This window comes from Scyliorhinus torazame, chromosome 4, assembly GCF_047496885.1.
Source record: "Scyliorhinus torazame isolate Kashiwa2021f chromosome 4, sScyTor2.1, whole genome shotgun sequence".
Classification (NCBI taxonomy): domain Eukaryota; kingdom Metazoa; phylum Chordata; class Chondrichthyes; order Carcharhiniformes; family Scyliorhinidae; genus Scyliorhinus; species Scyliorhinus torazame.
The window spans coordinates 51,548,932-51,690,005 of record NC_092710.1 but is presented as its reverse complement, the minus strand read 5'-3'; the positions used below and the strand labels follow the sequence as shown (position 1 = coordinate 51,690,005).

The window sequence follows — 141,074 nt, the reverse complement described above, 5'->3', positions numbered from 1 at the left end:
TGCCCTGGAAATGTTGATGGGACAATCTAAAGGGGCATTTACTCTTCAATTACATCTTGATACACCTGCCCAGGACGTCGTTTTTGGACAGTTTCGGGGACTGCAATCTCTAGAGAACCATTTGATGGAAGTGCTTGACAGGGACAATATCGAGGGAGCTTTGGATGTATCTAGCTCCATGTTCCCTGGGAGGGACATTGTAGAGCTAGCTTTACTTTGTATCGAACCCTGTGTTTGGGGGCATTTGATAAGTGCGGTGCAGAAGGAGATTTATTCTGTGGATAATCGAGTGTGAATACATCCCGTGAGTATTCAATGACAACACTGTGGACATATTTGTACTCAGCGTTCCATCCAAATTCTTCCCCTTCCAATAAATAACAATAAAACCTAAGGAGCATTCTCTGACCTGTGATACATTTAGTTATGGCTTACTTTTCTGCATGTTATTTTTATCACAATCTCAGCTGGGACAGCACGTGACACGTGAACAGGAGAACACATGAACATGATATTTGAGGCATGCACTTTCAGCTACACTTGAACCTGGTTCAGGGGAACCACCTGTGCAAAGTAAAGCTCGCTGTGGACCCCTAGATGTGGGACGAGGAACAACAAATATCTGTACAGAGCGGAGGGGTGACAGGGTAGGTCATGATGAGGAGGAGAATACACCAAATCCTACAGAATCTTACATACAGGGTCACAGAGTTGCTCACTTGGACAGGGATTGCAGAAGAGCAGAACTAGATTGACATGGGTGAGCAGTATGTTTGCGATGTACATGCTCACAACATGCAAATCGGATGCTCAACTTTATTACAAGTATAAAAGATGAGATTTCTTGATGTACATGGCATTGGAGAGAACACAGAGTTGGTCAGCTCCAATTAGATGACACTCAGAATCGTTTCACTTGGCTTTTTCCTGTTATGAAGGTGTTGGTTAGGAGGAGACTTTGCCCATGTTGGACAATACTCATTAAATCTTTGAAGAATGAGAGGTGATCCTAGTGAAACATGTCCCATTCCGAGGAGGCGTGGCAGGCAAGATTAGGAGAAGATGTTCCTTTCATTTCAGTAATCTGGAGCTTCGTGAACATTAAAAGCGGGGCGAGGTTAAATTTAAGATGGAGCGGAGTGGGAATTGGTTCAACCTGAGGGTCGCTGGTATTTCCATTCCCTTTCCCAGCCAGCAGTGGAAGCTCTGACCAGAGGGACTGTCAGGAAAGTGGAACTAAGATCACAATCAGGCCATCCACGGTTTCGCTGCTCGATGGGCCGAATCGCCTATTGCTGATCCTGTGTATTACTATATTCATGATTCCAATTATTCTTAATTTATTTTAATTTATTCAAGATAATATTCGAGGTTGGAGTACATACTCCCAGTTCAGCCATTTTAACCATTGTGTTATTCCAATCAATCTGCACATCACAGCCCGTTTCTAGCATCAGAACCGTGTGAGTTCAAGTCAGCATTGAAGAGCGGCCGCATTGTCAGATCGTAATACTTGGGATAGTTCCACATAACAAGAGGTTTAGTGCTGTGAATAACAACTCACAGTCTGAGGCTCAGTGCTGGGGATAGTGCCACACAGACAGAGGCTCAGTTCTGGGGATAGTGTCACACAGTCAGAGGCTCAGTACTGGGGATAGTGCCACACAGTCAGAGGCTCAGTACTGGGGATAATGCCACACAGACAGAGGTTCAGTACTGGGGATAGTTTCACACAGACAGAGGCTCAGTACTGACAATAGTGCCAGACAGTCAGAGGTTCAGTACTAGGGATAGAGCCACACAGTCAGAGGCTCAGTACTGGGGATAGTGCCACAGTCAGAGGCTCAGTACTGGGGATAGAGCCACACAGTCAGAGGCTCAGTACTGGGGATAGTGCCACACAGTCAGAGGCTCAGTACTGGGGTTAGTGCCACACAGTCAGAGGCTCAGTACTGGGGATAGTGCCACACAGTCTGAGGTTCAGTACTGGGGGTAGTGCCACACAGTCAGAGTCTCAGTACTGGGGATAGTGCCACACAGTCAGAGGCTCAGTACTGGGGATGGTGCCACACAGTCAGAGGCTCAGTACTGGGGATAGTGCCACACAGTCAGAGGTTCAGTACTGGGGATAGTGCCACACAGTCAGAGGCTCAGTACTGGGGTTAGTGCCACACAGTCAGAGGCTCAGTACTGGGGACAGTGCCACACAGTCAGAGGCTCAGTACTGGGGATAGGGCCACACAGTCAGAGGCTCAGTACTGGGGATAGTGCCACACAGTCAGAGGCTCAGTACTGGGGATAGTGCCACACAGTCAGAGGCTCAGTACTGGGGTTAATGCCACACAGTCAGAGGCTCAGTACTGGGGATAGTTACACACAGTCAGAGGCTCAGTACTGGTTTTATTGAAATTTCTTTTCCCTGAGCAACATTTTTCCCGCTTACAAAACAAACGAAACGATAACAATAACAAAACAGAATTTAAAAAAAACTTTTTAACCATAATAATAATAATAATAATATACAAGTAACAAAACCTCGTACTCTATTGACCTATACTCAACTAAGCCTCCTCCTCCCCCCCCCCCCCCCCCCCCCACACTCCCCCCTGGGTTGCTGCTGCTGGCCATCTGTCTTCCCTCTAACGTTCCCCTAGGTAGTCGAGAAATGGCTGCCACCGCCTGGTGAACCCTTGAGCCGATCCTCTCAGGGCAAACTTTATCTGCTCCAGTTTAATATACCCCGCCATATCGTTTACCCAGGCCTCCAGTCCGGGGGGTTTCGCCTCCTTCCACATGAGTTGGATCCTGCGCCGGGCTACGAGGGACGCAAAGGCCACGACATCGGCCTCTTTCGCCTCCTGCACTCCCGGCTCTTCCGCAACTCCAAATAGAGCTAGCCCCCAGCCTGGTTTGACCCGGGCCTTCACCACCTGCGAAACACTCCCGTCACTCCCTTCCAGTACCCTTCCAGTGCCGGGCATGACCAAAACATATGTGCGTGGTTTGCCGGGCTCCCGCCACACCTCCCACATTTGTCCTCCACTCCAAAGAACCTGCTCAATCTTGCCCCCGTTATGTGTGCTCTATGTAGCACCTTAAATTGAATCAGGCTAAGCCTGGCGCATGAGGAAGAGGAATTTACCCTGCTTAGGGCATCAGCCCACATACCCTCCTTTATCTCCTCCCCTAATTCTTCTTCCCACTTTCTTTTTAGTTCGCCCACCGACTCCTCCCCCTCTTCCCTCATCTCTCTATAAATCTCTGACATCTTGCCCTCTCCGACCCACACCACTGAAAGCACCCTGTCCTGTATCCCCTGTGTCGGGAGCCGCGGAAATTCCCTCACCTGTTGTCTGGTAAACGCCCTCACCTGCATATATCTCAAGAAATTCCCCCGGGGTAACTTATACTTTTCCTCCAGTGCTCCCAAGCTCGCAAAAGTCCCATCTATGAATAAATCTCCCACCTTCCTAATTCCCAACTGGTACCAGCTCTGAAATCCTCCATCCATTCTTCCTGGGGCGAACCTATGGTTGTTCCTGATAGGGGACCCCACCAGGGCTCCCCGCACCCCTCTCTGTCGCCTCCACTGTCCCCATATGTTCAGTGTTGCCGCCACCACCGGGTTCGTGGTGTACTTTTTCGGTGAGAACGGTAGCGGCGCCGTCACCAGCGCCTCGAGACTCGTCCCTTTACAGGACCTTGTCTCCAGCCTTTTCCATGCCGCTCCCTCACCCTCCATCATCCATCTACGTATCATTGCCACATTGGCGGCCCAATAATAATCTCCTAAGTTCGGTAGTGCCAGTCCTCCTCTGTCCCTACTGCGCTGCAGGAACCCCCTCCTTACTCTCGGAACTTTCCCTGCCTACACAAAGCTCGTAATGCCCCTATCTATTTTATTAAAAAAGGTCCTGGTGATTAAAATAGGGAGACATTGAAAGACAAATAAGAACCTCGGGAGGACCATCATCTTAATTGCCTGCACCCTGCCCGCCAGCGATAAAGGCTGCATGTCCCACCTCTTAAAGTCCTCCTCCATTTGTTCTACCAGCCGTGTCAGATTAAGTCTGTGCAAGGTTCCCCAGCTCCTAGCGATCTGAATCCCCAAGTATCGGAAGTTTCTTTCCACTTTCCTTAGCGGCAAGCCTTCTATCTCTCTACTCTGGTCCCCTGGATTTATCACATATAATTCACTCTTCCCCATGTTTAACCTATACCCCGAAAATTCCCCGAACCTCCTCAAGATTCGCATAACCTCTATCATCCCCCCCGCTGGGTCCGACACGTATAGCAATAGGTCATCCGCGTATAACGAGACTCGGTGTTCTTCTCCCCCTCTAGTCACCCCTCTCCATTTCCTGGAGTCTCTCAGCGCCATGGCCAGAGGTTCAATTGCCAGCGCAAACAACAATGGAGACAGCGGGCATCCCTGTCTTGTTCCCCTATATAATCGGAAATACTCCGATCTATGTCGACCTGTAACTACGCTTGCCGTTGGTGCCCCATAAAGTAGTCTAACCCAGCGAATAAATCCGTTCCCAAACCCAAACCTCCTCAACACTTCCCATAAATACTCCCACTCCACCCTATCAAATGCCTTCTCTGCGTCCATTGCCGCCACTATCTCTGCCTCCCCCTCCACTGAGGGCATCATTATCACCCCTAATAGCCGTCGCACGTTAACATTCAATTGTCTCCCTTTTACGAACCCTGTCTGGTCTTCGTGCACCACCCCTGGGACACAGTCCTCTATCCTCAATGCCAGCACCTTTGCTAGCAGTTTGGCGTCCACGTTCAATAGTGAAATAGGCCTATAGGACCCACACTGCATCGGATCTTTGTCCCTCTTCAAAATTAGCGATATCGTCGCCTCCGACATTGTCGGGGGTAGTGTCCCCCCTTCCCTGGCCTCATTGAACGTCCTCGCCAACAACAGGGCCAACAAGTCAACATATTTTCTGTAGAATTCCACCGGGAACCCGTCCGGCCCCGGGGCCTTCCCTGCTTGCATGCTTCCCAGTCCCTTAATAACCTTGTCCACCTCAATCGGCGCCCCCAGGCCTGCCACCGCCTGCTCCTCCACTTTCGGGAACCTCAACTGGTCCAGGAACTGCCGCATCCCCTCCTCTCCCTCTGTGGGCTGAGACCTATACAGTTCTTCATAAAAGGTCTTAAACACCTCATTTATCTTTCCTGCCCTTCGCACAGTGTCTCCCCTTTCATCCCTAATTCCTCCTATCTCCCTCGCTGCTGCCCTCTTTCGCAGTTGGTGCACCAACAGGCGACTAGCCTTTTCCCCATATTCATACCTCCTCCCCTGTGCCTTCCTCCACAGTACCACGCCTTTCTGGTGGTCAGAAGGTCAAACTCGGTCTGGAGTCGTCTCCTCTCCCTGTATAGCTCCTCCTCCGGGGTCTCTGCAAATTCCCTGTCCACCCTTAAAATCTCCCCCAGTAATCTATCCCTTTCCTTGGCCTCTGTTTTCCTTTTGTGGGCCACAATAGAAATCAGCTCTCCTCTGACCACCGCTTTTAGTGCTTCCCAGACCACTCCCACAGGGACCTCGCCGTTGTCATTGACCTCCAGGTATCTCTCGATACACCCCCTCACACTTGCACACACTCCCTCATCCGCCATCAGCCCCACATCTAATCGCCAGAGTGTTCTCTGCTCCCTGTCCCCTCCTACTTCCAGGTCCACCGAATGTGGGGCATGATCCGAAACCGCTATGGCTGAGTATTCATCTTCTTCCACCCTAGAGATCAACGACCTTCCTAAAACAAAAAAATCTATCCGAGAGTACACTTTATGGACGTGGGAGAAGAAGGAATACTCCCTAGCCCTGGGTCTAAGAAATCGCCATGGATTCACTCCCCCCATTTGGTCCATAAACCCCTTAAGTACCTTGGCCGCTGCCGGCCTTCTTCCAGTCCTTGAGCTGGATCTATCTAGCCCCGGGTCCAGCACCATATTAAAGTCCCCTCCTAAAATCAAATTTCCTACCACCAGGTCCGGTATACGCCCCAGCATCCATCTCATGAACCCCGCATCGTCCCAATTTGGGGCATACACATTAACCAACACGACCTCCATTCCCTCCAGCCTAGCACTCACCATTACATATCTACCTCCACTATCTGCTACGATGTTCTTTGCTTCATATGCTACCCGTTTCCCCACCAAAATGGCCACCCCTCTGTTCTTTGCGTCCAGTCCTGAGTGGAACACCTGTCCCACCCATCCTTTCCTTAGCCTAACTTGGTCTGCCACCTTGAGGTCCGTCTCTTGGAGCATAGCCACGTCTGCCCTCAGTCCTTTCAAATGCGCGAGCACTCGGGCCCTTTTTATCGGTCCATTCAGGCCTCTCACGTTCCACGTGATCAGCCTCACTGGGGGGCTACCTGCCCCCCTCCCGTGTCGACTAGCCATTACCTTCTCTAGGCCAGTCCCATATCCCGCCTCCGCGCTCCCGCTCGCTCCCCCAGCGTCGCATTCCGCCCCCGACCACCCTCTCTTTAGCCATTTCCTTTTGGATTTCACAGCAGCAACCCGGTTGTCCCCTCCCACTCCCCCCCCCCCCGCCCCGCTAGATCCCTATCTAGCTTGATTGCTCCGCTCATATCACTTCCGTAAGTCAGCTGACTTCAACTGACCCCGGCTACTCCTGCTCGCTCCTCGACCCCCCCCCGGTGTGAGGGAACTCCCATCCGCCTTGCGCCTATTTTCCCGCCTTATTCTTTCTGGCGCGGGAACATCCCTTTACCTGACCCGCCTCTTATGGCGCAGCTCCCTTTCCCCTCCCCCTCTCCTTCCCCATTCTCCGACTATGTCCCGCCTCTCCCCCCTCACCGGCGCCCACATTTCCCCAGTGTCCCCCCCCCTTCCCTGTTTACTTCTCGATTAACTTTCACCATCCCATTAACAAAAACAATAATAACAACAATAACAGTTCCCTGCAGCATCAGTCCCTCAGTTCCGGTCCAGTTTCTCTTCATTGATGAAGGACCATGCTTCCTCCGCCGTCTCGAAATAATAGTGTCTCTCCTGATGCGTGACCCATAGTCTTGCCGGCTGCAGCATCCCAAACTTCACCTTCCTTTCGTGCAAAACCTCTTTGGCTCTGTTGAAGCTCGCCCTCCTTCTCGCCACCTCCGCACTCCAATCCTGGTAGACCCTTACCACCGCATTCTCCCATCTGCTACTCCGCACCTTTTTAGCCCATCTCAGGACCTCTTCTCTGTCCTTAAGGCGGTAGAATCGCACGATTATCGCCCTCAGTGGCTCTCCCGCTTTTGGTCTTCTCGCCGGGATCCGATTTGCCCACTCCACCTCCATTGGGCCCGCAGGGGCCTCAGCACCCATCAGTGAGCTCAGCATCTTACTTGCGTACGCTCCACAGTCCACTCCTTCCACACCCCCCGGGAGACCTAGTATCCTGAGGTTCTTCCTTCGCGCTCCATTTTCAAGGGCCTCAATCCTGTCAGCACACTTTTTATGAAGTGCCTCGTGCGTCTGAGTCTTGACCGCCAGGCCCAGGACCTCGTCCTCAATACCTGACACCTTCTGCTCCACCACGCGAAGTTCAGTCTCCTGGGTCTTTAAAGTCTCCTTAAGCCCCTCAATTGCCTGTAACAACGGGGTCATTACCTCCTTCTTCAGCAGGTCCACGCACCGTCTCACCACCTCGTCCTGCTCAGGCCCCCATGTCACCTGTGGTTTCTCCGCCGCCATTTTGTTCCACTCCCTCTGACCTTCTGGCTGCAGATTCTTCGGGCTGTAGCCGCCGCCGCCGGTTTTTCCCTCCATCGTTCGGGGGGGACTCCCTTCCCTCGCGCCTCGCACCGGGTTTTTCGGCCGTCAAAGTCCCCGTTGCGGCTCTTAAAAGAGCCCGAAGTTCCGTCGGAGCTTGAGCCGCCGAAACGTGCGGCTAGCTCATCCCTGCCGCAACTGGAAGTCGGCTCAGTACTGGTTTAAGTTGGTGCTGTGGCTTAGATTGTTAAAGCGCCTGTCTAAGTAAACAGGAGATTCTAAGTTCAAATCTCAGCAGTGCCTTTATACCTTTACGTCAAAACAAGTAACCTGTTATGAAAAGCTCCCAATTTAATGGTGAATGCAGAGTTTATTGGCAAAATCTCCATGGCACTAACCTTGAAGGTGCCCTCCCTACTCTTAGACTAGGGAAAGAGTAGGACCAGTCAAGGACAGGGATGGGAAGTTGTGTGTGGAGTCTGAAGAGATAGGCGAGATACTAAATGAATATTTTTCGTCAGTATTCACTCAGGAAAAAGATAATGTTGTGGAGGAGAATGCTGAGACCCAGGCTAATAGAATAGATGGCATTGAGGTACGTAGGGAAGAGGTGTTGGCAATTCTGGACAGGCTGAAAATAGATAAGTCCCCGGGTCCTGATGGGATTTATCCTAGGATTCTCTGGGAGGCCAGGGAAGAGATTGCTGGACCTTTCGCTTTGATTTTTATGTCATCATTGGCTACAGGAATAGTGCCAGAGGACTGGAGGATAGCAAATGTGGTCCCTTTGTTCAAAAAGGGGAGCAGAGACAACCCCGGCAACTATAGACCAGTGAGCCTCACGTCTGTAGTGGGTAAAGACTTGGAGGGGATTATAAGAGACAAGATTTATAATCATCTAGATAGGAATAATATGATCAGGGATAGTCAGCATGGCTTTGTGAAGTCATGCCTCACAAACCTTATCGAGTTCTTTGAGAAGGTGACTGAACAGGTAGACGAGGGTAGAGCAGTTGATGTGGTGTATATGGATTTCAGCAAAGCATTTGATAATGTTCCCCACGGTAGGCTATTGCAGAAAATACAGAGGCTGGGGATTGAGGGTGATTTAGAGATGTGGATCAGAAATTGGCTAGCTGAAAGAAGACAGAGGGTGGTGGTTGATGGGAAATGTTCAGAATGGAGTTCAGTTACAAGTGGAGTACCACAAGGATCTGTTCTGGGGCCGTTGCTGTTTGTCATTTTTATCAATGACCTAGAGGAAGGCGCAGAAGGGTGGGTGAGTAAATTTGCAGACGATACTAAAGTTGGTGGTGTTGTCGATAGTGTGGAAAGATGTAGCAGGTTACAGAGGGATTTAAATAAGCTGCAGAGCTGGGCTGAGAGGTGGCAAATGGAGTTTAATGTAGAGAAGTATGAGGTGATTCACTTTGGAAGGAATAACAGGAATGCGGAATATTTGGCGAATGGTAAAGTTCTTGGAAGTGTGGATGAGCAGAGGGATCTAGGTGTCCATGTACATAGATCCCTGAAAGTAGCCACCCAGGTTGATAGGGTTGTGAAGAAGGCCTATGGAGTGTTGGCCTTTATTGGTAGAGGGATTGAGTTCCGGAGTCAGGAGGTCATGTTGCAGCTGTACAGAACTCTGATACGGCCGCATTTGGAGTATTGCGTACAGTTCTGGTCACCGCATTATAGGAAGGACGTGGAGGCTTTGGACAGGGTGCAGAGGAGATTTACCAGGATGTTGCCTGGTATGGAGGGAAAATCTTATGAGGAAAGGCTGATGGACTTGAGGTTGTTTTCGTTGGAGAGAAGAAGGTTAAGAGGAGACTTAATAGAGGCATACAAAATGATCAGGGGGTTAGATAGGGTGGACAGTGAGAGCCTTCTCCCGCGGATGGAAATGGCTGGCACGAGGGGACATAGCTTTACACTGAGGGGTAATTGATATAGGACAGAGGTCAGAGGTAGGTTCTTTACGCAAAGAGTAGTGAGGCCGTGGAATGCCCTACCTGCTACAGTAGTGAACTCGCCAACATTGAGGGCATTTAAAATTTTATTGGATAAACATATGGATGATAATGGCATAGTGTAGGTTAGAAGGCTTTTGTTTCGGTGCAACATCGTGGGCCGAAGGGCCTGTACTGCGCTGTATCGTTCTATGTTCTATGTTCTATGTAATCATTCAATCTTTGCTCACAGACATCGCTGACAGACATTCAACATGTTCCTACTGGATTTCCTGAGGTCAATCCTGTCGTGCATTCAAAGGAAAATACTGCACATGTTGTGAATGTGCATGAGAAACTAAAAATGATTGGATTAAACCACATAAAATTTGAGGATGTCTGTGGAGCCTAACACAAAGTTAATGTTTCAAATCTGTGTGATCCTTTTTCAGAGCTGAAGCGAGGTTACATGCAATGGAGTAGATGAGGATAATGGAAGTTGCGTGAAAAATGGGAGATATGGAAGTTTGACGTAAAACAGGAGAAAGCAACCTTGAAGGTCAGTACCACAGAAATGTTGTCAACATTTTCTGTGTTCACCATTAAATGAGAAGCATTCTTCACAGGCTTTGACCTGTATGTACAAAGGTACTGCTGAGATTTGAACTCAGGATCTCCCGTTTACAAGACAGGCGCTTTAACCATCTAAGCCACAGCACCAATCTGCCAGACAGTTTTTCAAGTGCAGAACAGATTTCAATTGTTTTGATTAAACATCAGTATTGTTGATTTCTCCTGCTGACTTTGAGAGTGCAAATTAAAATATTCCTCGGCACTGGGCTTTTGAAACTGTAAAGATTGCAGTTATTTCTGAAAGTTATTAATTTAAAAGCAGTTCTGCAGGAAAGGAGCATACAAACAGGAAATATTTTGCGAATTGGTAAGTGATTAAACATGACCAGAAAACTATAGTGGTATAATGCAGGACAAGACCAGGAGAGAGTTTAAACATCAACTGAAAATCTAGCAAAAATTCTTGAAAATTCTGGACGGCTGTTGCAATTTGGCAAACACGACGTTGTCACGGTTCTTCCACTTTCCATAAAGCATCCTGCATTCTTTATTTTTATTTCCGACTGTTCATTGGGAAGCAAACGCCTTGAGCCAAAATCAAAACTCTGACAGGGACCTGAACCCTGGACCATCAGATTAAAAGCCTGATGCGCTACCAACTGAGCTACCAGAGCCCAATGTAAAAATGTTCTCATAGCTCACTTCAAAGTCTCATATTGTATCTTTTGAATTTCCTTCACTGGTAATTCGGCCTCTCCAGCTCATTTCCCTCGCAAGCAGACCGGCAGCCTCCCTTTGGTTTCCTTTCTCAAATTCTTCAACTTGGACTCGCATTTTACCAATGACTTGAGATGTGGCAACTGTTGTTGCCCACGGACATGCACTGGGACTTCAAGACATTGAAGATTACGGTTAGTTCGCTGAGATATCAGTGGGAAGCGACAGAGCTACAGATTGTATTTTAAGAGGGGTAATAAAGCGTGTCATCTGTTGTTTGCTGTGGCAGAGTGTGAACGCAAGTAAGCTCATCTAGAAAACTAACAAATTATGCAAATCGCAAATTTCAGGGTGTCAATAGATCTGTCAACACCACATCTTCATGGAAAATGCCCAACAATTTATCCCGCCCGAATCGTTCTTGCTACCATGCAGCAACATATATCGTCCAATAAAAAAGCAAATTACTGCGGATGTGAAATCTGAATTAAAACAGGAAATTATGGAAAATCTCAGTGGGTCTGGCAGCATCTGTGATGAGAGAACCGAGCTAACATTTCGAAGTTGGGTCACACTTAATCAGAGTAAATCATTTAATCATTCAATCTTTGCTCACAGACATCGCTGACAAACATTCAAAATGTTCCTACTGGATTTCCTGAGGTCAATCCTGTCGTGCATTCAAAGGAAAATACTGCACATATTGTGAATCTGCATGAGAAACTAAAAATGCTTGGGTGAAAGCTCATAAAATTTGAGGATGTCTGTGGAGCCAAACACAAAGTTAATGTTTCAAATCCGTGTGATCCTTAGTCAGAGCTGAAGCGAGGTTACATGCAATGGAGTAGATGAGGATAATGGAAGTTGCGTGAAAAATGGGAGATATGGAAGTTTGACGTAAAACAGGGGAAAGCGATCTTGAAGGTCAGGACCACAGAAATGTTGTCAACATTTTCTGTGTTCACCATTAAATGAGAAGCATTCTTCACAGGCTACATGCTTTGACCTGAATGTACAAAGATACTGCTGAGATTTGAACTCAGGATCTCCTATTTACAAGACAGGCACTTTCACCATCTAAGCCACAGCACCAATCTGCGCAACAGCTTTGCAAGTGTAGAACAGTTTTGAATTGTTTTGATTGAACATCAGTATTGTTGATTTCTCCTGCTGACTTTGAGAGTGCAAATTAAAATATTCATCGGCACTGGGCTTTTGACACTGTAAAAATTGCAGTTATTCTGAAAGTTATTAATTTAAAAGCAGTTCTGCAGGAAAGAAGTATACAAACAGGAAATATTTTGCGAATTGGTAAGTGATTAAACATGGCGAGAAAACTATAGTGGTAGAATGCAGGACAAGTCCAGGAGAGAGTTTAAACATCAACTGAAAATCTAGCAAAAATTCTTGAAAATTCTGGACGGCTGTTGCAATTTGGCAAACACGACGTTGTCACGGTTCTTCCACTTTCCTTGAAGCATCCTGCATTCTTTATTTTTATTTCCGGTCATTGGGAAGCAAACGCCTTGAGCCAAAATCAAGACACTAACAGGGATTTGAACCCTGGACCCTCAGATTAAAAGGCTGATGCTCTACCGACTGAGCTACCAGGGCCCATTTCAACAACTCTCTCATAGCTCACGTCAAAGTCTCATATTGTATCTTTTGAATTTCCTTCACTGGCAATTCAGCCTCTCCAGCTCATTTCCCTCGCAAGCAGACCGGCAGCCTCCCTTCGGCTTTCTTTCTCAAATTCTTCAACTTGGACTCGCATTTTACCAGTGACCTGTGATGTGACAACTGTTGTTACGCAGGGACATGCAATGGGACTTCAAGACATTGAAGATTACGATTAGTTCGCTGAGATATCAGTGGGAAGCTGCAGAGATACAGATTGTATTTTGAGAGAGGGAATAAAGCGTGTCATCTGTTGTTTGTTGTGGCAGAGTGTGAACGCAAGTAAGCTCATCGGGTAAAGTAGAAAATTATGCAAATCGCAAAGTTTCAGGGTGCAAATAGATCTGTCAACGCCACATCTTCAGAGAAAACGCCCCATCCTTTATGCCGCCCAAATCGTTCTTGCTGACATGCAGCAACATATATCGTCCAATAAAAAGGCAAATTACTGCAGTTATGAAATTTGAAACAAACCAGGAAATGATGGAAAATCTCAGTGGGTCTGGCAGCATCTGTGAAGAGAGAACCGAGCTAACGTTTCGAGGCTGCGTCACTCTTCATCAGAGTAAATCATTTAATCATTCAATCTTTGCTCACAGACATCGCTGACAGACATTCAAAATGTTCCTTCTGGATTTCCTGAGGTCAATCCTGTCGTGCATTCAAAGGAAAATACTGCACATGTTGTGAATCTGCATGAGAAACTAAAAATGATTAAATAAAAGCTCATAAAATTTGAGGATGTCTGTGGAGCCAGACACAAAGTTAATGTTTCAAATCCGTGTGATCCTTATTCAGAGCTGAAGCGAGGTTACATGCAATGGAGTAGATGAGGAAAATGGAAGTTGCGTGAAAAGTGGGAGATATGGGAGTTTGAATCAAGTTTGACATAAATCAAGGAAAAGCAATCTTGAAGGTCAGCACCACAGAAATGTTGTCAACATTTTCTGTGTTCACCATTAAATGACAAGCATTTTTCACAGGCTACATGCTTTGACCTGAAAGTGTAAATGCATTGAATGTTGAATGTTGAATCCCAAATTTCTTTATCCGTCAGTCTGGCCTCAATAAAAGTCGAGATGGATTTGCAGGTATAACATTAGTTATTTTATTCAGCTTGCAAGCTACCTAGTCCACAGTGATACAGATAACATGTTGCTCTCTGCAGCCCCGGGAACTAAGTGAATGTCCCAGACAAAGAGATCAGTACTGATGCATTCAAATGGCATCAAGTTTCACATACTCGACACCCATAGGTCATCCTATGTCCCTCCTGACTTGTTTGATCTATTCTGATTGGCTCACTTCCAATCCCTTTCTCCGGCCCCTATCAATTCAACATCACTCTCATAGACACACCTCTTCCTGCTTTTTTCCATGCGGTCTAAAATCCTTTGTCTCTACTTGCCAGAATCAAAGTGGCTTATTTCTACATTACATTAGCTAATATCTCTAAAGTAACGATTTTATATCACATTCGTCATTCCCTCCTTTTATCATTCCATGATAACCGAACTATCCAATCCATAGCTACGGTTCCTCATCTAAAAAGACCTGTCGCTGCATTTCCAATTCCTGTCTTAGCCCCCCTTCATCTGCTTCACCCTCATGGATTTTAACAGTTAAATTTTTTGGGGCGGTGATCTGAACCAGTGCACCCCGCATTCTACCCATCACACATTTAAGGATGGCCAGGCCCACAAAGATGCAGCCGATAGCTACCACTCGATACATGGCCATATTTATCAACCAGTCCTTCCAACCTCCAAATCCGCAGTTACCCCAAGAGCCAGGATCCTGCATCCCGTCCAAGTGATCCCGTATGCGATCCATAAATTTAGTGATGTTAGCGGTCAAGTCTTGAACTCCCACGATACACTTGCCCTGCACTATGGCGCATACCCCACCCTCACGGGCCAGAAGATAGTCAAGAGCATACCGGTTCTGCATTGCAAACAACCGTAGCTGAGACAACTCCTTGGTTATTGCCCCGAGGGCTCCCAAGGTTTCATTTCCCAAGATGGTAAGGCCGCAAATAAAATAATTCCGATCACTGACAGCCAAGGAACCCCCCACACCTCCCAGTGTCAATACGCCCAGAATGCCCCACCCGGCTGAGTGGCCCCGGTTGGGTGCAAGATCCTGAGGTTTTTTCCAGTTCTCGCAAAATTCAGCAGAGACTGCCCAGCGTGCTAACTGATTATGCAGGTTCCACGCCGAAGGGCAGGGGACTGTGGTAGGGACTAGAGTCCCTATAGCAATTCGGCGGGGAAATGGGGGTGACAAAACATTGGTCGCTGTACCATTAAATAAAAAGTAGTATCCTTGCTCCGTGTGCAGGCTAGCATCACAATCAGCATATCGGTTGCGTAAGGACCCTCCAGTAGCCCAGTTTATCCAACTTTGAAACGCCCATTCGGGCCGCCTAGCAATGCGGAAAGCCCTAGTCCCAACAGTGATATGAGAGACATTCGCCCAGCCACAAAGGAGCTGGAGGCCGGCGTTCAATGGAACGCAAGTGGTGTTGCAACAAACGCATTGGCCAGACGCCTGGGTGATATGGCACCTCCTGTCCGTACAGGTGGGAAACAGACATGTTATATTTGTGTCCACCTCTACCAGCAAACAGCCGTATCCTTCACTGCTGAAGCAATTCTCGTACGACCGGGAATCCCTATTGGGAGTGAAGTGGCTAGGTATGTACGCCCTCCACCGTCGCAGCCTATCGTACTGTGAATGGGAATTATCCCGAGGAAGGGGAAGGCAAATAGCCGGTGGTGCTGAATCCGGATCGTAAGGAAGAGTGACTTGCTCGGGCAGTGGTTCGGAATGCTGACAATGGACCACCGTTTGGGTAGTGCCCCAAAGCGGTGAAACAGAAAATAACCTAGACACCGCTGCGGGGTTTGGGGAGCAGACAACCCGTCCCTGGCCATACAAGCGGTGGTAAATCTGGTAGAAGAGATTCATACTACCCGGGTTTTCCTCAGTTTGGCCTTTAATTAACTTAAGTGTATCTCCCGGTAACCTACGTTCTAGCTGTACTTCCCTTCTCATACGCCCCGTCCTCTCTCTAGTCCCTTTCACTTTCTCATAGCCTCTTCCTACGCTCTCCTGACGGCCTGATTTTACCTTTATTGCACCACTCTTAACACATCCAAAATCGAATTTACATGTATTCCAAAAACAAGGCAATGTCCATATAATGTTCCCTTCCCATCGCCGGGACCGGTGCAACTGCTTCATGACTCCTGCATTCTCCTTAACTTTGATGACCTTCCATGAGTCGATACCATGTCCTCGTATATGGGGGCAGCGAAGAACATCACCTTTGCAGAGGTGATGTAACCTTGTAGATTGGTTTGGGCTACACAGATACATAATATTCCCCTTTTCCATGTCCATCGCCAATAACACGCCAAGCGAAGTGAGGCCAAATATCATACAGACGATGCGTAGCCACTCCATCATGCTCCACACCTGTAAAATAGCACTGGAGAAGGGAGGCAGTTTAGTATCCGACCTTTTACAATAGTGGAGATGGACTCAATTTACAGTGATGTAGGTGGACCCAAGCACTTCGCCCCTCCACTTTAACTGCTGTGGGGGTGGTAAGGAGAACTTGGAAGGGCCTGTCCCATCGCGGCTCCGACCCCTTCCTAGTCCAATTTTTGACCATGACATAACTACCGGGCTGGACTGAAAGTGAGCTAGGTACTGGGGGCGATGGCTGGTGAGCCACGTGGACCTGGCCATGGAGTTCCTTGAGCACTTGCGTGAGGGCTAGAACATAGGTGGTCATCTCTTCAGTCATCTGATGAAACTGAACCAGTCTGGGAACCTGCAGGCTCCAGGGAGTTCTTCGAGGCCTGCCATAAAGAATCTCGGCGGGAGAGAGCCGGGCCGGTCCCGCAGGTGTAACCCGCAGCTGGAAGAGGGCAACGGGGAGCAACTTAAGCCATGTCAGTCCCGTGTCTGCTCTTAATTTAGCCAATTTAGTTTTGAGGGTCTGATTGTGTCTCTCAACCAACCCGGCCGCCTGCGGTCTATAAGCACAGTGTAACTGCTGGCGTATGCCCAACTGGGAGCAAAACTCCTTGTTAATTTGTCCAATTAAATGAGGCCCATTATCAGAACTTAACTGAGCTGGTATACCGTACCGGGGAATCAATTCCCTCATCAAGACTTTAACCACAGTAGCAACTTTATTATCGATAGTCCGATATGCCTCGACCCATCTGCTGAACACATCCACAATGACCAAAACATATTTATAACATTGACACCTTTCCAACTCAATGTAATCCATTTGGAGTGTCTCAAAGGGACCACTGGGCAACGGGGTTTGCCCCATCCCACAAGAGATACCTTTTCCGGTGTTATATTGCTGACAAATCAAACACCGATTACTGATACTTTGGGCCAACCCCTGCATTTTAGGGTGCCACCAAGTGTCCAGCAACAAATCACTAGTCCCTCGAGCCCCACAATGAGTTGCAAAGTGTACACATTCAATTACCCATAAAGCCAGCACATCAGACATATAAGTCTGATGTGCAGGCGTGGTCCATAAAGAGGAAACAGAATCATATGTACAACCTAACCATTTCCACATTTGTTTATCACTCTCAGGAGCGTCCTCCTGTAATCTTATGACGTCTTGGATGGTTGGCATTGACTTGTCAGAAGCAGACATATTTATAGTAGATCGTTTAGTCTGACTTAACATCTTAGGCATCTTAACATCTGAAGGAATCTTTAATTTATAGGATCTTAACCTGTCGAACCACGCCAAGTTTGGGGGAAGCTTAGTTGATGAATCAAGTCCTGGCGCAATACGACAAGTTATAAGATTTGTACTATTTGTAGACTGTGTTAAGTTGTTCGATTCCTTGTATTATTCGACTGTGTATAGTTGAAGGAATTTATATCATCTCTGCTATTCGGTTATCAGTAGCACTTTGCGAATACTGGAACTCAGCAGAAATTTGCAGTCTCAACTCCTCAGGTGCCAAAAAGAATTGTTTTATTTGTAGTCGCTTGATTACAATTTGAAAGTCATTTAAAAGGCAATTCGTAGACAATTCGAAGCTTTCAGAGAATTACAGACATTATCTTTCTTTGCTTAGGCAGACAGCTCGAAAGTAACTTTTTAAAGGTCAAAGTCTGGCAATGAAACATGAAGAGAGAGAGAGAGCTAATCTTCAGCTAAACTCAAACTCAAAGTCAAAAGTGGACTAACATCACTGACACAGACTGTTAGACTGACAGAACGCTCAAAAGACATCTCTAAAATGGAGACTATAAAGGACAAAACTGACTAAACTAAACACTAAAACCAAACCTAACCTAAAATGGCCGGGAGAAACTTTTCAGTTATACACTTTCATATCTGTCTTAAGTCGTCTAATTACACCCCAATATAATCCTAATTGGTTTGGGTTAGACTCAAACACATTTGATTTGATGGCAAGCCGTCCACCTTCAATGTGCAACATCAGCTTTTCTGACCTAACTGTTATCGGCATTGTGAACAATGGTGCTGTGTATTCAGTCCCTGTCCTTGACAATTAGCACAAGCAGTGTCAAATTATCTTGCTGTTTTAATGTCACACTGTCTTTGAAAATATGCATTTGCCAGAACAACGGACTTCAGTAAAAGTGAATTATGCTGTATAAATGGGTATTAAAACTGGGGCTCAACATTTATGCTTAAACAGTTATCTTTTACCGAGACTAGTTGTATTCGAAATACCTGGCTTCTACAGTCGGCCCTTTGATAAATCGAAAAATTGAGATATATCAGAAAAGGTTAAAATACATCATTAATGCGATAGGATAGGTAAAAGCGCAAAGAATCATTGCAGTTTTAAACAATAAAATTGACACTTAAAATACAACAGGCATTTCAAAATAATTATTATAATTAATAGATTAATCAAATTTGACCCTACTGATTCAGTATTAATAAATTATACAATGTTAATAATACAGTCAAAATAATTATTATAATTAATGAATTAATCAAATTTGATCCTACTGATTCAGTATTAATAAATTATACAATATGTTAATAATAGTCAAATAGTTGATTGATCAGTAATATTTCAATAATAGTATTTCAGCTCAAGTTCATCAATTACGGGTACCGTTGGGTTAGTTTGAATCATTCTGATAGTTGGTCCCCTGCGTTTAGCGAATAGGTTTTTTATGCACTTAGCACATTGGTATGTTATGTAAATGGTGAATACAGCTACACAGGAGAATGAGATTATTCTTATTGTGGACATTCCAGTGGGTCCAAGCCACCCACAAATTTTATCCCAGAGAGAGATAAATTGGGGTGGATCAAGTTTTTTGATTTCGTTTTGGATATGTAATGCCAAATCTTTCACTTCTTTCGAGTTATCGGGAATGAAAGTGCAACATTCTGCACCAATCAGGGCGCAGGTGCCACCTTTTTCAGCTAGCACATAGTCAAGTGCCATTCGATTTTGTAATACCACGGTTCAAATTGCTCGCATTTCGTCAGAAATTTTATCTAGGGCAGTGGCGGTGTAATCTGCTACGTTTTGTATGATGGTTGTTATTTTATTCAATTTATTCTCCATCCTCATTTCCTGATAGAAAGGAATCATTCTATCAAAAATTGCATCTTTTAAGAAAATGGAACGTTTGTTCCTTCGAGCAACTGCTTCTGAAGCATGAGGAAGATTAATCACATGACGAATGGCCGGTACAATGTATCCTAAATAGCAAGATCCTGACCAGGATGTTGGGAGCCAGGGATATGCTTTATTACCACAAATAAAATAAGTTCCATTATAAGCAGAATATAAGTAAATATTTTCTAAGAACCATCGGTCTTCGAATGTTTTATTATTTTTGAGATTAGGTATGCCTGGTATCTTTGAGGACAGCAGAACTCTTTGTAAGAGATCGTTTGTACATTTATAAGCTGTGTTAACATCTACATAATTAGTACAAATACTATTACCCATTTGTATCCCTTTAGGGTTCTTACTCATGAAGCAAATTGATCCGTTTTGTTTACCATTAGTTGGGAGGTTGAGATGTTGAGGTTTTTGGTTAGGGTTATATTTAAGTTGGTGCCATCCTAAAAAGGTATTTAGTGGATAACCTGCAGATTTCCATAGTTTAATATATTTTTGGATGCGAACCTGGAACCTTCCTTTTTCACATAAATATGCTCCAGAACGGATCACCACAGAGTGAGGGACACTTTGATAGATGTACCATTCTGCCGTTTCTGAAGAATTAAAGGGAATAGTTAGAAAGGGAATACCCTCCCCTGAGTTAGTAGGGGTTGCAATGCATACCCAACAATTGGAAATATTAAAGTTTTTAGCATATATCGTAGATGTGTAAAGGAATGTGTTCTTATTCAGTTCTGATACAACGTTCACAAAGACAATCACAGAACTGAAAATTAAAATTGCGGCAAACATTTTACTTGTATGCGCGCTTCACGTGTGATGCGTGAATCCAACTTTTCTTTCCTTTTAACTTCACAGTGGATTGGGTGGTGAGAAGGATTACGAAAGAACTTTCCCACTTTGATCCTAAGGGTTCCTTTTGCAGCTTTTTAACGTACACTTCTTCACCAGGCACCAGGTCGTGCCCACCTTCTGGAGGATCTCCCCAAGCAGCTAACACCTGTTGAGAAGCAGAGCTAACTGCATTTGTTAGATCTTGACAGTAAGACAACAAAGTATCACTCATTAAATGACAGTCTGCTTTCCACAAGTCAATAGTTCCTGGCAGAGACATTGGTCTGCCTGTGATGATTTCAAATGGACTCAGGCCTGTTGTTCTGTTTGGTGTAGCTCTAATACTGCATAACACTATTGGCAAAGCTTGTACCCAATTCATGCCTTCCTGGCTGTATTTAGACAGTCTTTCTTTCAAAGTTCGATTCATACGTTCCACTTGTCCCGATGATTGTGGATGTAAGGACAGTGTAAATTCCAGTCAATGTTTAGTAGTTTACAGACTTCCTTCCAAACAGCACCTGTGAAGTGGGATCCATAGTCTGAGTCAATGCTAGCTGGAACTCCCCATCTCGGGATAAAGTCTTTGCATAGCACTTTGGCTGTATGGGCAGCTGTCCCTCTTCTAGCTGGAGCAGCTTCCACCCATCTGGAGAATTTATCCACTATTACAAGGACGTCATTGTACTTTTGACATTTAGGAAGGCTGATGTAATCTACCTGTATATCCTGGAATGGACCTGCAGGAGCAGGAGCTCTTAATTGAGGCATTGATGTTATGGGTCCCAAGTTATCTTTTGACAGGTTACACAGCGGTTTGCTAACAATTGTGCATGTTTTTTTAATCCTTTACCACACCAACTTCTATGGAATCGATCCATCATTTGTTGAGGTGATATGTGTCCCCATGAATGAATTTGTTGAGCTAAAAAAGGCATTAGCGATTGTGGTGCAACTGGTTTACAAGTTTGAACTTCTCTCCAAATGTCATCATCATCACCTGGTTGAATACCTGATTCTAACCATGTCCATTTTTCTTCCTTTGTACAATCATTCTGCATTTCACGTAAATCATGTAATAAGGTAGTTACTCCCAATTTGTAAATGTGACTGGATTCCTGATGCCACTGAGAGGCACAAAGGGAGGCAGCTTCCCTTGCTGCTTGGTCAGCAAGAGCATTTCCTCTTGCTTCCATAGAGTCCCCATGAGTATGGGCTTTGCATTTTAGAACTGATACTTCTTTTGGTAAAACCATAGCTTCTAGAAGATTTTGTACTTCCTGTCCATTTCGGATAGGTGTACCTGCCGTTGTGAAAAATCCTCTTTTTCTCCACAGATGGCCAAAATCATGTGCTACTCCAAAACCATATCTGGAGTCAGTATAGATGTTAGCAGTTTTATCTCTTGCCACATGACATGCTTCTGTTAGTGCCTTTAATTCGGCCTGCTGAGCTGATGTACCTGGGGGCAAGCTTCCTTCAGCTAATACTTTGTATGGGCTTGTGACTGCCCACCCAGCTTTTCTGATACCCTTGTCAATAAAAGAGGAACCATCAGTGAATAGGATTAAATCTGGGTTCTGTAGTGGCTCTTCTTCTACTAAGCGTACTTCTTCCATTTCCTCTATTATTTTCACACAGTCATGCCCTTCTCCCTCCCCTCCCTTTTGTTCCTCGGGAAGCGGGAGCAAGGATGATGGGTTTATAGGACTAGCTTTGTGAAAACATAGGTTGGGAGCTTCCAGTACTGCTGTCCACCTAGTCCATCTAGCTGATGTAACTTGTGACACTCTGTTCATGGATAGTAGAGAATGGACTGAGTGTGGACATTTAATGGTTAATTTTTGGTCTAGAACAAGGCCTGATGTCATCATTACAGCTCGACATGTGGCTTCCATGGCTCGTAAACAACTGCCAAATGCCAGTGCCTCATTGTCAAGTTTAAGGGAATAGTACCCAACTGGTCTTAACTGATCACCATGTTCTTGAGCTAGAAATGCAGTCATGTAACCATCTCTTTCATGAACAAACATGGTAAAAGGTTTTCCGTTGTTTGGAATACCTAAGGCTGGTGCCGAACACAAGACCTTTTTCAAATTCAGAAATGATTGTTTTTGTTCTGAATTGAGTTTAACTTGATCTTTTGATTTTCTGTTTCCTTTTAAAAGATCATTTAATGGCTGACATAACTGAGTATAAGAATCAATCCAATTTCTGTTAAAATTACAGAGGCCCAAGAAAGATCTGACTTCCTGTACAGTTGAGGGTTCTTTAGCTGCTTTGATGGCAATTGTTCTGTTCTGAGTAAGTTCCCTTTTGCCTTTGGAAATTTTCTGACCCAAGTAAACAACTTCTTCCTGGGCAATTTGTGCTTTGGCAAAGCTAGCTTTGTGACCATTTGTACTGAGGTGGTTCAAGACCACCCGTAAGTCTTTGTCATGATCATCTTTATTGATGGAGGCTATTAGAACATCATCTACATACTGAATAATGGTGGAAGGCAGATCAGGCAGTTGCCTGAGATGATTCTGCAGAGCCATGTGGTAAACAGTTGGGCTATTATGAAAACCTTGCGGTAGTCTAGTCCATGTGTGCTGTTGCTGATTGACTGTAAAAGCAAACCATGGTTGTACATGTTTAGCCAGTGGTACTGACCAGAAGCCATTCGCCATGTCAATGACTGAAAACCATTGAAGGTCAGGAGTTAAAGAGTTAAAGATTGTAGATGGATCTGCCACGAAAGGAGCTTTTCTGACAATGAATTGATTTGCCTTTCTATAGTCAATAGTGAGGCGCCATGTGCCATTAGCCTTTTTTACAGGCCATACAGGGCTGTTTGATGAACTGTGAATGCGCATTAAAATACCCCTCTCTTCAAGTTGTTTTATTATAGGTAGAATGCCTTGAATTGAAGTTTTATTAATAGGGTATTGTTTGGTACAATGTGGAGCGGATCCCATAAAAGTGACTGGTTCCATTTTTAAAAGACCACAATCATTTTTGTCAATTGCCCAAATTGGATGGCTTTGTATTTCATCTTTTTTGATGTGTCTAATGGACCAGGTGATTTTTCCATTATTGAAATTGAGTGAAGAATTTAGTTGTGATAAGATGTCCATACCTAGAAGTGCTTGTGTTACCGGACCTACCCATATTGATGTCATCAGTTGATGTGGTCCAAATTCTAAAAGCAGTGGTTTAGTCTTCCGAAGAGTGACCGAGCCTCCTCCTGCAGCAAAAGCTTCAATTGTTTCTACAGTTAGGGGAAAGAAAGCAGCACTCTGTTCAGTAACACAGGTAAGTTCAGCTCCAGTGTCAAATAAAAAATCGATATAAATGCCTCCCACTCTTAATGAAATATATAGTCCATCATTTTTTTGTTCCACAAGTGCATGTAGAGAGAAATGGAGAGAATCATCAAGAGTGGGTTCTAGTAGTTTTTTGAATTATCATACAGAGAACTTCTTTGAGCTGGAGGACAGCTGTTTAACATTTCATTCATAGCATTATCATCGTCGTATAGATTCCTACGTGGGTACAGCTCGTCCCTACGTGGTTACGGTTCCTCCCTACGTGGGTACGGCTGGGAGGGTCTAGAATCCCTGTACGCAAGTCTGGGTGTGTCTTGTTGGAACGTAACCCTAGGTGCGTCTTGTTTGTGTGAGTTACGTAATTGACCACGAGGTGGGTATGTATTGTAATGAATATTTTCTACTTCAATATCATCTCTTGAATCCATCCGTTGTTTTTGATAGCATTTTGCCATCCAGTGTCCTACTCTACCACAGAAAAGACATTGTGGTATTTCCTTACGTGATTTTAATGGAGCAAGGGTACATGTTTGCCCTGGCGCCGGTGGTGAAATTGTAGTTACTGCTGATATTCCTGCAGGTGCTGCAACAGCCGCCGCTGGAGCAGCAGGTAACATGGGCTGGATTTGAGCAATAGGCTGCATTTGAGCAGCTGCAGTGTTAAAAGTTGCCTGATTGTACAAACCACGATCTATCTGAATGCATCGGTCAACTATGTCTCGGTATGTGCCAGCTGTGGCCCAAGCTGGTAAAACCAAATTAAAGGCAGCAGAAATTCCAGGTTTAACACCGGCTATAAAAGCCGTTTTTAATGGACTTAAAGTGCTTGCATCCCATGTGTCATTTTCCTGGTCGAGTGTCATCCCTGAATATTCCATCCAAGTATGTAAAAATCTTTCCTCAAAATCCTGAATATCTTCATCATTTTTTTGAATGCAAGCTGTGATCTTAGACCAATTGGTCCTCGGGGGACGGAATTTTAATAGCCAATTCTTGACTGCTTGCCAACCAGCTTCTAAATTTTGCAAATCGTCTCCAAAGGGAACTTCTACTTCATTTTTAAGGGTTAAACTTATACGAGTACCTAGCATGATAGTCAGAATTTGTACTCCATCAAGTGGGTGGAGACTGTAAATGGCTTGTAATCTGTGAATTCCATCCCATGTGGTCATACCACCCTTTTTAGGGTGTGGAAGACCCTTGGACCATTCGTCAATTTTAGAAGGATCAATTTGTTCATGAACCCATTGGTGGTCAAATATGTTTCTAGTGATAGTTTCACCATCTTCTTCTATTTTTTTGCTTCCAACCCTAACCCGTTTGCGTTTTAAAGGGGCTAGTCGAATTGCTTTAGTATTTTGTATTGTAGGAACACTATCTTCGTCTGATTCATCCGACAGAGAAAATGATTTATTTTTAACAATTGATCTCGGCTGTGCAATTGCCGATTGTGCCACTAGGTGGGTGGCTTGGACTGCTTTCTGAGTTTGTTCAATCTTTTGTACAGAAAGCATGTTTGTCAAAGAATTGCAATGTTCAGTCACGCTGGTTATATTCCTTTCTAAAACACATCTTTGTTTCACTAACTTGCAATTTTCAAGTTCAATTCGCTCAATTTTTAATTGCAATTGTCGGTATTTTGACTCCTCTTCAAAGACTTGATTTTGGAATTCTGTTATTTGAAAAGATAACTGCTGGAGTTCAGAGGTTTTGTTTCGCAAATCTGTTTTAATTTCATCATAATGCTCACGTTTGGATTTTGCATCTTGCAATTCTTCAACAACTGCAATTAGTTGCTTTTTAGTGGACCTATACTCATCATCGCTTCGCTCAGTAGTTAATTGCAACTGTTGGTATTTTGAATCCACTTTAAAAACTTGGATTTGAAATTGCTGGAGTTCAGAGGTTTTGTTTTGCAAATCTGTTCTAATTTCATCATAATGCTCAAGTTTGGATTTTGCAACTTGCAAATCTGTTTTAATTTCATCAGAATGCTCAAGTTTGGATTTTGCATCTTGCAAATCTGTTTCAAGTTTGGATTTTGCATCTTGCAATTCTGTTTTAATTTCATCACAATGCTCAAGTTTGGATTTTGCAACTTGCAATTCTGTTTCAAGTTTGGATTTTGCATCTTGCAAATCTATTTTAATTTCATCATAATGCTCAAGTTTGGACTTTGCATCTTGCAATTCTGTTTTAATTTCATCATAATGCTCAAGTTTGGATTTTACAACTTGCAAACCTGTTTTAATTTCATCAGAATGCTCAAGTTTGGACTTTGCATCTTGCAATTCTGTTTCAAGTTTGGATTTTGCATCTTGCAATTCTGTTTTAATTTCATCATAATGCTCAAGTTTGGATTTTGCAACTTGCAATTCTGTTTCAAGTTTGGATTTTGCATCTTGCAATTCTGTTTTAATTTCATCATAATGCTCAAGTTTGGATTTTGCAACTTGCAATTCTGTTTCAAGTTTGGATTTTGCATCTTGCAAATCTATTTTAATTTCATCATAATGCTCAAGTTTGGACTTTGCATCTTGCAATTCTGTTTTAATTTCATCATAATGCTCAAGTTTGGATTTTGCAACTTGCAAACCTGTTTTAATTTCATCAGAATGCTCAAGTTTGGATTTTGCATCTTGCAAATCTGTTTCAAGTTTGGATTTTGCATCTTGCAATTCTGTTTTAATTTCATCATAATGCTCAAGTTTGGATTTTGCATCTTGCAATTCTGTTTCAAGTTTGGATTTTGCATCTTGCAATTCTGTTTTAATTTCATCATAATGCTCAAGTTTGGATTTTGCAACTTGCAATTCTGTTTCAAGTTTGGATTTTGCATCTTGCAAATCTGTTTTAATTTCATCATAATGCTCAAGTTTGGATTTTGCAACTTGCAATTCTGTTTCAAGTTTGGATTTTGCATCTTGCAAATCTGTTTTAATTTCATCATAATGCTCAAGTTTGGATTTTGCAACTTGCAAATCTGTTTTAATTTCATCAGAATGCTCAAGTTTGGATTTTGCATCTTGCAAATCTGTTTCAAGTTTGGATTTTGCATCTTGCAATTCTTCAACAACTGTAATTAGTTGCCTTTTAGTAGACCTATACTTATCATCACTTCGTTCAGTATTTAATTGTAACTGTTGGTATTTTGACTCCACTTTAAAAACTTGATTTTGAAATTCTCCGATTTGAACAGAGAACTGCTGGAGTTCAGAGGTTTTATTTTGCAAATCTGTTCTAATTTCATCATAATGCTCAAGTTTGGATTTTGCATCTTGCAAATCTTCAAGAACTGCACTTAGTTGGTCTTTAGTGGACTGAAGCTGATGATCACTTTTATTTTTAACAATGATCTCTTGCTGACTGTGTATCTGTCCCGTAATTACCAAGGACCATTTTACACGTTCTGCACCGTGTAATCGTGTGCATTTTCCCCATGCTCTCTTGATATTATTGAAGGACCACTGTCCTCTGGGGATATCATACTTTGATTCAATTTTCTTTGAGGTTTCACATAGGTTAAAATGTCTACGAGTGAAAGATCTACAATCCCCCAACATATCTTCAACAGAAACATCTGGTATTCCAGCACCCCCCTTGGATGTAGTGGGGAGTAATTTTCTGCCTTCTAAAGGCTCTGAATCTACACTTTGATTAGGATCAGCCATAACTTTTCTTGATCGCTGACTGCCGTTTTATTTTAGTTACTGCAGTGACTTATCTTCCAGTCACGTCTGATAGTCTGACCGACTGGCACTTGATTTATTTAACACAGTTTATAAAAAATGTTCTTTTCAAGGGTCGAAGTACTGATTGATGCGGCTTTAAGACTTTTAATGGGTGAAAAATATATTTCTTACCCTAGTCTAGCCGTGGGTTCCGGCTGTCTTCTGGGCCTCCTCCGATTGTCTCCGAAGCTTCCCGAAGGTTTCCGACCTCCTCCGATTATCTTCAAAGCTTTCCGGCGTCACCTGGGCCTCCGAAGGTCGTCCTCAGTACTCCCCCCCACTGTCTGACTACGCCAAAACAAATGACTTGTAATCAGAAGATTCTAGGTTAGACTCCTGGCTGGCTCGCCAATTAAAGGAAACTATAATTTATAGAGATTCTTAACCTGTCGAACTACGCCAAGTTTGGGGGAAGCTTAGTTGATGAATCAAGTCCTGGCGCAATACGACAAGTTGTAAGATTTATAATATTTGTAGACTGTGTTAAGTTGTTCGATTCCTTGTATTATTCGACTGTGTATAGTTGAAGGAATTTATATCATCTCTGCTATTCGGTTATCAGTAGCACTTTGCGAATACTGGAACTCAGCAGAAATTTGCAGTATAAACTCCTCAGGTGCCAAAAAGAATTGTTTTATTTGTAGTCGCTTGATTACAATTTGAAAGTCATTTAAAAGGCAATTCGTAGACAATTCAAAGCTTTCAGAGAATTACAGACATTATCTTTCTTTGCTTAGGCAGACAGCTCGAAAGTAACTTTTTAAAGGTCAAAGTCTGGCAATGAAACATGAAGAGAGAGAGAGAGCTAATCTTCAGCTAAACTCAAACTCAAAGTCAAAAGTGGACTAACATCACTGACACAGACTGTTAGACTGACAGAACGCCCAAAAGACATCTCTAAAATGGAGACTATAAAGGGCAAAACTGACTAAACTAAACACTAAAACCAAACCTAACCTAAAATGGCCGGGAGAAACTTTCAGTTATACACTTTCATATCTGTCTTCTACACCATCACTTGCTGAATTTGCGCGGCTGTTCGCGCTGCACAATCTGCTCGTTCATTACCAACGTCAACTGGGGTTGTACCATTCGTGTGGGCAGCGCATTTAATAACGGAAATCTGCGCGGGCATAAAGAGGGCCTGCAGTAGGTCATTAACTAAACCCCGGTTGGATATTTCTGTGCCTGCCGAGGTAAGGAATCCCCTATTCTTCCAGAGTTGTCCGAAGTCATGAACAACCCCGAAAGCATATCGGGAGTCAGTGTAGATATTTACCCGGCGATCTCCCCCAAGTATACATGCACGGGTGAGGGCAAAAAGTTTGGCTTGTTGTGCTGAGTAAGGGGTCTGGAAAGCTGCCGCTTCTAGAATCAGACCATCCTGATCTATGATTGCATAACCCGACAGTCTCCGGCCAGTGGGGCTTACTAATGCACTGCCATCAACATACATAATCATGTCAGGTTGTTCTAACGGAATATCACTCAGATCGTCCCTTATTGTTGTAGTTTCCTGAATCAAGGCTAAACAGTCGTGACCAGGCGCGTCCTCATTGACAGGGGGACCACTGAGAAAACAGGCTGGATTGATAGTGGTACAGTATTTAAATGTCAGACGTGGATTGTTCAAAAGGTATATCTCATACCTATTCTGACGAGCTGCGGTCAGATGCTGAGTCTGCAGTTGCCCCAATAGTGCGATTACCGAGTGGGAGCTATACACCGTAATATCCTGTTGGAGAGTGATGTTGGCAGCAGCCTGCAAACTATTGTATATCGCTGCCAAGATCTGGGTGCAAACAGGGTGGCCCAACGCCACTGGGTCGAGTTTGGAAGAGTAATATGCTACGGGCCCATGTTGCTGGGTGAGTACCGCTGTTGAACATCCTTCCAGAACAGTACAGTATATCTGGAATGGTCGGTCGTATAGGGGCCTACCGAGGGCCGGTGCTTGTAGCAAGGCCTGCTTCAGGCAACGGAAGGCCTCGAGTGCCTCGGTGGTGAGAGTAAAATTCCCCCCTTCACTCGTGTAAGGCGTCAGCAGCTTTGTATTGACAGCGATGTTTGGTATCCACTGCCGACAATAATTCATCATACCCAGCCAATGACGAACCTCCTTGGCTATTGTAGGGGCGGGGAATTGGCATATTGGTTCAATCCTACTGGGTTCGAGACTTCTTTCTGTGGCTGTAAGTAAAACTCCTAAGAACTTAACTTTTCTCTGAGCCACCAAGACCTTGGCTTGTGAAACAACATAACCCAACGAGGATAGGTGGTTCAATAATTGGATCACATCATCCCTATTACTGGGCTCGTCAGGACTTGCCACCAATATGTCATCTACATACTGCACCAGAGTGGAACCATGCTCCAATGTCAAGGCCTGGAGTTGGGTCTGCAGACATCTGGAGAAGAGTGTAGGTGAATTGACGAACCCCTGTGGCAGTCGGGTCCAGGTATACTGCTGTCCATTGGAAGTGAAGGCAAACAAATATTGACTTTCAGTCGCAAGTGGGAGGGCAAAGAAGGCGTGCTGAAGGTCAATTACGGCGAAGACCCGGGCTTGAGCTGGAATTTGAGCCAGTATGTGGGCAGGGTTAGGGACGAGAGCATGTAACGGCTGTGCGATGGCATTAATTGAACGTAAATCCTGTACTAATCGGTACTGGTCTGGTTTGGCTGGTTTAGGCACAGCAAGTATGGGGGTGTTACATTCTGATTGGCAAGGGACCAAAATACCCTGTTTCAACAGATCTTGAATTAATTTATCTATTGATGGAGCAGCTTGAGATTTCAGGGGGTATAGTCGAATGGAAGGTAGCTTTACATGATCCTTAATCATCACCTTAATAGGTGTAACATTTGTCTTTCCCACTTGTGATGGGTATTCCGCCCAGACCTGTGGATTGACATATTCCAACACATCATGTCCCCTGTGATGCTGCAGTCGAGTGTTAATCGTTTCAGGGACCTCAAAATATTTTATGGTAGTGCCGTCCGGCATGACTTGAAGTGCGTAGTCTGTTGGATCCGAATGATCCACCGCCCTCCTGACCATTCGCCCCATATCCCTGGCATGGTACTGGTCATGGACCTGACGTGTAATATGAGGGCTTACCGAATCTGACTGTGGCCATAAATGTGGTGATATTGTAACAAAATCGGCTGTACCTTCTTTTCCCGTGACTGTGGGTGTAACCTTGACTGGCCATTCGGTCTCAAGTAATGGCCGGTATTTGTCCTCCAACTCCCTGTTTCGTCCAGTTCTGTCATAGGCCAGGGTAACGTGATGCAGTGACTGTTCTACGTCTAACGTCCACCACTGGGGGGTGATAGAAATATAGCACTGTTGTCTCATCCTCCATGATGTAACCGTTACCCCCTCATCTCCGCATTCTAGCTGTAGCTGGAAGATACACTGTAAATCTCGGGCCAACAAGTTACAGTCCAATCCAATAGTCACTACAAACTGATGCTCTGCAGACTTATTCTCGTAAGTGACTGTCACAGGTTCAGAAATAGGATACTCACAAACCTGTCCTTGGAACCCTGACAATTGCTGCGTGTGATCGGATAATGGTAATTTAAGTGCTGATTGTACAGAAGACATGGCTGCCCCAGTGTTGATTACAAATGAGTGATGTTGATCTCCTATCTGCAGAGAGATAATAGGTTCCTTGTCCGATTGGAGAGTCCTTATGGCTAAATTAGCTAGTCAATCCTGTTTTGGGAAAGGGTTTTCCTGGGAGAAGTCAGTGTATCTCGTCTGTCCTCCCCTTGGTGGGTACCCTCTCCTTTGGGTCGGATAATCTCCTTCTACTGCCTGTCTTTTAAAGGGGCATCCCTGTTGCCAGTGATCGACACGGCCGCAATTAAAACATGCATTGCTCCCTCTATTTCTGCCCCGTCCTCTTCTTCCAGTAGACCAATGGCCCCTCAGAGGGGGCTGCGGTTGTAGAGCTGTTGATTCGTTCGGTGGGCCATAAAAAGGGGGTGAGGGTCCCTTTGGGTGGGTTTGGTATCCTCCTCTTCACTGATCCACCCACCCAAAGTCACTATATTGGGGCTCCTGCTGGTAAACTGCCATTTCTGCCGCTTGTTGGGATCGCCAATCATCCTTTTTCATTACATACTCAGTCTTAAGCTTTGTAACTGAGCCTCCTTCTTGGCCTACACCCTCCTTCCAATAAAATCTGACTACCCTTGCCATCTGGGAAGGGTCGTTCTCTGTCCAATTCATGTTATTACATTTCACAGCAGTAACCACAGAAGGTGGTAGGCAATGCATTAACATAGCACAATATTGAGGGGAATTCTGACCATTTTGATACAGCAAATCGCCTGACTGCCCCCGGTAGATTTCATTAAAACGCTCCAGAAATTCCTCTGGCTCTTCAGTCTTCTTAGGTTTTAGGTCTAAGATAACAGAAAGATTTATGGGCCTTTAAAATGTGTATTCAACGCATTCAAGATCTGTGTCCTTCTATCGTCGTCTAATGCATAGGCCTGCTGAAGTGCGGCATGACTAGCATAATTCAGGTGGTTAAGATAATTGCGGTACTCTGCTGGGGTTAAAATCTGCTGGACTAGGGCCCAGAGGGCCCTTGAATCAGCTTGATAAATTGAGATGGTAGTTCTCAAGGAATCCACGAAGGCAGCAGGAGATTTTTTTCTATCTGGGATTGTAGCCATAATAGCCATCATCTCACTGGGTGTCCATGGGAAGTAAACGTCTATCGTGGGGTTCGCTCCCGCAGTCACTGCGTCGGGGTTTCGCATCTTCCTAATCGGTAACTGTCTCCGAATGTCACCAGGGGGCACTCTAGCTATTTCCCCTGGTTGTTCCAAGACTTCAACGTCTCTCCCTGTCACTAGGGGGAGTTCTTTCTCTTCAAAAGAAGTTGTTTCAGCTTCCTTTGTTCCCGAATCTTGTGGTTTCTCCTTAGTTTGGAGAGACTTAGGTGATATGCTTAATTGTTTCAGGTGAGGGTCAAGCCCCTCTCTCGCTGTCCGAGATCTTGTCCTAGAGCTAACTGGGCTTGTGGGACAGAGTTCCTTTTGCTCTTCTGGTCGTGAAGTTGGTAAATCAGGACCCACACTATCACCCACACTATCATCCAAAAGGGCTTGAGCTTCTGGCATATTTGGAATCTGGGGAGCAATGACTGGGTATATATTATTGCACTCTGGTGGTTCTGGAATGAACGCAGACCATGCTATAGGTGCAGACGGAACTTTTACTGACTTTTCCAAATTATTGAATTTTTATTTTTCTGTCAATTCAAGGCCAGCCATTGAACTACGTAGCTCATCTCTTGTTTGACCCGCGTCTTTCCTGTCTCTACTTGCTCTTTTTTTAAATGCACATTCCTTTTTCAAGATCTGTAATGTTTTTAGGTTACCCTGTTCACTAATTGGAATCCCCATTTTAAGGGCATTGTCCTGCCAGCTAGACAACATAATCTTATCTCTTTCCTCTTGACAATATTGCCTCCATAATCCAATTAATTCTTTAGCTTTCATACTTTGATTTTTTTCTCCAAATTTGTCCCTGGATTTTCTTAACCATTTCTAGGTCTTTGGTGCCCCCTAGTGGCCATTCATCTCCCATTTTAGTTCTTAACTGTGCTGACAATTTTCTAAAATCCTTCGCTTTGTCCGGATACTTATCACATAATATTTGCAGTGGCATGCCTGGATCATTTGTGCTATCCAAGGAATTCCCCATAATCTCAACTAGTCCTCGGAACTGCGTTTTTCGCCACTACAGTCGAAGGAGACAATTTTAGCTTAATCAACTATATTTTTAACACACACACACATGGAGGTGAACCATTTTCAATTTCAAATGTCGCATCGACCTCCCATAATCTAACCCAACCGAATTAACTCACAAATGAAGTTGAACCATTTATAGTTTTAAATGTCCCATCAACAATATAGCCTTCCCCAGCCGAATTAACTCACAAATGAAGTTGAACCATTTATAGTTTTAAATATCCCATCAACAATATAACCTACCCCAGCCGAATTAACTCACAAATGAAATCCCATCAATTAAAATGCTAATCCCCAGACTGACCTGTGATTTCGTCGTGGCGGTCTTTCTGTGCCAACCGCGAGTGACCAGACTAATCAGACGATAAGAAGAGGGGAACAATCAATGTGCGGTCATTTTCCAGTTCTACATTGAGGGCCCTCGTTCCCCATCCTCCTGTTCATAATCAGTCTAATTCTGATTTCGCAGTTGAAACCAGGATCGCCCTGAGAAATCAAGGTTTTCGGCACAAAATGTTGAATCCCAAATTTCTTTATCCGTCAGTCTGGCCTCAATAAAAGTCGAGATGGATTTGCAGGTATAACATTAGTTATTTTATTCAGCTTGCAAGCTACCTAGCCCACAGTGATACAGATAACATGTTGCTCTCTGCAGCCCCGGGAGCTAAGTGAATGTCCCACACAAAGAGATCAGTACTGACACATTCAAATGGCATCAAGTTTCACATACTCGACACCCATAGGCCATCCTATGTCCCTCCTGACTTGTTTGATCTATTCTGATTGGCTCACTTCCAATCCCTTTCTCCGGCCCCTATCAATGCAGCATCACTCTCATAGACACACCTCTTCCTGCTTTTTTCCATGCGGTCTAAAATCCTTTGTCTCTACTTGCCAGAATCAAAGTGGCTTATTTCTACATTACATTAACTAATATCTCTAAAGTAACTATTTTATATCACATTCGTCACAAGCAGACCGGCAGCATCCCTTTGGTTTCCTTTCCCAAATTCTTCAACTTGGACTCGCATTTTCCCAATGACTTGCGATGTGGCAACTGTTGTTGCGCAGGGACAATGCACTGGGACTTCAAGACATTGACGAGTAAGGTTAGTTCTCTGAGATATGAGTGGGAAGCTACAGAGATACAGATTGTATTTCAAGAGAGGGAATAAAGGGTGTCATCTGGTGATTGTTGTGGCAGAGAGTGAACGCAAGTAAGCTCATCTAGTAAAGTAGCAAATTATGCAAATCGCAAATTTCAGGGTGTAAATAGATCTGTCAACGCCACATCTTCATGGAAAACGCCCCATCCTTTATCCCGCCCGAATCGTTCTTGCTAGCATGCAGCAACATATATCGTCCAATAAAAATGCAAATGACTGCAGATGTGAAATCTGAAAAAAAACAGGGAATGATGGAAAATCTCAGTGGGTCTGGCAGCATCTGTGAAGAGAGAACCGAGCTCACGTTTCGAGGCTGGGTCACTCTTCATCAGAGTAAATCATTTGATCATTCAATCTTTGCTCACAGACATCGCTGACAGACATTCAAAATGTTCCTCCTCTATTTCCTGAGGTCAATTCTGTCGTGCATTCAAAGGAAAATACTGCAGATGTTGTGAACCTGCATGAGAAGCTAAATATGATTGGATTAAAGCTCAGAAAATTAGAGGATGTCTGTGGAGCCAGACACAAAGTTAATGTTTCAAATCCGTGTGATCCTTATTCAGAGCTGAAGCGAGGTTACATGCAATGGAGTAGATGAGGAAAATGGAAGTTGCGTGAAAAGTGGGAGATATGGAAGTTTGAATCAAGTTTGACATAAATCAAGGGAAAGCAATGTTGAAGGTCAGTACCACAGAAATGTTGTCAACATTTCCTGCGTCCACCATTAAATGAGGAGCATCCTTCACAGGCTACATGCTTAAACCGGAATGTATAAAGGTACTGCTGAGAGTTGAACTCAGGATCTTCTGTTTACAAGACAGGCGCTTTAACCATCTAAGCCACAGCACCAATCTGCAAGACAGCTTTGCAAGTTTAGAACAGATTTCAATTGTTTTGATTAAACATCAGTATTGTTGATTGCTCCTGCTGACTTTGAGAGTGCAAACGAAAATATTCATCGGCACTGGGCTTTTGAAACTGTAAAAATTGCAGTTATTCTGAAAGTTATTAATTTAAAAGCAGTTCTGCAGGAAAGAAGTATACAAACAGGAAATATTTTGCGAATTGGGAAGTGATTAAACATGGCCAGAAAACTAAGTGGTATAATGCTGGATAAGACCAGGAGAGAGTTTTTACATTCACTGAAAATCTAGCAAAAATTCTTGAAAATTCTGGACGGCTGTTGCAATTTGGCAAACACGACGTTGTCACGGTTCTTCCACTTTCCATTAAATTCTTTATTTTTATTTCCTACCGTTCATTGGGAAGCAAACGCCTTGAGCCAAAATCAAAGCCCTGACAGGGACTTGAACCCTGGACTCTCAGATTAAAAGTCTGATGCTCTACCGACTGAGCTACCAGGGCCCATTGAAAAAAAGTTCTCATAGCTCACTTCAAAGTCTCATATTGTATCTTTTGAATTTCCTTCACTGGAAATTCAGCCTCTCCAGCTCATTTCCCTCGCAAGCAGACCGGCAGCCTCCCTTCGGCTTTCTTTCTCAAATTCTTCACCTTGGACTCGCATTTTACCAATGACCTGTGATGTGACAACTGTTGTTACCCAGGGACATGCACTGGGACTTCAAGACATTGAAGATTACGGTTAGTTCGCTGAGATATCAGTGGGGAGCTGCAGAGATACAGATTGGATTTTGAGAGAGGGAATAAAGCGTGTCATCTGTTGTTTGTTGTGGCAGAGTGTGAACGCAAGTAAGCTCATCTAGGAAAGTAACAAATTATGCAAATCGCAAAGTTTCAGGGTGTAAATAGATCTGCAAATGCCACATCTTCATGGAAAACGCCCCATCCTTTATCCCGCCCAAATCGTTCTTGCTGACATGCAGCAACATATATCGTCCAATAAAAAGGCAAATTACTGCAGATGTGAAATCTGAAAAAAAACAGGAAATGATGGAAAATCTCAGTGGGTCTGGCAGCATCTGTGAAGAGAGAACCGAGCTAACGTTTCGAGGCTGGGTCACTCTTCATCAGAGTAAATCTGTGAATCTGCATGAGAAACTAAAAATGATTGGATTAAAGCTCATCAAATTTGAGGACGTCTGTGGAACCAGACACAAAGTTAATGTTTCAAATCCGTGTGATCCTTATTCAGAGCTGAATCGAAGTTACATGCAATGGAGTAGATGAGGAAAATGGAAGTTGCGTGCAAAATGGGAAAAATGGAAGTTTGAATCAAGTTTGACATAAAACAAGCGAAAACAATTTTGAAGGTCAGTACCACAGAAACGATGTCAACATTTTCTGTGTTCACCATTAAATGAGGAGCATTCTTCACAAGCTACATGCTTCGACCTGAATGTATAAAGGCACTGCTGAGATTTGAACTCAGGATCTCCTGTTTACAAGACAGGTGCTTTAACCATCTAAGTCACAGCACCAATCTGCAAAGAAATTTTGCAAGTGTAGAACAGATTTCAATTGTTTTGATTAAACATCAGTATTGTTGATTTCTCCTGCAGACTTTGAGAGTGCAAACTAAAATATTCATCAGCACTGGCCTTTTGAAACTGTAAAAATTGCAGTTATTTCTGAAAGTTATTAATTTAAAAGCAGTTCTGCAGGAAAGAAGTATACAAACAGGAAATATTTTGCGAATTGGGAAGTGATTAAACATGGCCAGAAAACTACAGTGGTATCATGCTGGATAAGACCAGGAGAGAGTTTTTACATTCACTGAAAATCTAGCAAAAATTCTTGAAAATTCTGGACGGCTGTTGCAATTTGGCAAACACGACGTTGTCACGGTTCTTCCACTTTCCTTGAAGCATCCTGCATTCTTGATTTTTATTTCCGTTCATTGGGAAGCAAACGCCTTGAGCCAAAATCAAAACCCTGACAGGCACTTGAACCCTGGACCCTCAGATTAAAAGTCTGATGCTCTACCGACTGAGCTGCCAAGGCACATTTCAAATACATTCTCACAGCTCACTTCAAAGTCTCATATTGTACCTTTTGAATTTCCTTCACTGGGAATTCAGCCTCTCCAGCTCATTTCCCTCGCAAGCAGACCGGCAGCCTCCCTTCGGCTTTCTTTCTCAAATTCTTCAACTTGGACTCGCATTTTACCAATGAACTGTGATGTGACAACTGTTGTTACCCAGGGACATGCACTGGAACTTCAAGACATTGAAGATTACGTTTAGTTCGCTGAGATATCAGTGGGAAGCTGCAGAGATACAGATTCGATTTTGAGAGAGGGAATAAAGCGTGTCATCTGTTGTTTGTTGTGGCAGAGTGTGAACGCAAGTAAGCTCATCGAGTAAAGTAGCAAATTATGCAAATCGCAAAGTTTCAGGGTGTAAATAGATCTGTCAACGCCACATCTTCATGGAAAACGCCCCATCCTTTATCCTACCCAAATCGTTCTTGCTGACATGCAGCAACATATATCGTCCAATAATAATGCAAATTACTGCAGATGTGAAATCTGAAAAAAAACAGGGAATGATGGAAAATCTCAGTGGGTCTGGCAGCATCTGTGAAGAGAGAACCGAGCTCACGTTTCGAGGCTGGGTCACTCTTCATCAGAGTAAATCATTTGATCATTCAATCTTTGCTCACAGACATCGCTGACAGACATTCAAAATGTTCCTCCTCTATTTCCTGAGGTCAATTCTGTCGTGCATTCAAAGGAAAATACTGCAGATGTTGTGAACCTGCATGAGAAGCTAAATATGATTGGATTAAAGCTCAGAAAATTAGAGGATGTCTGTGGAGCCAGACACAAAGTTAAGGTTTCAAATCCGTGTGATCCTTATTCAGAGCTGAAGCGAGGTTACATGCAATGGAGTAGATGAGGAAAATGGAAGTTGCGTGAAAAGTGGGAGATATGGAAGTTTGAATCAAGTTTGACATAAATCAAGGGAAAGCAATGTTGAAGGTCAGTACCACAGAAATGTTGTGAACATTTCCTGTGCCCACCATTAAATGAGGAGCATCCTTCACAGGCTACATGCTTAAACCGGAATGTATAAAGGTACTGCTGAGAGTTGAACTCAGGATTTTCTGTTTACAAGACAGGCGCTTTAACCATCTAAGCCACAGCACCAATCTGCAAGACAGCTTTGCAAGTTTAGAACAGATTTCAATTGTTTTGATTAAACATCAGTATTGTTGATTGCTCCTGCTGACTTTGAGAGTGCAAACTAAAATATTCATCGGCACTGGGCTTTTGAAACTGTAAAAATTGCAGTTATTCTGAAAGTTATTAATTTAAAAGCAGTTCTGCAGGAAAGATGTATACAAACAGGAAATATTTTGCGAATTGGGAAGTGATTAAACATGGCCAGAAAACTAAGTGGTATAATGCTGGATAAGACCAGGAGAGAGTTTTTACATTCACTGAAAATCTAGCAAAAAGTCTTGAAAATTCTGGACGGCTGTTGCAATTTGGCAAACACGACTTTGTCACGGTTCTTCCACTTTCCATTAAATTCTTTATTTTTATTTCCTACCGTTCATTGGGAAGCAAACGCCTTGAGCCAAAATCAAAGCCCTGACAGGGACTTGAACCCTGGACTCTCAGATTAAAAGTCTGATGCTCTACCGACTGAGCTACCAGGGCCCATTGAAAAAAAGTTCTCATAGCTCACTTCAAAGTCTCATATTGTATCTTTTGAATTTCCTTCACTGGAAATTCAGCCTCTCCAGCTCATTTCCCTCGCAAGCAGACCGGCAGCCTCCCTTCGGCTTTCTTTCTCAAATTCTTCACCTTGGACTCGCATTTTACCAATGACCTGTGATGTGACAACTGTTGTTACCCAGGGACATGCACTGGGACTTCAAGACATTGAAGATTACGGTTAGTTCGCTGAGATATCAGTGGGGAGCTGCAGAGATACAGATTGGATTTTGAGAGAAGGAATAAAGCGTGTCATCTGTTGTTTGTTGTGGCAGAGTGTGAACGCAAGTAAGCTCATCTAGGAAAGTAACAAATTATGCAAATCGCAAAGTTTCAGGGTGTAAATAGATCTGCAAATGCCACATCTTCATGGAAAACGCCCCATCCTTTATCCCGCCCAAATCGTTCTTGCTGACATGCAGCAACATATATCGTCCAATAAAAAGGCAAATTACTGCAGATGTGAAATCTGAAAAAAAACAGGAAATGATGGAAAATCTCAGTGGGTCTGGCAGCATCTGTGAAGAGAGAACCGAGCTAACGTTTCGAGGCTGGGTCACTCTTCATCAGAGTAAATCTGTGAATCTGCATGAGAAACTAAAAATGATTGGATTAAAGCTCATCAAATTTGAGGACGTCTGTGGAACCAGACACAAAGTTAATGTTTCAAATCCGTGTGATCCTTATTCAGAGCTGAATCGAAGTTACATGCAATGGAGTAGATGAGGAAAATGGAAGTTGCGTGAAAAATGGGAGAAATGGAAGTTTGAATCAAGTTTGACATAAAACAAGCGAAAACAATTTTGAAGGTCAGTACCACAGAAACGATGTCAACATTTTCTGTGTTCACCATTAAATGAGGAGCATTCTTCACAAGCTACATGCTTCGACCTGAATGTATAAAGGCACTGCTGAGATTTGAACTCAGGATCTCCTGTTTACAAGACAGGTGCTTTAACCATCTAAGTCACAGCACCAATCTGCAAAGAAATTTTGCAAGTGTAGAACAGATTTCAATTGTTTTGATTAAACATCAGTATTGTTGATTTCTCCTGCAGACTTTGAGAGTGCAAACTAAAATATTCATCAGCACTGGCCTTTTGAAACTGTAAAAATTGCAGTTATTTCTGAAAGTTATTAATTTAAAAGCAGTTCTGCAGGAAAGAAGTATACAAACAGGAAATATTTTGCGAATTGGGAAGTGATTAAACATGGCCAGAAAACTACAGTGGTATAATGCTGGATAAGACCAGGAGAGAGTTTTTACATTCACTGAAAATTTAGCAAAAATTCTTGAAAATTCTGGACGGCTGTTGCAATTTGGCAAACACGACGTTGTCACGGTTCTTCCACTTTCCTTGAAGCATCCTGCATTCTTGATTTTTATTTCCGTTCATTGGGAAGCAAACGCCTTGAGCCAAAATCAAAACCCTGACAGGCACTTGAACCCTGGACCCTCAGATTAAAAGTCTGATGCTCTACCGACTGAGCTGCCAAGGCACATTTCAAATACATTCTCACAGCTCACTTCAAAGTCTCATATTGTACCTTTTGAATTTCCTTCACTGGGAATTCAGCCTCTCCAGCTCATTTCCCTCGCAAGCAGACCGGCAGCCTCCCTTCGGCTTTCTTTCTCAAATTCTTCAACTTGGACTCGCATTTTACCAATGAACTGTGATGTGACAACTGTTGTTACCCAGGGACATGCACTGGAACTTCAAGACATTGAAGATTACGTTTAGTTCGCTGAGATTTCAGTGGGAAGCTGCAGAGATACAGATTCGATTTTGAGAGAGGGAATAAAGCGTGTCATCTGTTGTTTGTTGTGGCAGAGTGTGAACGCAAGTAAGCTCATCGAGTAAAGTAGCAAATTATGCAAATCGCAAAGTTTCAGGGTGTAAATAGATCTGTCAACGCCACATCTTCATGGAAAACGCCCCATCCTTTATCCTACCCAAATCGTTCTTGCTGACATGCAGCAACATATATCGTCCAATAATAATGCAAATTACTGCAGATGTGAAATCTGAAAAAAAACAGGGAATGATGGAAAATCTCAGTGGGTCTGGCAGCATCTGTGAAGAGAGAACCGAGCTAACGTTTCGAGGCTGGGTCACTCTTCATCAGAGTAAATCTGTGAATCTGCATGAGAAACTAAAAATGATTGGATTAAAGCTCATCAAATTTGAGGATGTCTGTGGAGCCAGACACAAAGTTAATGTTTCAAATCCGTGTGATCCTTATTCAGAGCTGAAGCGAGGTTACATGCAATGGAGTAGATGAGGAAAATGGAAGTTGCGTGAAAAGTGGGAGATATGGAAGTTTGAATCAAGTTTGACATAAATCAAGGGAAAGCAATGTTGAAGGTCAGTACCACAGAAACGTTGTCACCATTTCCTGTGTCCACCATTAAACGAGGAGCATTCTTCACAAGCTACATGCTTCGACCTGAATGTATAAAGGCACTGCTGAGATTTGAACTCAGGATCTCCTGTTTACAAGACAGGTGCTTTAACCATCTAAGCCACAGCACCAATCTGCAAAGAAATTTTGCAAGTGTAGAACAGATTTCAATTGTTTTGATTAAACATCAGTATTGTTGATTTCTCCTGCAGACTTTGAGAGTGCAAACTAAAATATTCATCAGCACTGGCCTTTTGAAACTGTAAAAATTGCAGTTATTTCTGAAAGTTATTAATTTAAAAGCAGTTCTGCAGGAAATAAGTATACAAACAGGAAATATTTTGCGAATTGGGAAGTGATTAAACATGGCCAGAAAACTACAGTGGTATCATGCTGGATAAGACCAGGAGAGAGTTTTTACATTCACTGAAAATCTAGCAAAAATTCTTGAAAATTCTGGACGGCTGTTGCAATTTGGCAAACACGACGTTGTCACGGTTCTTCCACTTTCCTTGAAGCATCCTGCATTCTTGATTTTTATTTCCGTTCATTGGGAAGCAAACGCCTTGAGCCAAAATCAAAACCCTGACAGGCACTTGAACCCTGGACCCTCAGATTAAAAATCTGATGCTCTACCGACTGAGCTGCCAAGGCACATTTCAAATACATTCTCACAGCTCACTTCAAAGTCTCATATTGTACCTTTTGAATTTCCTTCACTGGGAATTTAGCCTCTCCAGCTCATTTCCCTCGCAAGCAGACCGGCAGCCTCCCTTCGGCTTTCTTTCTCAAATTCTTCAACTTGGACTCGCATTTTACCAATGAACTGTGATGTGACAACTGTTGTTACCCAGGGACATGCACTGGGACTTCAAGACATTGAAGATTACGTTTAGTTCGCTGAGATATCAGTGGGAAGCTGCAGAGATACAGATTCGATTTTGAGAGAGGGAATAAAGCGTGTCATCTGTTGTTTGTTGTGGCAGAGTGTGAACGCAAGTAAGCTCATCGAGTAAAGTAGCAAATTATGCAAATCGCAAAGTTTCAGGGTGTAAATAGATCTGTCAACGCCACATCTTCATGGAAAACGCCCCATCCTTTATCCTACCCAAATCGTTCTTGCTGACATGCAGCAACATATATCGTCCAATAATAATGCAAATTACTGCAGATGTGAAATCTGAAAAAAAACAGGGAATGATGGAAAATCTCAGTGGGTCTGGCAGCATCTGTGAAGAGAGAACCGAGCTAACGTTTCGAGGCTGGGTCACTCTTCATCAGAGTAAATCTGTGAATCTGCATGAGAAACTAAAAATGATTGGATTAAAGCTCATCAAATTTGAGGATGTCTGTGGAGCCAGACACAAAGTTAATGTTTCAAATCCGTGTGATCCTTATTCAGAGCTGAAGCGAGGTTACATGCAATGGAGTAGATGAGGAAAATGGAAGTTGCGTGAAAAGTGGGAGATATGGAAGTTTGAATCAAGTTTGACATAAATCAAGGGAAAGCAATGTTGAAGGTGAGTACCACAGAAACATTGTCACCATTTCCTGTGTCCACCATTGAATGAGGAGCATTCTTCACAGCTACATGCTTCGACCTGAATGTATAAAGGCACTGCTGAGATTTGAACTCAGGATCTCCTGTTTACAAGACAGGTGCTTTAACCATCTAAGCCACAGCACCAATCTGCAAAGAAATTTTGCAAGTGTAGAACAGATTTCAATTGTTTTGATTAAACATCAGTATTGTTGATTTCTCCTGCAGACTTTGAGAGTGCAAACTAAAATATTCATCAGCACTGGCCTTTTGAAACTGTAAAAATTGCAGTTATTTCTGAAAGTTATTAATTTAAAAGCAGTTCTGCAGGAAAGAAGTATACAAACAGGAAATATTTTGCGAATTGGGAAGTGATTAAACATGGCCAGAAAACTACAGTGGTATCATGCTGGATAAGACCAGGAGAGAGTTTTTACATTCACTGAAAATCTAGCAAAAATTCTTGAAAATTCTGGACGGCTGTTGCAATTTGGCAAACACGACGTTGTCACGGGTCTTCCACTTTCCTTGAAGCATCCTGCATTCTTGATTTTTATTTCCGTTCATTGGGAAGCAAACGCCTTGAGCCAAAATCAAAACCCTGACAGGCACTTGAACCCTGGACCCTCAGATTAAAAATCTGATGCTCTACCGACTGAGCTGCCAAGGCACATTTCAAATACATTCTCACAGCTCACTTCAAAGTCTCATATTGTACCTTTTGAATTTCCTTCACTGGGAATTCAGCCTCTCCAGCTCATTTCCCTCGCAAGCAGACCGGCAGCCTCCCTTCGGCTTTCTTTCTCAAATTCTTCAACTTGGACTCGCATTTTACCAATGAACTGTGATGTGACAACTGTTGTTACCCAGGGACATGCACTGGGACTTCAAGACATTGAAGATTACGTTTAGTTCGCTGAGATATCAGTGGGAAGCTGCAGAGATACAGATTCGATTTTGAGAGAGGGAATAAAGCGTGTCATCTGTTGTTTGTTGTGGCAGAGTGTGAACGCAAGTAAGCTCATCGAGTAAAGTAGCAAATTATGCAAATCGCAAAGTTTCAGGGTGTAAATAGATCTGTCAACGCCACATCTTCATGGAAAACGCCCCATCCTTTATCCTACCCAAATCGTTCTTGCTGACATGCAGCAACATATATCGTCCAATAATAATGCAAATTACTGCAGATGTGAAATCTGAAAAAAAACAGGGAATGATGGAAAATCTCAGTGGGTCTGGCAGCATCTGTGAAGAGAGAACCGAGCTAACGTTTCGAGGCTGGGTCACTCTTCATCAGAGTAAATCTGTGAATCTGCATGAGAAACTAAAAATGATTGGATTAAAGCTCATCAAATTTGAGGATGTCTGTGGAGCAAGACACAAAGTTAATGTTTCAAATCCGTGTGATCCTTATTCAGAGCTGAAGCGAGGTTACATGCAATGGAGTAGATGAGGAAAATGGAAGTTGCGTGAAAAGTGGGAGATATGGAAGTTTGAATCAAGTTTGACATAAATCAAGGGAAAGCAATGTTGAAGGTGAGTACCACAGAAACATTGTCACCATTTCCTGTGTCCACCATTGAATGAGGAGCATTCTTCACAAGCTACATGCTTCGACCTGAATGTATAAAGGCACTGCTGAGATTTGAACTCAGGATCTCCTGTTTACAAGACAGGTGCTTTAACCATCTAAGCCACAGCACCAATCTGAAAAGAAATTTTGCAAGTGTAGAACAGATTTCAATTGTTTTGATTAAACATCAGTATTGTTGATTTCTCCTGCAGACTTTGAGAGTGCAAACTAAAATATTCATCAGCACTGGCCTTTTGAAACTGTAAAAATTGCAGTTATTTCTGAAAGTTATTAATTTAAAAGCAGTTCTGCAGGAAAGAAGTATACAAACAGGAAATATTTTGCGAATTGGGAAGTGATTAAACATGGCCAGAAAACTACAGTGGTATCATGCTGGATAAGACCAGGAGAGAGTTTTTACATTCACTGAAAATCTAGCAAAAATTCTTGAAAATTCTGGACGGCTGTTGCAATTTGGCAAACACGACGTTGTCACGGGTCTTCCACTTTCCTTGAAGCATCCTGCATTCTTGATTTTTATTTCCGTTCATTGGGAAGCAAACGCCTTGAGCCAAAATCGAAACCCTGACAGGCACTTGAACCCTGGACCCTCAGATTAAAAGTCTGATGCTCTACCGACTGAGCTACCAGGACCCATTACTAAAATGTTCTCATAGTTCAGTTCAAAGTCTCATATTGTATCTTTTGAATTTCCTTCACTGGTCATTCAGCCTCTCCAGCTCATTTCCCTCGCAAGCAGACCGGCAGCCTCCCTTCGGCTTTCATTCTCAAATTCTTCAGCTTGTACTCGCATTTTTCCAATGACCTGTGATGTGACAACTGTTGTTACCCAGGGACATGCACTGGAACTTCAAGACATTGAAGATTACGTTTAGTTCGCTGAGATATCAGTGGGAAGCTGCAGAGATACAGATTCGATTTTGAGAGAGGGAATAAAGCGTGTCATCTGTTGTTTGTTGTGGCAGAGTGTGAACGCAAGTAAGCTCATCGAGTAAAGTAGCAAATTATGCAAATCGCAAAGTTTCAGGGTGTAAATAGATCTGTCAACGCCACATCTTCATGGAAAACGCCCCATCCTTTATCCTACCCAAATCGTTCTTGCTGACATGCAGCAACATATATCGTCCAATAATAATGCAAATTACTGCAGATGTGAAATCTGAAAAAAAACAGGGAATGATGGAAAATCTCAGTGGGTCTGGCAGCATCTGTGAAGAGAGAACCGAGCTAACGTTTCGAGGCTGGGTCACTCTTCATCAGAGTAAATCTGTGAATCTGCATGAGAAACTAAAAATGATTGGATTAAAGCTCATCAAATTTGAGGATGTCTGTGGAGCCAGACACAAAGTTAATGTTTCAAATCCGTGTGATCCTTATTCAGAGCTGAAGCGAGGTTACATGCAATGGAGTAGATGAGGAAAATGGAAGTTGCGTGAAAAGTGGGAGATATGGAAGTTTGAATCAAGTTTGACATAAATCAAGGGAAAGCAATGTTGAAGGTCAGTACCACAGAAACATTGTCACCATTTCCTGTGTCCACCATTGAATGAGGAGCATTCTTCACAAGCTACATGCTTCGACCTGAATGTATAAAGGCACTGCTGAGATTTGAACTCAGGATCTCCTGTTTACAAGACAGGTGCTTTAACCATCTAAGCCACAGCACCAATCTGCAAAGAAATTTTGCAAGTCTAGAACAGATTTCAATTGTTTTGATTAAACATCAGTATTGTTGATTTCTCCTGCAGACTTTGAGAGTGCAAACTAAAATATTCATCAGCACTGGCCTTTTGAAACTGTAAAAATTGCAGTTATTTCTGAAAGTTATTAATTTAAAAGCAGTTCTGCAGGAAAGAAGTTTACAAACAGGAAATATTTTGCGAATTGGGAAGTGATTAAACATGGCCAGAAAACTACAGTGGTATCATGCTGGATAAGACCAGGAGAGAGTTTTTACATTCACTGAAAATCTAGCAAAAATTCTTGAAAATTCTGGACGGCTGTTGCAATTTGGCAAACACGACGTTGTCACGGTTCTTCCACTTTCCTTGAAGCATCCTGCATTCTTGATTTTTATTTCCGTTCATTGGGAAGCAAACGCCTTGAGCCAAAATCGAAACCCTGACAGGCACTTGAACCCTGGACCCTCAGATTAAAAGTCTGATGCTCTACCGACTGAGCTGCCAAGGCACATTTCAAATACATTCTCACAGCTCACTTCAAAGTCTCATATTGTACCTTTTGAATTTCCTTCACTGGGAATTCAGCCTCTCCAGCTCATTTCCCTCGCAAGCAGACCGGCAGCCTCCCTTCGGCTTTCTTTCTCAAATTCTTCAACTTGGACTCGCATTTTACCAATGAACTGTGATGTGACAACTGTTGTTACCCAGGGACATGCACTGGAACTTCAAGACATTGAAGATTACGTTTAGTTCGCTGAGATATCAGTGGGAAGCTGCGGAGATACAGATTCGATTTTGAGAGAGGGAATAAAGCGTGTCATCTGTTGTTTGTTGTGGCAGAGTGAGAACGCAAGTAAGCTCATCGAGTAAAGTAGCAAATTATGCAAATCGCAAAGTTTCAGGGTGTAAATAGATCTGTCAACGCCACATCTTCATGGAAAACGCCCCATCCTTTATCCTACCCAAATCGTTCTTGCTGACATGCAGCAACATATATCGTCCAATAATAATGCAAATTACTGCAGATGTGAAATCTGAAAAAAAACAGGGAATGATGGAAAATCTCAGTGGGTCTGGCAGCATCTGTGAAGAGAGAACCGAGCTAACGTTTCGAGGCTGGGTCACTCTTCATCAGAGTAAATCTGTGAATCTGCATGAGAAACTAAAAATGATTGGATTAAAGCTCATCAAATTTGAGGATGTCTGTGGAGCCAGACACAAAGTTAATGTTTCAAATCCGTGTGATCCTTATTCAGAGCTGAAGCGAGGTTACATGCAATGGAGTAGATGAGGAAAATGGAAGTTGCGTGAAAAGTGGGAGATATGGAAGTTTGAATCAAGTTTGACATAAATCAAGGGAAAGCAATGTTGAAGGTGAGTACCACAGAAACGTTGTCACCATTTCCTGTGTCCACCAATGAATGAGGAGCATTCTTCACAAGCTACATGCTTCGACCTGAATGTATAAAGGCACTGCTGAGATTTGAACTCAGGATCTCCTGTTTACAAGACAGGTGCTTTAACCATCTAAGCCACAGCACCAATCTGCAAAGAAATTTTGCAAGTGTAGAACAGATTTCAATTGTTTTGATTAAACATCAGTATTGTTGATTTCTCCTGCAGACTTTGAGAGTGCAAACTAAAATATTCATCAGCACTGGCCTTTTGAAACTGTAAAAATTGCAGTTATTTCTGAAAGTTATTAATTTAAAAGCAGTTCTGCAGGAAATAAGTATACAAACAGGAAATATTTTGCGAATTGGGAAGTGATTAAACATGGCCAGAAAACTACAGTGGTATCATGCTGGATAAGACCAGGAGAGAGTTTTTACATTCACTGAAAATCTAGCAAAAATTCTTGAAAATTCTGGACGGCTGTTGCAATTTGGCAAACACGACGTTGTCACGGTTCTTCCACTTTCCTTGAAGCATCCTGCATTCTTGATTTTTATTTCCGTTCATTGGGAAGCAAACGCCTTGAGCCAAAATCAAAACCCTGACAGGCACTTGAACCCTGGACCCGCAGATTAAAAGTCTGATGCTCTACCGACTGAGCTGCCAAGGCACATTTCAAATACATTCTCACAGCTCACTTCAAAGTCTCATATTGTACCTTTTGAATTTCCTTCACTGGGAATTCAGCCTCTCCAGCTCATTTCCCTTGCAAGCAGACCGGCAGCCTCCCTTCGGCTTTCTTTCTCAAATTCTTCAACTTGGACTCGCATTTTACCAATGAACTGTGATGTGACAACTGTTGTTACCCAGGGACATGCACTGGAACTTCAAGACATTGAAGATTACGTTTAGTTCGCTGAGATATCAGTGGGAAGCTGCGGAGATACAGATTCGATTTTGAGAGAGGGAATAAAGCGTGTCATCTGTTGTTTGTTGTGGCAGAGTGTGAACGCAAGTAAGCTCATCGAGTAAAGTAGCAAATTATGCAAATCGCAAAGTTTCAGGGTGTAAATAGATCTGTCAACGCCACATCTTCATGGAAAACGCCCCATCCTTTATCCTACCCAAATCGTTCTTGCTGACATGCAGCAACATATATCGTCCAATAATAATGCAAATTACTGCAGATGTGAAATCTGAAAAAAAACAGGGAATGATGGAAAATCTCAGTGGGTCTGGCAGCATCTGTGAAGAGAGAACCGAGCTAACGTTTCGAGGCTGGGTCACTCTTCATCAGAGTAAATCTGTGAATCTGCATGAGAAACTAAAAATGATTGGATTAAAGCTCATCAAATTTGAGGATGTCTGTGGAGCCAGACACAAAGTTAATGTTTCAAATCCGTGTGATCCTTATTCAGAGCTGAAGCGAGGTTACATGCAATGGAGTAGATGAGGAAAATGGAAGTTGCGTGAAAAGTGGGAGATATGGAAGTTTGAATCAAGTTTGACATAAATGAAGGGAAAGCAATGTTGAAGGTCAGTACCACAGAAACATTGTCACCATTTCCTGTGTCCACCATTGAATGAGGAGCATTCTTCACAAGCTACATGCTTCGACCTGAATGTATAAAGGCACTGCTGAGATTTGAACTCAGGATCTCCTGTTTACAAGACAGGTGCTTTAACCATCTAAGCCACAGCACCAATCTGCAACGAAATTTTGCAAGTGTAGAACAGATTTCAATTGTTTTGATTAAACATCAGTATTGTTGATTTCTCCTGCAGACTTTGAGAGTGCAAACTAAAATATTCATCAGCACTGGCCTTTTGAAACTGTAAAAATTGCAGTTATTTCTGAAAGTTATTAATTTAAAAGCAGTTCTGCAGGAAATAAGTATACAAACAGGAAATATTTTGCGAATTGGGAAGTGATTAAACATGGCCAGAAAACTACAGTGGTATCATGCTGGATAAGACCAGGAGAGAGTTTTTACATTCACTGAAAATCTAGCAAAAATTCTTGAAAATTCTGGACGGCTGTTGCAATTTGGCAAACACGACGTTGTCACGGTTCTTCCACTTTCCTTGAAGCATCCTGCATTCTTGATTTTTATTTCCGTTCATTGGGAAGCAAACGCCTTGAGCCAAAATCAAAACCCTGACAGGCACTTGAACCCTGGACCCTCAGATTAAAAGTCTGATGCTCTACCGACTGAGCTACCAGGACCCATTACTAAAATGTTCTCATAGTTCAGTTCAAAGTCTCATATTGTATCTTTTGAATTTCCTTCACTGGGAATTCAGCCTCTCCAGCTCATTTCCCTCGCAAGCAGACCGGCAGCCTCCCTTCGGCTTTCATTCTCAAATTCTTCAGCTTGTACTCGCATTTTTCCAATGACCTGTGATGTGACAACTGTTGTTACCCAGGGACATGCACTGGAACTTCAAGACATTGAAGATTACGTTTAGTTCGCTGAGATATCAGTGGGAAGCTGCAGAGATACAGATTCGATTTTGAGAGAGGGAATAAAGCGTGTCATCTGTTGTTTGTTGTGGCAGAGTGTGAACGCAAGTAAGCTCATCGAGTAAAGTAGCAAATTATGCAAATCGCAAAGTTTCAGGGTGTAAATAGATCTGTCAACGCCACATCTTCATGGAAAACGCCCCATCCTTTATCCTACCCAAATCGTTCTTGCTGACATGCAGCAACATATATCGTCCAATAATAATGCAAATTACTGCGGATGTGAAATCTGAAAAAAAACAGGGAATGATGGAAAATCTCAGTGGGTCTGGCAGCATCTGTGAAGAGAGAACCGAGCTAACGTTTCGAGGCTGGGTCACTCTTCATCAGAGTAAATCTGTGAATCTGCATGAGAAACTAAAAATGATTGGATTAAAGCTCATCAAATTTGAGGATGTCTGTGGAGCCAGACACAAAGTTAATGTTTCAAATCCGTGTGATCCTTATTCAGAGCTGAAGCGAGGTTACATGCAATGGAGTAGATGAGGAAAATGGAAGTTGCGTGAAAAGTGGGAGATATGGAAGTTTGAATCAAGTTTGACATAAATCAAGGGAAAGCAATGTTGAAGGTCAGTACCACAGAAACATTGTCACCATTTCCTGTGTCCACCATTGAATGAGGAGCATTCTTCACAAGCTACATGCTTCGACCTGAATGTATAAAGGCACTGCTGAGATTTGAACTCAGGATCTCCTGTTTACAAGACAGGTGCTTTAACCATCTAAGCCACAGCACAAATCTGCAACGAAATTTTGCAAGTGTAGAACAGATTTCAATTGTTTTGATTAAACATCAGTATTGTTGATTTCTCCTGCAGACTTTGAGAGTGCAAACTAAAATATTCATCAGCACTGGCCTTTTGAAACTGTAAAAATTGCAGTTATTTCTGAAAGTTATTAATTTAAAAGCAGTTCTGCAGGAAATAAGTATACAAACAGGAAATATTTTGCGAATTGGGAAGTGATTAAACATGGCCAGAAAACTACAGTGGTATCATGCTGGATAAGACCAGGAGAGAGTTTTTACATTCACTGAAAATCTAGCAAAAATTCTTGAAAATTCTGGACGGCTGTTGCAATTTGGCAAACACGACGTTGTCACGGTTCTTCCACTTTCCTTGAAGCATCCTGCATTCTTGATTTTTATTTCCGTTCATTGGGAAGCAAACGCCTTGAGCCAAAATCAAAACCCTGACAGGCACTTGAACCCTGGACCCTCAGATTAAAAATCTGATGCTCTACCGACTGAGCTGCCAAGGCACATTTCAAATGCATTCTCACATCTCACTTCAAAGTCTCATATTGTACCTTTTGAATTTCCTTCACTGGGAATTCAGCCTCTCCAGCTCATTTCCCTCGCAAGCAGACCGGCAGCCTCCCTTCGGCTTTCTTTCTCAAATTCTTCAACTTGGACTCGCATTTTACCAATGAACTGTGATGTGACAACTGTTGTTACCCAGGGACATGCACTGGAACTTCAAGACATTGAAGATTACGTTTAGTTCGCTGAGATATCAGTGGGAAGCTGCAGAGATACAGATTCGATTTTGAGAGAGGGAATAAAGCGTGTCATCTGTTGTTTGTTGTGGCAGAGTGTGAACGCAAGTAAGCTCATCGAGTAAAGTAGCAAATTATGCAAATCGCAAAGTTTCAGGGTGTAAATAGATCTGTCAACGCCACATCTTCATGGAAAACGCCCCATCCTTTATCCTACCCAAATCGTTCTTGCTGACATGCAGCAACATATATCGTCCAATAATAATGCAAATTACTGCAGATGTGAAATCTGAAAAAAAACAGGGAATGATGGAAAATCTCAGTGGGTCTGGCAGCATCTGTGAAGAGAGAACCGAGCTAACGTTTCGAGGCTGGGTCACTCTTCATCAGAGTAAATCTGTGAATCTGCATGAGAAACTAAAAATGATTGGATTAAAGCTCATCAAATTTGAGGATGTCTGTGGAGCCAGACACAAAGTTAATGTTTCAAATCCGTGTGATCCTTATTCAGAGCTGAAGCGAGGTTACATGCAATGGAGTAGATGAGGAAAATGGAAGTTGCGTGAAAAGTGGGAGATATGGAAGTTTGAATCAAGTTTGACATAAATCAAGGGAAAGCAATGTTGAAGGTCAGTACCACAGAAACATTGTCACCATTTCTTGTGTCCACCATTGAATGAGGAGCATTCTTCACAAGCTACATGCTTCGACCTGAATGTATAAAGGCACTGCTGAGATTTGAACTCAGGATCTCCTGTTTACAAGACAGGTGCTTTAACCATCTAAGCCACAGCACCAATCTGCAAAGAAATTTTGCAAGTCTAGAACAGATTTCAATTGTTTTGATTAAACATCAGTATTGTTGATTTCTCCTGCAGACTTTGAGAGTGCAAACTAAAATATTCATCAGCACTGGCCTTTTGAAACTGTAAAAATTGCAGTTATTTCTGAAAGTTATTAATTTAAAAGCAGTTCTGCAGGAAAGAAGTTTACAAACAGGAAATATTTTGCGAATTGGGAAGTGATTAAACATGGCCAGAAAACTACAGTGGTATCATGCTGGATAAGACCAGGAGAGAGTTTTTACATTCACTGAAAATCTAGCAAAAATTCTTGAAAATTCTGGACGGCTGTTGCAATTTGGCAAACACGACGTTGTCACGGTTCTTCCACTTTCCTTGAAGCATCCTGCATTCTTGATTTTTATTTCCGTTCATTGGGAAGCAAACGCCTTGAGCCAAAATCAAAAGCCTGACAGGCACTTGAACCCTGGACCCTCAGATTAAAAGTCTGATGCTCTACCGACTGAGCTGCCAAGGCACATTTCAAATACATTCTCACAGCTCACTTCAAAGTCTCATATTGTACCTTTTGAATTTCCTTCACTGGGAATTCAGCCTCTCCAGCTCATTTCCCTCGCAAGCAGACCGGCAGCCTCCCTTCGGCTTTCTTTCTCAAATTCTTCAACTTGGACTCGCATTTTACCAATGAACTGTGATGTGACAACTGTTGTTACCCAGGGACATGCACTGGAACTTCAAGACATTGAAGATTACGTTTAGTTCGCTGAGATATCAGTGGGAAGCTGCGGAGATACAGATTCGATTTTGAGAGAGGGAATAAAGCGTGTCATCTGTTGTTTGTTGTGGCAGAGTGAGAACGCAAGTAAGCTCATCGAGTAAAGTAGCAAATTATGCAAATCGCAAAGTTTCAGGGTGTAAATAGATCTGTCAACGCCACATCTTCATGGAAAACGCCCCATCCTTTATCCTACCCAAATCGTTCTTGCTGACATGCAGCAACATATATCGTCCAATAATAATGCAAATTACTGCAGATGTGAAATCTGAAAAAAAACAGGGAATGATGGAAAATCTCAGTGGGTCTGGCAGCATCTGTGAAGAGAGAACCGAGCTAACGTTTCGAGGCTGGGTCACTCTTCATCAGAGTAAATCTGTGAATCTGCATGAGAAACTAAAAATGATTGGATTAAAGCTCATCAAATTTGAGGATGTCTGTGGAGCCAGACACAAAGTTAATGTTTCAAATCCGTGTGATCCTTATTCAGAGCTGAAGCGAGGTTACATGCAATGGAGTAGATGAGGAAAATGGAAGTTGCGTGAAAAGTGGGAGATATGGAAGTTTGAATCAAGTTTGACATAAATCAAGGGAAAGCAATGTTGAAGGTGAGTACCACAGAAACGTTGTCACCATTTCCTGTGTCCACCAATGAATGAGGAGCATTCTTCACAAGCTACATGCTTCGACCTGAATGTATAAAGGCACTGCTGAGATTTGAACTCAGGATCTCCTGTTTACAAGACAGGTGCTTTAACCATCTAAGCCACAGCACCAATCTGCAAAGAAATTTTGCAAGTGTAGAACAGATTTCAATTGTTTTGATTAAACATCAGTATTGTTGATTTCTCCTGCAGACTTTGAGAGTGCAAACTAAAATATTCATCAGCACTGGCCTTTTGAAACTGTAAAAATTGCAGTTATTTCTGAAAGTTATTAATTTAAAAGCAGTTCTGCAGGAAAGAAGTACACAAACAGGAAATATTTTGCGAATTGGGAAGTGATTAAACATGGCCAGAAAACTACAGTGGTATCATGCTGGATAAGACCAGGAGAGAGTTTTTACATTCACTGAAAATCTAGCAAAAATTCTTGAAAATTCTGGACGGCTGTTGCAATTTGGCAAACACGACGTTGTCACGGTTCTTCCACTTTCCTTGAAGCATCCTGCATTCTTGATTTTTATTTCCGTTCATTGGGAAGCAAACGCCTTGAGCCAAAATCAAAACCCTGACAGGCACTTGAACCCTGGACCCGCAGATTAAAAGTCTGATGCTCTACCGACTGAGCTGCCAAGGCACATTTCAAATACATTCTCACAGCTCACTTCAAAGTCTCATATTGTACCTTTTGAATTTCCTTCACTGGGAATTCAGCCTCTCCAGCTCATTTCCCTTGCAAGCAGACCGGCAGCCTCCCTTCGGCTTTCTTTCTCAAATTCTTCAACTTGGACTCGCATTTTACCAATGAACTGTGATGTGACAACTGTTGTTACCCAGGGACATGCACTGGAACTTCAAGACATTGAAGATTACGTTTAGTTCGCTGAGATATCAGTGGGAAGCTGCAGAGATACAGATTCGATTTTGAGAGAGGGAATAAAGCGTGTCATCTGTTGTTTGTTGTGGCAGAGTGTGAACGCAAGTAAGCTCATCGAGTAAAGTAGCAAATTATGCAAATCGCAAAGTTTCAGGGTGTAAATAGATCTGTCAACGCCACATCTTCATGGAAAACGCCCCATCCTTTATCCTACCCAAATCGTTCTTGCTGACATGCAGCAACATATATCGTCCAATAATAATGCAAATTACTGCAGATGTGAAATCTGAAAAAAAACAGGGAATGATGGAAAATCTCAGTGGGTCTGGCAGCATCTGTGAAGAGAGAACCGAGCTAACGTTTCGAGGCTGGGTCACTCTTCATCAGAGTAAATCTGTGAATCTGCATGAGAAACTAAAAATGATTGGATTAAAGCTCATCAAATTTGAGGATGTCTGTGGAGCCAGACACAAAGTTAATGTTTCAAATCCGTGTGATCCTTATTCAGAGCTGAAGCGAGGTTACATGCAATGGAGTAGATGAGGAAAATGGAAGTTGCGTGAAAAGTGGGAGATATGGAAGTTTGAATCAAGTTTGACATAAATCAAGGGAAAGCAATGTTGAAGGTGAGTACCACAGAAACGTTGTCACCATTTCCTGTGTCCACCAATGAATGAGGAGCATTCTTCACAAGCTACATGCTTCGACCTGAATGTATAAAGGCACTGCTGAGATTTGAACTCAGGATCTCCTGTTTATAAGACAGGTGCTTTAACCATCTAAGCCACAGCACCAATCTGCAAAGAAATTTTGCAAGTGTAGAACAGATTTCAATTGTTTTGATTAAACATCAGTATTGTTGATTTCTCCTGCAGACTTTGAGAGTGCAAACTAAAATATTCATCAGCACTGGCCTTTTGAAACTGTAAAAATTGCAGTTATTTCTGAAAGTTATTAATTTAAAAGCAGTTCTGCAGGAAAGAAGTATACAAACAGGAAATATTTTGCGAATTGGGAAGTGATTAAACATGGCCAGAAAACTACAGTGGTATCATGCTGGATAAGACCATGAGAGAGTTTTTACATTCACTGAAAATCTAGCAAAAATTCTTGAAAATTCTGGACGGCTGTTGCAATTTGGCAAACACGACGTTGTCACGGTTCTTCCACTTTCCTTGAAGCATCCTGCATTCTTGATTTTTATTTCCGTTCATTGGGAAGCAAACGCCTTGAGCCAAAATCAAAACCCTGACAGGCACTTGAACCCTGGACCCGCAGATTAAAAGTCTGATGCTCTACCGACTGAGCTGCCAAGGCACATTTCAAATGCATTCTCACAGCTCACTTCAAAGTCTCATATTGTACCTTTTGAATTTCCTTCACTGGGAATTCAGCCTCTCCAGCTGCAAGCAGACCGGCAGCCTCCCTTCGGCTTTCTTTCTCAAATTCTTCAACTTGGACTCGCATTTTACCAATGAACTGTGATGTGACAACTGTTGTTACCCAGGGACATGCACTGGAACTTCAAGACATTGAAGATTACGTTTAGTTCGCTGAGATATCAGTGGGAAGCTGCGGAGATACAGATTCGATTTTGAGAGAGGGAATAAAGCGTGTCATCTGTTGTTTGTTGTGGCAGAGTGTGAACGCAAGTAAGCTCATCGAGTAAAGTAGCAAATTATGCAAATCGCAAAGTTTCAGGGTGTAAATAGATCTGTCAACGCCACATCTTCATGGAAAACGCCCCATCCTTTATCCTACCCAAATCGTTCTTGCTGACATGCAGCAACATATATCGTCCAATAATAATGCAAATTACTGCAGATGTGAAATCTGAAAAAAAACAGGGAATGATGGAAAATCACAGTGGGTCTGGCAGCATCTGTGAAGAGAGAACCGAGCTAACGTTTCGAGGCTGGGTCACTCTTCATCAGAGTAAATCTGTGAATCTGCATGAGAAACTAAAAATGATTGGATTAAAGCTCATCAAATTTGAGGATGTCTGTGGAGCCAGACACAAAGTTAATGTTTCAAATCCGTGTGATCCTTATTCAGAGCTGAAGCGAGGTTACATGCAATGGAGTAGATGAGGAAAATGGAAGTTGCGTGAAAAGTGGGAGATATGGAAGTTTGAATCAAGTTTGACATAAATCAAGGGAAAGCAATGTTGAAGGTCAGTACCACAGAAACATTGTCACCATTTCCTGTGTCCACCATTGAATGAGGAGCATTCTTCACAAGCTACATGCTTCGACCTGAATGTATAAAGGCACTGCTGAGATTTGAACTCAGGATCTCCTGTTTACAAGACAGGTGCTTTAACCATCTAAGCCACAGCACAAATCTGCAACGAAATTTTGCAAGTGTAGAACAGATTTCAATTGTTTTGATTAAACATCAGTATTGTTGATTTCTCCTGCAGACTTTGAGAGTGCAAACTAAAATATTCATCAGCACTGGCCTTTTGAAACTGTAAAAATTGCAGTTATTTCTGAAAGTTATTAATTTAAAAGCAGTTCTGCAGGAAATAAGTATACAAACAGGAAATATTTTGCGAATTGGGAAGTGATTAAACATGGCCAGAAAACTACAGTGGTATCATGCTGGATAAGACCAGGAGAGAGTTTTTACATTCACTGAAAATCTAGCAAAAATTCTTGAAAATTCTGGACGGCTGTTGCAATTTGGCAAACACGACGTTGTCACGGTTCTTCCACTTTCCTTGAAGCATCCTGCATTCTTGATTTTTATTTCCGTTCATTGGGAAGCAAACGCCTTGAGCCAAAATCAAAACCCTGACAGGCACTTGAACCCTGGACCCTCAGATTAAAAGTCTGATGCTCTACCAACTGAGCTACCAGGACCCATTACTAAAATGTTCTCATAGTTCAGTTCAAAGTCTCATATTGTATCTTTTGAATTTCCTTCACTGGGAATTCAGCCTCTCCAGCTCATTTCCCTCGCAAGCAGACCGGCAGCCTCCCTTCGGCTTTCATTCTCAAATTCTTCAGCTTGTACTCGCATTTTTCCAATGACCTGTGATGTGACAACTGTTGTTACCCAGGGACATGCACTGGAACTTCAAGACATTGAAGATTACGTTTAGTTCGCTGAGATATCAGTGGGAAGCTGCAGAGATACAGATTCGATTTTGAGAGAGGGAATAAAGCGTGTCATCTGTTGTTTGTTGTGGCAGAGTGTGAACGCAAGTAAGCTCATCGAGTAAAGTAGCAAATTATGCAAATCGCAAAGTTTCAGGGTGTAAATAGATCTGTCAACGCCACATCTTCATGGAAAACGCCCCATCCTTTATCCTACCCAAATCGTTCTTGCTGACATGCAGCAACATATATCGTCCAATAATAATGCAAATTACTGCGGATGTGAAATCTGAAAAAAAACAGGGAATGATGGAAAATCTCAGTGGGTCTGGCAGCATCTGTGAAGAGAGAACCGAGCTAACGTTTCGAGGCTGGGTCACTCTTCATCAGAGTAAATCTGTGAATCTGCATGAGAAACTAAAAATGATTGGATTAAAGCTTATCAAATTTGAGGATGTCTGTGGAGCCAGACACAAAGTTAATGTTTCAAATCCGTGTGATCCTTATTCAGAGCTGAAGCGAGGTTACATGCAATGGAGTAGATGAGGAAAATGGAAGTTGCGTGAAAAGTGGGAGATATGGAAGTTTGAATCAAGTTTGACATAAATCAAGGGAAAGCAATGTTGAAGGTCAGTACCACAGAAACATTGTCACCATTTCCTGTGTCCACCATTGAATGAGGAGCATCCTTCACAAGCTACATGCTTCGACCTGAATGTATAAAGGCACTGCTGAGATTTGAACTCAGGATCTCCTGTTTACAAGACAGGTGCTTTAACCATCTAAGCCACAGCACAAATCTGCAACGAAATTTTGCAAGTGTAGAACAGATTTCAATTGTTTTGATTAAACATCAGTATTGTTGATTTCTCCTGCAGACTTTGAGAGTGCAAACTAAAATATTCATCAGCACTGGCCTTTTGAAACTGTAAAAATTGCAGTTATTTCTGAAAGTTATTAATTTAAAAGCAGTTCTGCAGGAAATAAGTATACAAACAGGAAATATTTTGCGAATTGGGAAGTGATTAAACATGGCCAGAAAACTACAGTGGTATCATGCTGGATAAGACCAGGAGAGAGTTTTTACATTCACTGAAAATCTAGCAAAAATTCTTGAAAATTCTGGACGGCTGTTGCAATTTGGCAAACACGACGTTGTCACGGTTCTTCCACTTTCCTTGAAGCATCCTGCATTCTTGATTTTTATTTCCGTTCATTGGGAAGCAAACGCCTTGAGCCAAAATCAAAACCCTGACAGGCACTTGAACCCTGGACCCTCAGATTAAAAGTCTGATGCTCTACCGACTGAGCTACCAGGACCCATTACTAAAATGTTCTCATAGTTCAGTTCAAAGTCTCATATTGTATCTTTTGAATTTCCTTCACTGGGAATTCAGCCTCTCCAGCTCATTTCCCTCGCAAGCAGACCGGCAGCCTCCCTTCGGCTTTCATTCTCAAATTCTTCAGCTTGTACTCGCATTTTTCCAATGACCTGTGATGTGACAACTGTTGTTACCCAGGGACATGCACTGGAACTTCAAGACATTGAAGATTACGTTTAGTTCGCTGAGATATCAGTGGGAAGCTGCAGAGATACAGATTCGATTTTGAGAGAGGGAATAAAGCGTGTCATCTGTTGTTTGTTGTGGCAGAGTGTGAACGCAAGTAAGCTCATCGAGTAAAGTAGCAAATTATGCAAATCGCAAAGTTTCAGGGTGTAAATAGATCTGTCAACGCCACATCTTCATGGAAAACGCCCCATCCTTTATCCTACCCAAATCGTTCTTGCTGACATGCAGCAACATATATCGTTCAATAATAATGCAAATTACTGCGGATGTGAAATCTGAAAAAAAACAGGGAATGATGGAAAATCTCAGTGGGTCTGGCAGCATCTGTGAAGAGAGAACCGAGCTAACGTTTCGAGGCTGGGTCACTCTTCATCAGAGTAAATCTGTGAATCTGCATGAGAAACTAAAAATGATTGGATTAAAGCTCATCAAATTTGAGGATGTCTGTGGAGCCAGACACAAAGTTAATGTTTCAAATCCGTGTGATCCTTATTCAGAGCTGAAGCGAGGTTACATGCAATGGAGTAGATGAGGAAAATGGAAGTTGCGTGAAAAGTGGGAGATATGGAAGTTTGAATCAAGTTTGACATAAATCAAGGGAAAGCAATGTTGAAGGTCAGTACCACAGAAACATTGTCACCATTTCCTGTGTCCACCATTGAATGAGGAGCATTCTTCACAAGCTACATGCTTCGACCTGAATGTATAAAGGCACTGCTGAAATTTGAACTCAGGATCTCCTGTTTACAAGACAGGTGCTTTAACCATCTAAGCCACAGCACCAATCTGCAAAGAAATTTTGCAAGTGTAGAACAGATTTCAATTGTTTTGATTAAACATCAGTATTGTTGATTTCTCCTGCAGACTTTGAGAGTGCAAACTAAAATATTCATCAGCACTGGCCTTTTGAAACTGTAAAAATTGCAGTTATTTCTGAAAGTTAATAATTTAAAAGCAGTTCTGCAGGAAATAAGTATACAAACAGGAAATATTTTGCGAATTGGGAAGTGATTAAACATGGCCAGAAAACTACAGTGGTATCATGCTGGATAAGACCAGGAGAGAGTTTTTACATTCACTGAAAATCTAGCAAAAATTCTTGAAAAATCTGGACGGCTGTTGCAATTTGGCAAACACGACGTTGTCACGGTTCTTCCACTTTCCTTGAAGCATCCTGCATTCTTGATTTTTATTTCCGTTCATTGGGAAGCAAACGCCTTGAGCCAAAATCAAAACCCTGACAGGCACTTGAACCCTGGACCCTCAGATTAAAAATCTGATGCTCTACCGACTGAGCTGCCAAGGCACATTTCAAATACATTCTCACATCTCACTTCAAAGTCTCATATTGTACCTTTTGAATTTCCTTCACTGGGAATTCAGCATCTCCAGCTCATTTCCCTCGCAAGCAGACCGGCAGCCTCCCTTCGGCTTTCTTTCTCAAATTCTTCAACTTGGACTCGCATTTTACCAATGAACTGTGATGTGACAACTGTTGTTACCCAGGGACATGCACTGGAACTTCAAGACATTGAAGATTACGTTTAGTTCGCTGAGATATCAGTGGGAAGCTGCAGAGATACAGATTCGATTTTGAGAGAGGGAATAAAGCGTGTCATCTGTTGTTTGTTGTGGCAGAGTGTGAACGCAAGTAAGCTCATCGAGTAAAGTAGCAAATTATGCAAATCGCAAAGTTTCAGGGTGTAAATAGATCTGTCAACGCCACATCTTCATGGAAAACGCCCCATCCTTTATCCTACCCAAATCGTTCTTGCTGACATGCAGCAACATATATCGTCCAATAATAATGCAAATTACTGCAGATGTGAAATCTGAAAAAAAACAGGGAATGATGGAAAATCTCAGTGGGTCTGGCAGCATCTGTGAAGAGAGAACCGAGCTAACGTTTCGAGGCTGGGTCACTCTTCATCAGAGTAAATCTGTGAATCTGCATGAGAAACTAAAAATGATTGGATTAAAGCTCATCAAATTTGAGGATGTCTGTGGAGCCAGACACAAAGTTAATGTTTCAAATCCGTGTGATCCTTATTCAGAGCTGAAGCGAGGTTACATGCAATGGAGTAGATGAGGAAAATGGAAGTTGCGTGAAAAGTGGGAGATATGGAAGTTTGAATCAAGTTTGACATAAATCAAGGGAAAGCAATGTTGAAGGTCAGTACCACAGAAACATTGTCACCATTTCTTGTGTCCACCATTGAATGAGGAGCATTCTTCACAAGCTACATGCTTCGACCTGAATGTATAAAGGCACTGCTGAGATTTGAACTCAGGATCTCCTGTTTACAAGACAGGTGCTTTAACCATCTAAGCCACAGCACCAATCTGCAAAGAAATTTTGCAAGTCTAGAACAGATTTCAATTGTTTTGATTAAACATCAGTATTGTTGATTTCTCCTGCAGACTTTGAGAGTGCAAACTAAAATATTCATCAGCACTGGCCTTTTGAAACTGTAAAAATTGCAGTTATTTCTGAAAGTTATTAATTTAAAAGCAGTTCTGCAGGAAATAAGTATACAAACAGGAAATATTTTGCGAATTGGGAAGTGATTAAACATGGCCAGAAAACTACAGTGGTATCATGCTGGATAAGACCAGGAGAGAGTTTTTACATTCACTGAAAATCTAGCAAAAATTCTTGAAAATTCTGGACGGCTGTTGCAATTTGGCAAACACGACGTTGTCACGGTTCTTCCACTTTCCTTGAAGCATCCTGCATTCTTGATTTTTATTTCCGTTCATTGGGAAGCAAACGCCTTGAGCCAAAATCAAAACCCTGACAGGCACTTGAACCCTGGACCCTCAGATTAAAAGTCTGATGCTCTACCGACTGAGCTACCAGGACCCATTACTAAAATGTTCTCATAGTTCAGTTCAAAGTCTCATATTGTATCTTTTGAATTTCCTTCACTGGGAATTCAGCCTCTCCAGCTCATTTCCCTCGCAAGCAGACCGGCAGCCTCCCTTCGGCTTTCATTCTCAAATTCTTCAGCTTGTACTCGCATTTTTCCAATGACCTGTGATGTGACAACTGTTGTTACCCAGGGACATGCACTGGAACTTCAAGACATTGAAGATTACGTTTAGTTCGCTGAGATATCAGTGGGAAGCTGCAGAGATACAGATTCGATTTTGAGAGAGGGAATAAAGCGTGTCATCTGTTGTTTGTTGTGGCAGAGTGTGAACGCAAGTAAGCTCATCGAGTAAAGTAGCAAATTATGCAAATCGCAAAGTTTCAGGGTGTAAATAGATCTGTCAACGCCACATCTTCATGGAAAACGCCCCATCCTTTATCCTACCCAAATCGTTCTTGCTGACATGCAGCAACATATATCGTTCAATAATAATGCAAATTACTGCGGATGTGAAATCTGAAAAAAAACAGGGAATGATGGAAAATCTCAGTGGGTCTGGCAGCATCTGTGAAGAGAGAACCGAGCTAACGTTTCGAGGCTGGGTCACTCTTCATCAGAGTAAATCTGTGAATCTGCATGAGAAACTAAAAATGATTGGATTAAAGCTCATCAAATTTGAGGATGTCTGTGGAGCCAGACACAAAGTTAATGTTTCAAATCCGTGTGATCCTTATTCAGAGCTGAAGCGAGGTTACATGCAATGGAGTAGATGAGGAAAATGGAAGTTGCGTGAAAAGTGGGAGATATGGAAGTTTGAATCAAGTTTGACATAAATCAAGGGAAAGCAATGTTGAAGGTCAGTACCACAGAAACATTGTCACCATTTCCTGTGTCCACCATTGAATGAGGAGCATTCTTCACAAGCTACATGCTTCGACCTGAATGTATAAAGGCACTGCTGAAATTTGAACTCAGGATCTCCTGTTTACAAGACAGGTGCTTTAACCATCTAAGCCACAGCACCAATCTGCAAAGAAATTTTGCAAGTGTAGAACAGATTTCAATTGTTTTGATTAAACATCAGTATTGTTGATTTCTCCTGCAGACTTTGAGAGTGCAAACTAAAATATTCATCAGCACTGGCCTTTTGAAACTGTAAAAATTGCAGTTATTTCTGAAAGTTAATAATTTAAAAGCAGTTCTGCAGGAAATAAGTATACAAACAGGAAATATTTTGCGAATTGGGAAGTGATTAAACATGGCCAGAAAACTACAGTGGTATCATGCTGGATAAGACCAGGAGAGAGTTTTTACATTCACTGAAAATCTAGCAAAAATTCTTGAAAAATCTGGACGGCTGTTGCAATTTGGCAAACACGACGTTGTCACGGTTCTTCCACTTTCCTTGAAGCATCCTGCATTCTTGATTTTTATTTCCGTTCATTGGGAAGCAAACGCCTTGAGCCAAAATCAAAACCCTGACAGGCACTTGAACCCTGGACCCTCAGATTAAAAATCTGATGCTCTACCGACTGAGCTGCCAAGGCACATTTCAAATACATTCTCACATCTCACTTCAAAGTCTCATATTGTACCTTTTGAATTTCCTTCACTGGGAATTCAGCATCTCCAGCTCATTTCCCTCGCAAGCAGACCGGCAGCCTCCCTTCGGCTTTCTTTCTCAAATTCTTCAACTTGGACTCGCATTTTACCAATGAACTGTGATGTGACAACTGTTGTTACCCAGGGACATGCACTGGAACTTCAAGACATTGAAGATTACGTTTAGTTCGCTGAGATATCAGTGGGAAGCTGCAGAGATACAGATTCGATTTTGAGAGAGGGAATAAAGCGTGTCATCTGTTGTTTGTTGTGGCAGAGTGTGAACGCAAGTAAGCTCATCGAGTAAAGTAGCAAATTATGCAAATCGCAAAGTTTCAGGGTGTAAATAGATCTGTCAACGCCACATCTTCATGGAAAACGCCCCATCCTTTATCCTACCCAAATCGTTCTTGCTGACATGCAGCAACATATATCGTCCAATAATAATGCAAATTACTGCAGATGTGAAATCTGAAAAAAAACAGGGAATGATGGAAAATCTCAGTGGGTCTGGCAGCATCTGTGAAGAGAGAACCGAGCTAACGTTTCGAGGCTGGGTCACTCTTCATCAGAGTAAATCTGTGAATCTGCATGAGAAACTAAAAATGATTGGATTAAAGCTCATCAAATTTGAGGATGTCTGTGGAGCCAGACACAAAGTTAATGTTTCAAATCCGTGTGATCCTTATTCAGAGCTGAAGCGAGGTTACATGCAATGGAGTAGATGAGGAAAATGGAAGTTGCGTGAAAAGTGGGAGATATGGAAGTTTGAATCAAGTTTGACATAAATCAAGGGAAAGCAATGTTGAAGGTCAGTACCACAGAAACATTGTCACCATTTCTTGTGTCCACCATTGAATGAGGAGCATTCTTCACAAGCTACATGCTTCGACCTGAATGTATAAAGGCACTGCTGAGATTTGAACTCAGGATCTCCTGTTTACAAGACAGGTGCTTTAACCATCTAAGCCACAGCACCAATCTGCAAAGAAATTTTGCAAGTCTAGAACAGATTTCAATTGTTTTGATTAAACATCAGTATTGTTGATTTCTCCTGCAGACTTTGAGAGTGCAAACTAAAATATTCATCAGCACTGGCCTTTTGAAACTGTAAAAATTGCAGTTATTTCTGAAAGTTATTAATTTAAAAGCAGTTCTGCAGGAAAGAAGTTTACAAACAGGAAATATTTTGCGAATTGGGAAGTGATTAAACATGGCCAGAAAACTACAGTGGTATCATGCTGGATAAGACCAGGAGAGAGTTTTTACATTCACTGAAAATCTAGCAAAAATTCTTGAAAATTCTGGACGGCTGTTGCAATTTGGCAAACACGACGTTGTCACGGTTCTTCCACTTTCCTTGAAGCATCCTGCATTCTTGATTTTTATTTCCGTTCATTGGGAAGCAAACGCCTTGAGCCAAAATCAAAAGCCTGACAGGCACTTGAACCCTGGACCCTCAGATTAAAAGTCTGATGCTCTACCGACTGAGCTGCCAAGGCACATTTCAAATACATTCTCACAGCTCACTTCAAAGTCTCATATTGTACCTTTTGAATTTCCTTCACTGGGAATTCAGCCTCTCCAGCTCATTTCCCTCGCAAGCAGACCGGCAGCCTCCCTTCGGCTTTCTTTCTCAAATTCTTCAACTTGGACTCGCATTTTACCAATGAACTGTGATGTGACAACTGTTGTTACCCAGGGACATGCACTGGAACTTCAAGACATTGAAGATTACGTTTAGTTCGCTGAGATATCAGTGGGAAGCTGCGGAGATACAGATTCGATTTTGAGAGAGGGAATAAAGCGTGTCATCTGTTGTTTGTTGTGGCAGAGTGAGAACGCAAGTAAGCTCATCGAGTAAAGTAGCAAATTATGCAAATCGCAAAGTTTCAGGGTGTAAATAGATCTGTCAACGCCACATCTTCATGGAAAACGCCCCATCCTTTATCCTACCCAAATCGTTCTTGCTGACATGCAGCAACATATATCGTCCAATAATAATGCAAATTACTGCAGATGTGAAATCTGAAAAAAAACAGGGAATGATGGAAAATCTCAGTGGGTCTGGCAGCATCTGTGAAGAGAGAACCGAGCTAACGTTTCGAGGCTGGGTCACTCTTCATCAGAGTAAATCTGTGAATCTGCATGAGAAACTAAAAATGATTGGATTAAAGCTCATCAAATTTGAGGATGTCTGTGGAGCCAGACACAAAGTTAATGTTTCAAATCCGTGTGATCCTTATTCAGAGCTGAAGCGAGGTTACATGCAATGGAGTAGATGAGGAAAATGGAAGTTGCGTGAAAAGTGGGAGATATGGAAGTTTGAATCAAGTTTGACATAAATCAAGGGAAAGCAATGTTGAAGGTGAGTACCACAGAAACGTTGTCACCATTTCCTGTGTCCACCAATGAATGAGGAGCATTCTTCACAAGCTACATGCTTCGACCTGAATGTATAAAGGCACTGCTGAGATTTGAACTCAGGATCTCCTGTTTACAAGACAGGTGCTTTAACCATCTAAGCCACAGCACCAATCTGCAAAGAAATTTTGCAAGTGTAGAACAGATTTCAATTGTTTTGATTAAACATCAGTATTGTTGATTTCTCCTGCAGACTTTGAGAGTGCAAACTAAAATATTCATCAGCACTGGCCTTTTGAAACTGTAAAAATTGCAGTTATTTCTGAAAGTTATTAATTTAAAAGCAGTTCTGCAGGAAAGAAGTATACAAACAGGAAATATTTTGCGAATTGGGAAGTGATTAAACATGGCCAGAAAACTACAGTGGTATCATGCTGGATAAGACCAGGAGAGAGTTTTTACATTCACTGAAAATCTAGCAAAAATTCTTGAAAATTCTGGACGGCTGTTGCAATTTGGCAAACACGACGTTGTCACGGTTCTTCCACTTTCCTTGAAGCATCCTGCATTCTTGATTTTTATTTCCGTTCATTGGGAAGCAAACGCCTTGAGCCAAAATCAAAACCCTGACAGGCACTTGAACCCTGGACCCGCAGATTAAAAGTCTGATGCTCTACCGACTGAGCTGCCAAGGCACATTTCAAATACATTCTCACAGCTCACTTCAAAGTCTCATATTGTACCTTTTGAATTTCCTTCACTGGGAATTCAGCCTCTCCAGCTCATTTCCCTTGCAAGCAGACCGGCAGCCTCCCTTCGGCTTTCTTTCTCAAATTCTTCAACTTGGACTCGCATTTTACCAATGAACTGTGATGTGACAACTGTTGTTACCCAGGGACATGCACTGGAACTTCAAGACATTGAAGATTACGTTTAGTTCGCTGAGATATCAGTGGGAAGCTGCAGAGATACAGATTCGATTTTGAGAGAGGGAATAAAGCGTGTCATCTGTTGTTTGTTGTGGCAGAGTGTGAACGCAAGTAAGCTCATCGAGTAAAGTAGCAAATTATGCAAATCGCAAAGTTTCAGGGTGTAAATAGATCTGTCAACGCCACATCTTCATGGAAAACGCCCCATCCTTTATCCTACCCAAATCGTTCTTGCTGACATGCAGCAACATATATCGTCCAATAATAATGCAAATTACTGCAGATGTGAAATCTGAAAAAAAACAGGGAATGATGGAAAATCTCAGTGGGTCTGGCAGCATCTGTGAAGAGAGAACCGAGCTAACGTTTCGAGGCTGGGTCACTCTTCATCAGAGTAAATCTGTGAATCTGCATGAGAAACTAAAAATGATTGGATTAAAGCTCATCAAATTTGAGGATGTCTGTGGAGCCAGACACAAAGTTAATGTTTCAAATCCGTGTGATCCTTATTCAGAGCTGAAGCGAGGTTACATGCAATGGAGTAGATGAGGAAAATGGAAGTTGCGTGAAAAGTGGGAGATATGGAAGTTTGAATCAAGTTTGACATAAATCAAGGGAAAGCAATGTTGAAGGTGAGTACCACAGAAACGTTGTCACCATTTCCTGTGTCCACCAATGAATGAGGAGCATTCTTCACAAGCTACATGCTTCGACCTGAATGTATAAAGGCACTGCTGAGATTTGAACTCAGGATCTCCTGTTTATAAGACAGGTGCTTTAACCATCTAAGCCACAGCACCAATCTGCAAAGAAATTTTGCAAGTGTAGAACAGATTTCAATTGTTTTGATTAAACATCAGTATTGTTGATTTCTCCTGCAGACTTTGAGAGTGCAAACTAAAATATTCATCAGCACTGGCCTTTTGAAACTGTAAAAATTGCAGTTATTTCTGAAAGTTATTAATTTAAAAGCAGTTCTGCAGGAAAGAAGTATACAAACAGGAAATATTTTGCGAATTGGGAAGTGATTAAACATGGCCAGAAAACTACAGTGGTACCATGCTGGATAAGACCATGAGAGAGTTTTTACATTCACTGAAAATCTAGCAAAAATTCTTGAAAATTCTGGACGGCTGTTGCAATTTGGCAAACACGACGTTGTCACGGTTCTTCCACTTTCCTTGAAGCATCCTGCATTCTTGATTTTTATTTCCGTTCATTGGGAAGCAAACGCCTTGAGCCAAAATCAAAACCCTGACAGGCACTTGAACCCTGGACCCGCAGATTAAAAGTCTGATGCTCTACCGACTGAGCTGCCAAGGCACATTTCAAATACATTCTCACAGCTCACTTCAAAGTCTCATATTGTACCTTTTGAATTTCCTTCACTGGGAATTCAGCCTCTCCAGCTCATTTCCCTCGCAAGCAGACCGGCAGCCTCCCTTCGGCTTTCTTTCTCAAATTCTTCAACTTGGACTCGCATTTTACCAATGAACTGTGATGTGACAACTGTTGTTACCCAGGGACATGCACTGGAACTTCAAGACATTGAAGATTACGTTTAGTTCGCTGAGATATCAGTGGGAAGCTGCGGAGATACAGATTCGATTTTGAGAGAGGGAATAAAGCGTGTCATCTGTTGTTTGTTGTGGCAGAGTGTGAACGCAAGTAAGCTCATCGAGTAAAGTAGCAAATTATGCAAATCGCAAAGTTTCAGGGTGTAAATAGATCTGTCAACGCCACATCTTCATGGAAAACGCCCCATCCTTTATCCTACCCAAATCGTTCTTGCTGACATGCAGCAACATATATCGTCCAATAATAATGCAAATTACTGCAGATGTGAAATCTGAAAAAAAACAGGGAATGATGGAAAATCTCAGTGGGTCTGGCAGCATCTGTGAAGAGAGAACCAAGCTAACGTTTCGAGGCTGGGTCACTCTTCATCAGAGTAAATCTGTGAATCTGCATGAGAAACTAAAAATGATTGGATTAAAGCTCATCAAATTTGAGGATGTCTGTGGAGCCAGACACAAAGTTAATGTTTCAAATCCGTGTGATCCTTATTCAGAGCTGAAGCGAGGTTACATGCAATGGAGTAGATGAGGAAAATGGAAGTTGCGTGAAAAGTGGGAGATATGGAAGTTTGAATCAAGTTTGACATAAATCAAGGGAAAGCAATGTTGAAGGTCAGTACCACAGAAACATTGTCACCATTTCCTGTGTCCACCATTGAATGAGGAGCATTCTTCACAAGCTACATGCTTCGACCTGAATGTATAAAGGCACTGCTGAGATTTGAACTCAGGATCTCCTGTTTACAAGACAGGTGCTTTAACCATCTAAGCCACAGCACCAATCGGCAAAGAAATTTTGCAAGTGTAGAACAGATTTCAATTGTTTTGATTAAACATCAGTATTGTTGATTTCTCCTGCAGACTTTGAGAGTGCAAACTAAAATATTCATCAGCACTGGCCTTTTGAAACTGTAAAAATTGCAGTTATTTCTGAAAGTTATTAATTTAAAAGCAGTTCTGCAGGAAAGAAGTATACAAACAGGAAATATTTTGCGAATTGGGAAGTGATTAAACATGGCCAGAAAACTACAGTGGTATCATGCTGGATAAGACCATGAGAGAGTTTTTACATTCACTGAAAATCTAGCAAAAATTCTTGAAAATTCTGGACGGCTGTTGCAATTTGGCAAACACGACGTTGTCACGGTTCTTCCACTTTCCTTGAAGCATCCTGCATTCTTGATTTTTATTTCCGTTCATTGGGAAGCAAACGCCTTGAGCCAAAATCAAAACCCTGACAGGCACTTGAACCCTGGACCCTCAGATTAAAAGTCTGATGCTCTACCGACTGAGCTACCAGGACCCATTACTAAAATGTTCTCATAGTTCAGTTCAAAGTCTCATATTGTATCTTTTGAATTTCCTTCACTGGGAATTCAGCCTCTCCAGCTCATTTCCCTCGCAAGCAGACCGGCAGCCTCCCTTCGGCTTTCATTCTCAAATTCTTCAGCTTGTACTCGCATTTTTCCAATGACCTGTGATGTGACAACTGTTGTTACCCAGGGACATGCACTGGAACTTCAAGACATTGAAGATTACGTTTAGTTCGCTGAGATATCAGTGGGAAGCTGCAGAGATACAGATTCGATTTTGAGAGAGGGAATAAAGCGTGTCATCTGTTGTTTGTTGTGGCAGAGTGTGAACGCAAGTAAGCTCATCGAGTAAAGTAGCAAATTATGCAAATCGCAAAGTTTCAGGGTGTAAATAGATCTGTCAACGCCACATCTTCATGGAAAACGCCCCATCCTTTATCCTACCCAAATCGTTCTTGCTGACATGCAGCAACATATATCGTCCAATAATAATGCAAATTACTGCAGATGTGAAATCTGAAAAAAAACAGGGAATGATGGAAAATCTCAGTGGGTTTGGCAGCATCTGTGAAGAGAGAACCGAGCTAACGTTTCGAGGCTGGGTCACTCTTCATCAGAGTAAATCTGTGAATCTGCATGAGAAACTAAAAATGATTGGATTAAAGCTCATCAAATTTGAGGATGTCTGTGGAGCCAGACACAAAGTTAATGTTTCAAATCCGTGTGATCCTTATTCAGAGCTGAAGCGAGGTTACATGCAATGGAGTAGATGAGGAAAATGGAAGTTGCGTGAAAAGTGGGAGATATGGAAGTTTGAATCAAGTTTGACATAAATCAAGGGAAAGCAATGTTGAAGGTGAGTACCACAGAAACTTTGTCACCATTTCCTGTGTCCACCATTGAATGAGGAGCATTCTTCACAAGCTACATGCTTCGACCTGGATGTATAAAGGCACTGCTGATATTTGAACTCAGGATCTCCTGTTTACAAGACAGGTGCTTTAACCATCTAAGCCACAGCACCAATCTGCAAAGAAATTTTGCAAGTGTAGAACAGATTTCAATTGTTTTGATTAAACATCAGTATTGTTGATTTCTCCTGCAGACTTTGAGAGTGCAAACTAAAATATTCATCAGCACTGGCCTTTTGAAACTGTAAAAATTGCAGTTATTTCTGAAAGTTATTAATTTAAAAGCAGTTCTGCAGGAAAGAAGTATACAAACAGGAAATATTTTGCGAATTGGGAAGTGATTAAACATGGCCAGAAAACTCCAGTGGTATAATGCTGGATAAGACCAGGAGAGAGTTTTTACATTCACTGAAAATCTAGCAAAAATTCTTGAAAATTCTGGACGGCTGTTGCAATTTGGCAAACACGACGTTGTCACGGTTCTTCCACTTTCCTTGAGGCATCCTGCATTCTTGATTTTTATTTCCGTTCATTGCGAAGCAAACGCCTTGAGCCAAAATCAAAACCCTGACAGGCACTTGAACCCTGGACCATCAGATTAAAAGTCTGATGCTCTACCGACTGAGCTACCAGGACCCATTACTAAAATGTTCTCATAGTTCAGTTCAAAGTCTCATATTGTATCTTTTGAATTTCCTTCACTGGTCATTCAGCCTCTCCAGCTCATTTCCCTCGCAAGCAGACCGGCAGCCTCCCTTCGGCTTTCATTCTCAAATTCTTCAGCTTGTACTCGCATTTTTCCAATGACCTGTGATGTGACAACTGTTGTTACCCAGGGACATGCACTGGAACTTCAAGACATTGAAGATTACGTTTAGTTCGCTGAGATATCAGTGGGAAGCTGCAGAGATACAGATTCGATTTTGAGAGAGGGAATAAAGCGTGTCATCTGTTGTTTGTTGTGGCAGAGTGTGAACGCAAGTAAGCTCATCGAGTAAAGTAGCAAATTATGCAAATCGCAAAGTTTCAGGGTGTAAATAGATCTGTCAACGCCACATCTTCATGGAAAACGCCCCATCCTTTATCCTACCCAAATCGTTCTTGCTGACATGCAGCAACATATATCGTCCAATAATAATGCAAATTACTGCAGATGTGAAATCTGAAAAAAAACAGGGAATGATGGAAAATCTCAGTGGGTCTGGCAGCATCTGTGAAGAGAGAACCGAGCTAACGTTTCGAGGCTGGGTCACTCTTCATCAGAGTAAATCTGTGAATCTGCATGAGAAACTAAAAATGATTGGATTAAAGCTCATCAAATTTGAGGATGTCTGTGGAGCCAGACACAAAGTTAATGTTTCAAATCCGTGTGATCCTTATTCAGAGCTGAAGCGAGGTTACATGCAATGGAGTAGATGAGGAAAATGGAAGTTGCGTGAAAAATGGGAGATATGGAAGTTTGAATCAAGTTTGACATAAAACAAGCGAAAACAATTTTCAAGGTCAGTACCACAGAAATGATGTCAACATTTTCTGTGTTCACCATTAAATGAGGAGCATTCTTCACAAGCTAGATGCTTTGACCCGACTGTATAAAGGCACTGCTGAGATTTGAACTCAGGATCTCCTGTTTACACGACAGGTGCTTTAACCATCTAATCCACAGCACCAATCTGCAAAGAAATTTTGCAAGTGTAGAACAGATTTCAATTGTTTTGATTAAACATCAGTATTGTTGATTTCTCCTGCTGACTTTGAGAGTGCAAACTAAAATATTCATCAGCACTGGCATTTTGAAACTGTAAAAATTGCAGTTATTTCTGAAAGTTATTAATTTAAAAGCAGTTCTGCAGGAAAGAAGTATACAAACAGGAAATATTTTGCGAATTGGGAAGTGATTAAACATGGCCAGAAAACTCCAGTGGTATAATGCTGGATAAGACCAGGAGAGAGTTTTTACATTCACTGAAAATCTAGCAAAAATTCTTGAAAACTCTGGACGGCTGTTGCAATTTGGCAAACACGACGTTGTCGCGGTTCTTCCACTTTCCATAAAGCATCCTGCATTCTTTATTTTTATTTCCGTTCATTGGGAAGCAAACTCCTTGAGCCAAAATCAAAACCCTGACAGGGACTTGAACCCTGGACCCTCAGATTAAAAGTCTGATGCTCGACCGACTGAACTACCAGGGCCCATCATAAAAATGTTCTCATCGCTCACTTCAAAGTCTCATATTGTATCTTTTGAATTTCCTTCACTGGTAATTCAGCCTCTCCAGCTCATTTCCCTCGCAAGCAGACCGGCAGCCTCCCTTCGGCTTTCTTTCTCAAATTCTTCAACTTGGACTCGCATTATACCAATGACCTGTGATGTGACAACTGTTGTTACCCAGGGACATGCACTGGGACTTCAAGACATTGAAGATTACGTTTAGTTCACTGAGATATCAGTGGGAAGCTACAGAGATACAGATTGTATTTTCAGAGAGGGAATAAAGCGTGTCATCTGTTGTTTGTTGTGGCAGCGAGTGAACGCAAGTAAGCTCATCTAGAAAAGTAACAAATTATGCAAATCGCAAAGTTTCAGGGTGTAAATAGATCTGTCAATGCCACATCTTCATGGAAAACGCCCCATCCTTTATACCGCCCAAATCGTTCTTGCTGACATGCAGCAACATATATCGTCCAATAAAAAGACAAATTACTGCAGATGTGAAATCTGAAAAAAAACAGGAAATGATGGAAAATCTCAGTGGGTCTGTCAACATCTGTGAAGAGAGAACCGAGCTCACGTTTCGAGGCTGGGTCACTCTTCATCAGAGTAAATCATTCAATCATTCAATCTTTGCTCACAGACATCGCTGACAGACATTCAAAATGTTCCTACTGAATTTCCTGAGGTCAATCCTGTCGTGCATTCAAAGGAAAATACTGCACATGCTGTGAATCTGCATGAGAAACTAAAAATGATTGGATTAAAGCTCATAAAATTTGAGGATGTCTGTGGAGCAAAAGACAAAGTTAATGTTTCAAATCCGTGTGATCCTTATTCAGAGCTAAAGCGAGGTTAGATGCAATGGAGTAGATGAGGAAAATGGAAGTTGCGTGAAAAATGGGAGATATGGAAGTTTGAATCAAGTTTGACATAAAACAAGCGAAAACAATCGTGAAGGTCAGTACCATAGAAATGTTGTCAAAATTTTCTGTGTTCACCATTAAACATTCTTCACAGGCTACATGCTTTGACCTGAATGTATATAGGTACTGCTGAGATTTGAACTCAGTATCTCCTGTTTACAAGACAGGCGCTTTAACCATCTAAGCCACAGCACCAATCTGCACGACAGCTTTGCAAGTGTAGAACAGATTTCAATTCTTTTGATTAAACATCAATATTGTTGATTTCTCCTGCTGACTTTGAGAGTGCAAATTAAAATATTCATCGGCACTGGGCTTTTGAAACTGAAAAATTGCAGTTATTCTGAAAGTTATTAATTTAAAAGCAGTTCTGCAGGAAAGAAGTATACAAACAGGAAATATTTTGCGAATTGGGAAGTGATTAAACATGACCAGAAAACTACAGTGGTATAATGCAGGACAAGACCAGGAGAGAGTTTATACATTCACTGAAAATCTAGCAAAACTTCTTGAAAATACTGGACGGCTGTTGCAATTTGGCAAACACGACATTGTCACGGTTCTTCCACTTTCCATTAAATTCTTTATTTTTATTTCCTACCGTTCATTGGGAAGCAAACGCCTTGAGCCAAAATCAAAACCCTGACAGGGACTTGAACCCTGGACCCTCAGATTAAAAGTCTGATGCTCGACCGACTGAGCTACCAGGGCCCATAATAAAAATGTTCTCATAGCTCACTTCAAAGTCTCATATTGTATCATTTGAATTTCCTTCACTGGTAATTCAGCCTCTCCAGCTTATTTCCCTCGCAAGCAGACCGGCAGCCTCCCTTCGGCTTTCTTTCTCAAATTCTTCACTTGGACTCGCATTTTAACCAATGACCTGTGATGTGACAACTGTTGTGACCCAGGGACATGCACTGGGACTTCAAGACATTGAAGATTACGTTTAGTTCGCTGAGATATCAGTGGGAAGCTGCAGAGATACAGATTATATTTTGAGAGAGGGAATAAAGGGTGTCATCTGTTGTTTGTTATGGCAGAGTGTGAACGCAAGTAAGCTCATCTAGTAAAGTAACAAATTATGCAAATCGCAAATTTTCAGGGTGTAAATAGATCTGCAAATGACACATCTTCATGGAAAACGCCCCATCCTTTATCCCGCCCAAATCGTTCTTGCTGACTTGCAGCAACATATATCGTCCAATAAAAAGGCAAATTACTGCGGATGTGAAATCTGAAAAAAAACAGGAAATGATGGAAAATCTCAGTGGGTCTGGCAGCATCTGTGAAGAGAGAACCGAGCTCACGTTTCGAGGCTGGGTCACTCTTCATCAGAGTAAATCATTCAATCATTCAATCTTTGCTCACAGACATCGCTGACAGACATTCAAAATGTTCCGACTGAATTTCCTGAGGTCAATCCTGTTGTGCATTCAAAGGAAAATACTGCACATGTTGTGAATCTGCATGAGAAACTAAAAATGATTGGATTAAAGCTCATTAAATTTGAGGATGTCTGTGTAGCCAGACACAAAGTTAATGTTTCAAATCCGTGTGATCCTTATTCAGAGCTGAAGCGAGGTTACATGCAATGGAGTAGATGAGGAAAATGGAAGTTGCATGAAAAACGGGAGATTATGGAAATTTGAATCAAGTTTGACATAAAACAAGCGAAAACAATCTTGAAGGTCAGTACCATAGAAATGTTGTCAACATTATCTGTGTTCACCATTAAACATGCTTCACAGACTAAATGCTTTGACCTGAATTTATAAAGGTACTGCTGAGATTTGAACTCAGGATCTCCTGTTTACAAGACAGGCACTTTAACCATCTAAGCCACAGCACCAATCTACAAGACAGTTTTGCAAGTGTAGAACAGATTTCAATTCTTTTGATTAAACATCAGTATTGTTGATTTCTCCTGCTGACTTTGAGAGTGCAAATTAAAATATTCATCGGCACTGGGCTTTTGAAACTGTAAAAATTGCAGTGATTCTGAAAGTTGTTAATTTAAAAGCAGTTCTGCAGGAATGAAGTATACAAACAGGAAATATTTTGCGAATTGGGAAGTGATTAAACATGACCAGAAAACTACAGTGGTATAATGCAGGACAAGACCAGGAGAGAGTTTATACATTCACTGAAAATCTAGCAAAAATTCTTGAAAATTCTGGACGGCTGTTGCAATTTGGCAAACACGACGTTGTCACGGTTCTTCCACTTTCCATAAAGCATCTTGCATTCTTTATTTTTATTTCCTACCGTTCATTGGGAAGCAAACGCCTTGAGCTAAAATCAAACGTTGGCAGGGACTTGAACCCTTGACACTCAAATTAAAAGCCTGATGTTCTCTCGACTGAGCTATCAGGGCCCATCACAAAAATGTTCTCATCGCTCACTTCAAAGTCTCATATTGTATCTTTTGAATTTCCTTCACTGGTCATTCAGCCTCTCCAGCTCATTTCCCTCGCAAGCAGACCGGCAGCCTCCCTTCGGCTTTCTTTCTCAAATTCTTCAACTTGGACTCGCATTTTACCAATGACCTGTGATGTGACAACTGTTGTTACCCAGGGACATGCACTGGGACTTCAAGACATTGAAGATTACGTTTAGTTCGCTGAGATATCAGTGGGAAGCTACAGAGATACAGATTGTATTTTCAGAGAGGGAATAAAGCGTGTCATCTGTTGTTTGTTGTGGCAGCGAGTGAACGCAAGTAAGCTCATCTAGAAAAGTAACAAATTATGCAAATCGCAAAGTTTCAGGGTGTAAATAGATCTGTCAACGCCACATCTTCATGGAAAACGCCCCATCCTTTATACCGCCCAAATCGTTCTTGCTGACATGCAGCAACATATATCGTCCAATAAAAATACAAATTACTGCAGATGTGAAATCTGAAAAAAAACAGGAAATGATGGAAAATCTCAGTGGGTCTGTCAACATCTGTGAAGAGAGAACCGAGCTCACGTTTCGAGGCTGGGTCACTCTTCATCAGAGTAAATCATTCAATCATTCAATCTTTGCTCACAGACATCGCTGACAGACATTCAAAATGTTCCTACTGAATTTCCTGAGGTCAATCCTGTCGTGCATTCAAAGGAAAATACTGCACATGCTGTGAATCTGCATGAGAAACTAAAAATGATTGGATTAAAGCTCATAAAATTTGAGGATGTCTGTGGAGCAAAAGACAAAGTTAATGTTTCAAATCCGTGTGATCCTTATTCAGAGCTAAAGCGAGGTTAGATGCAATGGAGTAGATGAGGAAAATTGAAGTTGCGTGAAAAATGGGAGATATGGAAGTTTGAATCAAGTTTGACATAAAACAAGCGAAAACAATCGTGAAGGTCAGTACCATAGAAATGTTGTCAAAATTTTCTGTGTTCACCATTAAACATTCTTCACAGGCTACATGCTTTGACCTGAATGTATATAGGTACTGCTGAGATTTGAACTCAGTATCTCCTGTTTACAAGACAGGCGCTTTAACCATCTAAGCCACAGCACCAATCTGCATGACAGCTTTGCAAGTGTAGAACAGATTTCAATTCTTTTGATTAAACATCAATATTGTTGATTTCTCCTGCTGACTTTGAGAGTGCAAATTAAAATATTCATCGGCACTGGGCTTTTGAAACTGAAAAATTGCAGTTATTCTGAAAGTTATTAATTTAAAAGCAGTTCTGCAGGAAAGAAGTATACAAACAGGAAATATTTTGCGAATTGGGAAGTGATTAAACATGACCAGAAAACTACAGTGGTATAATGCAGGACAAGACCAGGAGAGAGTTTATACATTCACTGAAAATCTAGCAAAACTTCTTGAAAATACTGGACGGCTGTTGCAATTTGGCAAACACGACATTGTCACGGTTCTTCCACTTTCCATTAAATTCTTTATTTTTATTTCCTACCGTTCATTGGGAAGCAAACGCCTTGAGCCAAAATCAAAACCCTGACAGGGACTTGAACCCTGGACCCTCAGATTAAAAGTCTGATGCTCGACCGACTGAGCTACCAGGGCCCATAATAAAAATGTTCTCATAGCTCACTTCAAAGTCTCATATTGTATCATTTGAATTTCCTTCACTGGTCATTCAGCCTCTCCAGCTCATTTCCCTCGCAAGCAGACCGGCAGCCTCCCTTCGGCTTTCTTTCTCAAATTCTTCACTTGGACTCGCATTTTAACCAATGACCTGTGATGTGACAACTGTTGTGACCCAGGGACATGCACTGGGACTTCAAGACATTGAAGATTACGTTTAGTTCGCTGAGATATCAGTGGGAAGCTGCAGAGATACAGATTATATTTTGAGAGAGGGAATAAAGGGTGTCATCTGTTGTTTGTTATGGCAGAGAGTGAACGCAAGTAAGCTCATCTAGTAAAGTAACAAATTATGCAAATCGCAAATTTTCAGGGTGTAAATAGATCTGCAAATGCCACATCTTCATGGAAAACGCCCCATCCTTTATCCCGCCCAAATCGTTCTTGCTGACTTGCAGCAACATATATCGTCCAATAAAAAGGCAAATTACTGCGGATGTGAAATCTGAAAAAAAACAGGAAATGATGGAAAATCTCAGTGGGTCTGGCAGCATCTGTGAAGAGAGAACCGAGCTCACGTTTCGAGGCTGGGTCACTCTTCATCAGAGTAAATCATTCAATCATTCAATCTTTGCTCACAGACATCGCTGACAGACATTCAAAATGTTCCGACTGAATTTCCTGAGGTCAATCCTGTTGTGCATTCAAAGGAAAATACTGCACATGTTGTGAATCTGCATGAGAAACTAAAAATGATTGGATTAAAGCTCATTAAATTTGAGGATGTCTGTGTAGCCAGACACAAAGTTAATGTTTCAAATCCGTGTGATCCTTATTCAGAGCTGAAGCGAGGTTACATGCAATGGAGTAGATGAGGAAAATGGAAGTTGCATGAAAAACGGGAGATTATGGAAATTTGAATCAAGTTTGACATAAAACAAGCGAAAACAATCTTGAAGGTCAGTACCATAGAAATGTTGTCAACATTATCTGTGTTCACCATTAAACATGCTTCACAGACTAAATGCTTTGACCTGAATTTATAAAGGTACTGCTGAGATTTGAACTCAGGATCTCCTGTTTACAAGACAGGCACTTTAACCATCTAAGCCACAGCACCAATCTGCAAGACAGTTTTGCAAGTGTAGAACAGATTTCAATTCTTTTGATTAAACATCAGTATTGTTGATTTCTCCTGCTGACTTTGAGAGTGCAAATTAAAATATTCATCGGCACTGGGCTTTTGAAACTGTAAAAATTGCAGTGATTCTGAAAGTTGTTAATTTAAAAGCAGTTCTGCAGGAATGAAGTATACAAACAGGAAATATTTTGCGAATTGGGAAGTGATTAAACATGACCAGAAAACTACAGTGGTATAATGCAGGACAAGACCAGGAGAGAGTTTATACATTCACTGAAAATCTAGCAAAAATTCTTGAAAATTCTGGACGGCTGTTGCAATTTGGCAAACACGACGTTGTCACGGTTCTTCCACTTTCCATAAAGCATCCTGCATTCTTTATTTTTATTTCCTACCGTTCATTGGGAAGCAAACGCCTTGAGCTAAAATCAAACGTTGGCAGGGACTTGAACCCTTGACACTCAAATTAAAAGCCTGATGTTCTCTCGACTGAGCTATCAGGGCCCATCACAAAAATGTTCTCATCGCTCACTTCAAAGTCTCATATTGTATCTTTTGAATTTCCTTCACTGGTCATTCAGCCTCTCCAGCTCATTTCCCTCGCAAGCAGACCGGCAGCCTCCCTTCGGCTTTCTTTCTCAAATTCTTCAACATGGACTCGCATTTTACCAATGACCTGTGATGTGACAACTGTTGTTACCAAGGGACATGCACTGGGACTTCAAGACATTGAAGATTACGTTTAGTTCGCTGAGATATCAGTGGCAAGCGACAGAGATACAGATTGTATTTTCAGAGAGGGAATAAAGCGTGTCATCTGTTGTTTGTTGTGGCAGCGAGTGAACGCAAGTAAGCTCATCTAGAAAAGTAACAAATTATGCAAATCTTAAAGTTTCAGGGTGTAAATAGATCTGTCAACGCCACATCTTCATGGAAAACGCCCCATTCTTTATACCACCCAAATCGTTCTTGCTGACATGCAGCAACATATATCGTCCAATAAAAAGGCAAATTACTGCGGATGTGAAATCTGAAAAAAAACAGGAAATGATGGAAAATCTCAGTGGGTCTGGCAGCATCTGTGAAGAGAGAACCGAGCTCACGTTTCGAGGCTGGGTCACTCTTCATCAGAGTAAATCATTCAATCATTCAATCTTTGCTCACAGACATCGCTGACAGACATTCAAAATGTTCCTACTGAATTTCCTGAGGTCAATCCTGTCGTGCATTCAAAGGAAAATACTGCACATGTTGTGAATCTGCATGAGAAACTAAAAATGATTGGATTAAAGCTCATAAAATTTGAGGATGTCTGTGGAGCCAGACACAAAGTTAAAGTTTCAAATCCGTGTGATCCTTATTCAGAGCTGAAGCGAGGTTACATGCAACGGAGTAGATGAGGAAAATGGAAGTTGCATGAAAAACGGGAGATTATGGAAATTTGAATCTAGTTTGACATAATACAAGCGAAAACAATCTTGAAGGTCAGTACCATAGAAATGTTGTCAACATTATCTGTGTTCACCATTAAACATGCTTCACAGGCTACATGCTTTGACCTGCATTTATAACGGTACTGCTGAGATTTGAACTCAGGATCTCCTGCTTACAAGACAGGCGCTTTAACCATCTAAGCCACAGCACCAATCTGCACGACAACTTTGCAAGTGTAGAACAGATTTCAATTCTTTTGATTAAACATCAATATTGTTGATTTCTCCTGCTGACTTTGAGAGTGCAAATTAAAATATTCATCGGCACTGGGCTTTTGAAACTGTAAAAATTGCAGTGATTCTGAAAGTTGTTAATTTAAAAGCAGTTCTGCAGGAAAGAAGTATACAAACAGGAAATATTTTGCGAATTGGGAAGTGATTAAACATGACCAGAAAACTACAGTGGTATAATGCAGGACAAGACCAGGAGAGAGTTTATACATTCACTGAAAATCTAGCAAAAATTCTTGAAAATTCTGGACGGCTGTTGCAATTTGGCAAACACGACGTTGTCACGGTTCTTCCACTTTCCATAAAGCATCCTGCATTCTTTATTTTTATTTCCTACCGTTCATTGGGAAGCAAACGCCTTGAGCTAAAATCAAACGTTGACAGGGACTTGAACCCTTGACACTCAGATTAAAAGCCTGATGTTCTCTCGACTGAGCTATCAGGGCCCATCACAAAAATGTTCTCATCGCTCACTTCAAAGTCTCATATTGTATCTTTTGAATTTCCTTCACTGGTCATTCAGCCTCTCCAGCTCATTTCCCTCGCAAGCAGACCGGCAGCCTCCCTTCGGCTTTCTTTCTCAAATTCTTCAACATGGACTCGCATTTTACCAATGACCTGTGATGTGACAACTGTTGTTACCAAGGGACATGCACTGGGACTTCAAGACATTGAAGATTACGTTTAGTTCGCTGAGATATCAGTGGCAAGCGACAGAGATACAGATTGTATTTTCAGAGAGGGAATAAAGCGTGTCATCTGTTGTTTGTTGTGGCAGCGAGTGAACGCAAGTAAGCTCATCTAGAAAAGTAACAAATTATGCAAATCTTAAAGTTTCAGGGTGTAAATAGATCTGTCAACGCCACATCTTCATGGAAAACGCCCCATTCTTTATACCGCCCAAATCGTTCTTGCTGACATGCAGCAACATATATCGTCCAATAAAAAGGCAAATTACTGCGGATGTGAAATCTGAAAAAAAACAGGAAATGATGGAAAATCTCAGTGGGTCTGGCAGCATCTGTGAAGAGAGAACCGAGCTCACGTTTCGAGGCTGGGTCACTCTTCATCAGAGTAAATCATTCAATCATTCAATCTTTGCTCACAGACATCGCTGACAGACATTCAAAATGTTCCTACTGAATTTCCTGAGGTCAATCCTGTCGTGCATTCAAAGGAAAATACTGCACATGTTGTGATTCTGCATGAGAAACTAAAAATGATTGGATTAAAGCTCATAAAATTTGAGGATGTCTGTGGAGCCAGACACAAAGTTAAAGTTTCAAATCCGTGTGATCCTTATTCAGAGCTGAAGCGAGGTTACATGCAATGGAGTAGATGAGGAAAATGGAAGTTGCATGAAAAACGGGAGATTATGGAAATTTGAATCTCGTTTGACATAATACAAGCGAAAACAATCTTGAAGGTCAGTACCATAGAAATGTTGTCAACATTATCTGTGTTCACCATTAAACATGCTTCACAGGCTACATGCTTTGACCTGCATTTATAACGGTACTGCTGAGATTTGAACTCAGGATCTCCTGCTTACAAGACAGGCGCTTTAACCATCTAAGCCACAGCACCAATCTGCACGACAACTTTGCAAGTGTAGAACAGATTTCAATTCTTTTGATTAAACATCAATATTGTTGATTTCTCCTGCTGACTTTGAGAGTGCAAATTAAAATATTCATCGGCACTGGGCTTTAGAAACTGTAAAAATTGCAGTGATTCTGAAAGTTGTTAATTTAAAAGCAGTTCTGCAGGAAAGAAGTATACAAACAGGAAATATTTTGCGAATTGGGAAGTGATTAAACATGACCAGAAAACTACAGTGGTATAATGCAGGACAAGACCAGGAGAGAGTTTATACATTCACTGAAAATCTAGCAAAAATTCTTGAAAATTCTGGACGGCTGTTGCAATTTGGCAAACACGACGTTGTCACGGTTCTTCCACTTTCCATAAAGCATCCTGCATTCTTTATTTTTATTTCCTACCGTTCATTGGGAAGCAAACGCCTTGAGCTAAAATCAAACGTTGACAGGGACTTGAACCCTTGACACTCAGATTAAAAGCCTGCTGTTCTCTCGACTGAGCTATCAGGGCCCATCACAAAAATGTTCTCATAGCTCACTTCAAAGTCTCATATTGTATCTTTTGAATTTCCTTCAATGGTAATTCAGCCTCTCCAGCTCATTTCCCTCGCAAGCAGACCGGCAGCCTCCCTTCGGCTTTCTTTCTCAAATTCTTCAACTTGGAATCGCATTTTACCAATGACCTGTGATGTGACAACTGTTGTTACCCAGGGACATGCACTGGGACTTCAAGACATTGAAGATTACGTTTAGTTCGCTGAGATATCAGTGGGAAGCTACAGAGATACAGATTGTATTTTCAGAGAGGGAATAAAGCGTGTCATCTGTTGTTTGTTGTGCAGAGTGTGAACGCAAGTAAGCTCATCTAGAAAAGTAACAAATTATGCAAATCGCAAAGTTTCAGGGTGTAAATAGATCTGTCAACGCCACATCTTCATGGAAAACGCCCCATCCTTTATACCGCCCAAATCGTTCTTGCTGACATGCAGCAACATATATCGTCCAATAAAAAGGCAAATTACTGCAGATGTGAAATCTGAAAAAAAACAGGAAATGATGGAAAATCTCAGTGGGTCTGGCAGCATCTGTGAAGAGAGAACCGAGCTAACGTTTCGAGGCTGGGTCACTCTTCATCAGAGTAAATCATTTAATCATTCAATCTTTGCTCACAGACATCGCTGACAGACATTCAAAATGTTCCAACTGGATTTCCTGAGGTCAATCCTGTCGTGTATTGAAAGGAAAATACTGCACATGTTGTGAATCTGCATGAGAAACTAAAAATGATTGGATTAAAGATCATAAAATTTGAGGATGTCTGTGGAGCCAAACACAAAGTTAATGTTTCAAATCCGTGTGATCCTTATTCAGAGCTGAAGCGAGGTTAGATGCAATGGAGTAGATGAGGAAAATGGAAGTTGCGTGAAAAATGGGAGATATGGAAGTTTGACATAAATCAAGGGAAAGCAATCTTCAAGGTCAGTAGCACAGAAATGTTGTCAACATTTTCTGTGTTCACCATTAAACATTCTTCACAATCTACATGCTTTGACCTGAACGTATATAGGTACTGCTGAGATTTGAACTCAGGATCTCCTGTTTACAAGACAGGCGCTTTAACCATCTAAGCCACAGCACCAATCTGCACGACAGCTTTGCAAGTGTAGAACAGATTTCAATTGTTTTGATTAAACATCAGTATTGTTGATTTCTCCTGCTGACTTTGAGAGTGCAAATTAAAATATTCATCGGCACTGGGCTTTTGAAACTGAAAAATTGCAGTTATTCTGAAAGTTATTAATTTAAAAGCAGTTCTGCAGGAAAGAAGTATACAAACAGGAAGTATTTTGCGAATTGGGAAGTGATTAAACATGGCCAGAAAACTACAATGGTATAATGCAGGACAAGATCAGGAGAGGGTTTATACATTCACTGAAAATCTAGCAAAAATTCTTGAAAATTCTGGACGGCTGTTGCAATTTGGCAAACACGACGTTGTCACGGTTCTTCCACTTTCCATTAAATTCTTTATTTTTATTTCCTACCGTTCATTGGGAAGCAAACGCCTTTAGCCAAAATCAAAACCCTGATAGGGACTTGAACCCTGGACCCTCAGATTAAAACTCTGATGCTCGACCGACTGAGCTACCAGGGCCCATTATAAAAATGTTCTCATAGCTCACTTCAAAGTCTCATATTGTATCATTTGAATTTCCTTCACTGGTCATTCAGCCTCTCCAGCTCATTTCCCTCGCAAGCAGACCGGCAGCCTCCCTTCGGCTTTCTTTCTCAAATTCTTCAACTTGGACTCGCATTTTAACCAATGACCTGTGATGTGACAACTGTTGTTACCCAGGGACATGCACTGGGACTTCAAGACATTGAAGATTACGTTTAGTTCGCTGAGATATCAGTGGGAAGCTGCAGAGATACAGATTGCATTTTGAGAGAGGGAATAAAGGGTGTCATCTGTTGTTTGTTGTGGCAGAGTGTGAACGCAAGTAAGCTCATCTAGTAAAGTAACAAATTATGCAAATCGCAAATTTTCAGGGTGTAAATAGATCTGCAAATGCCACATCTTCATGGAAAACGCCCCATCCTTTATCCCGCCCAAATCGTTCTTGCTGACATGCAGCAACATATATCGTCCAATAAAAAGGCAAATTACTGCGGATGTGAAATCTGAAAAAAAACAGGAAATGATGGAAAATCTCAGTGGGTCTGGCAGCATCTGTGAAGAGAGAACCAAGCTCACGTTTCGAGGCTGGGTCACTCTTCATCAGAGTAAATCATTCAATCATTCAATCTTTGCTCACAGACATCGCTGACAGACATTCAAAATGTTCCGACTGAATTTCCTGAGGTCAATCCTGTCGTGCATTCAAAGGAAAATACTGCACATGTTGTGAATCTGCATGAGAAACTAAAAATGATTGGATTAAAGCTCATTAAATTTGAGGATGTCTGTGGAGCCAGACACAAAGTTAATGTTTCAAATCCGTGTGATCCTTATTCAGAGCTGAAGCGAGGTTACATGCAATGGAGTAGATGAGGAAAATGGAAGTTGCATGAAAAACGGGAGATTATGGAAATTTGAATCAAGTTTGACATAAAACAAGCGAAAACAATCTTGAAGGTCAGTACCATAGAAATGTTGTCAACATTATCTGTGTTCACCATTAAACAAGGAGCATTCTTCACAGGATACATGCTTTGACCAGAATGTAAAAAAGGTACTGCTGAGATTTGAACTCAGGATCTCCTGTTTACAAGACAGGCGCTTTAACCATCTAAGCCACAGCACCAATCTGCACGCCATTTTGCAAGTGTAGAACAGATTTCAATTGTTTTGATTAAATTTTGTATTGTTGATATCTCCTGCTGACTTTGAGTGTGCAAACTAAAATATTCATCGGCACTGGGCTTTTGAAACTGAAAAATTGCAGTTATTTCTGAAAGTTATTAATTTAAAAGAAGTTCTGCAGGAAAGGAGCATACAAACAGGAAATATTTTGCGAATTGGGAAGTGATTAAACATGGCCAGAAAACTACAGTGGTATAATGCAGGACAAGACCAGGAGAGAGTTTATACATTCACTGAAAATCTAGCAAAAATTCTTGAAAATTCTGGACGGCTGTTGCAATTTGGCAAACACGACGTTGTCACGGTTCTTCCACTTTCCATAAAGCATCCTGCATTCTTTATTTTTAATTCCTACCGTTCATTGGGAAGCAAAAGCCTTGAGCCAAAATCAAAACCCTGAGAGGGACTTGAACCCTGGACCCTCAGATTAAAAGGCTGACGCTCTTCCGACTGAGGTACCAGGGCCCAATATAAAAATGTTCTCATAGTTCACTTCAAAGTCTCATATTGTATCTTTTGAATTTCCTTCACTGGTCATTCAGCCTCTCCAGCTCATTTCCCTCGCAAGCAGACCGGCAGCCTCCCTTCGGCTTTCTTTCTCAAATTCTTCAACTTGGACTCGCATTTTACCAATGACCTGTGAAGTTACAACTGTTGTTACCCAGGGACATGCACTGGGACTTCAAGACATTGAAGATTACGTTTATTTCGCTGAGATATCAGTGGGAAGCTGCAGAGATACAGATTGTATTTTGAGAGAGGGAATAAAGGGTGTCATCTGTTGTTTGTTGTGGCAGAGAGTGAACGCAAGTAAGCTCATCTAGTAAAGTAGCAAATTATGCAAATCGCAAAGTGTCAGGGTGTAAATAGATCTGTCAACGCCTCATCTTCATGGAAAACGCCCAATAATTTATCCCGCCCGAATCGTTCTTGCTAACATGCAGCAACATATATCGTCCAATAAAAAAGCAAATTACTGCGGATGTGAAATCTGAATTAAAATAGGAAATGATGGAAAATCTCAGTGGGTCTGGCAGCATCTGTGAAGAGAGAACCGAGCTAACGCTTCGAGGCTGGGTCACTCTTCATCAGAGTAAATCATTTAATCGTTCAATCTTTGCTCACAGACATCGCTGACAGACATTCAAAATGTTCCTACTGGATTTCCTGAGGTCAATCCTGTCGTGCATTCAAAGGAAAATACTGCACATGTTGTGAATGTGCATGAGAAACTAAAAATGATTGGATTAAAGCTCATAAAATTTGAGGATGTCTGTGGAGCCAGACACAGAGTTAATGTTTCAAATCCGTGTGATCCTTATTCAGAGCTGAAGCGAGGTTACATGCAATGGAGTAGATGAGGAAAATGGAAGTTGCATGAAAAATGGGAGATATGGAAGTTTGACATAAAGCAAAGGAAAGCAATCTTGAAGGTCAGTACCTCAGAAATGTTGTCAACATTTTCTGTGATCACCATTAGATGAGGTGGATTTTTCACAGGCTACATGCTTTCATCTGAACAGGTAAAGGTACAGTTGAGATTAGAACTCAGAATCTCCTGTTTATAAGGCAGGCGCTTTAACCATCTGAGCCACAGCACCAACCTGCAAGACACATTTGCATGTGTAGAACAGATTTCAATTGTTTTGATTAAACATCAGTATTGTTGATTTCTCCTGCTGACTTTGAGAGTGTGTGGTAGTATGTATTGGGGGTCATGTGGGACTGGAAGCCCTAATGTCATTGGCTGACAGATCCCGGGTCCTGGTTGGCCGTTGACCTCATACTCCGCCCTGAAGGCGAAGTATAAGAAGCCGGTGTCTTCCCCCGCAGGCCAGTTTACTATCGGGCTGCTGGGGAACAGACACGCTAAATAAAGTCTCATCGACTTCACTCTATTTGTCTCACGGAGTCTTTGTGCGCCACAATTTATTATGCGTGCCTAAAAAGGACTATGGAGCTCAGGATCATTCCAGAATGCCTGAGGATCAGCCCCCACGCAGTGAATGCGGCAGCAGCCTTCAAACACTGGCAGACTTGCTTTGAGGCCTACATCACATCGACCACAGGCCGCGTCTCAGACGAACAAAAACTGCAGGTCCTGCACTCGAGGGTGAGCACGGAGATTTTCACCCTCATTGAAGACACCCGCGATTTCCAGACGGCCTTCACAGCACTGAGAAGTCTCTATGTTCGCCCAGTTAACCAAATCTACGCTCGCTACCAGCTCGCGACAAGACGGCAAGCTCCCGGAGAATCGATGGACGAGTTCTACGCCGCGCTGCTGATTTTGGGACGAGCCTGCAGCTGCCCGTCGGTGAACGCAAACGAACACATGGACATGTTAATGCGCGATGCTTTTGTTGCAGGTATGCAATCCTCCCAAATCCGCCAAAGACTTCTAGAAAAAGAGTCACTAGGACTCTCAGAGGCACGGGCCCTGGCAGCCTCGCTGGACGTAGCCGCGCGTAATACCTGCGCCTACGGCCCCAACATGCGGCAGGCCATTGGGCCCCGTACGTACCCGCCGCGGCAAACCCCCTACCCCCCCCCGGACACCCCACAGGCTTGCGCAGTCCAAACGCCGAGTCACACCGGGGGCGCCCGCTGTTATTTCTGCGGCCAGGCGAATCACCCCCGACAACGCTGTCCGGCCCGCGCAGCCATCTGCAAAAGCTGCGGGAAAAAGGGCCAGTATGCGGTGGTGTGCCGATCCCGCGTGGTCGCCGCCGTCCCGGGAGAACAGGGAGCCCTACAGGCAGTCTATGCCTCCCAACCCCCCCAGCACGCCATGTGCGACCCGCAGGCGCCGCCATTTTGGGTCCCGATCACCGCGGCCCCGGGAGATCTGGGAGCCCTGCACGCCGCCTACGCTCCCCAACCCCCCTCCCCGCAGCCCATGTACGACCCGCCGCCGGCGCTCCCGATTTGGGTGCCGGCCAACACTCTCCACGGAGAGGAGGGGGTTTTTCGCATCCCTAACGCCACCCTCACCCCCGTCCCGCGCCCCACGCCTGACTCGCCGGCGCCACCTACCTTGACCCCGACCACCGATGTCCCCGGCGAGGGAGCTCCGCGCGGTGCCAGCGCTCGCGGCCCCACGCCTGACCCGCCGGCGCCGCCGACCTGGGCCCTCACGCCCGTCCCGCGCCCCACGACTGACCCGCCGGAGCCGCCGACCTGGGCCCTCACCCCCGTCCCGCGCCCCACGCCTGACCCGCCGGCCTGGGCCCCGACCACCGCTGTCCCCGGCGAGGGAGCTCCGCGCGGTGCCAGCGCTCGCGGCCCACGACTGACCCGCCGGCGCCGCCGACCTGGGCCCTCACCCCCGTCCCGCGCCCCACGCCTGACCCGCCAGTGCCGCCGACCTGGGCCCTCACCCCGTCCCGCGCCCCACGCCTGACCCGCCAGCGCCGCCGACCTGGGCCCTCACCCCCGTCCCGCGCCCCACGCCTGACCCGCCGGCAATACAACTTACCTGGACCCCGATCTCCGTCCCCGACGAGGGACCTCCTCACGGTCCCAGCGCTCGCAGTACTGACCCGCCGGCCTTGGCCCCGACCACCGCTGTCCCCGGCGAGGGAGCTCCACGCGGTCCTAGCGCCCGCGGCCCTGGCGCTCGCAGCCAAGGAACTCCGCGCGGTCCTAGCGCCCGCGGCCCGGGCGCTCGCAATGCAGGAACTCCGCGCGGTCCTAGCGCCCCCCAGACCCCCCCAGCACTCAATGTGCGACCCGCAGACGCCGCCATTTTGGGTCCCGACCACCACGAGGGGAGGAGGGGCCCCGCCATCTTGGACCGCCCCCGACCTGTACGACGCATGGGGCGGCCATTTTGTCCACCCCCGACGCCATCTTGTGACCCCTCAGCTACGGGCGAGGTATGGGGGTGGCCATTTTGTCCATCCCCGACGCCATCTTGGACGGCAACAACGGACCCCACCCCACTACTACAACCACGGCTCGCTTCGGTTACACTCGATCAGGCTCGGCCCGGGACTCTCCAGACGACGACGACAACGGTCCAAATTAACGGCCACGAGACGCCATGCCTAGTCAACTCCGGGAGCACGGAAAGTTTTATACATCCCGACACGGTAAGACGCTGTTCCTTAACTACCTTCCCCAGCGCACAAAAGATTTGCCTAGCTGCAGGATCCCACTCCGTACAGATCCAGGGATTCTGCATAGTTACCCTAACGGTACAGGGGAGGGAATTCAAAAACTACAAACTAAACGTCCTTCTCCAACTCTGTGTCCCCACCTTGCTGGGCTTAGACTTCCAATGTAACCTACAGAGCCTTACGTTTACATTCGGCGGCCCCATACCCCCACTCACTATCTGCGGCCTCGCCACCCTCAAGGTGCAACCCCCGTCCTTGTTTGCGAACCTCACCCCGGATTGCAAACCCGTCGCCACTAGGAGCAGACGGTACAGCGCCCAGGACCGGACCTTCATTCGCTCCGAAGTCCAGCGGCTACTAAAGGAGGGCATAATCCAGGCCAGCAATAGTCCCTGGAGAGCGCAGGTGGTAGTAGTGAAGACAGGGGAGAAACAAAGGATGGTCATTGACTATAGCCAGACCATCAACAGGTACACACAACTAGACGCGTACCCTCTCCCCCGCATATCCGACATGGTCAATCGGACTGCCCAGTATAAAGTCTTCTCCACCGTGGACCTCAAGTCCGCCTACCATCAGCTCCCCATCCGCCCAAGTGACCGCAGGTACACAGCCTTCGAGGCAGACGGGCGATTATACCACTTCCTAAGGGTCCCTTTTGGCGTCACAAACGGCGTCTCGGTCTTCCAACGGGAAATGGACCGAATGGTTGATCAACATGGGTTACGGGCCACGTTCCCGTACCTCGACAATGTAACCATCTGCGGCCACGATCAGCAGGACCACGACGCCAACCTCCAAAAATTCCTCCAGACTGCCAAAGCCTTGAACCTCACGTACAACGAGGACAAGTGCGTTTTTAGCACCGATCGGCTAGCCATTCTGGGCTACATAGTGCGCAATGGGATAATAGGCACCGACCCCGAACGTATGCGCGCACTCGTGGAATTTCCCCTCCCGCACTGCCCAAAAGCCCTGAAACGCTGCCTGGGGTTCTTTTCATACTGCGCCCAGTGGGTCCCCCAGTACGCAGACAAGGCCCGCCCCCTAATACAGACCACGACTTTCCCGCTGTCGAAAGAGGCTTGCCAGGCTTTCAGCCGCATCAAAGCGGACATCGCAAAGGCCACGATGCGCGCCATTGACGAGTCCCTCCCCTTCCAGGTCGAGAGCGACGCCTCTGACGTAGCTCTAGCGGCTACCCTTAACCAAGCGGGCAGACCCGTGGCCTTCTTCTCCCGAACCCTCCACGCCTCAGAAATCCGCCACTCCTCAGTGGAAAAGGAAGCCCAAGCCATAGTGGAAGCTGTGCGACATTGGAGGCATTACCTGGCCGGCAGGAGATTCACTCTCCTCACTGACCAACGGTCGGTAGCCTTCATGTTCGATAATGCACAGCGGGGCAAGATCAAGAACGACAAGATCTTGCGGTGGAGGATCGAACTCTCCACCTTCAACTATGAGATCTTGTACCGGCCCGGAAAGCTGAACGAGCCGTCTGATGCCCTATCCCGCGGGACATGTGCCAACGCACAAATTGACCGCCTCCAAGCCCTCCACGAGGACCTCTGCCACCCGGGGGTCACTCGGTTTTACCACTTCATCAAGTCCCGCAATCTCCCATTCTCCTTAGAGGAGGTCCGTACAGTCACAAGAGACTGCCACATCTGCGCAGAATGCAAACCGCATTTTTTCAGGCCAGATGGAGCGCACCTGATTAAGACTTCCCGCTCCTTTGAACGCCTCAGTCTCGATTTCAAAGGGCCCCTCCCCTCCACCGACCGCAACGCATATTTCCTTAATGTAGTGGACGAATACTCCCGCTTCCCTTTTGCCATTCCCTGCTCCGACATGACCGCGGCCACAGTCATTAAAGCCCTGAACAGCATATTCACACTGTTCGGTTACCCCGCATACGTCCACAGCGACAGGGGGTCCTCTTTCATGAATGACGAGCTGCGCCAGTTCCTGCTCAGCAAGGGTATAGCTTCAAGCAGGACGACCAGCTACAACCCCCGGGGGAACGGGCAAGTAGAAAGGGAGAACGGCACGGTCTGGAAGGCCGTCCTACTGGCCCTACGGTCCAGGGATCTCCCAGTTTCACGGTGGCAGGAGGTCCTCCCGGACGCTCTCCATTCCATCCGGTCGTTATTATGTACGAGCACTAATCAAACGCCTCACGAGCGTCTCCTTGTCTTCCCTAGGAGGTCCTCCTCTGGAACGTCGCTGCCGACCTGGCTGGCGGCCCCAGGACCCATCCTGCTCCGAAAGCACGTGCGGGCACATAAGGCGGACCCGTTGGTCGAAAGGGTTCACCTCCTCCACGCAAACCCCCAGTACGCCTACGTGGAGTACCCCGACGGCCGACAGGACACGGTCTCCATGCGGGATCTGGCGCCCGCCGGCACCACGCACACCCCCCCGGCACCATCAACCCAACCGCCCCCCTTCCTGCCACCGCCGCACCCCGCGACCGCCCCCTTCCCAGGAGGATCAGTCCCCCTCCCCTTTGCACCGACAGCTGAAACCGTGCGGCTCCCGGAGGCGACAACGCTCGTACAAGCACCACCACCACCGCCGGGGCCGAGGCGATCGACACGGACGACCAGGCCGCCCGACCGACTCGTGGCGTCGATGTAAAACAAAGATGGACTGTCCAATGAACATTTTGTTTTTCCTATATCCTTTGTAAATAGTTGTAACAGGACGATACTGTCCAATACGGTACTACCATGTAACTGTTCTATCCTCCCAGGACCAGTACTGTAAACCCTTACCACCATACGAAGCAGCACGCCGCCGGGTTCATTTTTGACAAGGGGTGAATGTGGTAGTATGTATTGGGGGTCATGTGGGACTGGAAGCCCTAATGTCATTGGCTGACAGATCCCGGGTCCTGGTTGGCCGTTGACCTCATACTCCTCCCTGAAGGCGAAGTATAAGAAGCCGGTGCCTTCCCCCGCAGGCCAGTTTACTATCGGGCTGCTGGGGAACAGACACGCTTAATAAAGCCTCATCGACTTCACTCTATTTGTCTCACGGAGTCTTTGTGCGCCACAGAGTGCAGACTAAAATATTCATCGGCACTGGGCTTTTGAAACTGTAAAAATTGCAGTTATTTCTGAAAGTTATTAATTTAAAAGCAGTTCTGCAGGAAAGAAGTATACAAACAGGAAATATTTTGCGAATTGGGAAGTGATTGAACATGGCCAGAAAACTATAGTGGTATAATGCTGGATAAGACCAGGAGAGAGTTTTTACATTCACTGAAAATCTAGCAAAAATTCTTGAAAATTCTGGACGGCTCTTGCAATTTGGCAAACACGACGTTGTCACGGTTCTTCCACTTTCCATAAAGCATCCTGCATTCTTTATTTTTATTTCCGACCATTCATTGGGAAGCAAACGCCTTGAGCCAAAATCAAAGCCCTGACAGGAACTTGAACCCTGGACACTCAGATGAAAAGTCTGATGCTCCACCGACTGAGCGACCAGGGCCCATTGCACAAATGTTTTCAGAGCTCACTTCAAAGTCTCATATTGTATCTTTTGAATTTCCTTCACTGGTAATTCAGCCTCTCCAGCTCATTTCCCTCGCAAGCAGACCGGCAGCCTCCCTTCGGCTTTCTTTCTCAAATTCTTCAACTTGGACTCGCATTTTACCAATGACCTGTGATGTGACAACTGTTGTTACCCAGGGACATGCACTGGGACTTCAAGACATTGAAGATTACGTTTAGTTCGCTGAGATATCAGTGGGAAGCTGCAGAGATACAGATTGTATTTTGAGAGAGGGAATGAAACGTGTCATCTGTTGTTTGTTGTGGCAGAGTGTGAACGCAAGTAAGCTCATCGAGTAAAGTAGCAAATTATGCAAATCGCAAAGTTTCAGGGTGTAAATAGATCTGTCAACGCCACATCTTCATGGAAAATGCCCAACAATTTATCCCGCCCAAATCGTTCTTGCTGACATGCAGCAACATATATCGTCCAATAAAAAGGCAAATTACTGCGGATGTGAAATCTGAATTAAAACAGGAAATGATGGAAAATCTCAGTGGGTCTGGGAGCATCTGTGAAGAGAGAACCGAGCTAACGTTTCGAGGCTGGGTCACTCTTCATCAGAGTAAATCATTTAATCATTCAATCTTTGCTCACAGACATCGCTGACAAACATTCAAAATGTTGGTACTGGGAAAATGGAAGTTGCGTGAATAATGGGAGATATGGAAGTTTGAATCACGTTTGACATAAAACAAACGAAAACAATTTTGAAGGTCAGTACCACAGAAATGATGTCAACATTTTCTGTGTTCACCATTAAACAAGGAGCATGCTTCACAGAATACATACTTCAACCTGAATGTATTAAGCTACTGCTGAGATTTGAACTCAGGCTCTCCTGTTTACAAGACAGGCGCTTTAACCATCTAAGCCACAGCACCAATCTGCAAAGAAGTTTTGCAAGTGTAGAACAGATTTCAATTGTTTTGATTAAACATCAGTATTGTTGATTTCTCCTTCTGACTTTGAGAGTGCAAATTAAAATATTCATCGGCACTGGGCTTTTGAAACTGTAAAAATTGCAGTTATTCTGAAAGTTATTCATTTAAAAGCAGTTCTGCAGGAAAGAAGTATACAAACAGGAAATATTTTACGAATTGGGAAGTGATTAAACATGGCCAGAAAACTACAATGGTATAATGCAGGACAAGACCAGGAGAGAGTTTATACATTCACTGAAAATCTAGCAAAAATTCTTGAAAATTCTGGACGGCTGTTGCAATTTGGCAAACACGACGTTGTCACGGTTCTTCCACTTTCCATAAAGCATCCTGCATTCTTTATTTTTATTTCCAACCGTTCATTGGGAAGCAAACGCCTTGAGCCAACCGAATTAACTCACAAATGAAGTTTAACCATTTATAGTTTTAAATGTCCCATCAACAATATAGCCTTCCCCAGCCGAATTAACTCACAAATGAAGTTGAACCATTTATAGTTTTAAATGTCCCATCAACAATATAGCCTACCCCAGGCGAATTAACTCACAAATGAAATCCCATCAATTAAAATGCTAATCCCCAGACTGACCTGTGATTTCGTCGAGGCGGTCTTTCTGTGCCAACCGCGAGTGACCAGACTAATCAGACGATAAGAAGAGGGGAACAATCAATGTGCGGTCGTTTTCCAGTTCTACATTGAGGGCCCTCGTTCCCCATCCTCCTGTTCATAATCAGTCTAATTCTGATTTTGCAGTTGAAACCAGGATCGCCCTGAGAAATCCAGGTTTTCGGCACCAAATGTTGAATCCCAAATTTCTTTATCCGTCAGTCTGGCCTCAATAAAAGTCGAGATGGATTTGCAGGTATAACATTAGTTATTTTATTCAGCTTGCAAGCTACCTAGCCCACAGTGATACAGATAACATGTTGCTCTCTGCAGCCCCGGGAGCTAAGTGAATGTCCCACACAAAGAGATCAGTACTGATACATTCAAATGGCATCAAGTTTCACATACTCGACACCCATAGGTCATCCTATGTCCCTCCTGACTTGTTTGATCTATTCTGATTGGCTCACTTCCAATCCCTTCCTCCGGCCCCTATCAATGCAGCATCACTCTCATAGACACACCTCTTCCTGCTTTTTTCCATGCGGTCTAAAATCCTTTGTCTCTACTTGCCAGAATCAAAGTGGCTTATTTCTACATTACATTAACTAATATCTCTAAAGTAACTATTTTATATCACATTCGTCACAAGCAGACCGGCAGCCTCCCTTTGGTTTCCTTTCCCAAATTCTTCAACTTGGACTCACATTTTACCAATGACCTGAGATGTGACAACTGTTGTTACCAAGGGACATGCACTGGGACTTCAAGACATTGAAGATTACGTTTAGTTCGCTGAGATATGAGTGGGAAGCTACAGAGATACAGATTGTATTTTAAGAGAGGGAATAAAGGGTGTCATCTGGTGTTTGTTGTGGCAGAGAGTGAACGCAAGTAAGCTCATCTAGTAAAGTAGCAAATTATGCAAATCGCAAATTTCAGGGTGTAAATAGATCTGTCAACGCCACATCTTCATGGAAAACGTCCCATCCTTTATCCTACCCAAATCGTTCTTGCTGACATGCAGCAACAGATATCGTCCAATAAAAAGGCAAATTACAGCAGATGTTGTGAATGTGCATGAGAAACTAAAAATGATTGGATTAAAGCTCATAAAATTTGAGGATGTCTGTGGAGCCAGACACAAAGTTAATGTTTCAAATCCGTGTGATCCTTATTCGGAGCTGAATCGAGGTTACATGCAATGGAGTGGAGTATTGAGGAAAATGGAAGTTGCGTGAAAAATGGGAGATATGGAAGTTTGAATCAAGTTTGACATAAAACAAGCGAAAACAATTTTGAAGGTCAGTACCACAGAAATTATGGCAACATTTTCTGTGTTCACCATTAAATGAGGAGCATTCTTCACAGGCTACATGCTTTGACCAGAATGTATAAAGGCACCACTGAGATTTGAAGTCAGGATCTCCTGTTTACAAGACAGGTGCTTTAACCATCTAAGCCACAGCACCAATCTGCAAAGAAACTTTGCAAGTGTAGAACAGATTTCAATTGTTTTGATTAAACATCAGGATTGTTGATTTCTCCTGCTGACTTTGAGAGTGCAAACTAAAATATTCATCAGCACTGGCCTTTTGAAACTGTAAAAATTGCAGTTATTTCTGAATGTTATTAATTTAAAAGCAGTTCTGCAGGAAAGAAGGATACAAACAGGAAATATTTTGCGAATTGGGAAGTGATTAAACATGGCCAGAAAACTACAGTGGTATAATGCAGGACAAGACCAGGAGAGAGTTTTTACATTCACTGAAAATCTAGCAAAAATTCTTGAAAATTCTGGACGGCTGTTGCAATTTGGCAAACACGACGTTGTCACGGTTCTTCCACTTTCCATAAAGCATCCTGCATTCTTTATTTTTATTTCCTACCGTTCATTGGGAAGCAAACGCCTTGAGCCAAAATCAAAGCCCTGACAGGGACTTGAACCCTGGACCCTCAGATTAAAAGTCTGATGCTCTACCGACTGAGCTATCAGGGCTCATTTAAAAATGTTCTCACAGTTCAGTTCAAAGTCTCATATTGTATCTTTTGAATTTCCTTCACTGGTCATTCAGCCTCTCCAGCTCATTTCCCTCGCAAGCAGACCGGCAGCCTCCCTTCGGCTTTCTTTCTCAAATTCTTCAACTTGGACTCGCATTTTAACAATGACCTGTGATGTGACAACTGTTGTTACCCAGGGACATGCACTGGGACTTCAAGACATTGAAGATTACGTTTAGTTCGCTGAGATATCGGTGGGAAGCTGCAGAGATACAGATTGTATTTTGAGAGAGGGAATAAAGCGTGTCATCTGTTGTTTGTTGTGGCAGAGTGTGAACGCAAGTAAGCTCATCGAGTAAAGTAGCAAATTATGCAAATCGCAAAGTTTCAGGGTGTAAATAGATCTGTCAACGCCACATCTTCATGGAAAATGCCCCAACAATTTATCCCGCCCAAATCGTTCTTGCTGACATGCAGCAACATATATCGTCCAATAAAAAGGCAAATTACTGCAGATGTGAAATCTGAAAAAAAACAGGAAATGATGGAAAATCTCAGTGGGTCTGGCAGCATCTGTGAAGAGAGAACCGAGCTAACGCTTCGGGGCTGGGTCACTCTTCATCAGAGTCAATCATTTAATCATTCAATCTTTGCCCAGAGACATCGCTGACAGACATTCAGAATGTTCCTACTGGATTTCCTGAGGTCAATCCTGTCGTGCATTCAAAGGAAAATACTGCACATGTTGTGAATGGGCATGAGAAACTAAAAATGATTGGATTAAAGCTCATAAAATTTGAGGATGTCTGTGGAGCCAGACACAAAGTTAATGTTTCAAATCCGTGTGATCCTTATTCAGAGATGAAGCGAGGTTACATGCAATGGAGTAGATGAGGAAAATGGAAGTTGCGTGAAAAGTGTGAGATATGGAAATTTGAATCACGTTTGACATAAATCAAGGGAAAGCAATCTTGAAGGTCAATACCACAGAAACATTGTCAACATTTTCTGTGTCCACCATTAAATGAGGAGCATTCTTCACAGACGACATGCTTTGACCTGACTGTATAAAGGTACTGCTAAGATTTGAACTCACGATCTCCTGTTTACAAGACAGGCGCTTTAACCATCTAAGCCACAGCACCAATCTGCAACACAACGTTGCAAGTGTAGAACAGATTTCAATTGTTTTGATTAAACATCAGTATTGTTGATTTCTCCTGCTGACTTTGAGAGTGCAAACTAAAATATTCATCAGCATTGGGCTTTTGAACTGTAAAAATTGCAGTTATTTCTGAAAGTTATTAATTTAAAAGCAGTCCTGCAGGAAAGAAGTATACAAAGAGGAAATATTTTGCGAATTCGGAAATTATTAAACATGGCCAGAAAATTATAGTGGTATAATGCAGCACAAGACCAGGACAGAGTTTTTACATCAACTGAAAATCTAGCAAAAATTCTTGAAAATTCTGGACAGCTGTTGCAATTTGGCAAACACGACGTTGTCACGGTTCTTCCACTTTCCATGAAGCATCCTGCATTCTTTGTTTTTATTTCCGACCGTTCATTGGGAAGCAAACGCCTTGAGCCAAAATCAAACCACTGACAGGGACTTGAACTCTGGACCCTCAGATTAAAAGTCTGATGCTCTACCGACTGAGCTACCAGGGCCCATTATAAAAATGTTCTCATAGCTCACTTCAAAGTCTCATATTGTATCTTTTGAATTTCCTTCACTGGTAATTCAGCCTCTCCAGCTCATTTCCCTCGCAAGCAGACCGGCAGCCTCCCTTCGGCTTTCTTTCTCAAATTCTTCAACTTGGACTCGCATTTTACAATTGACCTGTGATGTGACAACTGTTGTTACCCAGGGACATGCACTGGGACTTCAAGACATTGAAGATTACGGTCAGTTCGCTGAGATATCAGTGGGAAGCTGCAGAGATACAGATTGGATTTTGAGAGAGGGAATATAGCGTGTCATCTGTTGTTTGTTGTGGCAGAGTGTGAAAGCAAGTAAGCTCATCTAGTAAAGTAGCAAATTATGCAAATTGCAAATTTTCAGGGTGTAAATAGATCTGTCAACGCCACATCTTCATGGAAAACGCCCCATCCTTTATCCCGCCCAATTGTTCTTGCTGACATGCAGCAACATATATCGTCCAATAAAAAGGCAAATTACTGCAGATGTGAAATCTGGAAAAAAACAGGAAATGATAGAAAATCTCAGTGTGTCTGGCAGCATCTGTGAAGAGAGAACCGAGCTAAAGTTTCGAGGCTGGGTCACTCTTCATCAGAGAAAATCATTTAATCATTCAATCTTTGCTCACAGACATCGCTGACAGACATTCAAAATGTTCCTACTGGATTTTCTGAGGGCAATCCTGTCGTGCATTCAATGGAAAATACTGCAGATGTTGTGAATCTGCATGAGAAACTAAAAATGATTGGATTAAAGGTCATAAAATTTGAGGATGTCTGTGGAGCCAGACACAAAGTTAATGTTTCAAATCCGTGTGATCTTTATTCAGAGCTGAAGCGAGGTTACATGCAATGGAGTAGATGAGGAAAATGGAAGTTGCGTGAAAAGTGGGAGATATGGAAATTTGAATCAAGTTTGAAATAAATCAAGGGATAGCAATGTTGAAAGTCAGTACCACAGAAACTTTGTCAACATTTCCCATGTCCACCATTGAATGAAGAGCATTCTTCACAGGTGACATGCTTAAACCTGAATGTATAAAGGTACTGCTGAGATTTGAACTCAGGATTTCCTGTTTATAAGGCAGGCGCTTAAACCATCTAAGCCACAGGACCAATCTGCAAGACAGCTTTGCAAGTGTAGAACAGATTTCAATGTTTTGATTAAACATCAGTATTGTTGATTTCTCCTGCTGACTTTGAGAGTGCAAATTAAAATATTCATCGGCACTGGGCTTTTGAAACTGTAAAAATTGCAGTTATTCTGAAAGTTATTAATTTAAAAGCAGTTCTGCAGGAAAGAAGTATACAAACAGGAAATATTTTGCGAATTGGTAAGTGATTAAACATGGCCAGAAAACTACAGTGGTATAATGCATGACAAGACCAGGAGAGAGTTATTCCATTCACTGAAAATCTAGCAAAAATTCTTGAAAATTCTGGACGGCTGTTGCAATTTGGCAAACACGACGTTGTCACGGTTCTTCCACTTTCCATAAAGCATCCTGCATTCTTTATTTTTCATTTCCTACCATTCATTGGGAAGCAAACGCCTTGAGCCAAAATCAAAACCCTGACAGGGACTTGAACACTGGACCCTCAGATTAAAAGTCTGATGCTCTACCGACTGAGCTACCAGGGCCCATTCTGAAAATATTTTCATAGCTCACTTCAAAGTCTCATATTGTATCTTTTGAATTTCCTTCACTGGTAATTCAGCCTCTCCAGCTCATTTCCCTCGCAAGCAGACCGGCAGCCTCCCTTCGGCTTTCTTTCTCAAATTCTTCAAATTGCACTCGCATTTTACCCGACCAGTGGAAACAACCTGCCCGCATCTATCCTTTCTATTCCCTTCATAATTTTATATGTCTCAATAAGATCCCCCCGCATCCTTCTAAACTCCAATGAGTACAGTCCCTGTCTACTCAACCTATCATCATAATCCAATCCCCTCAACTCTGGGATCAACCTAGTGAATCTCCTCTGCACTCCCTCCAGTGCCAATATGTCATTTCTCAGGTAAGGAGCACAAAACTGAACACAATACTCCAGATGCGGCCTCACCAGCACCCTCTACAATTGCAGCATAACCTCACTCGTCTTGAACTCCATCGCTCTAGCAATGAAAGACAAAACTCGGTTAGCCTTCTTAATCACCTGTTGCACCTGCACACCAACTTTTTGCAACTCGTGCACCAGCACACCCAGGTCCCAATGCACAGCAGCATGTTTTAACATCTTACCGTTTAAATAATAATCCATTCTGCTGTTATTCCTCCCAAAATGGATTGCCTCACACTTGGCAACATCGAATTCCATCTGCCAAACCTAGCCCAGTCACCTAACCTATCCAAATCCTTCTGCAGACTTCCGGTATCCTCTGCCCTTTTTGCTTTACCACTCATCTTAGTGTCTGCAAACTTTGACACATTGCACTTGGTCCCCAACTCTAAATTGTCTATGTAAATTGAGAACAACTGCGGGCCCAACACTGATCCTTGAGGGAACCCACTAGTTACAGGTTGCCAACCAGAGAAACACCAATTTATCCCCACTCTCTGCTTTCTGTTAGTTAACCAATCTGCTACCCATGCTACCACTTTACCCTCAATGCCATGCATCTTTAGTTTATGCAGCAACCTTTTGTGTGGCACCTTGTCAAAAGCTTTCTGGAAATCCAGATATACCACATCCATTGGCTCCCCGTTATCTACTGCACTGGTAACGTCCTCAAAAAATCCTACCAAATTAGTCAGACACGACCTACCCTTTGTGAACCCATGCTGCGTCTGCCCAATGGGACAATTTCCCTCCAGGTGCCCCGCTATTTCCTCCTTAATGATAGATTCCAGCATTTTCCCTGCAACCGAAGTTTAGCTTCCCGGCCTATAATTACCCACTTTCTGCCGACCTCCTTTTTTAAACAGTGGTGTCACGTTTGCTACTTTCCTATCCTCTGGGACCACCCCAGAGTATAGTGAATTTTGATAAATTATCACTAGTGCGTTTACGATTTCCCTAGCCATCTCTTTTAACACTCTGGGATGCATCCCATCAGGGCCAGGAGACTTGTCTACCTTTAGCCCCATTAGCTTGCCCAATACTGCCTCCTTAGTGATTACAATCCTCTCAAGGTCCTCACCTATCATATCCTTATTTCCATCAGTCACTGGCATGTTATTTGTGTCCTCCACTGTGAAGACTGACCCAAAAAACCTGTTCAGCTCCTCAGCCATTTCCCCGTCTCCTATTATTAAATCTCCCTTCTCATCTTCCAAAGGACCAATATTTACCTTAGCGACTCTTTTTTGTTTTAGATATTTGTAGAAGCTTTTACTATCTGCTTTTATGTTCTGAGCCAGTTTACTTTCACAGTCTACCTTACTCTTCTTTATGGCTTTTTTATAGCTTTCTGTTGTCCCCTAAAGACTACCCAGTCCTCTAGTCTCCCACTAAATTTTGCCACTTTGTATGTTTTTTCCTTCAATTTGATACTCTCCCTCACCTCCTTAGATATCCACGGTCGATTTTTCCCCTTTCTACCGTCTTTCTTTCTTGTTGCTATGAACCTTTTCTGAACACTGTGAAAGATTGCACGGAAGGTTCTCCACTGTTCCTCAACTGCTTCACCATGAAGTCTTTGCTCCCAGTCTACCTTAGCTAGTTCTTCTCTCATCCCATTGTAATCGCCTTTGTTTAAGCACAAAACACTAGTGTTTGATTTTACCTTGTCATCCTCCAACTGTATTTTAAATTCCACCATATTGTGGTCGCTCCTTCCAAGAGGATCCCGAACTATAAGATCATTAATCAATCCTGCCTCATTACACAGGACCATATCTAGGACCGCTTGTTCCCTTGTAGGCTCCATTACATACTGTTCCAGGAAATTATCCCGGGCACATTCTATAAACTCCTCCTGAAGGCTGCCTTTACCAACCTGGTTAAACCAATCGATATGCAGATTAAAATCTCCCATGATAACCACTGTACCATTTCTACATGCATCCGTTATTTCTTTGCTTATTGCCTGCCCTACCATTCTGTTACTATTTGGTGGCCTATAGACTACTCCTATCAGTGACCTTTTCGCCTTACTATTCCTGATTTCCACCCAAATTGATTCAACCTTGTCCTCCATAGCACCAATATCATCCCTTACTATTGCCCGGATGCCATCCTTAAGCAACAAAGCTACACCACCGCCCTTACCGTCCATTCTATCCTTTCGTATAGTCTGATACCCTTGGATATTTAACTCCCAGTCGTGACCATCTTTTAACCATGTTTCAGTAATGGCCACTAAATCATAGTCATTCACGATGATTTGTGCCATCAACTCATTTACCTTATTTCGTATACTACGAGCATTCAGATAAAGTACACTTATGCTGTTTTTTATGTTTTTGTTCTGAATCCTAACACCTTGATCAGCAACTTTTCGCAATTTATTTTTCCTCTTACCCTTTCTCCTAATTCTCCTTGTCTTTGAACCCATATCTCTACAAAATAACCTGTCACGTAACCTGCTGCCTTGATCTCCATTAACCATTATACTGTCCATAGCTTTACACTTCCCTTCCCCCCAACTTGCTAGTTTAAAGTCCTTGTGACCAACCTATTTATCCTATTCGCTAGAACACTGGTCCCAGAATGGTTCAGGTGAAGACCGTCCCAACGGTACAGGTCCCTCCTGCCCCAGTACTGATTCCAATGCCCCATGAAATGGAATCCCTCTTTCCCGCACCACTCCTTTAGCCACGTGTTAACGTCTCTAATTTTCTTAACCCTCTGCCAATTGGCACGTGGCTCGGGTAGTAATCCAGAGATTATAACCCTGGAGGACCTGCTCTTTAATTTAGTCCCTAGTGTTTGATAATCCCCAAACAGGTCCTCTTTCCTAGTCTTACCTATGTTGTTAGTCCCAACGTGGACCACAGCAACTGGATCCTCCCCCTCCCTCTCCAAAATCCTTTCAAGCCGATCAGAGATGTCCCTCACCCTGGCACCGGGCAGGCAACATACCATGCGGGACTCTCGATCTGGCTTACAAAGGATGCCATCAATCACCCTAATTGTAGAATCCCCTACAACTACCACTTGTCTTTTTGCTCCCCCCTCTTGAATGGCTTCCTGTACCACGGTGCAGTGGTCAGTCAACGCATCCTCCCGACAGCCCTCTTCCTCATCCACACAGGGAGCAAGTACCTCATACCTGTTGGGCAAGGTCAAGGGCTGAGGCTCCTCAACTCCTAAACTCAGGATCCCCCTACCTGCCTCCCTTGCAGTCACACCACTCTGTCCCTGACCACTGTCCAAATTAACAGAACTTATTCTACCGGGTGTGACTGCCTCCTGAAACAAAGCGTCCAGGTAATGTTCCCCCTCCCTGATGTGCCGCAGTGTGTGCAGCTCGGTCTCCAGCTCATCAATTCTGAGTCGTAATTCCTCGAGCAGCCAACACTTGCTGCAGATGTGGTCACTGACGGTCTCAATGGGATCCACCAGTTCCATCATCATACAGCAACAGCACATCACCTGTCCAGCCATATTCAACTAGTTAATTAATTTAAATATTTTAAAAAAAAAACATTTTTTGTCGAACCTCAAGGATAAACCCGAACACCAACAAAAACATAGCCCTCTCTGGCCACTCACCCGAACTCAGTCACTCACCTAAACTCAGATGCACTCTGTTCCAATCAGCACTCCGTGACTAAAGGCACTCCTGCCCCACCTTTTGTGCACTCACCTCTCCCAGCACTGTCCCGGCTCTCTCCTCCAGCGCTTTTTAAATCTCCCGGCTCTCTCCTCCCGTGCTTTTTAAATCTCCCGGCTCTCTCCTCCCGCCCTTTTTAAATCTCCCGGCTCTCTCCTCCGGCGCTGTTTTCGCTGTCCCGGCTCTCTCTGCTCCCGCGCTGTTTTCGCTGTCCCGGCTCTCTCCTCCAGCGCTTTTTAAATCTCCCGGCTCTCTCCTCCCGTGCTTTTTAAATCTCCCGGCTCTCTCCTCCCGCCCTTTTTAAATCTCCCGGCTCTCTCCTCCGGCGCTGTTTTCGCTGTCCCGGCTCTCTCTGCTCCCGCGCTGTTTTCGCTGTCCCGGCTCTCTCCTCCCGCGCTTTTTAAATCTCCCGGCTCTCTCCTCCGGCGCTATTTTCGCTGTCCCGGCTCTCTCTGCTCCCGCGCTGTTTTCGCTGTGCAGCGGGACCTGGGTGTCCTTGTGCACCAGTCGCTGAAGGTAAGCATGCAGGTGCAAGAGGTGGTAAAGTGGTACGTTGGCCTTCATTGCGAGGTGTTTCGAGTATAGAAGGAGGGATGTGTTGCTGCAATTATACAGGGCCATGGTGAGGCCACACCTGGAGTATTGCGTGCAGTTTTGGTCTCCTCCTCTGTGGAAGGATGTTCTTGCTCTCGAGGGAGTGCAGCGAAGGTTTACCAGACTGATTCCAGGGATGGCTGGACTATCATATGTGGAGAGATTGACTAAGTTAGGATTATTCTCGCTGGAGTTCAGAAGAATGAGGGGGGCATCTCATAGAGACTTATAAAATTCTGACAGGACTAGACAGGGTAGATGCGGGGAAGATGTTACCAATGTGGGTGTGTCCAGAGCCAGGAGTCACAGTCTGAGGATTCAGGGTAAACCATTTTGGACAGAGATGAGGAGATATTTTTTCACCCAAAGAGTGGTGAGCCTGTGGAATTCATTACCACAGGAAGTAGTTGATGCTAAAACATTGAATATATTCAAGAGGCAGCTAGATATAGCACTTGGGGTGAATGGGATCAAAGGCTATGGGGAGACAGCAGGATTAGGCTTTTGAGGTGGATGATCAGCCATGATCGTGATGAATGGCGGAGCAGGCTCGAAGGGCCGAAAGACTTCCTCCTGCTCCTATGTTCCACAAAAGGCCACCAGTGAGTCTGCACCGGCCCTTGGAAAGAGCACCCTACTTAAGCCCCACGCCTCCACCCTATCCCCTTTATCCCCGTAACCCAGTATCCCCACCTAAATGGTTTGGACACTGAGGGCAATTTAGGGTGTCCAATCCACCTAACCTGCACATCTTTGGACTGTGGGAGGAAGCCGGAGCACCCGGAGAAAACCCCCACACTCACAGAGAACGTGCAGACTCCGCACAGACAGTGACCCAAACCAGAAATCGAACATGGGACGCTGGAGCTGTGAAGTAACTGTGCTCAGCACTGCGCTAACGTGCTGCCTGAAGGCCATTGTCTGCAGGGGGTAAAAGTCAGACATGTTAGCATGGTGCGTACTCGCATGCCCAGCCAGGTCCAACAGGCTGTACTGCAGACCGTGCCCCCACTTGTCCTGCTCCCTCCCCCCCGGCCACTCCTCCAGCACTCTGCCCTCCACAACCCTGGCTCCATCGGTGCCCTGTGCCTTGGGGACCTATGGCCCTGGTGCCCATCACAATGCAGCATGAAGTAGACCGCTTGGACGCTCTCAAACAGCTCCCCATGAACTAAAAATGTCCAGATATCTGGGGGCCATTTTAGCTGCCCTCCTATTTTCTAAAAGAACAAAAATGGCTTCACATCATTCTCTTCAAATTTGGAAAGGAATCTCACAAACTTGATAGTCTCAGAAAGTAGTCCCACGTGAGAGGGATGGTGAGGGGGATGGGGTGGGTATTTCCTCATCGAGAGAGATATTAACTTGCAGCGACGCCGTCTATACTCTCCTTACCTTTGAGTTGCCAGCTCCATTTCCAATATTCGGAAAAAGCAAATTCTCTTTCCTTTTCTTGATCCCTCCCTCTCCCATCCTTCTCTTTCTCACTTTCCCTCTCTTTAACATTCCCCACGCTCTCTTTCCCTCTCATGAGCTTCTTCCTCTCTCTCCACCTCCTCGTAATTGTAGCTGCAATTAAATTGACGAGGCCATAGATTTGGAGTCACCATTGAGCTATTGATCCGAGTGCTCAACGGGAGACGCGAGATCCAGATGTTCCACTGACGACTGGATCAGCCCATTTTGTTTGATTTTACTGGAAAATGTTCACTGCTGGGAGCTGGGACCCCAACCAGAGGCGGTAAACGGGTGAGGGTGTCGGCGGACATCTTTCCCCAGCAAACATTTTCAACTGATCCGTTTTAAGGACGCCAAGGTTTCCCCATTTAAATTCTTTCGCTGAAAAAATATTTGGCCATTTTCTTTGCGTTACAATGAGGAATTCGCTGTGCAAATGTGTTTGCTTTCAAATTGGTTCCATTTGAACATACAAAACTGGAGCAGAAGAAGGTGACTGGGCCTCTCAAGACAGCACCAACATTCAATAAGATTATGGATGTTTGGATTGTGTTTCGATTTTTAAATTCCCAACGACTCTCAAAAACTTTTGCTGCCCAACAAGAGCAATTTATCTCTGATTTAACAATATTCAGTGACCCCGCTTCCATTGCTTTCTGAGGTAAAGCCTCAAAGTTGGACAACCCATGGACAGAGAAAAATCAATCTTCTCTATCCCATAAGGGTGCCTGGATGTTAAAAACAGCGCCCCCTAGATCTCAGCTCAAAAGAGGAAACATCTTTCCACACAGACCTTGTCGATACCATTCAGGCTTTTATATACTTCAAAATTATGCCAAACTAAATTTATATGAGAGAGCTGAATTGCTGACAAAGGCACCATGCCACCTGGATTATACACCCAGGTAGGGCAAGATTTATGATGATCAGTCTTTCAGATCTCAATTTAGCATCTTTGCTCCACCTGCGGGAGTCTGCAGGCAGATTCGGTTTATCACTATGCCTGGTGGCATCGAGCTGCCTGCTCCTGTGCTTACACTGCACCCTTACATGGTGCCACCTTCTTCAACATCTGTTGCCAGTTGCATAGGGGAAGAGGAAGAGGGAGCAAGCTTTCCATCTCCAAATGGTTCAGCGAACCGAGGTTGGCTCCAGGCAATGGAGTATTTGAAAATGAAGAGGAAAGCTCTTTCCATCATTTTACAGGGGACAGGGGTGGCAATTTGTGTCGTAGGCGATGTTGCTATGAGGGGTACTCACTTAGAAAGAATGGACATAAAGTCCTTGCTCTCTGTCTCGGTCTGAAGCCTGAATAAGCAAAACTACACGAAACCCAGGGCAATATGAAGCTACAATTTGAGAAAGGAATCCAGTCCCTCCTACTTTTTGATCAATGATCTTTGTTGCATCACAACATCATCTATCATTGTTCCATTGTCCTGTCAGTTAGAATGATCTACCTGCAGGAGTTGCTGCTTCAGACACTGACCATCCCGACTGACATGGCCAAGGATCTCTGCTCCCCCTCCCCAAGACCTCCCCACCCCGTCCTCCCACAGCCACCCCACAAGGAAAATGGGTCCTGGTGGTGACGACCAACCTCCACACCGCTCTGCCAGAGTCTAGGCTTGACCACACCCCACCTTTCACATCCAGCAAATTCACCATCCCCATCTTCCCCACCCCCCACCTTCTGCGTATTCCACATTCCTCATTCCCAACATTCCCCATCCCTGATGTACCACATTCCATACCTTCTCCTGTCGCCACCTTCCCAATCATGAATGTTCCACAAAGGACACCTTTGCCATCCCAACCACCCCACCCCCTAACTTTCCCACCCTCACCATGCCAATACCCCACTCCACCCCCATGACACCAATTTCGCACCCACCTGCCTCAACAAAACATTCCCAACCCCACCCCCTTCCTCGTCACCCAACTTTCCCAATGCCCATTTTCCCATCCCCCAACTTAGCCATTCCTCAACTTGCCCCAACCCACATTTTCAATCCTCCACAATCCGCATCCACTACATTTTCCATCCTCCACATTCTCCACCCTCTCACCTTCCCATTTCCCACAAATTCCAGTCCCGCCTGCCCCATCCCGCATGTTCATTAAGCCCATCTTCCACATCACCTCGTCAACCTTCCCACTCCACACACCACCTTTCCCAAACCGATCTTCCCCATTACCCACCTTCCACAAACTCCCATATGCCACATTCCCCATCTTCCCATTCCCCACCTTCCCAATTACCCAGCCAGGCGTTAAGAAAGCTCGGGACTCAGATTTAATAAAGCGTTTATTGACTCAATGAATGTATTGATAAATAAATAAGAATAATGCATTGTCACAGTAATATTTCTAATATGCGAACAATTTTGTTTTTCTGTGAACCCGCTAAGTTTTACTTTTGGGAAAATGCGAGGAAATGGGAAATCAAGCAGAGGAGGTAAAGGAACGATGGTGTTTGCTCATTTATTTCCAGCACACCAGGAAATCATCTGACTCCTCTCCTGAAACATTCATATTCACCCTTGCCCATCCCTAACAGTTATTTTGTTTCCCCCACTCCTCCTGGCCTTTCCTTTCCGAGCTACCTGCTTTACCCTCTTGCATTTCAGCACTGCCTCACCATCTGATTGGTCTCAGATGTGTTGTTTATTAATTAATTTAATAATTGATATAACTGGGTATTTCAGCATGCTCTTCAATTGCTCTCTGAAGTTAGACTGAGTCAGGACATAAATCAGGGTGTTTGTGCAGCAACTTAAGTTCCTCAGCATATAGGCAACATTTTCAAAGATGTAAAATGAATCATCATCTAAGAAGTCATTCACATCAAAGAAATACAAAACATAAACAAACCACAGGAGGATGAAGCTGCCGGATATGGAGAAGAGTAAAATCATCGACTTCCTTCTGCTCTCCATCTCCGGGTCACTGTGATTATCCCCCACGCTCTGACCTCTCAGTTGCACACGGACCCGGCTGGTCACCAAAATGTGTCTGACTGTCAGTACGTTCAGCAGCAAAATTAAAGCGAATGGTATCAGTGGCGTTAGAACTTTTTCAAATTTTCTGAATCCAATCCAAACAGGGTCAGTAAAATAGCTCCGCTTATTTGAACACATCCATGGTACATTGTCGATAATCCATCTCGGTTTAAATCGAAAGTATATGGGGATGTTTTTCACAGTGAACAGAATGCCGATAATTGCTAGGACCACAGCTGCAGTTCTCTTGGTGCAATATTTAGATTTCAGCTTCTGACAACAAATGACGACAAATCGATCAAAAGTGAAAGCGACAGTGAACCAGACAGAACAGTCTATGGCTATACGGAGCAGGACGTAGCGAACACTACACACAGTGGTGATTTTTAGGAAATTCAATGGGAAATAATAATTATTGATTCGGTTCAGTATGACCTCAGTGATAATGACCAGAAGATCCGCTGTTGCCATAGCCACCAAGTAGCGTGTGGTGCAGGTGGAGAGGCTGCACTTTCCACGGGAAAGAATCAAAATTGACACCAAATTCACTGTAACACATAAAAAGGAAAAGAGAGTGGAATTACAGAAAATATTGCCTATTCCTGAGACCAGGCAGGAAGCATTAGCCAGATAATATGTGTGGCTTACAATTGGGTCATAGCTCAATAAATCCAACCATGACTCTTGCACTGTTTTTCAGGCGGACATGAGAATAATCTTCAGACACTCAGCTTCTAAATATGTGCCGCTGTGGGCACGCTCTGAAATGCAAAGAGCTGATATCTTCAAGCGCCCAGTTGATCCTTCTCCTTTCTTCCAGATGTCAAGATCCCGGTCCAGAACACAACATTGTATTGGTACGGGATGAGAATGGCAAATTTAAACAAAGAAGTAACCGCATTAACATCAAGGAAAATAACAGCAATTATCGGGTAAACAGTGTTTGAACACAAGGAAAAACTTCAACTCATGCCTCACACCTTCCCGATTTCTCTATTCCAACAAAGCAACACAATAAAGTTAAAATTCTACTGATAAATAAAGTTAGCAGAACATGATTACTTGCTTATTTGTGCAGACCTTTGGAGAGAGATTGCCTTTTAGGAACAAACTGAAAATTCTTCTGTCTTGTCAGAATTCTCCTCCCAAGCTGACCACATTTGGCAAAAGTGCTGTTCAACTTAAAATTTATAGCAGACAGCAAAACTACAGATATACCTAGCCTGCATTCATTATATCCTTGTATCCCACTAAGTTCCATGGCCTGCTTAGCTTGGATTTAGCACCACTCTCCCATAAATTACCGACACTCTGGGGAATCTCCAGCAATCGGATCACAAGTTAATAGCCCATTTATCTGTAAAAAGAAGTGAATGGTCGGGATCAAGCATTTCCCCACCATTAGCCACTCTTAATTACAGCTTTAACAGACATACAGTCTGGATATCACAACATAGATTCTGTAATAATATTACTGCAACAAATATATACCTCATCCAGGCTATTAAAACATTACTGCCACAAATATAATTATTATATGTAATATATAACAATTTCTACTTACATCAGACCTTCCCCCTAACTAGCAATATGAAGAGATTGTTTATTTTTTAAAGCCAAACTTGCAACTGCCAGTGTAAAAAATCATCCTAGCCTATGTTGAAATCATTGCATTCAACTGATCAACAGGACTTTATGCGAATGAATATGCCGCTTCCCAACAATTTCACGCAAATGCTGCGTTTGTCCAAAAAAACACCTTTTATCAGCAGATTTCTGAACTTTCAGTCAGCTCTTACAAAATGTCGTTTAAAACTAATACTATTGGGGAAACGGACAGGCCCCAAATTTTCTTTGAATACCAGACGGGAACCCAGAGCTCTTTTTCTATTTGTAAAACTGGAAGGAAGGGTACTTCACCCCAGGAATGATAACTCTGACCAATAAGTATAGTCTATGTCAAAACACATGTTAATTTAAACACAGAATTAACAAGATTAGCATCAAATAAATAACTTTGTTAATAGGTCTTAAATAAAATTTTAAAACGTGTACTTACTGTCTGCACCTCACTCACTCATTCCAATTAAACAACCCAATACAGTTCAAATATCATTTCTACGTAAAGTTGACAAAATAGGTTACATGCTTATCTCGGTGTAGACCTTTTGGAGAAAGAGAGACTTTTTTAACAGCAGATCCAATACACTGCGTCTTAATAGGCCCTGGCAGAATTTGCATAACTGCTGTTCAACATAAAAGCTGATTACACACTGCAAAACTACAGCAATACAAGGCTCGTCCCATTAATTTCATCATTGCATCCCACTATAATGTCCCGTCACTTAATCAGCTAGTACAAAATACAATCTCTCATAAATGATCGATTACCCAGGGGATTTCCAGAAACAATAACAATGTTTCATTAGCTTTCTGTATGAAAAGACATAAATAGATAGAAACAATGGTTACCTAATGTTTTACTCATCTTAAAATAATTTTTAACAGAAACACAGTCTGGATATCATAATCAAGGTTCTTTAATAATATGACTGCAACAGATATTACCTTAACCAGACTTTGAAGAGCATTCCTGCAACAGATATGAAATGCAATGGAAATATACCAATTCTGTACATTCCTCACACTTAACCCCTTAACAGAATGAACTAGCAATATGAAAATATGGCTTCATTTTGCATAACATTTTCAACTTTAAACACTACTCATTACTATGCACTCACATTGCTCTATATGATACATATCCCCTCATATTTATGCATGAACATTTAAACAGCAGTATAGTACATTTAAGTCTGTCTTTCCCAATTTTGACGTTCCATTCTTCTTTCATCTCAAATGATGATAAAATATCGGCATTCACATTCTCTCTTCCTGCCACATGCATACCTTTCAAGTTAAATTGTTGTCGCAATAAATTCCATCTAATAAGTATTTTGTTTCAATCTTTAAACTTCACCAAATACTTCAATGGATTATGGTTTGTGTAAACAATTATCGCTGATGAATTTGGAGCAACATCAATGCCAAAAGGTTGCAAAGCCAATGCCAAACCCAACGCCTCCTACTCAATGGTCGAATACATCCTTTGACGAGTATTTGGCTTTTGGGGGGTGGGGGAGCAAACAAGTCTTTCCATAGCTTCTTCATTTTCTTGTAACATAACAGCACCAAGGCCCACATCACTGGCATCAATGGCCACCTGAAATTGCTTGTGGTAATTCGGTGTGATTCAAACTGATGCGACAGCTAGCATAGTTTTCAGTTTGTCAGTACCTCCAAACGGTCAGCCATCCAAAGGAATTTCTAGTTCTGTCTTCCAAGGTCAGTCAGTTGTAAGGTGCCTTTTGTGGTGATTCCTTTATTTCCCATTCCTTTTACTTGGTGGTTATCATTTTGATCATGGATATTTTCTGAACATATACCTTTAAGGCGAAAGAGCAAGCAAGGAACTCAAACGTTGTAAAATAATGAACTGTGGAGTTTTTGAACAGCAGAACTCAGACTTTGTGGCACCCGAGAGATCGGAGGTAGGCGGTTCAATTGGTTGGCTGGTAGCCAATGAATTGGCAAAGGGCCATATTCTGCCCGGTGACAGGCAATGATGGGTCCTACCTGAGTGGAATTGTTTTCAGATCACCATAGAAAGGACATTCGGAGCCTGGACGCTGAGTTGAGCAGCTGTGAATGTGTATCTTTCTCTTTCACGTTCTCCCTCTCGCTCTCTCTTCCTCCATTAATGCTGCCTAATGAGGATGTCTGTACCTGCGGAGAGCTTCTTTAGACTTGGATGAATCTGTATTGAAAACCATTATGGACTGAAAACAAAAACCTCGAACTGAAGGGCTAGACTGTAGAAAGGAGTACGAGAAGGCTAACGTATGAAAAAGCTGAACTATAATACAACCATTTGAAACAAAGACCCTTATCCTTTTACTTCCATCATTGTATTTACACCTTTTTCCCCTCTGTGTTTGTTTGTCAGTCTTGCGTTTGTGTGTACAGTGAGTGGGGGTGAGTAAAAGAGGTGGGTTAGTATTTAGATAATAGTTAACCACTTTCATCTACTGCATAGTTAATTATAGTTATTGTTATTAATTTTTCAAAATGTGTTTACATTTACATACCTGATGACTGTCGTCTTTTGTCAGCGACAGTCCAGAGCCCGCGGATATTTTAGAAGAATTAATTGTCAATTTAAATTGTGCTGCGACTCAGGGTAAAGTGAGGCTGGAATTGACCGCGCACTAGCCCAGGGTGGCGGAACACAGTGGAACAACCATCATGGTGAAATGTGGCGTGGGGTTTCTGCCAAAAGGGACACAATATCAGAAATCTCAGAACTTCTCTTCTCGTCGATGGCATTGTGAAGTGCCCAATCGCTTTAAGTTTCTCATTCCATGCGTTAATCTGACCATGACCAACAATGTGGCTTCATAATGTGATTTAGCTTTGGTAAACAGACGTTGTGTCAGGTTTACCACCAAATCATCCCACTGTGGACAATCGAGCAAATCCTTCAGATGTTCCAAAAGCTCCTTTCGCAGAGACCTGAACACCACCAAACCTGCAGTGTACACTGCACAATTGTGTAGTCCAGTTAGTCTTCGCAATGTTGCTCACGCATTATTCATTCCAAATGGCACCACTTTAAACTGACGCATGCCATTTGGGGCAGCACGGTAGCCTTGTGGATAGCACAATTGCTTTACAGCTCTAGGGTCCCAGGTTCGATTCCGGCTTGGGTCACTGTCTGTGTGGAGTCTGCACGTCCTCGCCGTGTGTGCGTGGGTTTCCTCCGGGTGCTCTGGTTTCCTTCCACAGTCCAAAGATGTGCAGGTTAGGTGGACTGGCCATGATAAATTGCCCTTATTGTCCAAAATTGCCCTTAGTGTTGGGTGGGGTTACTGGGTTATGGGGATAGGATGGCGGTGTTGACCTTGGGTAGGGTGCTCTTTCCAAGAGCACTTGATGTGCCGAATGGCCTCCTTCTGCACTGTAAATTCTATGATCTATGATCAAAAGCCAGAATCTCCTTCACCCTTTCTGTGAAAGGTACTGCTCAGTATACTTTTAGTAAATAAACTTTGATATTACACTTTGCTTGTCCAACACACAATCATTTCATTCCATCTGGTTTTGGTACCATCAGAATAGTTGATCTCCAATCATTGTAACTGACTTCAGTGATATTCTTAAGCATGCTTGCAATCTCCTTTTGTATCTGCGCGATCTTTGTATCTGTAGCCATCTAAAATGGCTACCTGCAAAAGATCATGGGAATTGTGGTCAGCTTGAACACAGACAGGAACACAGCCTCTGTGTATTGTGCAAAGAAGCCAGGCCTGACTGAAACTTGTACCCATAAAGAGTCAATCACCATTTCCGCCAGGACAATCAAGTTTGAATCAAGGAGTTACAACAGTAGCAGACGAACCGGCGCCACTTGCCATTAGTTGTAAAGGCCGTCGTGCCTATGACAATGGTAGCTAGGACCCGCCCAGCCACTGAGGTATCCGCCCCCTAATTGGCCAGGATCAATGAGGGTGATCGGAACTCTATCGATCTATTGGATCTGGAGTTCGGACCACCCCAAAGGGCGCGAAAGCCCAGGGGGATAAGAAGAACTGCAAACCGAAAGATCGGCCTCTTTTGGACCAGCCTGTGTGAGACCAATTGCAGCATATCAACTAGCCAAGTTCAAGGACCCACAATCACTACATGAAGGACGAGCCCAGCCGCGACAAACCTGAAGACTTCCAACCGACCCACGTGGACAGAGTTAAAGGCCTGATCTCTTGCACAGAGCCGGTCACCCCGAAGTGAAGTAAAGGTCATTTTAGTGATTAGGTCTAGTTTAGTGCGTAAACTAAATATCATTGCAGATAGAAATAAGTCTTGTGTTATTAATAAACTGTCTTTGAACTAGTACACCAGTCATGTGGTCATTCAGTCAATATAGGAAACAGCTTGTGGTTCACAGAGAAATAAAGAAGACAACACAGTCAAAATGTTGGCAGCACGGTAGCCTTGTGGACAGCGCAATTGCTTCACAGCTCCAGGTTCGATTCCGGCTTGGGTCACTGTCTGTGCGGAATCTGCACATCCTCCCCGTGCGTGCATGGGTTTCCTCCGGGTGCTCTGGTTTCCTTCCACAGTCCAAAGATGTGCAGATTAGGTGGATTGGCCATGATAAATTGCCCTTAATGTCCAAAATTGCCCTTAGTGTTGGGTGGGGTTACTGGGTTATGGGGATAGGGTGGCGGTGTAGACCTTGGGTAGGGTGCTCTTTCCAAGAGTCGGTGCAGACTCGATGGGCTGAATGGCCTCCTTCTGCACTGTAAATTCTATGATAATATGAATGTTGTCTTTAAAGTCTGATTCCACTTATCAAATGCCACCTTTCTAAAGCTCCTTCTGATGCTGGATGATGCACTTTATTCCTCAGCTATTAATAACTTCCCTGAATAACGTTGCGATAAAATTGGATCTCTGATCCGACTAGATATCTTTTGTTAGCCCGTATGTTGCTAAAACAAAGTTAAGTCCACTACAACCTTCTTTGCTGCAATATTTTGCAACAGAATTGCTTCCGGAAATCTAGCAACCACACCCATTATTGTCAACAAACATTGATTACTTTTTATCATCTTAACAATTGAGGCCTCAACAAATGTTTCCTCAAATGCAAGAATGGGTATTAAGGTAGCTGGCTTGCTTGTTGTTTAAGATTTTCCAATACCAATCAAGTATGACATGTATGGCAAAGTTCAACTACATCCCGCTGCAGGACAGGCCAATGAAAATGTTTTTGTATATTTACTGGAGTTGTCCTTACTCCTAAATGACCCCCTACAGGAATCTCATGTGCTACCCACAGAACTTCATTTCTATAACGCACTGTTAATACCATGTGATCAAGCTCTGACCTTTTATCATCAACCTGAACATTTAAAGGGCTTCACTTCCTTATTAATACATTATTTATTGTGTAATAACACTCCTGGCTACTCAGATTCTATCTCTGTGTATGCTTTCTGATCAACTTTATCTCTGAATTCCTCTGTTGTAATTCTCCTATTTTTCTGGAACTAAAGATATGCGGAATTTTCCGGTCCACCAGTCCTGCACGTCGCACCCCCGTCGGCAGCAGGATTCCCCATTCCCGTAGCTGGCCAATGGAGTACCCGATTGTGGGCCGACCCTCGCCGTCAGCAAACGTGCGGGTGTGGGTGTGCTACCGGCGGGCCGGAGGATCCGCTGACAGAGAATTCCACAGCTGACCTCCACCCTCCACTTGCTCTTGTTCTTTATCAGTCATCTGGTTAAAGGCTGGACCTGATAAATGAACCTCAATCTCGCTATCCGTACTCCTTGTTTTCTCCGCCTCATGTCTCAACCTGTGACTTTGTGATTTTATTCCCACACAATCTAGTAACACCACTCGGATATGATTCTTGAAACACCTCAGTCGCTTCACTTTCCACTGCCTTTCAACCACAGTAGGCATCACTCGCTATATAATTACCCACGAAGGACTGGACCTGCCTGTAAAAGATAATTACCCTGCAGCCACTTCACCAGTTTTACATAATGGAATACGACACACTTCATTGTGATCCCACATTTTACCACTTTATCGGGCAATTTTAATCTGAACTACATACCTCTGTCTCTCACCCATTAAAAATTGACTTCCTCCTGTATGCCTGAAGGTCTTAATCTCTTTACATACCCACCTTGTCGACATGTGTAAACCCGACCCCACATCTAAAATATTTAAACAAACCAGACACCTTCCTAACATGCACCCTCTGAGCCAGTGTGCAGTATTGTGCACCTCTTGAGAGGTAACCACATTTTTTTCCCATTTTAATAAACCCTGTTAGTTTATCCTGTTTGTCTTCCTAGTTTTTATCTTAAGACATCAACACCGTGACTTGGTGGATCCAAACTTATTACAATGAAAACATTGAACTTTTCTTCAATCACTTCCACACCCAGACGATTCCTTTCTGACCTGAGCTGAAAAGTCATCAATATCTCCGAGACTTGCTTTGCCTTCACTACCTGCAGTCTTCTCATTTCCCCAGCTCATATCCTTCATAGTTTAAAATTGATGTTGAACTACAAACCTTGATTTATGAACTAATTGACAGTGCTCTGCTGCCAGTCGAGTAATTTTAACCCTTTGCTCTTTCACAGCAGTTCTCACTACTATAGGAAGTGAATCTTCACATTGGTCAACAAATAACTATGTCCCCATGGGTTTCATGCGTTCGGTCAATTTTTAATTCTCTTAACCACATATCAAAATTATTTTGTTTAATTCTTTCAAATTCCATATACGTCTGACATGATTCCTTCCATAGATTTCTAAACTTTCATCCATAGGAATCTGGCACTAGTCCATATGCATTTAATTGGCTTTTATCCTCATCATAATCCCTAGATAACTCCTCTGCTAACAATGCAAACACTTCACTCGCTCCATCTAACAATTTTGTTTGAACCAACAATACCCACATGGTATTTGGCTAATTTCTCAATGAGACAAAAGACGTTTTTCGACATCTTTCTCGTCAACCGTAGGAAGTTCATGAATATATTCAAACATTTTCACTCGAGGCTTTTGACAAAGTGGGGTCCTGCCTTCCTCTGAACTTGCCTCTGTAGTGATCTCTGTATATGTATAGACATAAAGGGTTAATGGTTAGTCAGTACAGTCAACTGATCACTAGAGGGCAACACTAGTAGGGGGTATAAATACAGGCTCAATCTGTTTCCCCGTTCTCTTTGGGTGTGTTGTGACTAGAGAACAGAAGCATAGAGGTAGCTCAGAGAACAAGTATAATATTCATAGTTAATCCAATCCTATCTTGTTTAATTTAACTGCTAGTAAAAGTATTGATAAAAGTATTGAAGAATCAAACTCACAAGTTAATTGATTAGTTACTCAATAAATTATTCGCTATCACGAGATGACTTTGAGTATTCATCATCATCAAACTTAAGAACTTCTCGGCATAAAAAAATGTGTAACATACATTGCTTCAAGTAATATAACATGTTACCAGGAGAAGTAATATAATACAACAGCCTCAATGTCCGCATTTAACTGCAAACTTTTCAGTTTGTAATCTATTTGCAGATTCATTTTCCGAAGTTCAAAATCTCTCTGCTTGTCTTTTCCCTCTACCGCTGCTGCTCTTTCCTTTACCTTTTCTTCTTCGTTTGCTTCTTTCCTTTTCATCCCTTGCTCATCTTTCCATTTCCACAACAAGTTTCCTCATTTCAATTTTCTTTTGAGGAGCTCAAGCTTTTCCTCCATTTCAAAATGTTTCACTCGTAATTAAATTTTAGCTAGTTCGAGTGATTCCGAATGATGCCTTTGGTGAATTTCAATGCTGAGCTATCGCTTTAATTATCTCCAACGCCTGCACCCCTTCAGGTAAAGTCAATTGCAGTTTGATCGCCAAATCCAAAAGTTTTGTTTTAACCACTCCTTGCAAAACAACTACAGTAACCTCTTCCGCACCCAGGAAACTCGTCCTCACTGAAAGAGTAATCTTACCAGTAAATTCCCACTTAAACTGAGTGATCACTCTGATTAATAAGTATCCTTTATTTCAAACAAACTTTAATTTAAGAATAGAATTACCCACATTTAGAGCAAAGAAGATAGTTTTACAATTATCAGTTAAAGAGCTCTTAAACATAAGGAAAATCTCAAACTGATGCCTTACACCATCGCCATATATATTCCAACTAAGCAACCCAAGATGGTTCAAATGCCACTTAGAAGTAAAGTTAACACAACGCTTTCCCTGCTTATTTGTGCAGACCATTGGAGAGAGTTCCCTTTCAGGAAGTCTGAAAATCCTTCTGTCTTATCAGACTCTTGTGCCCAGCCAGACTGCATTTGGCAAGCCTGCTATTCAACTCAAACCTTCTGGCAGACTGAAAAACTGCACACAGATCTGGCTTCTCCCATTGATTATATAATCTGTAGCCCACTAGGTTCCATGACCTGCTTAGCTAGGACTGACCACCACTCCTTGTAAAATTATCTGTACTCCAGTGAATCTCTAGCAATCAAAACACATTTCCATTGGTTGCTTGAATTTTAAATAATCAAGTGGTTTCCATCAATAATGGCCACGCCTTTTACAACACAGAAGCACAGCTTTAGCTGATATAGAGACTGGACACCTTAACATAGATTACTTAGTCACATTACTGCCACGAACATAAAATATATTATGTAACAATTTCTGCATTCAGCACGCAGACCGAAACCAAAAAACAGCTTGTAAGCCGTTTTCCAGGCACTTTTTAAAATGCTGTGATTTCCAGGAACAGCAACAACCAGTGTCCTTGAATTAAACAATAATGTTCTTAATCCTTCGTGATGAAAGATTTTCTGTGACTAAAGCAGCCATGAGGAGGTGATTTCCGGAAACCAGCACATGTGCATAATTTCAGAACTTCATTTGTTATAAACCCTTACCTGGAACACCAATTATGGCAAGTATCAAGTAGTATATTTTCCTGACCATCTGAATTGATCGATGCATTTTCTGTGTGGAGTGAATCTCTTCCGTTGAGAAGCAACCAATGTCTCTCAATTAAACTGCATTCATTTTATACTCTCCAGGATCTCTCCAGGGAAGCTGAGGTTAGAAAACGGTTCAAGTTGTTTTTTTGTAATTTCCCACAAACAAGTTTCGACAGCTGAATGAATTCCCTTGTAGAAACTCTGTGATGCAATTGTACTCCATCCACCTCCTTACCACAAGAGTGTACAAGTCCCATCACATGTAATAAAAAACAATTGGAAGCTGTATTAACCAGCATTAGAATCGTTCCTGTAAACAGCATGATTCCCATATGTAGATTTCATATCATTTCACCCAATGGCCTTTGTCTTTATTATTTTTTACATTATTTTTATTCAAAATTTTTGTCAAATACATAATTTTTGCATAACCGTGCGCAACCATTAACATAACAAAATGAAGTAAAAGTTAATCATATATACAAAGAAAAGAACAATACAACATAACAATTCTCCTCCCCCCCTCCCCGGGATGCCGCTGCTGCTGAACATTACTGCTCTCCTAGAAAGTCGAGGAATGGCTGCCACCTCCGAGAGAACCCTCTCAAGGCAAACTTTATTTTCTCGAGGCTGAGACAGCCAGCCATGTCACTAACCCAGGTCTCTACACTCGGGGGCTTCGAGTCCTCCCACATTAAAAGGATCCGTCTCTGGGCTACCAGGGAGGCAAAGGCCAATACGACGGCCTGTTTCGCTTCCTGAACCCCCGGAACGTCTGACACACCAAAGATCGCTATCTCTGGACTCGGCACCACCCGCGTGTTTAAGATCTTGGACATTGCCAGAGCAAAACTCTGCCAGAAACCCCCAAGAGCCGGGCATGCCCAGAAGATATGGACATGATCTGCAGGGCTTCCCGCACACCACGCACATTTATCCTCAACCCCAAAGAGCTTGCTCATCCTGGTTGCCGTCATGTGTGCCCGGTGGACCACCTTAAACTGGATTAAGCTAAGCCTGGCACATGATGATGAAGAATTAACCCTGTTTAGGGCATCCGTCCACAGGCCCGCATCGAGCTCCCCACCTAGCTTCTTCTCCTATTTACCGTTAAGTTCCTCCACTGGGGCTTCCTCCGCCTCCTGAAATTCCTGGTAGACGTCCGACACCTTCCCCTCCCCTACCCAGGTGCCGGAGACCGCCCTATCCTGTATCCTGTGTGGGGGTAGCAGCGGAAATGACACCACCTGTTTTTTTAGAACTGCGCGTACCTGAAGGTATCTGAAAGCATTTCCAGGGGGCAAACTGAATTTCTCCTCCAGCGCTTTCAGGCTGGGAAAGGTCCCGTCTATGAACAGGTCCCCCATCCTTTTAATGCCTGCCCTATGCCAGCTTTGAAACCCTCCGTCTATCTTGCTCTGGACAAATCTGTGATTGTTGCGTGGCCTTTGTCTTTATTTACCATTCAGTAATGCTAACGTCAGCGTGCCCAGTTTGGGCAGTTCCTTTACACTCTCGCATATGGCTGCTCTCTTTCACCAGTTGAAATTCAATTGGAGAAATCTTCGAGTCCAAGGCAGATTATCGATGGGTAACACACAGCTGCTGTTGGCCATTTGGCACATGTTTCTCTTTCACACTCTCTGGAAGATCAGTTCAGCTAATCTCACTCCCCTTTATCCTCATCATTGGCGGGATTCTCCCCAGGCCGACTGGGAAATCGGGAAAGGAGATTGGGGGGAGAATTGGTCGTGAAGCCAAAATCATGGTGGGTGCCGGGTGCGCACCAATTTGTAATGTCCGGCACCTCGACAGCAGCATCAATGCGTTCTCCTCCGCATGTACAGTAAACGATGTTTCCATATCATTAACGGTGTTGGACTGCGAGGGGCAGGATGGGAGAGGGGGACATGCGGGGGCAGGGTCTTCAATGCAGGCCGGAACCACCGTGTATACCTTTGGATCTGGTTGAGCACAGAGGTATGCACCATGCTACATGTCTGACCTTCAACCCTGCAGACAATGGGCATTGGGATTCAACCTTGAATGGTGGCCTTGTGCGTAGTCACGGCAGCCCTGGGATGCAGAGGCTGTACTATCTGGTGGTGATTGAGGAGGACGTTTCAGTAGCGAAGCCTGCCCCAGAGGCACGGGAGTCAGTCGCTTAGGATGGAAGGCATTCGCCCAACAGGCAGAGGAGGAGGAGGTGCAAAGGAGGTTCCGCATAAAGCCTCATGTGTACCGGCAGCACATGTGATCCCAGGACCTGCCGGATCGAGCATGCCGTCTAAGACATATCCACCAGATCATGGTGCATCTGGCACCCCGGGGGAATGGGGGAGTACACCCGTTCCCATTGGCCATCAAGGTGATGGTCGCCCAGATCCTTTATGAAACGGGAAACTTCCAAGCGCTGAGAGGGGGCTTGTCGGGAATCTCACAGAGCTCGGTGATTGATGGGATGCATGTCACCCTACGAGCTCCGGTATAGGACAGGCTGGTCTTCACAAACTGAAAGGGGTTCCTCTCGATGAACGTGCAGCTGGTGTGTGACCATGAGATGTGCATCATGCACCTCTTCACCCGAAACCTGGGCATTATGCACATCTGCGCCCGAAACCCGGGTAGTGCGCGCGGCGCCTTTACCTTGGCGCACTTGGCGGTTCATGAACTCTTTGAGGCGCCCAGACCAAGGTCGCAATGCTCGCAGCCATGGAGGGCAGGGAGTGGAACTCATCCCTCTAGGACTGTTCCATTTCACCCAGGGACTGGGCCACCACATTCTGGGTCTGTGCTACATCGGACAGTGACTGTGCCACCTCCCTCTGGGTCTGTGGCACGGCGGCCAGCACCCGGGCAATGCTGCCGAGGCCCTCAGTCATAGTCCCCCTGTGACTGGGCCATGCCCAGGAGTGCTGCTGCAAAATCCAGGTGGCCCTGGCACATGGCTGCCTGTGAGAGGGTAGCCCTGTCCTGGGCCTTGGCCACTGACAGTGCAGAGTGGCCCAGGCCTTGGACATCTTGACCCATGGCCGAAACCTTCGCCCTCAAGGCCTCCATTGCAGATACTGCACGTACGGTGTTGACCTCAGTAGTACGCATGGTCGGCACCATCTCCTGCCCTACAGCTGGTTCACCAGCTCTAACTGCACCTTCAGGCGGTGGGTGGTTGCCGACTCCCCTCATGTAGTCCCTGGCTCTGAGACTGCATCTCCACAATAGATGTCACCGCCCTTTCCTGAAGGCCGAAACTTGCCCACAAGGCAGCTGGTCCCTGGGAAAGGGTCACCGTCCCACCGTCCACCCCTTCGGGGGATCCTCCCTCCACCTGCTGTACTGCTCCACGTGAGTGATGTGCACCAGATCCTGCCACAAGGCCCACTTCACTGAATTGCCCAGCCCAGGTGAGTGTCTCTGGGATGGTGGAGGGTGTTGGAGACAGCTCTGATGGGAAGTCAATTTCATCCCCAGACTGGTGCTCTGGGGTACCTCTGGCTGCGGGTCGAGGGCGCCCACCCGTGCCCGTGTCTGCATCCTCCTCGCTGCTCTCCTGGTATTGGGGTTGGGGACACCAGAAGGGCCCGCATCATCGCCCGGTGATCCTGCAAGACACAATTCGTGACCCATGATTGGAGGGTGATGGTGAGAGGATGGTGTTGGGGTAGTGAGAGGATGGTGAGGGGGTGGTGGGAGAGTGGGGTGGGGTGGGGGTGGGGTGGGGTGATGAGGGAGTGGTGTGGGGGTGGGCCGGGGTGCTGTGGGGGTGGTGTGAGGGTGGGGTGGGATGGTGTGGGGGTGGTGGGAGAGTGGTGATGGTGTGGGGTGGTATGCGGGTGGTGTGGGGGTGGGGTGGGGTGGTGTGGGGTGGGGTGAGGGAGGGATGGTGTGGGTGTGGGGCGAGGCGGTGTGTGGGTGGTGTGGGTGTGGGGTGGGGTGGTGGTGGGGTGGGCGTGGTGCCCATGCGTGCCATGGGAATCCACCATGCAGCGAGGAGCTCACTTGGTTGCCCGATTCAGATCTCCGTCTCGGTGACTGCCCTCTCTCCGAGCCAACCTACAAAGTCCAGTGCCCGCTGTTCCGCAACTGCTGAGGTCAAGCGGTCCCGCTGCGGTCCCCTCTCTCACTGTGGTTATTCGCCATCTTCTCCTGCGGGAGGGATGAGACAGAAAGTGGACAGTGTTCGGCAGTCAGACCCGTGCCACACTCGGTGGAGCAGCTGGTGGCGTCCGTGGTCAGGGCACCAGCCATGGTGGCCGATATGGGTGTTGACATTTGTTGCAGTGCGGGGTGCGTGCACACCGCCGGCGGGTGGGGTTTAGTGTGGGGGAGGGGGGGTTACAGGTGTTTTGGATGGGCGTTAGTGCCAGGGGCACAATTCTGCCTACTCACCCTGACGGCCCTGAGAAACTGGTGCAGCGTCTTCCAGCATTGCTGTCCAGTCCTGATGGTGGGGCCCACGGCACTCACAGCCTCTGCCTCCAGCGCCCAGGCCCATTGTATGATGGCAGTTGGCATCCTCCTTCCCACCTTGGGGAACAGGGTGTCCCACCTTTCTTCCATGGCGTCCAGCAGGGACCTGAGCTCTGCATCTACGAATCGGCTTCCGCTCTCTGTGCTGTCGTCTTCCTGGCTGGAATGAGTGCGTGTGGGGATTGGAGAGCTAACCTGCGGCTGCAGTTTGTCAGTCTCCTGTTGTGCAAAATCGCTCTATTTACTTATTGAGCCTCCATCACATTGCTGGCAGTCCCTCTGAGCTACAGAGGAAGGGTTCCTGGCCTCATCCTCATGCACACTTCTAAATGGGCCTCCACCAAGACAAGCATCTGCTGGGTGGCACCCTGCGTCTCCTCCTCTTTATTTCCCCTCGGTTAAAATGTTTGTGCAGGAGACAGTCACAAATGCTTCTCTCCATCTCTGGGAGGGAGCCATGGGAGTCACTGGGACGGAAGGACAAGATCACGAGGCTGCAAACCTTTCTCCGCCCATTTAAACCTGGGGAATAGGCACAGACACAGATTAATAATGTGAGGATCTACATCTCGTCCAGCCATAACTCCTCCTATTTAGGTGTGATAGTCATTCCACTCCGTGCCCAGGGTAACTCCAGATAATGAATTGTAACGAGGGGCTGATTCCCGTCTCCAGCTGACATCACAAATGGAGCCGAGGACCAAACAATGAATCTTTGAGACACAAACCCTCGCATATTGATGGACCCTTAACTGCAACAATGAAAGGCCCCTCACATTTGTATTGTCTAAAACATTGATCCTTAGTAACCTAACCTTACATGCCCGCCACATCACATGGGAAACCTTCTACTTTTGGCTTGTTCTACGCCTCACTGACCCAGGGTCTGAGTTTAGGTGGGAACCGGATTAATCGGCAGCATGGGAGCACAGTGGTTAGCACTGTTGCTTCACAGCTCCAGGGCCCCAGGTTCAATTCCCGGCTTGGGTCATTGTCTGCGTGGAGGCTATACTGTCTTTCTGTGTTTGTGTGGGTTTCCTCCGGGTGCTCCGGTTTCTTCCCACAAGTCCAAAGATGTGCAGGTTAGGTGGATTGGCCGTAGGGAGATACGGCAGAGGTTTGGGCTTAAGTAGGGTGCTTTTTCCAAGGTGCAGACCCGACGGGCCAAATCACTGTAAATTCTATGTAATATGTTACTCTCACTGGAAGTGTGTGCACCGTGTTATACAGTCACTTCTAGGTTCTCTGCACTGGAGTCATCTGTTCCGATTTTTGGTTTAATGTCATGACAGAAAAAATGTTCTCTGAACATGCAGAACATGCTCAAGGAATTTGACCACAAAGAGGCAATGGGGGCGTCGAGAAAAGTGGTGTCGAGGCAGAGTCAGGAATGTGTATGTGAAATCTGATCAGGTGTTTCTCAATATCTTCGCCAAGGTTAGCCTGGACAATGAAGAATAACAAGGTGAGCGGGACAACCAGTGGAAAGGGCGGAGGTAGCAGTGCCAGCACTCGATGGTGAATCATTCCAGGATATTCTCTCTGTATCTGACTGTCAAATCCCAAATTTCTTTACCCGTCAGTCTGGCCTCAATAAAAGTCGAGATGGGTTTGCAGGTACAGCATTAGTTATTTTATTTAGCTTGCAAGCTTGATTCATTTCACAGAGGTATAAGACACATCCCGTCTCCTACACCCCGGAAAGCGAATGAACAAAGAGACAAAGGGATCTCTGCAAATCAATTCAAATGGTATCAAGTTTCACATACACGATTCCCAGAGGTCATCCTATACCCCTCCTGACCTAGTCAGACATTCTGATTGGCTCACTTCCAATCCCTTCCTCTGGCCCCTATTACCCAGCATCCTTTTCTCCTCCTTTGGTGGACACACCTCCTCCTTGCTTTGCCATGCGGTCTGAAATCCTTTGTCTGTGAACTCACCAGAATGAGACTGGCCTATCTCTACATTACAGTAACTAATGTCTCTAAAGTAAATATTTTATATCACATTCGTCAGTCCCTCCTTTTATCATTCCATGATAACCGAACTATCCAATCCATAGCTACGGTCCCTCATCTAAAAAGATCTGTCACTGCATTTCCAATTCCTGGCGTAGCCCCCCTTCATCTGCTGCACCCTCATGGATTTTGACAGCTAAGATTTTAGGGGCGTTGATCTGTTCCAGTGTAACCCGCATTCTACCCATCACACATTTAAGGATGACTGGACCCACAAAGATGCAGCCGATAGCCACCACTAAATACATGACCATATTTATCAACCAGTCCTTCCAACCTCCAAATCCCCAGTTACCCCAAGCGCCAGGATCCTGCATTCCGTCCAGGTGATCCCGTATGTGATCCATAAATTTAGTGATGTTAGCGGTCAAGTCCTGAGCTCCCATGATACACTTGCCCTGCACTATGGCGCATACCCCACCCTCACGGGCCAGAAGATAGTCAAGAGCATACCGGTTCTGCATTGCAAACAACCGTAGCTGAGACAATTCCTTGGTTATTGCCCCGAGAGCTCCCAAGGTTTCATTTCCCAAGATGGTAAGGCCACAAATGAAATAATTCCTATTGCTGACAGCCAAGGAACCCCCCAGTAGCCCAGTTTATCTAGCTTCGAAACGCCCATTCAGGCCGCCTAGCAATGCGGAAAGCCCTCGTCCCAACAGTGATATGAGAGACATTCCCCCAGACACAAAGGAGCTGGAGGCCGGCGTTCAATGGAATGCAAGTGTTGTTGTAACAAACGCATTGGCCAGACGCCTGGGTGATATGGCACCTCCTGTCCGTACATGTGGGGAACAGACATGTTATATTCGTTTCCACCTCTACCAGCAAACAGCCGTATCCTTCACTGCTGAAACAATTCTCGTACGACCGGGAATCCCTATTGGGAGGGAAGTGGCTAGGCATATATGTCCTCCACCGTTGCAGCCTATCATACTGTGAATGGGAATTATCCCAAGGAAGGGGAAGGCAAATAGCCGGTGGTACGGAACCCGGATCGTAAGGAAGAGTGACTTGCTCGGGCGGTGGCTCGGAACGCTGACAATGAACCACCGTTTGGGGAGTGCCCCAAAGCGGTGAAACAGAAAATAACCTAGACACTGATGCGGGGCTCGGGTAGCAGACAACCCGTCCGTGGCCATACAAGCGGTGGTAAATCTGGTAGAAGAGATACATACTACCCAGGTTTTCCTCAGTTTGGCTTTTAACTAACTTAAGTGTATCTCCCGATAACCTACGTTCTAGCTGTACTTCCCTTCTCACACGCCCCGTCCTCTCTCTCGTCCCTCTCGCTCTCTCACAATCTCTTCCTACGCTCTCCTGACGGTCTGATGTTACCTTTATCGCACCAATCTTAACACATCCAAAATCAAATTTACATGTACTCCAAAAACAAGGCAATGTCCATATAATGTTCCCTTCCCATCGCCGGGACCGGTGCAATTGCTTCATGACTCCTGCATTCTCCTTAACTTTGACGACCTTCCATGAGTCGATACCATGTCTTCGTATATGGGGGCAGCGAAGAACATCACCTTTGCATAACTGAACTGTCCTTGTAGCTTGGTTGGGGTTACAAATGTAGATAATATTCCCCTTTTCTATGTCCGTCGCCAATAACACTCCAAGCGAGGTGAGGCCAAATATCACACAGATGGTGCGTAGCCACCCCATCATGCTCCACACCTGTAAAATAGCACTGGAGAAGGGAGGCAGGTTAATCTGTCCAAGAAAATGAGGCCCGTTATCAGAACTCAACTGAGCTGGTCTACTGTACCGGGGAATGATTTCCCGCATCAGAACTTTAACCACAGTAGCAGCTTTATTATCGATAGTCGGATACGCCTCAACCCACCTGCTGAACCCATCCACAATGACCAAAACATATTTATAACATTGACACCTTTCCAACTCAATGTAATCCATTTGGAGCGTCTCAAAGGGACCACTGGGCAACGGGGTTTGCCCCATCCCACAAGGGATACCTTTGCCGGTGTTATATTGCTGACAAATCAAACACCGATTACTGGTACTCTGGGCCAACCCCTGCATTTTAGGGTGCCACCAAGTGTCCAGTGACAAATCACTAGTCCCCCGAGCCCCACAATGAGTTGCAAAGTGTACACATTCGATGACCCAGAAAGCCAGTACATCAGACATACAAGTCTGATGTGCAGGCGTGGTCCATAAAGAGGAAACAGAATCATATGTACAACCTAACCGTTTCCACATTTGTTTATCACTCTCAGGAGCGTCCTCCTGTAACCTTATGACGTCTTGGATGGTTGGCATTGACTTGTCAGAAGCAGACATATTTATAGTCGATCGTTTAGTCTGACTTAACATTTTAGGCACCATCACTTGCTGAATTTGCGCGGCTGTCCGCGCTGCACAATCTGCTTGTTCATTACCAACGTCAACTGGGGTCCAACCATTTGTGTGGGCAGCGCATTTAATAACGGAAATCTGCGCGGGCATAAGAAGGGCCTGCAGTAAGTCATTAACTAAACCCCGGTGGGATATTTGACCACACATAATCATGTCAGGTTGTTCTGACGAAATGTCACTCAAATCGTCCCTTATTGTGGTAGTTTCCTGAATCAAGGCTAAACAGTCGTGGCCAGGTGCGTCTTCATGGACAGGGGGACCACTAAGAAAACAGGCTGGATTGATAGTGGTACAGTGTTTAAATGTCAGACGTGGATTGTTCAAAAGGTATACCTCATACCTATTCTGACGAGCTGCGGTAAGATACTGAATCTGCAGTTCCCTCAGTAGTGCGATGACCGAGTGGGAGCTATACACCGTAATATCCTGTTGGAGGGTGAGAGCATGTAACGGCTATGCGATGGCATTGATTGAACGTAAATTCTGTACTAATCGGTACTGGTCTGGTTTGGCTGGTTTAGGCACAGCAAGTATGGGGGTGTTACATTCTGATTGGCAAGGGGCCAAAATACCCTGTTGCAACAGCTCTTGAATTAATTTGTCTATAGACGGAGCAGCTTGGGATTTCAGGGGGTGTTGCCGAATGGAAGGTAGCTTTACATGATCCTTAATCATCACCTTAATAGGTGTAACATTTGTCTTTCCCACTTGTGATGGGTATTCCGCCCAGACCTGTGGATTGACATATTCCAACACATCATGTCCCCTGTGATGCTGCAGTCGAGTGTTAATCGTTTCAGGGACCTCAAAATATTTTATGGCAGTGCCGTCCGTCATGACTTGAAGTGCGTACTCTGTTGGATCTGAATGATCCACCGCCCTCCTCACCATTTGCCCCAGATTCCTGGCATGGTACTGGTCGTGGACCTGACGTGTAATATGAGGGCTTACCGAAGCTGACTGTGGCCATAAATGTGGTGGTATTGTAACAAAATCAGCTGTACCTTCTTTTCCCGTGACTGTGGCTGTACCTTTGACTGGCCATTCGGTCCCAATTAATGGCCGGTATTTGTCCTCCAACTCCCTGTTTTGTCCGGTTCTGTCATAGGCCAGGATAACGTGATGCAATGAATGTTCAATGTCTAACGTCCACTACTGGATAGTGATAGAAATATAGCACTGTTGTATCATCCTCCATGATTGGACCGTTACCCCTTCGTCTCCGTACTCTAGCTGTAGCTGGAAGATACACAGTAAATCTCAGGCCAACAAGTTACAGTCCAATCCAGGAGTCACTACAAACTGATGATCTGCAGACTTATTCTCGTAAGTGACTGTCACAGGTTCAGAAATAGGATACTCACACACCTGTCCTTGGAACCCTGACAATTGCTGGGTGTGGTCGGATAATGGTAGTCGAAGTTCTGATTGCACAGAAGACATGGCTGCTCCAGTGTCGTTTACAAATGAGTGATGTTAATCTCCTATCTGCAGAGAGATAATAGGTTCCCTGTCTGATTGGAGAGTCCTTATGACTAAATTAGCTAGTCAATCCTGTGTTGGGAAAGGGTTTGCCTGGGAGAAATCAGTGTATCTCGTCTGTCCTCCCCTTGGTGGGTACCCCCTCCTTTGGGTCGGATAATCTCCTTCTGCTGCCTGTCTTTTAAAGGGGCATTCCTGTTGCCAGTGATCTGCACGGCCGCAATTAAAACATGCATTGCTCCCTCTATATCTACCCCGTCCTCTTCTCCCAGTAGACCAATGGCCCCTCAGAGGGGGCGGCGGTTGTAAAGCTGTTGGTGCATACGGTGGGCCATAAAAAGGAGCTGAGGGTCCATTTGGGTGCGTTTGATAGCCTCCCCCTCGCTGGTCCACCCACCCAAAGTCACAATATTGGGGCTCCTGCTGGTAAACTACCATTTCTGCCGCTTGTTGGGGTCGCAGATCATCCTTTTTCATTACATACTCAGTCTTAACCTTTGTAACTGAGCCTCCTTCCTGGCCTACACCCTCCTTCCAATAAAATCTGACTGCCCTTGCCACCTGGGAAGGGTCGTTCTCTGTCCAATTATGTTATTGCATTTCACAGCAGTAGCCACAGAAGGTGGTAGGCAATGCATTAACATAGCACAATATTGAGGGGAATTCTGACCATTTTGATATGGCAAGTCGCCTGACTGCCCACGGTAGATTTCATTAAAACGCTACAGAAATTCCTCTGGCTCTTCAGTCGTCTTAGGTTTTAGGTCTAAGATAGCAGAAATATTTATGGGCTTTTGAAATGTGCTACTCAACGCATTCAGGATCTGTGTCCGTCTATCGTCGTCTAACGCATGGGCTTGCTGAAGTGCGGCGTGGCTAGCATAATTCAGGTGATTGGTATCTTCCTAATCGGCAACTGTCTCCGAGTCTCACCAGGGGGCACTCTAGCTATTTCCTCTGGTTCTTCCAAGACTTCGACGTCCCTCCCTGTCACTAGAGGGAGTTCTTTCACTTCAAAATCATCTGTTGCAGCTCCCTTTGTTCTGAAATTTGCGGTTTCTCCTTGGTTTGGAGGGTTTTAGGTGGTATGCTTAATTGTTTCTGGTTAGGATCAAGGCTTCTCTTGCTGTCCGAGATCTGGTCCTAGAGCTAACTGGGCTTGCGGAACAGAGCTCCTCTTTCTCTACTGATCGTGAAGATGGTAAATCGGAACCCGCACTATCATCCAAAAGGGCTGGAGTTACTGGCAGGATTGGAATATGGGGAGCAGTGACTGGATATAAATTATTATACTCTGGTGGTTCTGGAATTAGTGCAGACAATGCTACAGGTGCAGTCAAAACTTTTACTGACATTTTTTAATTATTGAATTAATCATTTTCTGTCAATTCAAGGCCAGCCATTGAACTACGTAGCTCATCTTTTGTTTGACCCGAGACTTTCCTGTCTCTACTTGCGCGTTTTAGTTTTTTTTTCGAAGCAAAACGATTGAAAAGGTTCTAACAGTGTTCTTTTAAAACTTAAAAATGTTTGAAAATTCAAATTGAATGACTGCAACTTGCAAGCTTAGCTCTGATCTCAACTCAGAACTAAATTTACGATTTGCTTAACACAATTTGTATAACATTTACAACTTAATTAATTCTTTATCTTAACAATTTTTCTTTTAACAAGTTTTTCTTACATTCACAAAAATGTTGGCAAAGTCAACTATCATCTCCAGATTTACAGTTTTTAAAATGGTGTCAGTGATCTTCTTTAAGTTTCTATTAATTCACAAATAAAATGAGATAAACATTATTTCAAGTAGGTAAAACTTAAGATTCTGGCAATTTCAATCAATTGCTTTCGAAAATAATAACTTTTATCAAAGAGGTGGAGAAACCCACTGGTTTCCTTTAATTAATTCAAAACGTCACTTTGCTGGAGTTCACTGACTCAAAGGAAAGGTATCCGATTACACTACAGGCTGCTGCTGTTATCTCAAGGCCTGAGTGAGAAGCACTGTCTGTCGTCTTTAACTTTGGTTGCTGCTGTTAACCCTTTGAGAGACTTCTGCTTCAACCAATATGCAACATCCAGTTCTATGGATGTTCTTGTCTTGAAATTTATCCAAGCAATTCCCCACAATCTCAACTAGTCCTCAGAACTGCGTTTTTCGCCACTACAGTCCAAGGGTACAATTTCTTTTTAGCTTAATCAACTATAGATTTAAAACACTCACACATGGAATTGAATCATCTTCAGATTTAAAAACACTCATTGAACTGAACCCTCATCCTGAGGTCACATCAGCCATAAAAACACTTATACTTGGAATTGAATCATCTTTTAGATGTCCCATCAACCCAAAACCTAACCCAAGCCGAATCAACAATATGAAATCCCATCAATTAAATTTCTAATCCCCAGACTGACCTTTGATTTCGTCGAGACGATCTTTCCGTACCAACCACGAGTGACCAGACTAATCAGATGATAAGATGAGGGGAAATATCAACGCGCGGTCATTTTCCAGCTGTACATTGTGGGCCCTTTTTCCCCATCCTCCTGTTCATAATCAGTCTAATTCTGATTTTGCAGTTGGTCAGAACCGTCTTGAGAAATCCCGGGTTTTCGGCACCAATTGTCAAATCCCAAATTTCTTTACCCGTCAGTCTGGCCTCAATAAAAGTCGAGATGGATTTGCAGGTACAGCATTAGTTATTTTATTTAGCTTGCAAGCTTGATTCATTTCACAGAGGCATAAGACACATCCAGTCTCCTGCACCCCGGAAAGCGAATGAACAAAGAGACAAAGGGATCTCTGCAAATCAATTCAAATGGTATCAAGTTTCACATACACGATTCCCATAGGTCATCCTATACCCCTCCTGACCTAGTCAGACATTCTGATTAGCTCACTTCCAATCCCTTCCTCTGGCCCCTATTACCCAGCATCCTTTTCTCCTCCTTCGGTGGACACACCTCCTCCTTGCTTTGCCATGCGGTCTGAAATCCTTTGTCTGTGAACTCACCAGAATGAGATTGGCCTATCTCTACATTACAGTAACTAATATCTCTAAAGTAACTATTTTATATCACATTCGTCATGACCACAGAGGTAAGAGTGGGACCAGGCGAGGGCAGTCCCACCCATCTGCTAACTGGAGCCTTGAGTTTAGAGTGGAAGGCGCGCTCCAACCATGTCAAAGACAGGATGAATGACACCATCGCCTTTTTCAAACTTTGTGAAAGGTTATTTCACTGCTGTGTCAAAGGCACAAAACTGAAACCTCAGGCGGATGAGAGGTTTGGGCAGACGAGAAAACATTGAAGGATTCTGGAGAGGGAATGCAGGATGGAGCTGGGCTAGTAGATTAGAACCACAGGACCCAAAAGTGTATTTGGTCGGAGCTACGAGATTTTGGCTAATTGAAAAGGGAGACGGATATAATAAACCATTCGTATTATCAGCGAGCCTGCAGTTCGGAACGATCAACAGGTGAATCGGGTTAAGAGGTCACGAGTTGGATAGAATTTGCACTAATGAGCTTAAAGAATTAAGACCGGAAATAGAGAAAACAGAGGAGAGCTGGTAATACAGGAGCTCCTTGAAGAGAGAGGGAAGTGAATTGAGGGGAATTGCTTAATTACAATGGGAATAAAGGAAGTTCAAAATTGGTAACTCGTAAACTGTAACTGGAGGATATTGGAATTTTGAGGAATGCAACAATAATGTAATTTGTCAAAGCAAAGTGGATTTAATGGGACAAAGTGACTTATTATTAGAATAGAATAAAAATAACTTGAATGAAGTGCTGTGATGTTTAATTAGGAATAGAGAAGAAAGGAACTTAATGGAACATATTGATTGTTAGGTAAGAAATAGGACAGAGGAGAGTTGTGTAGAAGGTTTAACTATAGGATGTATGCAATGTTTGTAGGTAAATGACGGGGAAGGCATTCAGTATTTAAGAAGAAGTAGATGGTGCAGAATGTCAGAGAAAAACTTAACGTGGAATTGGAAAAGAAAAACTCAAGACTCGAGGCAAAAAACAACTGTTTAAATAAAAGAGGGTATGGGAAATCTCTCCCCTATCTGGCTGTGATTGAGACGGAAATGTAACAGTTATTACATGAGTAATCAGTCAGTCACAATTGTCGCTGCGGGTCGATAAATCATTGACTGGTGAACACCTTTCTCCAAATTCCCCACTGATCAGAATAAAGATTGATGAAATATACATCAATGACCTCTGTTCATTCCATCGCTTGTCATTTCACTCTGAAACTGACCTTGGCTGCCAGGAGAGCCCACTCGCGTTCTCCTGAGACACATTTTATGCAATAAATTGACACTGTAACAACCCATATTCTGGACTCATCTTCAGAGAGTCTAAATCATGTACATAACATGATTCAGATGTGACACATTCCTTATGTCCACCTGGAACGCTAGTACAGTGGTTAAATTACTGGGGTAATAATTCGGAGTCCTGGAGTGAAAGTTCCACCAGCTGGGGGAATGTATTTGACTAAAGAAATAAATCGGGAACAAAATTGAGTCTCAATAATAGTGAGCGTATCATCACAGGAGTATGACAACAAAGGCAGAGATTAGCATTGTTTTACAGGGTGGTGGCTGGGGAAGCTCGAAAATTATGTTACAGTTATACAAAACATTGGGGAGGCCACATTTGGAATACTGTGTCCAATTTTGATCACCACACTACCAGAAGGACGTGGAGGCTTTGGCGAGAGTAGAAAAAAGGCTTACCAGGATGTTGCCTGGTATGGAGGGCATTAGCCATGAGGAGAGATTGAATAAACTGGGATTGTTTTCCCTCGAGAGATGGAGGCTGAGGGGTGACCTGAAAAAAGGTTATAAAATTATTAGTGGTATAGATAGGGTGAACAGTTGGAGGCTTTTCCCCAGGGCACAATTGAAAATTACAAGGGGGCACAAGTTCAAGGTGAGGGGGGAAGGTTTTTACACAGAGGGCGGTGTGGCCTGCAATGCATTGCCATGTGAGGTGGTTGAGGCAGATACGTTAGTGACCTTTAAGACTTATCTGGATAGGCACATGAACAGACGGGGTATGGTAGGATACAGGCGGTTGGTCTAGATAGGACACGTGATCGGCGCAGTCTTGGAGGGCCGAAGGGCCTGTTCCTGTTCTGTATTGTTCTTTGTTCTTTGTTCTATTAGTTCTTTGATATGAACACTGTTACAAAAGAGTGGGCGTTGAAGACGCTGTTTTTATGGTGATATTTTGGGAAATGTGGATGTACAAAGTGTTTCCTTGTAAACAAAAGTGAAGAGGCAGATGCAGCAACAATTAGAAAGACAAATGGCAAGTTAGCCTTCATCGCAAGAGGATTTGAGTTCAGAAGTACACATATCTTAGTGTAGTAACACAGGGCCTTGGTGAGACCACAGCTGGAGTACTGTGTTCAGTTTTTGGCTCCCTACCTGACAACGGATATAACTACCAAGGAGAGCATGTAGCACAGGCTCAGTACACTGATATCAGGATTGCAGCAACTGTCCTTTGAGGAGAGTTGGTTTGATTGGGCCTGTATTCGAGATAAAATTCATGAGGTTTCCGAAATCAGAATGAAAGAATCAATGGAAACAAACGCAGTCACCGCTGTGTAGGATAAAGATGTTAAACAGGTAGCCTGAGAATTCCAGAGACGGAGTGATAGAGAGAGATTTACACCTGAGGAACAATGTGAACGCATTTCAAAAGTCGCAAAACGGGCGTGAGGTTTTTCCAGGTTTGAGGAACTTCCGTCTTGCAGATAGATTAGAGAAACTGCATTTGTTTTCTCAGGGAAGGGAAGTTTGAGAGTAAATTGAATTGTGCTGAAAATCAGGATGGGGTCGGGGTTGGAGGACTCACTTTAAAATGGGTAGATAGAGAATAACAGAAAATACTGGGCAATCTCAGCAGGTCTGGCAGCATCTGTGGAGAGAGAAGGGAGTTATCATTTCCAGTCGGGATGACACTTTGTCAAATCTTTTGATTGTCCAGTATTTTCTGTTTTTGTTTCAGATTCCAGCAGCCGCAGTAATTTGCTTTGATCTCAGATAGAGAATAAATGTCAAAAACCATAGGACACAGGTTTCAGACGATAAACAATGTAACCAGGGGCTGGTTTAGCACAGGGCTAAATAGCTGGCTTTTAAAGCAGGCCAGCCGCACAGTTCAATTCCCGTACCAGCCTCCCGAACAGGTGCTGGAATGGGGCGACTAGGGGCTTTTCGCAGTAATTTGATTTGAAGCCTACTTGTGACAATAAGCAAATTTCATTTCATTTTTTAATCAACAGTGACATTAAGGAAATTATATTCTAAGTTATTCTTTCACAGGATCTGGACACCGCAGGGGAGGCCAACAATTATTGCCCATCCCGAATTGCGGTTGAGATATTGGTGCGGAAGCAATTTCTTGCACCTCTGCAGTACAAGTGTAACAGGGACACCCATAGTCCAGTTACAGAGGAGTTCCAGAATATTGATCCAGTGACAATGATGGAATGGCGATAGATATCCGAGACTGCATGGTATGTAGCGGTGCTGTTGACGGAATCTTGGTGATTTTCTGCAGTGCATCTTGTAAATGGTTCACACTGCTGCCACTGAGTGTTGATGGTGGAGGGACCGGATGTTAAAGTTGGTGAATGGAGTGCCAGTCCAGCGGGCTGCTTTTTCCTGGGCAGTGTCAATCTTCTTGATTGTTATTGGATCTGCACTCATCCAGGCAAGTGGAGAGTGTGCCAAGACACCCCTGGTGTGTACTTTGCAGATTTTGGCCAGAGCTTGGGGACTCAGGGCGTGAGTTACTCACTGCAGAATTCCCAGCATCCCACCTGTTCTTGTAGACTCAATATTTATATCATTAGTCCAGTTCAGTTTTTGTTCAATGGTAACTTTGTTAATCATGAAATATTCAATGCTGGAAACGTTATTATATGTCAAGGTAATATGAGTAGATTATCTCTCGCTCCGTATACTAATTGCCCAGCACTTATGTCATTGTCATTGTTTATGAAGGGAGGGAGGCAGAAGACGGGAAATTATAGGCCGGGGGTATATGGGGTATATAGCCTGACTTCGGTCATTGGTAAGATTTTAGAGTCTGTTATTAAAGAAAAGATCGTGAAGCAGTTGGAAGTGCATGGTAAAATAGGACTGAGTCAGCACGGCTTCGTCAAAGGGAGGTCGTGTCTGACAAATCTGTTAGAGTTCTTTGAGGAGGTAACAAGAAAGTTAGATAAAGCAGAACCAGTGGACGTGATTTACTTAGATTTCCAGAAGGCCTTTGACAAGGTGCCGCACAGGAGACTGTTAAATAAGTTAAGGGCTCATGGTGTTCAGGGTAAGATCCTGGCATAGATAGAGGATTGGCTGACTGGCAGATGACAAAGAGTGGGGATAAAGGGGTCTTTTTCAGGATGGCAGCCGGTGCCTAGTGGTGTGCCTCAGGGGTCTGTGCTGGGACCACAACTTTTTACAATATACATCAATGATCTGGAAGAAGGAACTGAAGACACTGTTGCTAAGTTTGCAGATGATACAAAGATCTGTAGAGGGACAGGTAGTATTGAAGCAGCAAGGGGGCTGCAGAAGGACTTAGACAAGCTAGGAGAGTGGGCAATGAAGTGGCAGATGAAATACAACGTGGAAAAGTGTGAGGTTATGCACTTTGGAAGGAGGAATCTAGGCATAGACTATTTTCTAAATGGGGAAATGCTTTGGACAGCAGAAGCACAAAGGGACTTGGGAGTCCTTGTTCACGATTCTCTTAAGGTTAATGTGCAGGTTCAGTCGGCAGTTAAGAAGGTAAATGCAATGTTAGCATTCATGTCAAGAGGGCTAGAATACAAGACCAGGGATGTACTTCTGAGGCTGTATAAGGCTCTAATCAGACCCCATTTGGAGTATTGTGAGCAGTTTTGGGCACCATGTCTAAGGAAGGATGTGCTGGCCTTGGAAAGGGTCCAGAGGAGGTTCACAAGAATGATCCCTGGAATGAAGAATTTGTCGTATGAGGAACGTTTGAGGACTCTGGGTCTGTACTCATTGGAGTCTAGAACGATGAGAGGGGACCTTATTGAAATGTACAAGATACTGCGAGGCCTGAATAGAGTGGACGTGGAGAGGATGTTTCCACTTGTAGGAAAAACTAGAACCAGAGGACACCATCTCAGATTAAAGGGACGATCCTTTGAAACAGAAATGAGGAGGAATTTCTTCAGCCAGAGGGTGATGAATCTATGGAACTCTTTGCCGTAGAAGGCTGTGGAGGCCAATTCACTGAATGTCTTTAAGACAGAGATAGATAGGTTCTTGATTAAAAAGGGGATCAGGGGTTATGGGGAGAAGGCAGGAGAATGGGGATGAGAAAATATCAGCCATGATTGAATGGCAGGGCAGACTCGATGGGCCGAGTGGCCTAATTCTGCTCCTATGTCTTATGGCCTTATGGTCTATGGTGACAAAAATATTGTTCGTACTTGTCAACCCAAGACTGAATACCGTCCAAGTATTGCATCAGATGGTCACGCACTGCTTGAGTATCTGTGGAGCCGCGGGTGATGTGGAACTTTGCACAATTATCAGTGAAAATGCCTATTCTGACCTTATGGTTGAGGGAATGTCATTGGTGAAGCACCTGAAGGCGGTTGGACTGTGACCAATACAGTGAGACTCTCCTGCAGTGAAGCACCGGGTCGCAGAGGTTTGATGTCCAACCACTGCCACCATTTTCCTTTGTAACCGGTCCAACTGGGAGTTTGCTGTTTCTCGTAACCCTCATTGACTTCAGGTTTGCTCGGGCTCCTTGATGCCACATATGGTCAAACACTGCCTTGAGATCAGCTGAGGATCAGGGAGGAAGTTATTGCTGTGTAAGTGCCTTATTGTGGCACTATCGATGACACATTCCATCACTTAACTGATGATCGCGAGTAGAGTGATGAGGCGTAATTAGCCTGCTTGGATTTTATCCAGTTTCTGTGGACTGTGCATAACTGGGCAATTTCCCAAACTGCTCGGCAGATGTCAGGGTTGCAGCATGAGAAACGTGACTAGTGGTGCGACTAGTTCTGGAGACCAAGAATTGCGCAGAATAGTGTCAGGGCCCGTAACTTTTGCAGTATCCCTTGATTGGATATCACACAGAGTGAATCGAATGGGCTGTAGACTGGCATCTGTGATTAAGGGGACCCCCGGAGGAGGTCGAGTTGGATTATTCACATGAAACCTTTGTTTGATTTTTTTTTGCAAAGGGTTCAGTACCGTCTTTTGCAATGTCTGGCTCTGACATCACAGCGCATGGGGATATTGTCGATGCCTCCTCCTCCAGTTCAGTGTTTAATTGTCCACCGCCATTCAAGACTTGATCTTGAATTTAAATCTCAACCATCGTTTGTGGACTTGTTCATCTTTGGACAGTCCATGGTTAGGGTCTGAAATGAACTGCCTGAAAGGGTGGAGAATCCAGGCTTAATCAGGAGAGAACTGGATAAGCAACTGACGAGAAAATAAAACAAGGAGATTATGAGGAGACTTGAAAATGAGAGGTGGTGTTCGTGCAGCGCACCGATACGGACAGACGAGTCCCAATACCCAACTGCTGGATTGCAACCATTCTATGATATTTTGGTCTCACTGATGTTTCCCAACAAATTACCATGGTGAAAGAGAGCAATCATGTCCATGAGTATGACTGAACATCACCAATATCAGTAAGACTAGGAACTTAATTTCTGAGGAACATGAAGGGTGCAGGCCATTCACTGGACCAATATGAGAACCAGGGATGGGATGTCTAATGTTTGAAGGAAGACTTCCTTGGTTGTTTAGCACATCTCCCAATGATGATTTGCTATTCTGCATAATCAGACTTGTCCTGACTTGAGGTTCCAATTAACTCTCAGCTTTGATTACATTTCAACCACAGGGAATTAACATAGTTGTTGTCATCTGTTTAAGCAAACTTCAAAAAACACATTTGGAATAATTCTTCAACCTCAATATCCCCGTGGGGATCGTCGGGGTATAAAGTAATTGCACTTGTAATGCCTAACCTGAGTTTATTTCAGAGATATTGGGCGTCATTCTCCGACCCCCCAGAGGGTCGGAGAATGGCCGTTGGCCGCCGTGAATCCCGCCCCCGCCGGTTGCCGTAGTCTCCGAAGGGAGAAAAGTCGGCGGGGCGTTAATGTCGCCGCTGCCGCGGAGAATGTCACGGGTCTGCGCAAGGCAGCCGATTTTCGGCCTGCCGATATTCTCCCTTCCGGATGGGCCGAAGTCCCGTCGACGTGATGACCGTTCACGTTGACGTTAATCAAACCTCCTTTTCATCGGCGTGACCCGGTGCTCCAGGCTCACGCCTACCAGCGTGGAGGTGAGTGACGGCCTGGGGGGTTGGCTCTGGGCAGGCAATGGTGTGGCCGCAGTCTGATTGCGTGAGGAGAGGTGTGTCTCGGGTTGTGTGTGTGTGTGTGTGCGGCGGGGGGGGGGGGTGGTTAGAGTAGGCTGGGTTCCGGGAGGGGGTCCGTGCCGGGGTGGAGGTTGGGGGGAGAACCGTGCCGGGGTGGAG

General features: G+C 43.7%; 1 protein-coding gene and 46 non-coding genes across 47 annotated transcripts; all 47 read right to left on the bottom strand.

Annotated features, from left to right (window-relative positions):
* Positions 1–10,350: 10,350 nt before the first annotated feature.
* On the bottom strand, positions 10,351–10,424 carry trnat-ugu (transfer RNA threonine (anticodon UGU)). The gene has a single exon. It is a non-coding gene; the product is annotated as a tRNA-Thr (tRNA).
* A 1,588-nt stretch (positions 10,425–12,012) lies between these two features.
* trnat-ugu (transfer RNA threonine (anticodon UGU)) lies at positions 12,013–12,086 on the bottom strand. The gene has a single exon. It is a non-coding gene; the product is annotated as a tRNA-Thr (tRNA).
* A 22,863-nt stretch (positions 12,087–34,949) lies between these two features.
* trnat-ugu (transfer RNA threonine (anticodon UGU)) lies at positions 34,950–35,023 on the bottom strand. The gene has a single exon. It is a non-coding gene; the product is annotated as a tRNA-Thr (tRNA).
* Positions 35,024–35,466: 443 nt separating this feature from the next.
* Positions 35,467–35,539, bottom strand: trnak-uuu (transfer RNA lysine (anticodon UUU)). The gene has a single exon. It is a non-coding gene; the product is annotated as a tRNA-Lys (tRNA).
* A 960-nt stretch (positions 35,540–36,499) lies between these two features.
* Positions 36,500–36,573, bottom strand: trnat-ugu (transfer RNA threonine (anticodon UGU)). Its single transcript has one exon. It is a non-coding gene; the product is annotated as a tRNA-Thr (tRNA).
* A 1,596-nt stretch (positions 36,574–38,169) lies between these two features.
* trnat-ugu (transfer RNA threonine (anticodon UGU)) lies at positions 38,170–38,243 on the bottom strand. The gene has a single exon. It is a non-coding gene; the product is annotated as a tRNA-Thr (tRNA).
* Positions 38,244–38,686: 443 nt separating this feature from the next.
* On the bottom strand, positions 38,687–38,759 carry trnak-uuu (transfer RNA lysine (anticodon UUU)). The gene has a single exon. It is a non-coding gene; the product is annotated as a tRNA-Lys (tRNA).
* Positions 38,760–39,719: 960 nt separating this feature from the next.
* trnat-ugu (transfer RNA threonine (anticodon UGU)) lies at positions 39,720–39,793 on the bottom strand. Its single transcript has one exon. It is a non-coding gene; the product is annotated as a tRNA-Thr (tRNA).
* Positions 39,794–41,276: 1,483 nt separating this feature from the next.
* trnat-ugu (transfer RNA threonine (anticodon UGU)) lies at positions 41,277–41,350 on the bottom strand. Its single transcript has one exon. It is a non-coding gene; the product is annotated as a tRNA-Thr (tRNA).
* Positions 41,351–42,832: 1,482 nt separating this feature from the next.
* On the bottom strand, positions 42,833–42,906 carry trnat-ugu (transfer RNA threonine (anticodon UGU)). Its single transcript has one exon. It is a non-coding gene; the product is annotated as a tRNA-Thr (tRNA).
* Positions 42,907–44,389: 1,483 nt separating this feature from the next.
* trnat-ugu (transfer RNA threonine (anticodon UGU)) lies at positions 44,390–44,463 on the bottom strand. The gene has a single exon. It is a non-coding gene; the product is annotated as a tRNA-Thr (tRNA).
* A 450-nt stretch (positions 44,464–44,913) lies between these two features.
* trnak-uuu (transfer RNA lysine (anticodon UUU)) lies at positions 44,914–44,986 on the bottom strand. The gene has a single exon. It is a non-coding gene; the product is annotated as a tRNA-Lys (tRNA).
* Positions 44,987–45,946: 960 nt separating this feature from the next.
* On the bottom strand, positions 45,947–46,020 carry trnat-ugu (transfer RNA threonine (anticodon UGU)). Its single transcript has one exon. It is a non-coding gene; the product is annotated as a tRNA-Thr (tRNA).
* A 1,483-nt stretch (positions 46,021–47,503) lies between these two features.
* trnat-ugu (transfer RNA threonine (anticodon UGU)) lies at positions 47,504–47,577 on the bottom strand. The gene has a single exon. It is a non-coding gene; the product is annotated as a tRNA-Thr (tRNA).
* Positions 47,578–49,060: 1,483 nt separating this feature from the next.
* Positions 49,061–49,134, bottom strand: trnat-ugu (transfer RNA threonine (anticodon UGU)). Its single transcript has one exon. It is a non-coding gene; the product is annotated as a tRNA-Thr (tRNA).
* A 1,483-nt stretch (positions 49,135–50,617) lies between these two features.
* trnat-ugu (transfer RNA threonine (anticodon UGU)) lies at positions 50,618–50,691 on the bottom strand. The gene has a single exon. It is a non-coding gene; the product is annotated as a tRNA-Thr (tRNA).
* Positions 50,692–52,174: 1,483 nt separating this feature from the next.
* Positions 52,175–52,248, bottom strand: trnat-ugu (transfer RNA threonine (anticodon UGU)). Its single transcript has one exon. It is a non-coding gene; the product is annotated as a tRNA-Thr (tRNA).
* Positions 52,249–53,731: 1,483 nt separating this feature from the next.
* trnat-ugu (transfer RNA threonine (anticodon UGU)) lies at positions 53,732–53,805 on the bottom strand. The gene has a single exon. It is a non-coding gene; the product is annotated as a tRNA-Thr (tRNA).
* Positions 53,806–55,288: 1,483 nt separating this feature from the next.
* On the bottom strand, positions 55,289–55,362 carry trnai-uau (transfer RNA isoleucine (anticodon UAU)). The gene has a single exon. It is a non-coding gene; the product is annotated as a tRNA-Ile (tRNA).
* A 1,473-nt stretch (positions 55,363–56,835) lies between these two features.
* Positions 56,836–56,909, bottom strand: trnat-ugu (transfer RNA threonine (anticodon UGU)). Its single transcript has one exon. It is a non-coding gene; the product is annotated as a tRNA-Thr (tRNA).
* A 450-nt stretch (positions 56,910–57,359) lies between these two features.
* On the bottom strand, positions 57,360–57,432 carry trnak-uuu (transfer RNA lysine (anticodon UUU)). The gene has a single exon. It is a non-coding gene; the product is annotated as a tRNA-Lys (tRNA).
* A 960-nt stretch (positions 57,433–58,392) lies between these two features.
* Positions 58,393–58,466, bottom strand: trnat-ugu (transfer RNA threonine (anticodon UGU)). The gene has a single exon. It is a non-coding gene; the product is annotated as a tRNA-Thr (tRNA).
* Positions 58,467–59,949: 1,483 nt separating this feature from the next.
* trnat-ugu (transfer RNA threonine (anticodon UGU)) lies at positions 59,950–60,023 on the bottom strand. The gene has a single exon. It is a non-coding gene; the product is annotated as a tRNA-Thr (tRNA).
* Positions 60,024–61,506: 1,483 nt separating this feature from the next.
* On the bottom strand, positions 61,507–61,580 carry trnat-ugu (transfer RNA threonine (anticodon UGU)). Its single transcript has one exon. It is a non-coding gene; the product is annotated as a tRNA-Thr (tRNA).
* A 1,483-nt stretch (positions 61,581–63,063) lies between these two features.
* trnat-ugu (transfer RNA threonine (anticodon UGU)) lies at positions 63,064–63,137 on the bottom strand. Its single transcript has one exon. It is a non-coding gene; the product is annotated as a tRNA-Thr (tRNA).
* Positions 63,138–64,620: 1,483 nt separating this feature from the next.
* On the bottom strand, positions 64,621–64,694 carry trnat-ugu (transfer RNA threonine (anticodon UGU)). Its single transcript has one exon. It is a non-coding gene; the product is annotated as a tRNA-Thr (tRNA).
* A 1,483-nt stretch (positions 64,695–66,177) lies between these two features.
* On the bottom strand, positions 66,178–66,251 carry trnat-ugu (transfer RNA threonine (anticodon UGU)). The gene has a single exon. It is a non-coding gene; the product is annotated as a tRNA-Thr (tRNA).
* A 1,483-nt stretch (positions 66,252–67,734) lies between these two features.
* On the bottom strand, positions 67,735–67,808 carry trnai-uau (transfer RNA isoleucine (anticodon UAU)). Its single transcript has one exon. It is a non-coding gene; the product is annotated as a tRNA-Ile (tRNA).
* Positions 67,809–69,291: 1,483 nt separating this feature from the next.
* Positions 69,292–69,365, bottom strand: trnat-ugu (transfer RNA threonine (anticodon UGU)). Its single transcript has one exon. It is a non-coding gene; the product is annotated as a tRNA-Thr (tRNA).
* Positions 69,366–70,848: 1,483 nt separating this feature from the next.
* trnat-ugu (transfer RNA threonine (anticodon UGU)) lies at positions 70,849–70,922 on the bottom strand. Its single transcript has one exon. It is a non-coding gene; the product is annotated as a tRNA-Thr (tRNA).
* Positions 70,923–71,372: 450 nt separating this feature from the next.
* trnak-uuu (transfer RNA lysine (anticodon UUU)) lies at positions 71,373–71,445 on the bottom strand. The gene has a single exon. It is a non-coding gene; the product is annotated as a tRNA-Lys (tRNA).
* A 1,484-nt stretch (positions 71,446–72,929) lies between these two features.
* Positions 72,930–73,002, bottom strand: trnak-uuu (transfer RNA lysine (anticodon UUU)). The gene has a single exon. It is a non-coding gene; the product is annotated as a tRNA-Lys (tRNA).
* Positions 73,003–74,068: 1,066 nt separating this feature from the next.
* On the bottom strand, positions 74,069–74,142 carry trnat-ugu (transfer RNA threonine (anticodon UGU)). The gene has a single exon. It is a non-coding gene; the product is annotated as a tRNA-Thr (tRNA).
* A 443-nt stretch (positions 74,143–74,585) lies between these two features.
* On the bottom strand, positions 74,586–74,658 carry trnak-uuu (transfer RNA lysine (anticodon UUU)). The gene has a single exon. It is a non-coding gene; the product is annotated as a tRNA-Lys (tRNA).
* A 1,067-nt stretch (positions 74,659–75,725) lies between these two features.
* Positions 75,726–75,799, bottom strand: trnat-ugu (transfer RNA threonine (anticodon UGU)). The gene has a single exon. It is a non-coding gene; the product is annotated as a tRNA-Thr (tRNA).
* Positions 75,800–77,390: 1,591 nt separating this feature from the next.
* On the bottom strand, positions 77,391–77,464 carry trnat-ugu (transfer RNA threonine (anticodon UGU)). The gene has a single exon. It is a non-coding gene; the product is annotated as a tRNA-Thr (tRNA).
* Positions 77,465–77,907: 443 nt separating this feature from the next.
* trnak-uuu (transfer RNA lysine (anticodon UUU)) lies at positions 77,908–77,980 on the bottom strand. The gene has a single exon. It is a non-coding gene; the product is annotated as a tRNA-Lys (tRNA).
* Positions 77,981–79,047: 1,067 nt separating this feature from the next.
* trnat-ugu (transfer RNA threonine (anticodon UGU)) lies at positions 79,048–79,121 on the bottom strand. Its single transcript has one exon. It is a non-coding gene; the product is annotated as a tRNA-Thr (tRNA).
* Positions 79,122–80,713: 1,592 nt separating this feature from the next.
* trnat-ugu (transfer RNA threonine (anticodon UGU)) lies at positions 80,714–80,787 on the bottom strand. Its single transcript has one exon. It is a non-coding gene; the product is annotated as a tRNA-Thr (tRNA).
* Positions 80,788–82,379: 1,592 nt separating this feature from the next.
* trnat-ugu (transfer RNA threonine (anticodon UGU)) lies at positions 82,380–82,453 on the bottom strand. The gene has a single exon. It is a non-coding gene; the product is annotated as a tRNA-Thr (tRNA).
* Positions 82,454–84,032: 1,579 nt separating this feature from the next.
* Positions 84,033–84,106, bottom strand: trnat-ugu (transfer RNA threonine (anticodon UGU)). The gene has a single exon. It is a non-coding gene; the product is annotated as a tRNA-Thr (tRNA).
* Positions 84,107–85,698: 1,592 nt separating this feature from the next.
* trnat-ugu (transfer RNA threonine (anticodon UGU)) lies at positions 85,699–85,772 on the bottom strand. Its single transcript has one exon. It is a non-coding gene; the product is annotated as a tRNA-Thr (tRNA).
* Positions 85,773–94,323: 8,551 nt separating this feature from the next.
* On the bottom strand, positions 94,324–94,397 carry trnat-ugu (transfer RNA threonine (anticodon UGU)). The gene has a single exon. It is a non-coding gene; the product is annotated as a tRNA-Thr (tRNA).
* A 2,593-nt stretch (positions 94,398–96,990) lies between these two features.
* Positions 96,991–97,063, bottom strand: trnak-uuu (transfer RNA lysine (anticodon UUU)). Its single transcript has one exon. It is a non-coding gene; the product is annotated as a tRNA-Lys (tRNA).
* A 1,073-nt stretch (positions 97,064–98,136) lies between these two features.
* Positions 98,137–98,210, bottom strand: trnat-ugu (transfer RNA threonine (anticodon UGU)). The gene has a single exon. It is a non-coding gene; the product is annotated as a tRNA-Thr (tRNA).
* A 2,125-nt stretch (positions 98,211–100,335) lies between these two features.
* Positions 100,336–100,408, bottom strand: trnak-uuu (transfer RNA lysine (anticodon UUU)). Its single transcript has one exon. It is a non-coding gene; the product is annotated as a tRNA-Lys (tRNA).
* An 8,514-nt stretch (positions 100,409–108,922) lies between these two features.
* On the bottom strand, positions 108,923–122,855 carry LOC140411343 (probable G-protein coupled receptor 139). Its single transcript, XM_072500464.1, has 2 exons — positions 122,765–122,855; positions 108,923–110,228 (listed from the first exon to the last, which is right to left on the bottom strand). Exons 1-2 carry the CDS (start codon positions 122,853–122,855, stop codon positions 109,192–109,194), a joined length of 1,128 nt encoding a protein of 375 aa, XP_072356565.1. The 3' UTR covers positions 108,923–109,191.
* Positions 122,856–141,074: the final 18,219 nt, after the last annotated feature.

Excerpts from the sequence above, each read along its gene's own strand:
- LOC140411343 (XM_072500464.1), bottom strand. The coding sequence starts at position 122,855 with ATGAGTTCCACTCCCTGCCCTCCATGGCTGCGAGCATTGCGACCTTGG. Across the intron at positions 110,229-122,764 it reads GAACCGCCAAGTGCGCCAAG|TGCAAGAGTCATGGTTGGAT; the intron begins GTAAAGGCGCCG and ends CCTGAAAAACAG.